This window comes from Phoxinus phoxinus (genome assembly GCF_949152265.1).
Source record: "Phoxinus phoxinus genome assembly, chromosome: 9".
NCBI classification, from domain to species: Eukaryota; Metazoa; Chordata; class Actinopteri; order Cypriniformes; family Leuciscidae; genus Phoxinus; species Phoxinus phoxinus.
This window is the reverse complement of record NC_136884.1, coordinates 31,592,614-31,736,792: the sequence shown is the minus strand read 5'-3', so window position 1 is coordinate 31,736,792 and position 144,179 is coordinate 31,592,614. Positions and strand designations below refer to the sequence as shown.

At 39.7% G+C, this 144,179-nt stretch overlaps 6 protein-coding genes and 3 long non-coding RNA genes across 11 annotated transcripts; 4 read left to right on the top strand and 5 right to left on the bottom strand.

The window, feature by feature from the left end:
- The first annotated feature begins 10,974 nt into the window (after positions 1-10,974).
- Positions 10,975-14,611, top strand: LOC307004688. Its single transcript, XR_013799103.1, has 8 exons — positions 10,975-11,582; positions 12,344-12,417; positions 12,562-12,639; positions 12,716-12,793; positions 12,877-12,960; positions 13,112-13,330; positions 13,497-13,656; positions 13,745-14,611. It is a non-coding gene; the product is annotated as an uncharacterized lncRNA (long non-coding RNA).
- Positions 14,612-21,966: 7,355 nt separating this feature from the next.
- On the top strand, positions 21,967-29,843 carry LOC307004683 (uncharacterized protein). Its single transcript, XM_079624080.1, has 14 exons — positions 21,967-21,978; positions 23,477-23,590; positions 23,901-24,063; positions 24,290-24,482; positions 24,804-24,882; positions 25,117-25,178; positions 25,622-25,730; positions 25,819-25,874; positions 26,092-26,203; positions 26,452-26,513; positions 27,121-27,232; positions 27,480-27,541; positions 29,455-29,531; positions 29,728-29,843. Exons 2-13 carry the CDS (start codon positions 23,488-23,490, stop codon positions 29,527-29,529), a joined length of 1,188 nt encoding a protein of 395 aa, XP_079480206.1. The 5' UTR covers positions 21,967-21,978; positions 23,477-23,487; the 3' UTR covers positions 29,530-29,531; positions 29,728-29,843.
- Positions 29,844-34,793: 4,950 nt separating this feature from the next.
- Positions 34,794-71,363, bottom strand: LOC307004686 (uncharacterized protein). Of its 3 annotated transcripts, XR_013799102.1 has the most exons (6): positions 71,113-71,345; positions 68,445-68,750; positions 67,534-67,658; positions 66,824-66,930; positions 60,386-60,494; positions 35,377-35,424 (listed from the first exon to the last, which is right to left on the bottom strand). XR_013799102.1 is itself a non-coding variant. In XM_079624083.1 (5 exons), exons 1-5 carry the CDS (start codon positions 71,270-71,272, stop codon positions 35,283-35,285), a joined length of 840 nt encoding a protein of 279 aa, XP_079480209.1. In that variant the 5' UTR covers positions 71,273-71,345; the 3' UTR covers positions 34,794-35,282. The 3 variants fall into 3 exon arrangements, 2 of the variants coding, with proteins under 2 accessions (XP_079480209.1, XP_079480210.1); XM_079624083.1 differs by lacking the exon at positions 60,386-60,494 and having other exon boundaries at positions 34,794-35,424; XM_079624084.1 differs by lacking the exons at positions 35,377-35,424; positions 60,386-60,494 and adding an exon at positions 66,564-66,747 and having other exon boundaries at positions 71,113-71,363.
- Positions 38,790-40,993, top strand: LOC307004684 (uncharacterized protein). The gene is made up of 4 exons (XM_079624081.1): positions 38,790-39,856; positions 40,092-40,142; positions 40,236-40,367; positions 40,566-40,993. The coding sequence occupies exons 1-4, from the start codon at positions 39,358-39,360 to the stop codon at positions 40,844-40,846; spliced, it is 963 nt and encodes a 320-aa protein (XP_079480207.1). The 5' UTR covers positions 38,790-39,357; the 3' UTR covers positions 40,847-40,993.
- A 4,856-nt stretch (positions 71,364-76,219) lies between the features above and the next one.
- Positions 76,220-95,862, bottom strand: LOC307004685 (membrane-spanning 4-domains subfamily A member 4A-like). The gene is made up of 8 exons (XM_079624082.1): positions 95,592-95,862; positions 90,557-90,767; positions 87,667-87,777; positions 87,511-87,579; positions 86,818-86,961; positions 84,539-84,652; positions 76,727-76,807; positions 76,220-76,530 (listed from the first exon to the last, which is right to left on the bottom strand). Exons 1-8 carry the CDS (start codon positions 95,684-95,686, stop codon positions 76,450-76,452), a joined length of 906 nt encoding a protein of 301 aa, XP_079480208.1. The 5' UTR covers positions 95,687-95,862; the 3' UTR covers positions 76,220-76,449.
- Positions 95,863-117,761: 21,899 nt separating this feature from the next.
- On the bottom strand, positions 117,762-121,166 carry LOC307004888 (uncharacterized protein). Its single transcript, XM_079624449.1, has 3 exons — positions 120,656-121,166; positions 119,835-120,003; positions 117,762-117,929 (listed from the first exon to the last, which is right to left on the bottom strand). Exons 1-3 carry the CDS (start codon positions 121,104-121,106, stop codon positions 117,803-117,805), a joined length of 747 nt encoding a protein of 248 aa, XP_079480575.1. The 5' UTR covers positions 121,107-121,166; the 3' UTR covers positions 117,762-117,802.
- Positions 121,167-122,696: 1,530 nt separating this feature from the next.
- On the bottom strand, positions 122,697-123,980 carry LOC307004014 (uncharacterized protein; the record flags this gene model as incomplete). The annotated part of the gene is made up of 4 exons (XM_079622955.1): positions 123,813-123,980; positions 123,550-123,636; positions 122,752-123,239; positions 122,697-122,708 (listed from the first exon to the last, which is right to left on the bottom strand). The coding sequence occupies exons 2-4, from the start codon at positions 123,560-123,562 to the stop codon at positions 122,697-122,699; spliced, it is 513 nt and encodes a 170-aa protein (XP_079479081.1). The 5' UTR covers positions 123,563-123,636; positions 123,813-123,980.
- A 1-nt stretch (position 123,981) lies between these two features.
- Positions 123,982-127,219, bottom strand: LOC307004471. The gene is made up of 3 exons (XR_013799036.1): positions 127,123-127,219; positions 126,695-126,724; positions 123,982-124,006 (listed from the first exon to the last, which is right to left on the bottom strand). It is a non-coding gene; the product is annotated as an uncharacterized lncRNA (long non-coding RNA).
- A 2,889-nt stretch (positions 127,220-130,108) lies between these two features.
- LOC307004879 lies at positions 130,109-143,944 on the top strand. Its single transcript, XR_013799165.1, has 3 exons — positions 130,109-130,217; positions 141,236-141,288; positions 143,807-143,944. It is a non-coding gene; the product is annotated as an uncharacterized lncRNA (long non-coding RNA).
- Positions 143,945-144,179: the final 235 nt, after the last annotated feature.

The following is a 144,179-nucleotide window of genomic DNA, read 5'->3' as shown; positions in this document are numbered from 1 at the left end:
TGCAAGTAAATTATGATCCACTCCATGATAGTGTTAGTAGCTCTATAGAAAGATGGATGTCCTTACCCATATCTTTAATTGGCCGAATAAATATCTTGAAAATGAATATTTTGCCAAAATGTATATATCTATTCCAGAACATTCCTCTACCTCCCCCTAAACCTCTTTTTCTGAGACTTAAAACATTATTCTCTAAATTCATCTGGAATAACGGAGGTTCCAGACTTCGTCTGACACTTTTGTACTTGCCTTATGAGAGAGAAGGCCTACAGTGTCCTAACCTTCTTTGGTATTATTGGGCTGTCCAACTTAGAACTATTATGTTTTATTTTTTATCCCAAGACTGCCCACCATGGGTGGATATAGAATCTTCTGCTAGCAAATCGGACCTGCCTTTACATTTATTTTTATATTCATCCGAATTGAAAGATCTAAAAAAAAAAAAAATCCAATCCTATAGTTAGAAATATGATTGCCGTATGGTATGATGTGAAAAAGTTTTTAGGTTTCTCCTACCCTTTATCCTGTTTTAGTCCCATTTGGGGCAATACAAAGTTTAAACCAGGCAGATTAGATACAGGTTTCAAGGTTTGGGCAATGGAGGGCATACGAAAGATAGCAGATTTATATGTTAACAACACACTTATGTCTTTTGAGGAAATAGTCAATACATATAATATTCCTAAAAAACATTTCTTTAAGTATCTACAGATAAGAAATTTCATACTTAAATCACAAAAATAATTCTCTGGATATGCCAGCATTGTCTATCTTAGAAAAAGAGATTACAAGAAATTGTTTAAGTAAAGGCTTCATTACATCATTATACAATATGCTGGTGTCAGGATCAAAGGACTCCTCAAACCACAAATCTGGAAGCCTGGAGATTGGATATTAACGAGGATATTCAGTTGGAGGACTGGATGGAAACATGTAAAAAGGCTCAAGCACAAACAACGAGCACACGTTTGAAACTGCTACAATATAAGTGGTTGATGCGGATTTATATAACTCCAGTTTAATTGCATAAATATAATGAAAATGTCCCTGACACTTGTTTAAAATGCAATGAGTCTAAAGGTACATTATATCATTGCATATGGGAGTGCGAAGATGTCGAACGTTTCTGGAAAGGTGTGAAAGAAATGATAGAGAAGATCCTTCATGTTAATATTCCACTGTCACCTTTACTTTTTCTATTACATTTATTTCCTAAGGAGATTAAGTTAAAAAAGAAAGAGTATGTATTTATAAATATATGCATTCTTCAAGCAAAACGACTTATTTCGTTAAATTGGAAAAGTGTTTGTGCACCAAGTATAGAAAGTTGGCTAAAAGAAATGGTAACAAATATGACAATGGAAAAGATTACTTATATTTTGAGAGACAAATATACAGTTTTTGATGGAGTATGGGGACCTTTCAGATCGTTCTTAAAATGTGACGGTGTTAATAAAAGACTAAGAAAAGAGGAGGTATAGAATATCAATGTAAAATACTGAGAGGCTGTTTTTGTTTTGTTTTTTTGTTTTGGCTCTGTTGGCTTTCTTTCTCTTTTTTTTGTTTTTATGTTTTTGTTTTTGTTGTTTTTTGGTACATGTATATGTACGTGTGTATAGTTAAAAAGCAAAAAAAGAAGAAAGAAGAAGTTATTCAAAGATGTTGTTTGTCCACAGCCAGGAACAGCACATCTGCGTGGCATCGTAATTTCCCTGTACACAGACCCACTCGGCTCGCTGTCCGTCGACTGAACACTAGTGCGGCGCGGCGCGCAGGCGCGACAACGATACGAAATGAGCGTAGTTGTCTTGCGCTTTAAGCGTAAAGTCTTGCGCTGGAGGCGGTCATATGCAAACGCTGGTACGTCACTTCGTACCGTGACGTCACTTCTTACCATGGATCCAGAACGAGCTGTATTTAGAGCTTGATTAAATAAATGATTCGTTTATAATGGGGAGGAAGTCTTAAGCTATGAAACTTGCAGGACGTTTTAATGGTACAAAGACCTCTTATATACCAAAAGATCAAGGCAAATTTGGTTTCTCATGTCATGACCCCTTTAATGGTCAGGAAGTGTATAAAGACAAAAGCTAATGTCAGACACCTGAATTGTTTGACTTAATCTTCATCTATGCCTCAAATGCTAAAATCAGTCTAATAAACTTTCTCAGTTTATATACTATGGTATTGGAACCTAAATTAAACATTTAATACATTTGTAACACTACACAGCCGATAGAACGGCACATATGTTGTTGTTTACTACAGCTCGCGCGTGTCTGTGTTAATGAATATCGCTTTTAGCAAACTATCTATATTGCCTACTGAGATGAGTAAAAATCGACTGAATACGTTGAAATAAAATGTCTTTGTATAAGCAACATATTAAACTGCAAATTAACATTTATGCCCTAATGTATAAAATACGATATGTTACAGACGAAATATGAAAGACAACATTTAGTTTTGGATAGATTATAAAGTTTTTACTGCTACATCAAAACCTAATTTACAAGGTGCAAACAAAATCTTAAAAGGTCAATATAAGCCTTCTCTTTAAATTATTTTAGTGTTTTATTAGTGACAAATTTGGGGAGAGGATAGCCTACATATTGCAAAACTTCCTGAAAATGTTATGATGAGAGAGGACCCAAAAGCGAGATAAGGCAAAAATAGTCTTTAATGGAAATTAGAAGCTGTCCACAAAATGTTAAACAAACAGAAAGCTTGGCGGAGTCCGTAGAAAACAGGAATAGCCGGCTGGCTCGTAAACGTGAACTGAAATCTTCTGGGTGTGTGTGTAAGTGAACGTCTGTGTGTGTGTGACCACAAGAGGGAGACAGAGAAGGAGGAAAGAGCCAGGATCATGACAGAAAATACGAATGAGAATTAACTGCACAATTACTAGAAATGTTTACCTTGGATATTATACAATTTGCAAGCATACACAGTTTGTGGAAAAATACACTTTTTTTCAAGATGTTTACAACTCTGAACCAATTCTGTAGTAATATATATATATATATATATATATATATATATATATATATATATATATATATATATATATATGTGTGTGTGTGTGTGTGTGTGTGTTTGTATATAAGTGTGTGTGTTGTCTTTGCATTCTTTCTTGTGGCTCAGTGACACACTCAGTGAAATGCTCATTAGTATGCAGCATTAGCAGGTCTTTGTCTTCTCTCAGGTGTGAATGAGGACATTATTCATGACCTTGTTGGATCATTCACGCCCACCTGCATATTGCCTTTCCAAACAAAAAGTGTCTTACAAAATTTAAATCAATCTATTGTTTAATGTGAACGATTAGCCCGGATGATTTTCAGATCATTTTGAAGTAAACACTCTAGCCAAAAAGATCCATTAGTCAAAAGTATTGTGGGAATATGTGAAGTTGGTCGTTTGTGGTCTTATATCAGACAATTTAAGTTTGAGTTTTTTGAATAACCACGCATAAATAATATTCTCTCAAAAATGCAAACATGTACATACATGTTGCTCACATATTATGATAGCCATGTTCGTGCTAAATAGAGTGTGATTACACCTTTGCCATTCATATATTTATAAGCAACTGAAAAAAATACAAATATCAGGTCATGTCAAAACATCTTAAGGACCCCAAAAACACCTTGACCCCAGAGGGTTAAAGACAGTGGCGGATTGCGCGTGTTATTCGTATGGTATTTTAGGGGCGCATGCTTGGCCATAATGTAGCGTGTGAACAACGCGCATACACTTTGATTCTCTAATCTAAACAGACGCAGCAGTTTTCATTTTTGCAAATCATACATTATTATGGAAAAATATTAACACACGAAGGTAATCATTGTTGTGTCCATGAAGATGTGAAAAAATAGGCATAAATCTAGCTTACACATTTACCCAAATTATTATACGCTAATTTGGGTGGGTTTCTCCCATCCCCATACAATGTCACTTCTCTGTGTTTTACGGCCCTGACGAGAACGTCGGTCTCCTCGGCTGTGAACCGCTCCTGGTGTTCGCCTGGCAAATCCGCCGTTATAATAGCAATCCGTCATGGAACAAGCACAATTTTTTAAACGAAAGAACAGGTTAACATTTATTTCTGGACTGATTGATATCATGCCACAAATGATGCTGATGGAGTTTAACTTGTGTTGAATCCACACAATTTCCCCCCTTCATGCAACAACATCCTGTAACAGATGTAAAACTGAATAAATGCACAAAACCTGTCAACTTATATACATTTAATGACATGCATAAAAACATTAAATGTAATTATTAAAATGATTTACAACTTTTCATAAGCAAGAATGTCCTAGATTTTGGGAAAGTGATACATTCACTAATGATAACGTTGACATTGATTAGTTTTACAGTATCATAATGTGTTTTTATCTTTGTTCATTATTACTTTGTTACTTATTCATATGTTCTTTTAGAGAGTGTAATCAATTTTACATTTTGCAGATGCTTTAATCCTGGGGTTTTCAAAGTCTAAGACAGTGGGCCTCCCTTTTGACACAACTTACCCAATGGCGCACACATAGCAATGTCAGACTCTTAACTCCTCACTTTTATCATTGTTTGTGTTAACATGAAAAGTGCAGTTAGGCCTCGTTTACACTGTCAGTGAAATGTGATCCAATTCCAATTTATGTGACACAGATCGGATGTGTTCTATGACCGTGTAAACAGGGGAAAAACGCATGCACTCGGATATTTCGAGATCGGGTTCAGGCCTCATTCATACGTGGAAATAAATCAGATATAAATCAGATATGTGCCAATGCGACTGTTGTAACGGTCACCAGCTGGAGTGCCCTTGAGAGCCACCAGAGGGCACTCCACATAAGACTATCACTCACAAACTACATTTCCCATACTCACTCCCCGGACTCATCATCACTTATCATTGATCACATTCACCTGTACCTCATTCACTGATTGCATTCACCTGTCTCATCATCCTGTTAGTCTCAGTCTATTTATAGCATGTTATTTCATTCACTCACCGCGAAGTCTTGTCTAGTGTTTCACTGCAATTCTGAGCGTTTTCCCTGGTTTCTTGTCATTTGTTTTTTGGATATCATCCTCTGGTCCCTGGATTACTCTCTTGCCTCTGGTCCCTGGATTACTCTCTTGCCTCTGGTCCCTGCCTGTTTTGTTTCTTTGTTTGACTGCCTGTCTGTGTATGACCCTTGCCTGTACATTGGATTACGCCTCTGGATTGCCCCATACAATAAAGCTGCGTTTGGATCTAAAACCTTGTCTCGCTACAGTTCATAACAACTGTCCTGTAAACAGGCAGGATTAACTGAGGCATTAGGCAGGGCTACATCTCTGCGGTTTAATGACGAGAGAAACCCCGAAGCGCATCTGCAAAGGGACGGATGGCCCGATGAAACATTGTGTCGTCGTTGGACAGGAATGTGGACAAACGTTGACACATATCAACATATCAAAAGTTGGCTTGCTCATCCTAAAATTTCAGACCCACTGCTCCTCGTTAAAGGACAATTCCGGCGCAAAATTAACCTAGGGGTTAATAACACATGGGTACCGAGTCGACCGTTCTCTGGGATATTTTTATGCTAATCGAATGTACCCAGTTTTAGCTTGAACCACTTGTTAGCTTATAACGCTAGTATATAGGGCATAGAGTAAGTAAAAAGAAATCGCTAGTTTTCTGGCTAACGTTACCTTTAACAGGATCAGCCAGCGAATGTGAGAGGTCCACAAATGCTATATTTTTTTGTTTTCTCACAATGTTATGTCACGGTGTTTCGAACAAGAGAGCGGAACAAAGTTTCGCTGGGATTTGTGTTTCCTCCGGGACCATAACAAGGAGACACCGCCCCCTTGTGCCAATGTGTACCGGTTGCCTTGCCGACCGTGATGAGGAATCGACATCAGGTGTGGAGGATTAATCCAGATCCGTGATGAGGTCACATGGCCTGTCCCTGCAACACCTGTGAGAACAGTTTACTGCTGCTTGAAGTTTGATTCTGTCTGTCCCAGCGGAAGCCCCGCTCAGCTTGTAACTTTGAGTCTGCTGTGGCTCTAAAGCCCACCTGCATAGCGTGAAGTGCCTGTCCCCTGCAACACATGTGAGAACTGTTTACTTCTGCTTGAAGCTTGGATTCTGTCTGTCCCCTGCAACATATGTGAGAATGGTTTACTGCTGCGTAAGCTTTGATTCTGTCTGCCCCAGCGGAAGTCCCGTTCAGCTTGTAACTTTGAGTCCGCTGCGGCTCTGAAGCCCACCTGCATAGCGTGAAGTGTCTGCCCCCTGTAACACATATGAGAACTGTTTACTTCTGCTTGAAGCTTTGATTCTGTCTATCCCAGTGAAAGCCCCGCTCAGCTTGTAACTTGAGTCCGCTGCGGCTCTGAAGCCCACCTGCATAGCGTGGAGTGTCTGTCCCCTGCAACACAGATGAGAATTGTTTACTCCTGCGTGTGGCTTTTGATTCTGTCCGCCCCAGCGAAAGCCCCGTTCAGCTTGTGACCTTGAGTCTGCCGCAACCCCGAGGGCTACCTGTATGGCACGAAGTATCTGTCTCCTGCAATCCATGTGAGAACTGTTCACCTTTTGTGGGAAGCGTTGATTCTGTCTGTTCCAAGGAAAGCTCCGCTCAGCCTGCGACCGGAGCCTGTGAGATCCCCCCCCTGTCCATTACTTACCACCGTGAGCTGGGCACCAGCGCCAGAAAGAGGTGAGCCCCGACCCCCCTACTCGCCTGTGATACCTACCTGTCCACTACTTACCACTGTGAGCTTGTTACCAGCGCCAGGAGGAAGCGAGCCCTGACCATTTACTCGCCTGTGATACCTACCTGTCCACCACTTACCACTGTGAGCTTGTCCTCAGCGCTCGAAGGAAGGGGGCCCCGACCACCTACTCACCTGCGATACTCACCTGTCCGATACTTACCACTGTGGGTCTGGCACCAGCGCCAGAAGGAGGTGAGCCCCGATCCCTCTACTCACCTGTGTGGTACACACCCGTCCATTACTGGTCACGGTGTCGCCTGGACTCCTGGGAAGAAGAAGGGAGAGAAGATTTTAGTTTAGGATTTTCAAATTACTTTTAAATTCAAATAAACTTGTTATTTCTTTTATCTCTGCCTCTGACTCGTCCCTGACACGCTCCTCAAGGTGGTCCTGGTTCAGGGGTGGGTGCAGTCTAGCTTGGCCCATCCCGACCTGTGACAGTTACATCCCCTGTTCGTGTTTGGGGCTAAAAACAAACTGTATATCTGCACAGTTCTGTTTTAATGCAGGAGTGTGTTTTCTTTTCTTTCTTTTTTTCCTTTTCTTTTTGTTTATGTTTCAAGCAGTTATGGTTTACCCTCTTACTCATTTCCTCTTTGCAGTGTAAATGAGTAGTACCTATAATTTAGGCATAAGGATATGTACTTAGAATGTAAAGGGTGTCAATAATGTTGTTAAACGGAAAAAGATCCTAAATATTTTAAATAGGGACAAAATTCATATTGCTCTACTACAAGATACCCATTTGAAATTTGGCAGAGACTGGGTTGGACAACTTTATTACTCGTCTTTCTCCTCCAAAAAGTGTGGCATAATAATTCTGATCCACAAAAATTTACCATTTCAATTACAAACAAGCTATTCTGATAAAGAAGGTAGAATGGTCATAATAAAGGGCCTATTGTATGGAGAAGAGGTTGTGATAGCAAATACATATGATGAAGAATACTTTGCTCAGGTTTATAATAAAATAGCGAATCTAGACTGTAACAATGTAATCCTGGGGGGTGACTCACAGCCCCTAAAATTGATAATATTATTAAAACCTCATGTCAGGAGCTTGGTCTGACTGATATATGGATGTTTTTATACCCTACTGTTAAGGCTTATACATTTTATTCCTATCCACATAAAACTGCTTCACGTATTGATTACATATTCTTCTGAAATCAGATTATAAGACTGGCTGAGAGATCAAACATAGGCCCGATGACTCTATCAGACCATGCACCTGTAACTGTTACTATGTTACCACCTCAACCTAATTATCAATCCTGGATATGGAAACTCAATCCCTTCCATCTCCTTGATGAGAAATTAGTTGATTATTTTAAAGAACAGACAAATGTATATTTTCAATGTAATGATACAAATGGAATGGATCCTAGAACAATATGGGAAGCTTTTTTTAGAGGAATGATAATTGTCTTCACTAGTAAAAAAAAAAAAAGGACGCAATATCTGAAATATATCTGACGCAAATGAAACTGGAAAAGAGAATTATCACAATAGAAAAACAGTTTTACTCCTCAAAAATCAGGCCAACTTCTTGTTGAACTTAAATCTCTGAGAGCTCAATTAAACCAATTGCTCACTAGGAAGGCAGATAGGGATATATTATTTGCAAGACAAAGATTTTTTAAATGGGTAATAAATCTAACTGCCTTCTGGCTAGGATAGTTAAAAAGACGTTCATAAAAGGATATATCCCAGCGATTAAAGATCCCTCGGGATGCAAAATAACAGAAAACAAAAAAATAAATGGGGATTGTCTAGACAATATTATGAAAAACTATATAGCTCATTTATAGATCCACAAAGTACATTGGAAAATACTTTTTCAAAGATCTTTGCATCCCTAAAATAAACAAACAACAAGAACTCTTAGAAGCCCCCATTTCCCTTTTGGAAATTTCATATAATATGCCACCTAAGGCCACATTTACACATAGCCGGGTATTTAGAGAAACGAATATTTCTCCCCCTCCGTTTTCAATAATAACATCGTGCACACAACCCGCATAAATACGCCGTCGAGCGCCTTTATAACTATGCTAAACCTCCCAGTGTAGGGAGAAGGATAAAGCCATGCAAGCCAATCAGAATCCTCAGAATCGACAAGAGAGAACCTAAAACCCCGTTTCTCCCAGTTGACACGACAACATATAACCGGCGTTTTCAGAAATCTCCACTTTGGCCGGAGTTTTTAGAAATAATCGTTTTCTGGGATAAAAACGGCGTTTTCGTGTAAATGACAGGCCAAAACGCAGAGAAATGTCTGCGTTTTCCCATCGTGTAAACGGGGCCTAAGTAAGATGGTCGATAGGAATTACGTTTGTGAAATCTGATTACATGGAAATGCATGAATTATATCTGTTTAATAAAATATATGGGTGACTACTGCAAGGGAAGAAGGGGCCCCATGACATCAACCGTAAATATGAAGACATAAAACACAACACATATCTCAATCTGACTGTAGTAACAGAAACCTGGATCTTCACCCCCACAACCAGAGGCGCGGGAACATATTTTATCTAGGGGGTGCTGGGGGCGGGGCTTAATGGGGCGGGGCTTGATATTGCGGGGTGGTGACGGTAGAGAATTTTTTTAACAAAGTCATAATATTAAAAAGCCCAAACAAAAAGATGACCATACAAAGGAATGAGGACAGAGTTATGTGAGAACGCTCAGAACTCATGATACATTTTAAAAACACAGCACAAAAAGCTGCATCTTACATTATGATACATGCTCAGTTGAGTTACTATGTGCCGGTTCACACAGAATGCATAATCTTTCAAAGCGAAAATGCGAGATGCCAAACGCGGGCAGTGGAAGAGGGAAAAACGCAAGGTCTCGAGGCGCGTTTTAGTTTAACTTATTTTAACTAGAGTCCTGCGTTTTGAGAACGCTGTGTCATGCGCGAGACGCGAGCGCAACCAAAAAAAGAGGTGGGTAAACTATAAATTCTGGTGGTGGTCACCAGGTAAGGATGGCCACTGCCTACCGGTGTGTGTATCCTGATGACATCGCTATAGGCTATCATTTGATACTACCAAGGGTATCATGGTTCTTCCCTCATCATAGGTCACAAAATCACTATTCAATTCATACATTAATCTAAGTTCTTGTTAAAGAGACTCAAGAAGGAATAATATGGTTGAAATCTATAAAGTTTACTAAATGACAAAACAGAGAGAACAAAAATATTTAAGAGAGATAGAGAGGTAGGCTTATATCCAGGGCACTTATCCAAAACGAAAATGGTTGTTGTATTTTTAAAACGCTAAGTTGACCAACACAATTTTAATTTGAACTGTAGGCTAGACCGAATGCTGCGCAAAAAAAAAAAATATAGACGAATTTTTGTTTATGACTTATTGTCCCTTTATTAAACATTTAAAATATTCACAAATTAATATAGATTTTTTTTTTTGATTTTACTATTTTTCTAAGACAAAATTAGAACCTGGAAATTATATTTTTCCCGCAGTGCTGAATGAGAATGGGGGCCTATGTCTCTGTAACCACAGAAAGGCGATTTATAGGCTAATGATAATAAATGTGTCTGAAAAAATAACGAGGCATTTGAATTGTTTATTAATACACTATTGTTTTCTAAATCAGTGTCGGCTAAAAACACATCTCCATCTCAGCTGTTACCCAGATAGCAAAAAATATCCACACAGCTTCTTTTTGCCGCCGGCCCTAAGCTGTCGGCTATAGGTGCGTCCCGCTGGCGGGGATACAACGTTTGCCGCCGAATACGTCACTCTCATTTTATGCGAGATGCCGCCGCCGAATAGCCGGCGGGCCGACTGCTTCATTTTCTCTGGCGGTTGCCTCCGTCTAATGGACCGCGGCCAGCTGGCGGCAAGCCGCTTTGAAATACAGATTTCTACTCTCAAATCGACCAGCCATGTTGCAAACGCATGTTGGGAGTTAGTGGAACTGACAGCATTTTAACTTGTCACATTTGAAGCGATTATAAAATCATAATAGCCTAAATTATAGCTTTTTTTTTTTTTTGCTCCAAAGCCATTAGGGTTTAAATCCTGACTCTTGATTCCATAAGGTAAGGTTTAGGAAATTACATTTAAATGACGTTGAAACTCTGAAGTGATTATATGTAAAATATATCAAAATTATTTTATGCACTTAGGTGAAAATTGTTTACATTTCTTTGATTTATGCACAATTGAGACATGCACCAATAAACCAAAAATAATTCATTTTGTAAAACTTAAGTTACTTACTTACTTGCAATAAATAACTTTCTGATTCTGATTAGGTTTAAAATAGATATTTCATTCATGGTATGAACAATTTAGCAGAATAAATTGATGAAGTTAGACTTTTTACCAATGCCTGACTAATCAGTGAACAGTGAAATACATCTGCAACATGGCCAAAGGTATGGCCTACTTGATATATTTGTATTCATTTGCAAGTGCAACCATGGTAATATCAAAACCCTGTTTTGACCTGAAGGAAGGAAAAACTCTAAATTCTCCTCTGGCTTCAGAGCTGCGCTGATTGTTTTGTGAAATAGCTCCTGGCCCCTCCCCGCCCCTACTGTCGATGACGCACTGGAGCCACTGAGGCTAGCCCCTCCCGAGCACATTCGCAGCAGGTCGCCGCTCGCACCAAAAAGCTGGATGCCAACCGCCGTAAAATTGGAAAGAAGAAGAAGAAGAAGAAGAAGGTCGCCGCTCAATCGCGAGTTACTGTCAGTATTTAATACGTTACAGCCTGCAGTTTGCTAACTAGCGAAGTCATCGACTACCATCGTTTAAGTAAGTACATGTTTCCTTTTTGTGTAACGCAATAGCATGTTTACATTGTTTTTAGTTTATATATTTAAAATCTGTAACGTCATCTTTGTTCAGCCTTGTTTACGCAATGTTGCTAGTAACGTTACATGTAGAAATATAACTAGCTACAGTAACGTTAGGTGGCCAAAGCTTTAAAGTTGCATCTAAGTTTAACTTTTGGTGTTTTCTTATAAAAAATAACGATGTATAGGTAATTTAAATTATTTTGTTTGCCTGAACAATGCTGCTAGTCCAGTAACGTTAGCTAGAGGTGCTAGCAAGTGTTAGCTAGCACATGCTGTTTTTTAACCTTTGTTGAGGTTAAGCAATGTTGCTAGCCTAGTACACGTAGAAATTTTACTATTTTACATATAGAAAGACTAAGTTTAACTTCTGGTGTTTTCTAACAAAACAGAATGATGTATATAGGTGTTTTTAATTTATTTTTTTGTCCGAACAAATATGCGGCTAGTTCAGTTCACCGTGTAGCTACAGTGGCTAGCAAGTGTTGTGCTGTGTGTTACTGTACTGGATTTAAGGCTATTGTGATTTCTAATTCTGTACTTTTTATGTTTGAGGACAATTCTGTTTTCACTTTAATCACTAACGTACACTCAATGAATACATTTTATTTTTTAACAATTTCACTGTTTCACGTTTGGCTGATCAGTTTTGTCTCCCACAGCATAGCTACTGTATATTCCTAACGTTAACAATGCGGCTTTGTTCACATTTTCTTGCAGATACCTTGACCAGAGCATAACTGGTTATCTTCACCCATGAGACCTACTGTTGGACAATCGTTTTGGCTTTAAAGGTAAATGCTTCGTTAGTCACAATGTCTAGTTACTGGGCCAAAAGGAGAAGGATTTTGCGCTAAACTAAGTGTTACATTTAAGTCCAATTCATTAAATGTATGCAATAACTTCGAACATATTTTTACGTCAATGATTATCAATAGGGGAAAGTAATCACTCCGTTATTGGTCCTTGGACTCCCCTGGCATCTTGTGTTCACCATGAAGTTTTCAGCTATGAAGGTATATTCTAGGCCTATGTCTTAATGGCCAGTGTTTTAACAGTATTGAAAATAGTGCCTTTTATTTTTTTATGTAGATTTCCAGAGACTCCGGAATGAAAACCGAGCCCTGAGGGAGGAGAACCAAGCTCTAAGGGAAAGCAATGCACGAGTAGGTGAGAACATCCACTCTTTCTTAAATTTTACTTTTTTGTGTGTGATGTAGGTTCAAAACTATCATATGCCTTTAAATTTGTAGCTTCGGATGACAGTGGCTCACTTCAAGAGCAGGTGAAGCAAGCTGGGACAATGTTGAAGACGTTTGCTCGCACTGGGCAATCAGGTACAACTTGCAAACAACACCTGTAGTTGTTGGTTTAATTCCCACTGGGGCCCACCTGTACATGTAGTAGACCTAGATAGTAATGTCATAGTTTAGTAGTTGAGGGACCAGGACTAACTATTTTATTCTATTATTCCGGGAACCCCTGTAGGTGCAGATCAGACCCTAATGCTGCGACGTCTTGGAGAGTTTGGCGATGTTGTGCCACATGGACCACAAAATGGACACTATGCTGCAACATTTCAGTGCCAATGTGTCTGTTGGAGAGTTATCTCTGCCAGGGGATCTGTTACTCCCCCTAGACACCCAGGAAAATTTGGCGTTGCTTGACGATAGTTTGAGGCAGGATAAAGAGCTCCAGGAACGATTTGTAAGTGTGCTGCTTTCGTTTATAACGCCGTAGGGTAATCTAAAAAGTCAAATTAAGATTGTACACTGCCTATTCTACAGTCTGAATCCACAGCCTGTCACATTTTATATTTAATTATGAGAAGCTTCAGAAAAATGTAATTTGTAACACTTTTTTGGATTTTCAGCTTCGGTTTTTGGCTATCTAATGTGGGAGGGACCTAAAGACAACAGTGTGGCGAATGCTTCAGAGTATATTCTCTAATCCGCTTTCCATTAATACAACCTGGACTGGTGTAGGGGATAAAGCATGTTTTAGAGACCTGTTCCTGAAGACCATTGTTCAAAGTAAGTTGAATATTTTTTTTTTATATTTAAGTAGATGTGTATGGCCTTATTCCATTTGAATGGCATGACACATCTGTATTTTCTACAGGGGCCATCCGGAAGAACCCGGCAACCCAGGATGCCACTGATGAGGCGGTCCAGGTTAATGTTACGCGTTACCTGAAAGGAGCATCTGACCGTGAAGGCGGAAAAAGGCGCCGCACAGCTGAGAGGGACCCACAGCCAACCCCTTAAACCTAGGCTGACTACTGACACCCCAGCATCACTGACAACTGTAACACTTACTTTATCCTGCAGTCAGTAACATCAAGAAGCGCCAGACTACTCACCCAATCCACACTGTTCACTGTGGAACTAACTTTCTTTTTTTATTTTTTTTATTCTCCCCCTGACCCTGCATTACCAAGGATCTCAATTACTTTAAATACTATTTGCTGCTTATTTCATTTGTTACCGTGCTTAACTATTCTATTGTTAAATATAGCTTGCAAATACTTGTGCCTCAGGTCAGCATTGTAGTTATAATGGTCTTTTCTACTACTGTTTTTACCTTAGTATTTTTATATATACATTTTATACATGTATATATACACGTCAAGTTTTGTTTATCACAGATACTAGAGACAGATCTTATTGCAGCACAGTGTAAATCTTGTGCCCCAGGTCAGCAATGCCATTATAATGGTATATTCTAGTCCAGAGCTTTACTCTAAATTATTAGGCTACCACTTATCCTATTGTTAGAAATGGCTTGAAAATGTGATGTTATATCTTGATTTATTTGCTATCCTGCACTTTCTTTGGTACCAAATATCCTCATTACTTGTTATAATGTTTACTGGTAATTCTTTTCATCTTAGAGCTGACCTCTTTATATTATTAACAATTATTGCAAGTGCTATAATTGACTTGCAAGGCTGTTTTTTTTTTACCAACATTTATTTGGAAACCTGCATGTTTTGTATCGTGTCTATATATATATATATATATATATATATATATATATATATATATATATATATATATATATATTTAAGTGATCTTACAAATTTTGTTTTAATGACAGTTACTGTACTTTGAAATGTGGAAATAAAACGTCAAATGTAAATTTGTCTGGTTTGATCAATCATTATCCTTGTTAAAACTGCATGCTATAAATATAAAAAATATATATTCAATAAGCGGCGGCAGATCGCTCAAACAGCGCTTGCCTCCGACGGGCCGCGGAAGGGCCGCCTTCGGTATAACGGTGTCGGAACGGCGGTTGGCCTGCGGGCCGGCCGCGGAACGAAGGCGGTAGGAAGGCGGCTGCCGCTTTTAAAAAGCGGCTGCCGCCAGCGGTGCGCCCGCAAACGTGTTTGCGATTACGCCATTCTGACGCTTCTACTGCCTCCGGAGCACCGCCGGTGGTCCGCCGACTCATTGCTATCTGGGTAAGTGGATGCGCCTTAAGAGAAATGCACCTTTCATACGGATTACATAATCAGAACAAAATGTAGCCTATTAGCTTTCGATTCGAATTTGTTCGTTTTAAAGTGGACATTTCAAGCTTTAGCCTACATAGGCATAGGCTATATTTTATTTCAGTTCTCGCGCTCCAGTTCACGGAGATCATGAAAGCGCGGCATGATTGTTTTATTTTATTTTACAAACGCACAACGTTTTCTTGTTATTGTGAGTTTACACAAATAAAAGTAGTTACGAATAATGTATTATTATTTTCTGTATGACCAGAAATTATAGAGTATTTTCACGGTTAAAAACAACTATAGAAGTTGTTTCACTGTTGATAGGAGTTCGCGCCCGCGCCTCCGTGCCATGCAGTGCGCGCTTCACACTCCCCGCCACAAACCCTTGGATATGCGTCAAAATCTTGTGTTTATTTGTGATAATCTTAGCCCTGTATTACTATTGTCTAATCCGTATTATGAATGACATTTGACGAATTGCTTTGTTCCTTTTTTGGATAAAAGCGTCTTCTAAATATGTAGCGCAACAGTTAAACACGAGTGCGTTCACACTGAAAAACAATGGAAAAGAGTGGGATGGAAAAACACGTTCTCCTAAAGCCAAAGAATGCTTTAATCAAGACATCTATTAAATTTTTTCACCGACGTCTGAGTGAACAAGATCATGCATTAAATGAGTGTCAAATGAGTTCTGAGATGCTGGTCCTCAGCAGTGTTACTCCATGCGGGATCGGCTTTTGCCTTTTGGTAGGCTATATACATTTCTTTTAGTTATAAAACCATATTCGACAACATATCAAAACGAAATAATCTTTAGAGTAATTTTATAAAGGTAGAAGGTGTTTTTAAAAACATGTTGAAAGTTATTTAAAGTAATGTCATCTTAAATGCCAATGTAGTGAAACAGCTGTCGTCAGGGGGTGCTGCAGCACCCTCAGCACCCCTACTTCCCGCGGCCATGCCCACAACATGACATCAACAGTAAACATGAGGACATAAAACACAATTTGTGGTCCAATAAGAGAAACGCCTGTTTTACACTGCAAAGCAGTAAAAGCTGTAAGCATTGTATTGATGATGTGGGAGCATAAAGGGTTTATTCACCTTAAAGGATTAGTTCACTTTTAAAATGAAAATTCTGTCATCATATACTCACCCTTAAGTTGTTTTAAACCTGTATGAATTTCTTTCCTCTGCTGAACACAAAGGAAGATATTTAGAAGAATGCCAGTAACCAGACAGTTTTTGGTTCCCAATGACTGCCATAGTAGGGAAAAAATATACTATGGCAGTCATTGGGAACCAAAAACTGTCTGGTTACTGACATTCTTCTAAATATCTTCCTTTGTGTTCAGCAGAGGAAAGAAATTCATACAGGTTTAAAACAACTTAAGGGTGAGTATATGATGACAGAATTTTCATTTTAAAAGTGAACTAATCCTTTAAGAGAGAGTGATTGACGTGTGATGCAATACTTTTTCCTTTTTTTCATAATTGTGAATGTCGAATGAAATGTATAGCTTGAAGCCCTTCTCCTTTTACTGTTGTTGATGTATGACTTCTGTGTGGATGACTAAACTCACTTTGTTAACTGCAATCCCAAGTGCATCTTGAATCGACTGACTGAAAAGCGCCATTGTTCCTTATTAACGCAACATGCTAATATTACTGGATGGAACAAAGGATGGAACAAAGCTGGCTCAGATTTTGGCGGAAATATGTCATCGCTACTTACGCATATACCCCAATCAGCATGAGCAGCGGAATAAAAATAGACTTGGCTCTGAAATGATGGCTGCACTGCTGCTTACGTATGCTATGTGATTGCTCTTAGGTGCCAACAAAATACATGTTGCTTACGCATTGCTTACACGTGCGGTGTGAAATGGGCACAACTCTCTGAAGGACAGTGGCTCTCTAGGAGCGGAATTAATTTACCCTGATTAAGACCATCATAGGTTACACACACACTTCACAATTACCATCTGTGATGTTTTACTCCCATCTCCACAGACGAGTGAGGCAGGTTCTTCAGTCTGCGAAGTTACCTGCGTAGATTAACAACAAAGTATACTTTAGTTATTAAATAACACAAATTCTCATCATGATTAAAGCTTATGTTTGAATAATTGTTTATAGCAAAATAACATTTAAGAAATAAGTGTTATCTATACCTGGTGTCTCCATGGCCATTCAGAATCCCCATGGTTATAACTGATTTCTTCCCCAGTACTAATGTCCTTTATAGCAAATAAACACAAATGGGGCTTTTTGTCCACTGTGATAATTTTCATTTAGCTGTTGGGGTTCATGTGATCATCATTCACAAGACGCCCTAAAGAGAAATTTTCTTTTGGCAGCATCAACCCTGAAACATTAAAAAACATAATGCTACTATAACTAAAGGTATAATAACAGACTAAATTACACAATACGTAAATGCAAGTCACTAGTTTACTATTACTGTTGCTATTACCTGCGGAAAATGCAGTTTGTATTTCTGGTTGACTTAGAACTCCATATATTTGTAAGACATTGTACATTAAATAAAGCCATATACATACCATAATTGTTTTCCATTAAAACTGAATTCAAATAAAAACACTTCGAGTGAATTGTCATATAATTTGAGTCTTCTTTCATATTCTTCTTTCTTTATGACCTCTCCTCAATATTCAATCAGAAAATCTCCTTTATGAAAGTGAGAAGTGGTGAACACTCCCCGACCTAACAAAGAATTAGTCTGATTAGTCAGAGAAAAGTTTTAACTAAAGATTTAGAGCAGGGTTGGAAATCCCTGACTTAAACATAGGTCTGTGTAATTTACCTTTGAATAAATTGATATATTTTGCTACAAATCCACCCTTGTCTTTACACATTGATGAATAATATACAGCCTACTTTTTCTTATTTTTTTTTACCTCTCCTGGGCCTTATTCCTGACATTTTCCACAAAGGTCCAGAAAAGCAAGTACCGTATTTTCCGGACTATAAGTCACACTTTTTTTCATAGTTTTGCTGGTCCTGCGACTTATAGTCAGGTGTGACTTATATATCAAAATTAATTCATACTGACTGAGATGAACCAAGAGAAAACATTACCGTCTACTAGGGCTGGTATGGGTTTTTTCTTACCGTGGTTGAAAAGCAAGAAATTCCCCCGGTAAATAAATAAACCGCTTTAAATAGCGGTTGAAATAGTACAATTTTCATCAGGCAGTAATTAAATTGTATTCCATATTCATGTTTATGTAGCGGAGCGGTACAAGAGCAAAGGGGCTCGTAAGGGTGTTTTACCACACTCTTAAAGGAGAACTCCGGTGCAAAATGAACCTTTGGTCTAATTACACATTGTTACCTAGTCAACCGTTATCTGAGATTTGTTTTCATGATTATCGAATGTAAATAGTTTTATCTCTAAAAACAGTTTAGCCTATAACGCTAGTATAACGCTAGTATATGGGGCGTAGAGTAATGACAAATAAAAATCGCTTGTTAATACCACTAACAAGGCTCAAAATAGCCCCACACTAACACGGTAGCATAATGAAGGTCCCTACCTTCAAACCGAAGCATTGAGAACTTTGACAGTGTCCAGACAGTTTAATAAGAAGATATTTTATACATACAGTCAACTTCACGTATATAAGCAGAATCCATCTTGGAAAAACAGACTCTATCAATCGATCTACGAACCACCGATCCAAATGCGCTGAACTGTGTAGAATCTCATATGGTCCAGCGCATTTGGATTGGTGGTTCGTAGATCGATTGATAGAGTCTGTTTTTCCAAGATGGATTCTGCTTGTATACGTGAAGTTGACTGTATGTATAAAATATCTTCTTATTAAACTGTCTGGACACTGTCAAAGTTCTCAATGCTTCGGTTTGCATGTAGGGACCCTCATTATGCTACCGTGTTAGTGTGGGGCTATTTTGAGCCTTGTTAGTGGTATTAACAAGCGATTTTTATTTGTCATTACTCCATGCCCCATATACTAGCGTTATACTAGCGTTATAGGCTAAACTGTTTTTAGAGATAAAACTATTTACATTCGATAATCATGAAAACAAATCTCAGATAACGGTTGACTAGGTAACAATGTGTAATTAGACCAAAGGTTCATTTTGCACCGGAGTTCTCCTTTAACACAAAAATAACAATGTATGATCGACTACGCCACCCCAGACCACTGGGGAAATAATAGCCCTAAGGGCACACAGGTTCGTCTTGAATGAGTGGGTGAGGAGACATGAGTCATAAAAATAGAAAAGTTTATTATGTTTGTCAATATTGACCAATAAATAGCTAAAAACTTCAAAGTGAAAAACTCTACATTGGCCATATAATAATATAAAAAAAACACCGTCAATCTGCATCTACTCACACACACACTATAAATCAATTCCAATTAAAGAAAACCAAATGACCAACAGGAGAGGTATCTGGAGGTCCGGGTCAGCTGCCAAATTGTAGAACGAACCCCCCCCCCCCCCCCACCCCACCCCCCACCCCCCACGATAGTCCACTACAAAAACCCAAATGCACACGTGAAAATTAGATGGCAGAAGGCGCACAGCACTAAAATGTGAACACACCACACAAATGGCAGCCTTGCATTCACCCTCCAGAAACCCCCAGCTCCTGTAACAGAAAAAAACACAAACAGGTAACTACAATCCAACAGAAACTCCAAAAAAATTAATAAAACAAAAATAACAAACGTTTAGAAGGTACAATACCCCCAAATAAGTAAAAAAACAATTTCACAAGATAAATCAAATAATTCAAAAAATTAAACCACTTAGCACAAAGTAACAAAAACAGGTTAAGAGTTTGAAATAAACCAAGTTCACTCCGGTTTACAGTGCTCAGTGAGGCACGGAATAAACGTAAACCAAGGAAAAACAAATAATCAAACATACAACCGCACGGTAGACACATGAGATGCTGATTCCAAGTTAGACCAATGGAATTCAATATGCGGCGGCCCGAGGAGACGTTCAGCCTGCCCGCGAAACCATGCACTACGCTCCGATAGCAACGTGCATCAAAACAATAGCTTGAGTTGCTATCGTGATAAAGGTCGAGGCAAAACAGACGACAAGATACATCCGTGCGGGTTCTTTTCTCATCGATTATCCCCTGCCGAACGTAACTATGACATTGGTAACCGTGAGTTGTTGGCAGTCAAGTTAGCGTTGGAGGAATGGCGCCATTGGTTAGAAGGGTCGGGGGTACCTTTTATCATCTGGACCGATCACAAGAACCTAGAATATATCAGAACTGCCAAAAGACTCAATTCCAGGCAGGCTCGGTGAGCTCTTTTTTTCGTCGTTTTGATTTTTCTCTTTCGTACCGCCCGGGTTCTAAAAACATCAGACCCGATTCTTTATCACGCATTTTTGACCGTTCCGAACGCCTGTTTACTCCCGAGTGCATTTACCAGAGAATCTAGTGCAGCCCTAGTTTCTCTTGATATCAGCATGTTCACAGCTTTTTTTTCTTTATTTTTTTTTTAGGTACCAGTCCTGCTAACTTTAACACGACCATGAGTATGGTAAAGTGAAAAATCAAACACCTTTGAAATGACAGGTGTGCACTGTTTCAGGAATGGCACAAAGGTGTGTGACTGGTTAAGTCTCTGTCTTTAGTTCAGTGTGTTAAATAATGTGCTTTATTTGCCATTTGTTGTGTATCTTTGGATTATGTTGTGTTGTAAATAAATCCAAACAATCAAAAAGCCATTATTTTTTTATCTCCTCATTCGTTGTGCAAGGTTCCTCATAATGACAGTGTCTGAGAGCTCCTAATAGGGCCATTATGGGAGGGTCTTTGTCTCTCTCAGGTGTGAAACACTCAATATTCATTAGTGGTTAACGCCTATTCGCATACAGCTTTCTTAAACAAGACATGTCATACAAATTTTAAATCAATATATTGTCTTATCTGAATGAGTATTCATGGTGATTTTCACATAGTTTTGGAGCAAATATTCTAGGCTACGTGATACAAGTCCTGTGAAGAAATAATCAGTTCGGGTTTCATGACCTCATTTCAGTGACTTTTTTGTGTGTCATTTTCACAAACCACGCATAAATGTTATTATCTCAAAACTACAAACTTTTACATACATGCTGCTGACATATTATTGTAGCAGAGTTTTTGCTGAATACAGTGTAATAAGACTTTAGCCATGAAAATGTCACAAGTAACAGACATAAGCACAAATGTTAGAGCATGTCAGAACACCTCCAGGACCCAGAAAACCCCTCAGACCCCAGAGGGTTAACATGACCATACTTATAGGCAAAATATAATTTATATCAAGTTTCTGTGGTTCCCAATCTGAATATCAGAAATAATTAACTATTTATTTGCACAGTCATTGTGTGTGTGTGTGTGTGTGTGTGTGTTTGTTTTGGGGCATAGAAGGACAGATTTCAAGACATTTCAAAGAGCTATAAGGACCCTCCGGTATAGGAGGACAGTTGGCTGTCCTCATAAAAATAAACCTTATAAAACCATTTCTTATCATGTTTTATTACCCAAAAAGTGGTTTTCTCAAAAGTCTTTGTGTACCAAAACCCTGACATATTTTGTATATTTGTGTGTCCGCCACTGCCCCCTATCGGATGTCGTGGTTCCTGCATGTTGCGACACACAGGCGCGGGAAATTATACACAAACGCGGGAGATTATACACAACGCGCGAAATTAGACACGAATTCAACACTGCGCATGCTCAGTTTGCACAACTCATTTTGATTGGCTGGATAGGAGAGAGCTACGTCTGTCATCAGCTGATTCATTTTCCCGGGAGATCTGGATATATGCACGTTGTGGAGAGCAGGTAAGAAATCAATAAAAAAACGTTTTAATAGGTTCCAATGACAAGTATGGTTATAGTTATGGTTATTGTTATGGTATTTAGCAGACGCTTTTGACTAAAGCAACATACAAATAACGACAATAAAAAGTTAAACTTAACAGTTACGGGTAATGACCGTGACCCAATACTACGCTATCACGGCCTTTTCAACTTTGACAAATTAAAAAATAATACAAGTTTAATCGATTTGTTTTAAATATCCATGAAATAAAGACAGCTTAAAAGCACAATTAATTGTATTGTGCCATCGCAGGCTAGCCTATGTATTTATTTTATCTTATGACAATCGACCTTATGTTTTGATATTTTTTACATGCATTTTGTATACAATAGTTTTAATTAGAACTATGTTATAGTTTTCACATATTAGCAGTATTTTAGTCCCTCTTTTCACTGAGATTGTTTCAAATTAGATTTTTTTTTTCAATCTTATATGTTTCATTCAGATGACCAAGAACATACACATTTTGGAGGATGATCACGTCAATGAAGAAAATATATATATTTTTACAAGAGAGATATTAAAAGAAGGGCTTTGTCCAAAATACAATATAGATAGGGTTACAATGGAAAACTTGGAAGGCCATTACAAATATATTTTTTATGAAATGAATGACACTAACAGGATTGACGTCACAGTAATAGGACTGACAGGATGACATGACACATTCTTCATTCTTCATGACAATCACATTCTTTAATTGTACAAACATCAATATAAATTAAAGTTGTTAATAGTATTGTAATAATATTTGAGTTAATAGTGGTGGGCCTGTATGTTGCTATATTCTAAACGTGGCATTGTAGCAATTTATAGGAATAATTCAATTGGATGTGATTATTTGCAGTGCTGAGTTGTATCCAATGTATAGTCTGCTACCCCTGTGTCTCTAATAAGGTTGTGTCTGCAGGTCGTGGTATCTTCACTTTAGCGGTTTTCAACCAAGGAGACTTTGTGGTGGAGTATAGAGGGGAGCTCATTGATGCAGCTGAAGCTGAACATAGACGTACACTGTACCACAATGCATGTTCGATCTTTATGTTTGATTTCATATGGAAGCGGAAGACATGGTGGTAAGTTCAGAATTAGGTTAGGCCTTAGTTCAATTAGGACATTTAAGTAGCTTTTATAAACGTGCCTTAGAAAAATGCATTACTGGTGTGCATCTTGAGACAAAACAATGACACTGACATATTTTAAGATCTGTCAGTGCAAGTTGCTTTCAGTTAAAACAGCTCAGACATGCATTTTAGTCTGGGACTAGGTTAAGCATTGTCTGTGAAACTGGGGGCTAATGTTCTGTTTGTCTGTGTATGTCCCCTCACAGAACTTCAAATAAATTGATATACTGACAGGAAATCTTATTTGAATGTTATGAAAGCATAGAACTCAATGGTATTAGTGAGATGAAAAGTAGTGAATTTGTGTTGTTTACATTTTTGTTTTTAATTTCCTTAGCAAATTCTGTCATGCCCCGTAGAACTACTCCCCTTCAGGATGCCACTGATCACATCCTTGCAGGAAGAGACAAGAGTTCAATGTTAGAGATAAAATACATTAATCCAGTGAAAGGTGAGTGGCTTTGACACACTGTGGGCTCGACTGAGGGGTTACACGGCTATGGTTCTTGAGTTGATATTATGACCAGTGGTTTTCAGTCTATGGCTATTAATTGTACAAACATCAATATAAATTAAAGTTGTTAATAGTATTGTAATAATATTTGAGTTAATAGTGGTGGGCCTGTATGTTGCTATATTTTAAACGTGGCATTGTAGCAATTTATAGGAATAATTCAATTGGATGTGATTATTTGCAGTGCTGAGTTGTATCCAATGTATAGTCTGCTACCCCTGTGTCTCTAATAAGGTTGTGTCTGCAGGTCGTGGTATCTTCACTTTAGCGGTTTTCAACCAAGGAGACTTTGTGGTGGAGTATAGAGGGGAGCTCATTGATGCAGCTGAAGCTGACCATAGACGTACACTGTACCACAATGCATGTTCGATCTTTATGTTTGATTTCATATGGAAGCGGAAGACATGGTGGTAAGTTCAGAATGACTAATATGTTTAGATTTCTAAAGTGAGAAGTGTAGGATTTCTGAAGTAAAGATCTCATGTTGTACTTTAACTTATCAACTGTGCATCGAACAACTAGGCCTATACTTGTATTGGATGTTGGCATTAGTGTAGTTGCTTACAAATTAAAGTACAATTAAAAAGTGTGTTACTATATACGTCTGTTTAGTGCATGATGTCTGTAAATTTGCAGTATTGATGGAGCACTTGAAGATTCGTCATTTGGCCGACTCGTGAACGATGAACACAAGGCACCAAATTGCAAAATGAAGCTGATCGAAGCAGATGGGAAGCCACATCTCTGCCTTTTTGCACTGAAGGAAATTACGGCAGGAACTGAAATCACGTATGACTATGGGGGAAAAGAGTGGCCCTGGCGTAAAGAGGTTGGTCATTTTTATTATTTTTTTTCAATGAATTGGTGTTAAGGTTTAAAGCCTATATTTTGACATCTTGATAACAATGAAATCATCTCTGTCTTAAAAGCTACTGTGTGTTAAGCTGTGTCAGCTTCATGATGGCACAGAGATTACACAATACCTATCGCTTGTTAGTGCCAACAATTATAACCAAAAAAAAGAAGTCACTGCTTGGTGGTATTCAATCCGGTTTTCAGTTAATCTTGTGAGGTTAATCTTGAACTTGCATGACTCTCCCAGGTGATGCCAGCAAGCTTATCTGTATGTTTTGTCCTGAATGTTTTGTAGATTCCCCCTACTGTTACAAGCACTGCTGCCCAAGAGTCTATTAAAGACCAAACCATGTCATCCACAGTCTTTATTAAAGGTCAGTGACTGTTTGACTTGATGTTTTATCTAATTGTCAATGGTGTGCTGTAGATGAGTGAGAAACTTTTATGCCACATGTGGCCATGTTTACTGAGATGGTTTACATTAGTGATGGTGGGCATATAAACGTATTGTGTCTATGAAGGATGTGAACCAATGATAGTGTGGTTGCTTCTAGAGAGATGCACAACCCCACCCTGGCCTTCCTCATATTCTCTCCTGTATTCTACAGAGACCAGTGAGAGACCAGAAGTCCAGTCCTGCAATATGACTTTGGGCAGTTCTGCTTGTGAGGTTAGGTTGAATACGTCTGTCTGTTAAAGCAATAAGTCCCTTTGTTTTAAAATGGCTAAGGAAAGTAGTAGTTCACAACGCAAAGCATCACCACGTACACCTGGCATAGTTTTATTGAATTAGGGCACGGCAAAATTTTGTGAATTATTCGTAAATAACAATTCTTCCGCAAAAGTAATTTCCTGTAGCTGAATTGTTGGCAAGTAATTCACAAATGCAGACAGCGTAACCTTTCTAAGGTGTACTAACGTAGAACAAAATGCAGCCAGAGATGTGACATTACGGGAATTTTACAAAAGGATCAAATGTGATCCAGCCAATCATATTCAAGGGTCAGACCATTTTAAATTGTTACTCTGCCTTAGTCAGTTCAACTGTACAATAACACAATTGTGTAGTGATGTCCAAGTTCACATGTGCATTTTTCTGTTTAACTTGTTTAGACACAGCGCAGTGGTGCAAGCTTCCCTTCTGGCCAACACTCCGTTGCAGAGCTTGGTGACCACGGCCATGACTTGGAACCCAATGTTTTCTCTGCAGACTTATTCAGAGGTGAGTCCCTGCTTGAATGAGCAATGACTGTTAAATACTAGGGTCTTGCAAAGCACTGTGCCTTCATGTCCTGTGTTCTCTTCAACAGACACCGCATTGAGAGCAGAGTGTCAGTCATCCAGTCCCACAACAGCAGAGCATGAGGTTAGTTTGAATTCAGCTGTTTATTTCGGGATGTATGAATTTTTAGAAATGAGGTAGTTACGTAAGCAACATATTTATCAATGAATTACAATTATACTGCAGATACAGTCTGAAAATCTTTGTCGGTACAGATAGTCATCTTTAAACATTTTGTTCCCCTGTCTACATCATTTTGAGTGTCATAAACCTAAAGGTTTGAGTGGGGTTCTTTTTTTAGGTGCACTGTGTCAGAGGTCAATTGGACACTTCTACGAAAGAGGGGATTAGTGAAGTTGGAGTCCAGCACCAGGAGGTGTCACCCCCTATGTTCTCAACAGACCTTGCCAGTGGTCAGTTATAGTTTTGAGTAAATATTGGTAACTTTTGGCAATGCATGTCATGTCTGCTTAAGGGTTTGTAGCATGATAAACATGTGGCAATATCAGGCCATTTTTAGATAATTTATTTTCTTGTCTTGATGTATATTTTGAGTAGAATTTTGTCTGTCAGGCATGTGAGTTGAGTATGTTATGCCTATATGTAGTTTTATGACTTGAGGAAAGCCAAGCACTGAATCTCCCTGTGTTCCCTTGTACAGAGACCGAATCGAGATCAGGCTGTCAGTCATCCAGAGCCACACCAAACGACTCTGCTTGTGAGGTGAGTTTGAATTCATCTGTGTTCTGAAATTGACCAATGGTCAGAAGTACTGTGATGTTCCATGGAACACAATTTTCGGTGTTTTAGTAAACATGTTGCACGGCGGAAACGTCCTCTATTCAGTATGGATGGTCTTTACTAACCTCGGTGTCCCCCCAACACTGTTGTTTTTCTGAGTGTGCCACACACTGGGAGTTCAATAGTGGCAGTCTTAGAGTTTGAGCATGGATGTCATTAAGAGTCCAAAGGACAGTGTCCTTGCATACCTTGAGTTTGTCTGTGTTACAAACTGTCCTCACATAACATGAATATTCCTCTGTGTCACACAGATGTAGAAACTAGCATGTGCTTGTAAAGTGGCTAGTTAAGGAAGAGCGTTTCTCTCCTTAATACACATTCTTAGTTGTGGCATCTATGTGTACCAATATGGTGCTTTGTCAGCTGTTTCCTGCGGCTTGATGCTGAAATTTGTTGTGCAGTGACATGCCTCCCTTATACAAAATGGTTGCTAAATCTTGTTAAATATTCTGTCTTTGCACATATGTAGTATTATCATCTGTACCAGTTGATGCCTATTCATCTTTGCTTATTGCTGTTCTTTTTTTAGGTGCACTGTGTCAGAGGTCAATTGGACACTTCTACGAAAGAGGGGATTAGTGAAGTTGGAGTCCAGCACCAGGAGGTGTCACCCCCTATGTTCTCAACAGACCTTGCCAGTGGTCAGTTATAGTTTTGAGTAAATATTGGTAACTTTTGGCAATGCATGTCATGTCTGCTAAGGGTTTGTGGCATGAAAAACATGTGGCAATATCAGGCCATTTTTAGATGATTTATTTTCTTGTCTTGATGTATATTTTGAGTAGAATTTTGTCTGTCAGGCATGTGAGTTGAGTATGTTATGCCTATATGTAGTTTTATGACTTGAGGAAAGCCAAGCACTGAATCTCCCTGTGTTCCCTTGTACAGAGACCGAATCGAGATCAGGCTGTCAGTCATCCAGAGCCACACCAAACGACTCTGCTTGTGAGGTGAGTTTGAATTCATCTGTGTTCTGAAATTGACCAATGGTCAGAAGTACTGTGATGTTCCATGGAACACAATTTTCAGTGTTTTAGTAAACATGTTGCACGGCGGAAACGTCCTCTATTCAGTATGGATGGTCTTTACTAACCTCGGTGTCCCCCCAACACTGGTGTTTTTCTGAGTGTGCCACACACTGGCAGTTCAATAGTGGAAGTGTTAGAGTTTGAGCATGGATGTCATTAAGAGTCCAAAGGACAGTGTCCTTGCATACCTTGAGTTTGTCTGTGTTACAAACATGTGCACAGATTTTTACCCTTTTTTTCACAAAATTACTTTAGTTTCTTTGAATTGTTTTTACTTGTCTTGCTTTACTTAAATAGATAGTCCTGGGTTAATCAACCTTTTTCTTTTTAGAAATGTCAGGATAAATCTAAATTTGACTTTGGACAAAGGTTCAGAAACTAGATGTGTTGTGTTTTAACCCCCTGGGGTCGGCAATCACGCCGGCGTGATCTGCTCGCTTTTTTTCTTATCAGTGCAAAAGAGATTCAAAATACTTTGTTGGTTTTGATCTTACATTTAAGTGTTTTACATCATTCGATCCAGTTAAGTTTCTATTTTTTTTGTGTATACTCACAATAAAAACAAAGTGTTGTGTCTTTCGCCAAATAAAGAAAAATAAACATGATGCGAGTTCTGCATTCTCTCTGTCAGGGAAGTCCATTCTGAAACGCGTCCGAAAATGAACTGTAACTCAGCGAATACTTGTCACTCAGGAACGAGACATTTGTCTTTATGAAGCTAGAATTCTCTTCTTTTAAATGAAGTAATTTATATTAAAAAACATTATTCTTTATAACATTATTCTATACACATATTCTTAGTTTATGTAATCCGTTTGAAACCAAGGAGAGGCGCAGTTTTTCGTTCCTTCTTCATTATTTTTAATGAGCTGATGCAGCCACGCCCCCCGGCGCTATTCACATGCTAATAGTTGAGGTGATCTATACGCATCGCACACGCCCTCCGATCAATGCCATGATGACAACACGCAGTATCTCGTCAGATTCACGGATAGTTCATCGCGTTTTGAGGATGGCACGGATAGTTCATCGCGTTTTGAGGATGGCACGGATAGTTCATCGCGTTTTGAGGATGGCACGCTTCTCTGGTAAAGTCGTCCTCCAGATGATTATGGACAGCGAGGAAGAATTCACCTTTTCCTCAGAGAAACGGTTGCATCTCAGACGGAGAACGGCTGCATTTTCAAGAGCGAATTGATCCCACAGAGGATACAAGTTCGAGTAAGTTGTTTAGTGTTTATATAATTCTTTTCTGATTAAGTAGAACTCATGTGAATTTTCAGACTGTATTTTGCTTAGTTTTGGTTAGCTTTTGACATCTTACAGGAAAGATTGCCTTACAATATCCCTAATATTCGTATATGGTCGTGTTTCAATGTGATATTACTCTCTAAACATATTTGTATTATATTTCAATCCGTTTTGATTAGCTTATGACACTGATTATCATGCTAAAAATACTGACTTTTGCGAATATCTGCTTAGGTGTAAATATGATTTCGTGCAAATATATTTCAGCCTCCGGTAAAATGTGATACTGTCTAAATACTAGACATTATATTTTTATATATAAATGTTCGGTTTTGGTTAGCCTATGACACACGCTAAAATATTGCCACAGATGATTGTGAATGCAGGTGTAAATGTTTGAAATGCTCTAAATGCGTGCGCAGATAATGGCCATCAACAGCTCGCGATCTATGGCCCATAAATAGATATTTCTCCGTCCTATGGCCCATCAACAGATATATAGACTACATGCATTGTGCGTCCATACCCATTAATCGCCCATCTTTGGATAATGTATCCTAACACAGTTGTTTTTATTTTTTTAGGAATGTGTTTGCATCACGATCTCCTTCTCCAGCAGAGGGACACGCAGGTGTCGTTCAGTTCTCAATCGAGAATGATAGTAAGTGCACAGAAGTAATATTTTACTGATGAAATGTAATTGTGTTTACAATATACATAATATACTCGTCATAATATACAAGTAGGGCCTACCTATTCTTGTGTGAAATTACAAAATCAGTTGTCTTTTTCTTAATCCATGGCCATAGTGATTGATAGCGATAATAATACAGTTTCTTTGATTGTGTTATCAACAGATGTGACAATGAACATGTCCAAGCACCGGTCTTGAAGAGAGCCATGGCAAACAAGCAACAGGTCCAAGTCCACCCTGTCATGGAAAACCGAGACTGATGTGGACATGGTTGCACAGACTGCATGATTCCTGCCCGCACAGGAAACTGGACCGCAAGTGACCTCTGTTTACTCACATTCGCCCATGAGTCTGTTTGTAACAGTATACACTACCTTTCTTTCTTTTTTTTAAAGGATGTGTTAAGTTATATTGTTAGGAAAGATTTCTATTTTGAATAAATGCTTTTCTTTTTAATCAGTGAATCCTGAAAAAAATATCAAAGGTTATAAAAAAATATTAAGCAGCACAACGGTTTCCAACATTGATAATACCTGATTATCAGATCATGATATTATACTGATTTCTGAAGGATCATGTGACACTGAAGACTGGAGTAAGGATGCTGAAAATTCAGCTTTGATCAAAGAAATAAATTATATTTTAAAGTATATTAAAATAGAAAATCATTATTTTAAATTGTAATAATATTTCACAATATTACTGTTGTTTCTGTATTTTTTATCAATTAAATGCAGCCATCTTCCAAAAATATTAAAAATATTAAAAATGGTAATGTGTCCAAACGTTTGACTGGTACTATATGTTTATATATGTACGGTAGCACTGTGGTCTTGTGAGGCACAACATTTAGTTCCTCCACATAGAGGAATTACAATAAAAACAGATTTAAAAAACAAAACCTTTGAATGTCCTCTCATTCTCAGATTCTCCTCTCTGCCTCACAGCACTGTGATGGGGCATTAGCCATGGATGGGGGAGTGTCTATTGTCTCCCCTCATTCATATTCATGGCCATCAACACCCCTACGCATAAAGCAGTACTGGCACAAAAACTGACTTGCAAAGTTTAAATCATTATATTGTTGTTTTGTGAAAGAGTGATCAGAATGATTTTCACATCATTCTGTAGTAAACATTCTAGCCTACAAGAATGGTAACTCAAAAGTCTTGTGCCAAACTATTCAGTATGAGTTATATGAGCTCATTGCAGTGACACATTTTTTCCCAAAACGTACTAACCACGCATAATATTTTTTTTCTATAAAATGCAAACATGTAACTTCCATTTTGCTCACATATTATTGTAGCAGAGTTTGTGCTGCAATACAGCATAATTATGTGTTGGCCAAAGGTATGTTGTAAGTAGATGAAATAAGCACAAATGTCAGGGCATGTCAAAACCTCTCAAGGGCCCCAAAAACCCCTCAGACCCCAGGGGGTTAAGAGGCGTTTTGCATGCCTTAACTACCTGAGAGCGGAACCACAGAAAGCATGCAACATAACCCTTGCCTGTATTGTCCTGCACAATATTGCTACTAAGCGCAATGTCCCTCTCTGTGCTGACAATGATGCACCTGAGCCCCTTGGAGACCCTAACCAACCTCCTGCATTCTGCCAGAACGAGCAAACAGGACGTGCAAGAAGGGACGCAATAGTTAGACACTATTTCTGATTTGGATTTCAAAAATCAGTGATTGGCATTCTTTGCATTTTTTGGGTTATTCTGTAATCATTGCATGCATCACTAATAAATATTATAAAAACAAAAATATTTTCGATTGTGATGAAAATATATATCAATTAGTGACAGAATAAAATGTATTGTTTTTGGTCAATTTTGACAGCTGTTTGGGGGATTTTTTTATGAGGCTAAACTCTTTCTACTTTGCTGTGTAGGCCTATACTGAAAGGCTGAATACGTTAAAGCCTACCTAATCACTGTAGCCTGCTGGATGAATAAATAAAATTAAAACCTTATGAATAAATAGGATATCTTGTAAGATACTGCATGGTCCAAATATAGTATTATTTGATACATTTTTAAAGTTTTCATTACATTTTGGGCATGAAATCCACGCTGAATCCACCCTTGATTAAACCGGATTATCAGTTTAATCCAGATTTTTTGGATCAAAGTTATCCAAATCCTACAAAAAAGTTCTGAAAAACCCAAACTAAAGGTTTGATCCAGATCAAAACCAAGATTGGATTACATGATCTAATCCGATTATGTAATCCGTGTTTTCTTTTGAAAAACCCATTTTCAAGATTTGATCCAATCCGTTATCCAAAATCCTTGAGGATTACTTTTGAAAAACCGGGCCCAGAGGATTCCTTGAATCTACTTCAACAGGACAAGAAAATGTACTTTTCAATAAAATACTTTTTCATTTATCCAAACAATGTAATATAAACAGTTTGAACAGTTTTCCTTTAATAATCAAATTGACCCCTGTACACTGTTGACCCCTTAATCAATCCTTAAAGCTACACTGTGTAGGAATTACTCCCATCTAGCGGCGAAATTGTATATGACTACCAACTGAATATTACTTTCTAGCCCCTCCTATTCTGCGGACGTTTTATTTCAAATCTGCAGAGTCGCGAGTAATCTCCCCCTTACATTCGTCACGGTGCCACTGAGTGTAAAAACGCGAAAAGCTAAGGTTGAATTTCCAGGTATGTCCCTCTTTGGCTAATGTATTTTCAAGATGGAGGCGCAACATGGCTTCCGCCATTCGAGCAGCTCACCCGTATGTATTATAAATGGCAGATTCTACGCTTACGGGAATACTTGATTAGTTATACACTAATGAGTACATATAAATTTGAAAGAACAAAGTGTATTTTGCTAAGAAACAACTTAAATAATTACACAATGTAGCTTAAAACACCACCAGCCCGGTCCCTAACCTTACCTGTATCATACCTCAATAACAGCAAGAGTGTTTTGGAATTGAACATGAAGTACATTGTATTAAACAACTATTTTTATTATTTTGATGCATGTACACAGTTAAAGACACCTAATATAAAGTAAATCATCAAGTAAGTCATTCTTATATTGTTCAATTTTCTGTTGAACATGCAGATCACTCATAGCTAGCAAACTGCATTTGTAAATGCAAAAAAAAAGTGCATTGAATTTAAAGTTTAATAACGTGTAAACATTTGAATTTACATAAAATAACACCCTGTTGATCATTATGTAATGTTTATTAAGTTCAATAGTAAACTTTAACAAGATTATCTCATATTTCTAGCTATGTGATGGGGAGGCAGAGGCTGTCACACAGCTATGACACACAGCAGACAGATATATATATATATATATATATATATATATATATATATATTCAATAAATAGCCTATAAATATTTGTTGTGGATGCAATGCTTTCGAACACTTTTCCTTTGGCATGCTGTGTTTTAATGTTTTAACTACAGAGATGATTGAGTAAGGAATAATTGACGACAGGCCGTTGAATTATTATAAAAATAATGCACACCCGAGGTGGTAATGCGGTCACGACGCGAAGCGGAGTCAATTATTCCGCTTATACTACAGTTACCACACCTCGAAATATTGTTCAGATGATGTATTTCAAGACGTTTGTAAAGTTTTTGTTATTAAAACGCTCTAGTATGTAGGACTAATTCCTTGCGCATCTAAACCCATGCTCCGTTGCTAATTCCAGAATGTCATTTTAGAGTTAGTAACGGAGGTTTGAGCCGCTGATAGCAGAGTAATGCTGGACACACACTTAACGACTAGAAACATTCTCTGACTGTGAATGTAGCAGATTTTAAACACCTGTGAACACAGACTGAACGCGCTGAAAACGCGTGCATGATCAGTCATAACATAAGTATCAAATTACATTCATAACCGGCCTTAGAGAGAAGCATGTGCGTCAATATTATTATTTATTTATTAATTCAATTCGTTTTAATTAATTCGTTCATTCTTTTTTTCTATTAGTGACAGTAGACTAGACTAATAAATGAAACACAAAGCCCTTTTAACAAGTATAGGCCTATCAATTTTATTTATGTGTTATATTATCTTCAATAATTACGAAAACCCGTGCAACAGGACTATCAATTTATTTAAATATTCAGTTTAATTTTCTATTGATTATGAATAGGCATACTTGCCAACCTTGAGACCTCAGAATTAGGGAGATATTCGGAGATATTAACTAAATGAGCCTACAATAGCAGACATAAGCCCTTGAAATAAAAAAATGGCCATGTTTTATAAAAAGGTTGACAAAACTAAATAAAAACATAGAAATTATGTAAGATAACGTTAATTTAGTTGTAGATTACATTCTCATATCCATTTTTTTTTTTTCTAATGTCACAAGCAATAATCTGTTTTACTGCTTTGCACGATTCTTTTGTAGTGTGGTTTTGGTGTAAGCCTACTTAAGTGTACTAAAATAAACATTCACGAGTGTACCTGACTTCTTCTCACCGCTGATTCCTGATGGTTTAGAGGACAATTACACCGAGTCGCACCCTGTCTTTTCAAAGAATAGTACACCGGCGAGCGCGAAGTATAAATGCCTCGTGGGGAGGCGCGCGCACAGCGGAGGCTCGCAAACCCATAGACGGCTCTGACACAGTACGCTCTGACAGCGCATAGACTGCTTCTTTTTCCGTTCTGATTGCCGCGCTTGACTTCTAGGTGTGTAACCTTTATTATTGTTCGGTCTGAAACTGCGCCCAGTGACCAGTGACGGATGGTGTAGCAATATTGTTGTCCAGGTGGATATCGGGAGAAATTCGGGAGAAAGGTCGGTCCGGGAGATTTTCGGGAGGGGCTTTGAAATTCGGGAGTCTCCCGGAAAAATCGGGAGGGTTGGCATGTATGTGAATAGGACTGTTTACTTTATTTATTAAAATTAAACTGCATGTTTTCATTGATTGTGAAGTTAGACATTGAAAATTGCAGATCAAGCGCATGGGGCTGCAGCTTTTTCTTGTTATGAATTGTATCGTATTGTCCGTTATTACAGTTGACTACGCGAAGTGATATGGAACTGTAATGAGGTCAAGACCTGCCGGAACTACTTTAACCGTGCGGTTCCCTGAAAATAATTGCACACCTCAGAACGTTCGTCAACCAATCAGATTCAAGCATTCAACGGCCCTGTAGTATAATAATTGATAATTATCATGATAATAGCAGATTGTGCAAATATAATGCACAACAAGGTCGATCTGTTTCCATTAAAAATTTAAATCAATTAAAAATATTATTTGGCCAGTGGAAAAGATTAAGAAAAACTTTCTTTGAAATATATTTTACCCTATTTTATTTATTTATTTAAAAAACATGGACTTAACGGACCACAGCACACATTTCCAATGTCTTCTAGACCATCTGAGATGAGCTCAGGCCCAGACAACAGTTGTCAGACTCTTTTTGTCTTTAAGTCAACCAAGGCCGGGGGTGTGGCGAACTAGACGTCGCAAGTCACAGGGGTTTTCTGGACGCGTGGCGAACTAGCTGTCAAGGCACAGGGGATTCCTGGAGGCGGCGAACTAGAGTTCGCGAGGCACAGGGGTTTCCTGGAGGCGTGGCCGAGTGCAGCCGTGTCAGGGCGGGGTATCCCGGAAATACGTCTTCACCACCCACAGCGCGACTCCTCCAACCCAAACAAGGAAGAGGTAGCAATTAATACAAGGCAAAAATAGTGATAGCGATTTCAGACTCTCCTTACGGGATCATATACATAAAAATAACTTTCCTGTCCTGGATGGAAAATGGCGCCTCTCTCTCCCACTCTACCGAGTTGTCTGGCAGGCGACCTGGCTTCAACAGAGCTCGGCAGCTTTCCGTCCTCAAACCTGGAAAGGGGATCAGTCACACGTCCTCAACAAAAGCGGCTACAGTGAGCACTAGACCATTCAGCCATGGATTACGAGAGGATAAAAAATAAGAACGTCCCTTTCTATGAATACTTGCATGCGTCGGTAATTCAAGCCTTCAATCGATCGTACCCACCGAGAAACACCCGCGTAGAGAAGAGAGATCAGAGTACGGACAGCGCACCCATGGTAAGCTTCAGTCGCCTTTTATAGAGCTGTGAGTCTAGAGTTATGATGCTTGGGAGGTGTGGCAACTATTCAGTCAATGGGGACCACCTGTAGTAGTCCATTACATACCACACCCATAGTAGGCTTCTAACAAAACAATGTCAATAAACACACGTGCTCATTGTAAACACATCATACGTGCTCAATACTATTACACACAGACACTGCACGCAAAATCTCACTGCAATCAAAATCAACACATAATATTAAAAGAAAGCCATACTATCCCTCAACCCACTTTACAAGACCCCATCTGACATATAGCTCTCTCCTTGTGCAACAGAGATTGAAGTGGCATTTCTTGATCCAGCGTCAGACTGTGTCATTTTTTTTTCCAAAGTACTCCTGAGTACATATGGCTGTATTTAAACTTACACATACAAACAGTAGCTCGCACATTACGTGCAGATTGCATGCACAGTCCCACACAGAGTCATTAAGAACCTATCATTAACACTGTATAACACTGACTACAAAAATCACTTAGAAAATTAAAGTTATAGCATAGATGTATTTTTATTTTTGAAGTAATTTAAACCCACAACTTCACTATTGGTAAAATCTGATTCAGAACGAACAAAATCGGCAAGTATATCGACCACAATAATTGTAAAGCATCCACTGGAGGCAAGTGTAAATGAGAACCCAAGTGCAGTTTTATTTATAAATATAACAAGATCACAACATAAAACAAAAGCATGGCCTCAAAACCGTGAATGTGATGCTTACCAACAGTGGTTTAACAGGAAACAATTCTTGAAAAAGACACATGGCAAACATGAGGGCTTAAACATAGATATCATATATAAAGGCTAGATGTCTCGTCCGCACTGCTGGCCAATGGAGGTCGACGTCCGCACACGGCTGCCATCTTGCCACAGGGGGCTCACTCACTTGTAACATTGTGTTAATGGTGCATGTACTTTTTAATAACCATAACTTGCTCAATTTTCTACCGATTTTCAAACGGGTTGGTTTGTTATAAACGTCAGAGATGTAGTTATGACACTGCATACTTATGAATAATTATAATATTATATATTTCAGCATCCAGAATTATAGCCATGTTAATAACGTTTGTAAGAAACCAAACCGTTTGTAAATCAGTCAAGATTTCAGCAAGATAAGAGTATTTGTGTTCGTGCAGATCACTCAACTTAAATCAGATACCACAGAGCTCGCCAGAAAGCTTCCCTGTGAAAAGATGGCCGCCGGGTGATGCCGTTCGAGACTCCGCCTTAAGACATCTAGCCTTTATATATGATATCTATGGGTTAAAATACATACATGACTAATGACAAGACAAGGGACACCTGTGAACAATGAACCAATGACAACATGACACATCATACAAAAGGAACACATGGCAGGATCACATGACTAACAGGGAATCACATGACAGACATGGAAACATGACATGAACAAACCCAAAACGTGACAACAATTAATAATAATAAATTATATATATATATATATATATATATATATATGTATATAAATATATAATTCATGAAAGCAGTGTTATCACGGCAAAGTTTAGTAATCCTAAGTGATTGTCAAACCCAATTGGATAAATTAAAGGCGCAAAATTCAATGAAAATCTCTTTGTCTTTCACCATAAGTGAGTCTCTTTTAAACTTTACAAAATGAATGCACGCGCATTTATTTTGTAAAGTCAAACCAGCAACATAAAAGAACAAACGATAAAAGAACAAACTTATTCAGATTGCACTTTGCTGTTTGATGATCATTCAACATCAAACAATGACTAAAGTATCAAATCAAAGCGTCAGAGATGAATATACGCAGGTTATAAACCGTTTAGGCTTCTCTGTATTTACTCAAAATAAATACAAATAATTTAGTAATCGATCTCTCAGCCCCACATGGTTTCCGCTGAGCTTTGGGCCACATTTACACATAGCCGGGTATTTAGAGAAACGAATATTTCCCCCCCTCCGTTTTCAATAATAACATCGTGCACACAACCCGCATAAATACGCCGTTGAGTGCCGTCATAGCTATGCCAAACCTATGGGCGGCAGTGTAGGGAGAAGGATAAAGCCATGCAAGCCAATCAGAATCTTCAGAATCGACAAGAGAGAACCTAAAACCCCGTTTCTCCCAGTTGACACGGCAACACATAACCGGCGTTTTCAGAAATCTCCACTTTGGCCGGAGTTTTTAGAAATAATCGTTTCCTGGGATAAAAACGGCGTTTTCGTGTAAATGACAGAAACGTAGGAAAATATATGCGTTTTCCCATCGTGTAAACGGGGCCTTGGATTCCAATTGCCCAGGATAAACCATGGGTCTAGCCAATCAAAGGATATTTTCTGGTCCACCCATCTTCCCAGACATTTTAAACGGTCCTATTTTTGCTATCTTTGCTCGGCCACTTAAATTTCAGATGCGCATAATCCTGCAAGGCAACCCTCTAAACTCTAAACCTACAAGCTTACCATATCCACCTTCCCCACCATTTTAGTAGGTTCCCAGTCGCTCACACACCGCCACAGCAGAGTTATCCCCCCGCTCCTGCAGGTGCTTTGTTCCTCTGGTTAACTTTCTTCACCGTCACAGCAGTCCATTCTGCTCCTACAGGAGTCCAGTTTCTCTGGCTAACCTTGCCTTCAATGCCGCAGCAGTGTTACATCACAGCTCCCACAGAGCTAAGTTTCTTTGGAAAATTCTCACTGCAATGAGCGCATATAACTCATACTGAATAGTTTGGCACAAGACTTTTGAGATTCCATTCTTGTAGGCTAGAATGTTTACTACAAAATTATGTGAAAATCATTCTGATCACTCTTTCACAAAACAACAATATAACGATTTAAACTTTGCAAGTCAGTTTTTGTGCCAGCACTGCTTTATGCGTAGGGGTGTTGATGCCCATGAATATGAATGAGGGGAGACAATAGACACTCCCCCAATGGCTAATGCCCCATCACGGTGCTGTGAGGCAGAGAGGAGAATCTGAGAATGAGAGGACATTCAAAGGTTTTGTTTTTAAATCTGTTTTTATTGTAATTCCTCTATGTGGAGGGACTAAATGTTGTGCCTTACAAGACCACAGTGCTACAGTACATATATAAACATATAGTACCAGTCAAACGTTTGGACACATTACCATTTTTAATATTTTAAAATCTAGGTTAGTGTTAGGGTGCTAGTGTTAGTATCTATATCGTGCTAAATAGAGTGTAATTACACCTTTGCCATTAATATGTTTATAAGCAACTGAAAAAATACAAATATCAGGGCATGTCAAAACATCTCAAGGACCCCAAAAACACCTTAGATCCCAGAGGGTTAAAGTGTGAGATTTTAACCATTCATGACAATTGATTCAAATGACCAGACAGTGCTTCTATGATCATCCCATAAGAATGCTGACCGCTTATCTATAAAAAATATATTCAAAAAAATACTAAAAGAACAACAACAACCACCAAACTTTAGTCACAAAATATGTGCCACTATATTGATCATATTGACTCAGAGATAAACATCTACTGAACCCGGAACATTCCTCTGATTATGATTAATAATTAACTTGAACTAATTTATCTGGAGTAATGTAAATCATGTACAAAAGACAGTAAATCAGGACACTATAAAAGGAACACGAGAGGCTGTGAGGACGACAGAGCAAGAGCTGGAAACAAACATCAGTGAAGAATGAAGGGTTTAGTGTGTTTACTGCTGCTGTTGGAAACCTTTGTGTGTGTCGTACAGCATCAGGTAGATGGAGGACTCGATGAGAATGAGATCAGTCAACGGCTCAGATCTGAGGACGGAGGACAGAATCCCCCTCAAACAGACACTTTGAAAGATGAAGCTTCAACTGACAGCCAACAAAACTACCATCTGTGCTTCACTGACATCCATGCAGCGCTGAGAGAACTGACCGCCACGGTTACAGAGCAGAAAGGAAACATCAGAGAACTGACCGCCACGGTTACAGAGCAGAAAGCAAACATCAGAGAACTGACCGCCACAGTTACAGAGCAGAAAACCATCAACAGAGAACTGACCGCCACGGTTACAGAGCAGAAAACAAACATCAGAGAACTGACCGCCACGGTTACAGAGCAGAAAGCAAACATCCGAGCTTTAGAGACGCGATTGAGAGATGCTGAGACGTTTATCCTGGAAGAGCTGAACAAGAAAAATGATGGTACCTCACCAAAATAGTCACTCTTATCAATGATCCTCAAAGTAAAACACCAATGAAATACATTGTGTAAATGTTAGTGTAAAGTTGAGTGTATACTGTGTAAATGTTGTTATCCAATAATATTATTATTTAAAATAAATTATAATTATTAATTATCCAATAATAAGTATATCTTAATATATCTTAATCTTAATCAGTGTAAATGTCATCTAACAGAATCTTTATTCCTTCACAGAAATAGCAAATCTTACTCTGGGTCAAGTGGAGTTGAGAAAGGAAAATAGAGGTGAAAGTGTGCCTGAATGATAAAACCAGTCTATACATTCTCAGTGTAATAGAGTAATTTATCATAATATTTCTTATGTTTTTTCAATATCAGACAGAGAAATAGCTTTTTCTGCTGCACTGATGCAATCTGGCAGTGGAGATATTGGTCCTTTTACCCCCGAAATCACACTAACCTACAGGAACGTCTTCACAAACATAGGGAACGCCTACAACCCAATCACAGGTAATTATCAATGAAATGAGTCATAAAACTCAGTTTATAGTAATGAAAACCCTTCTGCTCCATTCTCCCTACAGTTGTGTAATGTGTATAAGAGAATTAAATGATCTGCCGTCTCTCAAAACTATTACACAGTGTGTTTGGTAATTAAGTGATCATACAGGAAACAGCTGATTCTTTATATCTTGTTATTTGATTTAGGTGTTTTCACAGCCCCACTGAAAGGAGCGTACATGTTCAGAGTCTCTGTATATGGTGGTGGAGGAACTCCAGCAACTGTAACCATTGATCAGAATGGAAAGCGTACGGTTATGGCACATGATACTCAGGCTAAGGATCGGTTAAACTCCTCGAATGGAGTTGTGTTGATCCTGGAGGTTGGAGATGTCGTCTATGTGAGACTTGGGTCTGGCACGAGGATATATGATGACCAGAGTAACTTCAACACTTTCAGTGGTTTCCTACTGTTTCCCTTAAGATAACAGGAGCTTTGCAGAATGTGATTCCAATAATTCTGAACCTTCAGCGTATGACTTAAGATGAAAATCATGAAGAATCATTAACATATGAATCTGTATTAATGTGGGCTTCTAATGTGTGTTTGACATTCGCAATAGATTACTGAATAAAAGTTTGAGCTGTCCATAAATGTAACTTTGTATAAAGAGTTTCAGCACAGAGACATGATCCATGAATATCACGTGACTCAAAAGTGTTTTGTTAAAAATATATTATTTAACAATATTAGATTTACTACTTTAAGTATAGTTTGTTACTGATCCTTGATCTGTATCTCTTCGCCCTACATAAATAAACAAGAGAATAAAGATACATTGTATTGTAGTGGCGGTTTTATGATATTCACTGATCTTTAGTAAAATATAGATGATTCAAAGAATGTCACATGTGTGACTCTCACTTGTAGTGAGAGAAGATTCTGTTTATGTACCTGGGAAGGCAGAAGGGAGAGACACTCCAGAGAACAGACGAACAAGGACCTCTGACCTAGATGTCAGAAGGCCATTTGGTGAAGGAGGGCTTAGTCTATGGAAAACTACTGGTAGGATGGCTCTGGCAAGAAGACCTTGGAAGAGCCAGGAGATAAAAGCAGGTTCAGTCTGTCTGGGGGGGGGGGTGTCACTCTTCTGCACAGGGTAACAACTGTGTATTAGACTGCTCCTATTCTTGCAAGAATAAATACTTCTATTTTATAATTTGACTCTGAGTGTCCCTTACGCAGTGATGTTTGTTTGATGAATTTTTGCCACAACAATTTGGTGTCAGAAGTGGGATTCCTTGGACGATGCCTCCTGGACTTGAGATCGGACGGTGTTTGGCCACCTGGACTGAGTAAGTTCCAGCTCTACCTCGTAAACTTGAGAGAGATTGCAGGGCTCCAAACTGCGACTAAAATGGTCGCATTTGCGACCAAATATATTTATTTGCGAGTGAAATTTCTGCCAAGGTCGCCATTGGCGACAATACAAATTTACTCCCTTTGATTGTAAAATCTGCATCATACATGCATGTTTTATAGCCAGTAGCCTATCGCTTCATTTGTTTTGTTAACGTCATGAAATGAGACGCTTTGTGTGAACTGAGTGAAAGCGCCAAAATATGAACGGGTAAAGCGAATGTCACCTTTCGCGTCAGAAAAAAAAATGTCAAAGCGAAAAATATTGGACTTCTTCAAGCAATCCTCATCTCTGTCAATCACCAGCACGCATGACACACCTCTGCTAACAAAAAATATGCGATATTTTAAATGCGTCATTCTGTTCATAGAACGCTCCATATGAAAGTTTTTTTTTTTTTGCAATGCCAATCTAGCGCTGACTCCATGACGAGCCAATAATCAGAGTTGTTCCCTGCACCGCACAGCTTAGTTTCTAGATGTAGAAACTAGAATGTTTTGCCGGACTGGACAAAAGCGAAGCGAACTGGGCGAGATGAGACAGCGTGTGTCTGTGCGCGAGCAATAGTGCGCGAGAGAGACCGATGTCTGTGCGCGAGCAATAGTGCGCGAGAGAGACCGATGTCTGTGCGCGAGCAATAGTGCGCGAGAGAGACCGATAAGGGTGTCTGCGCACGAGAGACTTCAAATAACAAGAGACCTTTCAAATAACAACTACAGAATTTTATTAACTGACATCGGGATCCCTCTTACATGGCTACCTTCCAAATAAATCAATAATTTGACAGAAAATATTGATTTAAAAACGATTGTATTGCTTCCGTGTCCATGACAACGCTCTGTTTTTCATGGCAACTGTGTCTTATCAAGAAATAACATACTGCATTCTACATCAGAATTTAACCAAGCCATGTAATAATAGGTAATAATAATAATAACAGAAGATAATATCTCTAGTCTATCCTAATAATTATTATAAATACAATGTATATAAAATATAAATACAATTTAAAATATTAATAAATTATTTATTTTTATTTATTCTGGAGAAGCACTGAATTTTGGTGAATAAGAGGACCCATTTTATTTTGATACACATTAGCAGGAGATGTAGCACAATATGAATGTAAAAAAGCAGTTATAATTAGCCTATGTGACAAATCAACAAATAATTTTGGCCAAAATCGTGCAGCCCTACTGAGGTATGATCACGAGACACAAATTTTTTTTTGTGACTTTTGTTCAAGAGCGGGCAAAGAAATAGCGGGGAAAACGGAGTTAATTACAGGAACTAACCATTTCAAAAAAGAGACTGTGAGAAAACACGGGGACAGTAACTAAGCAAAGTAACATTTTTGGACTATTTTGGATTATTATAGTTCATAAGTCGGAAGTGACATTCAGTTCCCAAATAAGCTTCAGTTCCCAGAACATTCACAAGATGAAAATGCTGAAACTGTAAGAAGAGGAGAGACATGCACACAACAGGGTGACTAAAAGTAAATGCATTGTTATGTGGCTCTTAAAAAAATTATTTGGCGCCTGTTTTTTCCCCCTATAGGAGCCAATGGCTCCTTACTTGATTTTTTTGTTTGGAGCCCTGGATTGGGCCGAACGATTTCAGAGCCAGGAGAATCGACCACTGGGATCTAAAGAACCCGCGTGTGGCATGAAACAGCATCTCTGGGTAAGGTAATTAAATTCAGTTTAATTGGGGGAAGAGTGAAATTGAACCATATTGGCTGAGAACTGTTTTCTGTGGTACGTAATCTGAAATTAATTGAGATCTACGTACAGATCAAGATATTTCAAACAGATACGAGGAAAATAATCTGAAACTAATTGAGGTCTGTGACAGAACAAGATATTTCAAGCAGATAAATAATCTGGAATTAATTGAGAACTGTGACAGACCAAGACATTTCATACAGATAGGTACCTGGAAATGAATTGTTCCACCACGGAGCAAGTTATTTTTGGGTGCTGAGGCTAATTAGGGGGAGCCAAGAAAGTCGTAACAGATTTTTTTTGGTAAACCGTAATTAGGAGGACACTAATAGTGTAACCCGTCCGATTTGGGTTAAAAGAAAAATCGGATTTGTTTCGGAGACGTCTGACAAATCAAGAGAACGCGCGCAAAAGAGAAATCCACAGAAAACAGATAAGCGGCCAATATGGGAAAGTCTCAAAAGCAAGCTTGCGAAATTTTGGTACACCGGTGTTTTGTCAAATGAGATAAAATTAAGGGCAGATATGTATGATATTGAGCGCCACAAGATTAAATATGGTGCGGGAATCAGTTGAACAGGGCAGTGAGAAACAAAGGTTGTTGTGTCTGCGTTCAACGTGTGGAAAAGTGTGAAAAGACAATGAGTTGTTGGCTTGAAGCAGATAAAAGAGTCGATGTAGAATGTATTGCCATATAGTAAGATTGAATATAACTGATAAAAGGGTTTTATTTTATTTTTCATCCATTAGATGGATGCATGACATTAGATATGAGAAGATTTTGTTTGTAACAAAAGTTGAAGTAGCAAGCAGCAATAAGGCTGTCTTTGTGAAGGATTGAGATATGAGTAATATGATATTTTGGTTTCTGTAAAAACAGAGATAAGTGGTACAGAGACAGTAATGATAATAGTTGTTGAATCGGCAGACTAACCATTTTGAGAAGAAAACAACTGTAGAAAATGTATGTTATGAAAATAACATTTCTGATAAAATTTATGGAACTATATATGAACGGCTGTTAAGTCAGATTAAGAAATGGTATGAAAAGTGAGGTTCAGATTAAAAATAATAATGATAAGGTATTGAGTATGATTAACATGATATAAAGATAATGAATGTTTCATTAAGCAAAATGGGGAACAATTATATATTTTAGTGGTAAAATAATGATTGAAATTATGTTTATTTTTGGTTTGACAACCATTGTCTTTTGAACCTAAAGACTCCAGCTATGCTGGGAGTACAGCAACAGCGCGTGCTTATTCAGCCCGGCTTCCGGATGTTAAATGTGTACTTGCTATTGTAATCAGTGTTGTTGATGATAATAACGAATTAGAGAAATGTAAAGACAAATTTTGGAATTCAATAATGTAAAATGTCGGATATTTTGTTGATATTAAGTCATTGAGGGAAAAAAGACATTGTCTGTTTTATAAAGGAAATTATGGGTCGGGGATAATTTTCCCTGGACAAGTGTTAAAGTTAAACAGAAACTTTGTGAAAACAACTTAGAAACAATTTATACATTTGTGCAGTTTATGAAAATTAATGTTCTGCCAATAATGATGAAAATAATGATTTGGCTAGTGTGATAGAATCCGCCACTGGTGGACTGTCAAAGAATAGAGAGAACTGCTTATCAGCTCTGTTTACAAACTGATTGGAACACACTGCTTCAAGTGTGCAGTAAGTTGGAGCTGTTAGAAGGGGACAGAGAGATCGAACTATAGGAGAAGGGGACAGAGAATGTTTTAATTGTGGTCAGCGGGGTCATTTAGCAGTAACTGTAAATGCCCACTCAGAAAGGTGTGAAAAGAAAGTTGATGGAATGTGAAAGTGACGTGTATTAATGTGGGTTTGAAAGTAGAACAGGATTTGAAGACGATATTAAAGTTTTCGTCTGAGAAAGAACTAAGAATGTGAATGCAGGGCTAAGGAAAGTGAAAAGTGCAAGTAAATGAAGAGAAAGGAAAGTTGATAGATGGAAGTCGTAAGTAGATTGAAAGAGAAATGAAAGTTAATAGATGGAAGTCGTAAGTAGATTGAAAGAGAAATGAAAGTTGATAGATGGAAGTCGTAAGTAGATTGAAAGAGAAAAGAAAGTTGAAAGATTTAAGTCGTAAGGAAATCCTTTTAAAAGGAAAATAACTAAAGTACCAGAAAATGTAAAATTACAGATAAATGAAAAATATATCTAAAATACTGGTAACTAAAAAGACGATTGTCTTTTAATGAAACGCTTAAAAAAAATTTGTTGCAGATTGTAATTGAGAATCTGACAACTAAAATTGAGATGTTATAATGAAACGTTATTGAGAACTAGAATATCTATTTGTAGAAGTAGCACTGGGTTGCTAAATGTAAAAAAACAATTTTGTAGAAATGGATCTGATTAAACAAACAGCTTGGAAATTGACCATGAAGGAAAAAGCTGATGTTTTGGTTTCAAAAGATAAGATCTTTTACCAGTCTCAATATGAGTGGAATTTGTAATGTTTAAATTCCCTGTACGAGTAAAAGACAACTATAAAATAATTTTTATATTGAAAACGTATGTAAAATTCTGGCAAAGGCTAGAATTAAAAGATAAAGTAGATAAAGGTGAGAATGTTTAGTATGAGAAACAGTGTACCGGGTCCTGAAGGCCTCAGAGTCTCTCTCTCATTCAATGTCAGAAGGCTGTTATCTTAGCCTGTCATGACGTGTTTCAGCTGAAAATTATAGCATAATGAGATGTTAAAAGAAATCATGTTAAAGGAAATCATTGCCATTCAGAGGGCAATTTGTACTTAAATATTTTAGATTTATAAAACTGGATGACTTTAAAGAAGTCTTTAAAATAATAATGTAGACCTGAATTGAAGTGACATTTTTGTACTTGTTATTTTAGGACCAGTAACATATTTGTCTGATCTTAGCCTTCATCATGAGACAGGACCTATGACCATGGCTATAGATGTACATTGAATAGACGGATGTTCACTGAGATTTTGTTGATTCGGACAGGTGATTAAATACTGTTGTTATTAACCTGTCTCCCTTAACACTAGAGGCAGTCCAGATGGAGGTGACTCTTGAATGTGCCTTTCATAAGCTCCAGAAAACAGCTGAGTTCTGTTGAAGAAACTGATTGTGTGATGCGAGCGGGTCATCAGTGGGTACGTGACTACTCAAAGACGGGATGATTTTCCTGGCCAGGAGACAGCCTAACGCAGGGGGTCCCGGACACTGTGCATCTCCGGATGGAGGTGTTAATATGTGAGAAAGGTATGAGAGTTGAGCGCTGACTACTAGAGGCCAACTGGGGTCAGCAGAGCATTGTGGGGTCAGCAGAGCATTGTGGGGTCAGCAGAGCATTGTGGGGTCAGCAGAGCATTGTTTGACCGAGAAAATGTGAGTTCCTCTATACCACTCACCAGAGAAAAAAAAACCCTCGCAATTCACTGTATGGCTTGTTTTCAATTGTGACAAGTCTGATGGAAATTATAGATAAAGAGCTAATGGGAAATGTGCTTTCAAGAGCCAGCTGAGACCATCGAGCTGATTGTCCTTATTTGTTGGGGAGACAGTAACATAACTTATTAATTTATATCAGGAACATGATGGTTGCCTTATTGGGCAAGGAAAATTAAAGAAGTTGATTTTGAACTAATATGTCTATAAGATGGTTTTAACTCCTGAAGGTCATTAGACATGGTGCTGACTAAAGATTAAGACAGTTTTTTGTAGAGTTTGGATAATAAAGGTGAACTGAGAATTTATACAAGTATTCAAACTAAAGATAACCTTAGAAAATGATAGCATAATGTATATTAACATTTGTGAACTATTAAGGGTTCTAGACTATGATTAATTAAGTTTCAGTCTTAGGAGGCTGTTTGAAAATATTATTTGTGTGAGAGAGACTGCTGAGTGGAGGAAGGGATTTGGTACTCTGTCTATCTTTCTGTTATCAGGCCTGGTAAGGCAAGCTTAAACAAAATAATGATAATGAACCAAAACAAACCCAGCTGACTTTTCTAAAGACAAATGAATAATGAACATTTGAGGACATGTAAAATTATATGAAAGCTACAGGAGAATGTGAAGTTTAAATCTAATTTGAACTTTAAATATTATACTTTTAGAGTTAATATAAAAAAAGCAAACATTGGAAATGAGCAGTTAACATATGTGTGCCTAGCATAAGTGTGTGTGATGGGGACAGCACTTTATGTCTTGTGTTAGTTTAGGGCAGCTATTCCGCCTGAATAGTGAGTATATTGTGTCTTTAACCTCTGGAGAGTGTTTTCTTTCATTACAGATGAGTTAAGGCAAGTGACAAATTAAAGAAGGCAAATGCTGAGTGAATCTGATGAGAAGATGATAGAGAACATGGGACTTTATTTGAGTTGATTGGTCATCACGCTCCGTCTGGTAGTAATTACTTTTGTCATTTATGATGTGGATTTGAATTACTTTTGGATAAGTTTAGGTATTTATATAAATTGGAATTGTGGAGTTGTAGATCGTGGGTTGAAATAAAAGAAGATGTTATAGATTTGACAGCAACAACAAAGATGTGACATTGGCTAAGTCAATATCAAATTATGCAGAGAGCCATTTATGATTATTGTAAACAGGACGAGAATGTTTTTTTTTGACTGACATTGACCAAGTCTGTACAGCACGACCTGACGACTTTTAAAAATGGTTGCGAGACAAAACAACAGGCCTGAAAAGCAGGATACGCAGTGAGACTGAGGGCCGTTGCCCTTCAAATACTTCGATAAGAAAATGAAATTGTGGCTTTAAGTGAAGAATGTAATATTTTTGTTTCAGAGACAGAGAAAGATGTCTGGAGGAAATTTGTCTGAAGACACTATGTTAAATGTTATGTTAAATTGATGATCGAGTTGTGTCGACCATCAAAAGGGGGATGGTATAACAATTGCCAAATATGGGTTATTAAGGGGTAATTGGGTAAAAGCCCTGGAAGAAGCCATTTTTCTGCCTAACAAAATTGCTGTCTGGATTGTTTCAACAGGACGTTTCCAAGGGCATCGAAGGCCGTGGCAGAATAGTAGACAAAAGAAAATACGTACTTTACTATCTGATGATAACCTCGAAATTTGTTTTTCTTTACAGAGAGCAGAATTGGGAGACAGGGCAAAATGTGTTGAATAATGGCTATGGATGAATTTTGCTAACTGTCCTGGCCTGATTGTTATTATTGTGGCAGAAAGGTGCTACACCTTGTACAGAGCATAACCTAAAATTTTCCTTTTGCAGAATGTCAGGATGGATTGCATCGAGCTGAACTGATTCTGTTTTCCAAATGTATGAATATTGACTTGTTAACGTGGATATGTGTTTTTCAGGGGAAAAGGACTCTGACTTTATTAAGCAAGAAATGTCTAATGATAATATGTTTCAGTTTTTAAACAGATGGTGAAAATTCCACAGGTCACACCAAAAGGGATGAGAGGAAAAGACAAGCAGTCACTAACAAAATACTTAAGGTCTCCATTCACAGGTCCATGGGGCGAACGAGATGATCAACACGCCTGGAGGAGGATGTGGACCAACTAATGAATTAAGAATGTGGTTTTGTGATGATTTTGAGGACTTTATTTGAGTAAATTGAAATAGAGCTTAGTATATAGAGAGATCGCTCTAGTCGCGGATCAAAAAACCACTTTTCCGTTCCGATAACAAATCGATTTGCCCCGCTCAGTGAAACACCCACTGAGAATTATTCTGATTGTGCCCTAGTTATTGGCGATTCTATTACACGGAACGTGAAAATAGAGACACCAGCCACCATAGTCACATGTTTGCCGGGAGCCAGAGCGCCTGACATCAAAGCAAATTTGAAAGTGCTGGCTAATGCTAAACGTAAATTCTCTAAGATTATTATTCACGTCGGCACTAATGATGTTCGACTCCGCCAGTCGGAGATCACCAAAATTAATATTAAAGAGGTGTGTGAACTTGCAAGTACGATGTCAAGCACTGTAATTTGCTCTGGCCCCCTTCCTGTTCGCAGGAGTGATGAGATAGTTAGTAGATTGTGTTCACTCAATGGCTGGCTGTCTGGGTGGTGTCCGCAGAATAATATAGAATTCATTGACAATTGGAAAAGTTTTTGGGGCAAACCTGACCTGTTGAAAAGAGATGGTATTCATCCCTCCTGGGATGGTGCTGCTCTTCTCTCTAGTAATTTGGCTCATAGTCTTAGAGCTAAAACATGACAATCTGGGCCTCAGGTCAGGAAGCAGACAGACTGGCTTAACCGACCGTCTGCTAGCGGCCTCACGTCACCAAGGTCAGATAAATCCCATCACATAGAGCCTCTTTCACCTAGATGTCATCATATAGAGACTGTGTCTGTTCCCCGAACTTGGAAATCCAAAATACGTTCAAACCCATCTAAGGTTAAAAATTTAATTGATCTTCAACAAATAAAAAACAGATATAATACAAATGAGCAAATGATAAAGCTTGGGTTGCTGAATATTCGATCTCTTACTTCAAAAGCGCTAATAGTTAATGATATGATTACAGATTATAACCTAGATGTGCTGTGTTTAACAGAAACCTGGCTAAAACCAAACGATTACATTGCTTTAACCCCCTGAGGTCGGCAAACGCGCGGGCGCGTTTTGCTCGTTTTTTTTTACATAGCAGCAAAATAGACCTAAAATACTCTGTCAGTTTTGGTCATACAGCCTTAAGAAATATGAAAAAATAAGCTGTTAAATGTCTACTTTTTTATGTGTCCACTTACAATCGAAATAAAACATTGTGCTTTTGTAAAATAAAGAAAGTAAACAGGGAGTGCTTTCTGCCTCTCCGTCTCCGTGAACTTTTTTTCTGAAGCACTTCTCTAAACTCAAACAAAACTCAGCGAATACTATTCACTCAGACATGAGATATATATCTCTGTAATCATTTAAGTGTGTAGTTTTAAATTATCTAATTCAAAACTAAAAGAAATATTCTCTGTTTATGTAATCTATATATAAAGAGCGAGAAATCAGCTGTGCTCATTATCGTTCTGACACCTCATTACTCCGCTAATGTGACACGCCCATCGAGAGCGCGCGCTATTCAAACGCAGATGATCTGAGGCAACACATGCAAACCAGTCAACGCCCACAACAGCTGGACAACACACTCGCTGTGAGGAATAATAATATCGTGATAATACTGGAAATTTTACCTCAAACGTGCTGGAGTAGCCGAACAACGGATCCAGCTGCAGATCATCAGTAAGTGCTTTGTTCTAATCGCGATATGAAATGGTGTCTGTAAACCGCAAAAGACTGTTTAAATTTGAATCGCGTTTCTGTGTTTGAATGAATGAACGGCACATGCTGTTGTTTACTCCAGCTCGCGCGTGTCTGAATGAATGAACGGCACATGCTGTTGTTTACTCCATTTCGCGCGTTTCTGTGTTTGACGAATGAACGGCACATGCGCGTGTCTGTGTTTGAATGAATGAACGGCACATGCTGTTGTTTACTCCATTTCGCGCGTTTCTGTGTTTGATGAATGAACGGCACATGCGCGTGTCTGTGTTTGAATGAATGAACAGCACAGACGCATGTTGTTGTTTAGCTACAGCTCGCGCGTGTCTGTGTGTGAATGAAACTATCTATATTGCCTTCTGAGATTAGTAAAAATCGACTGAATACGTTGAAATAAAATGTCTTTGGATAAGCAACATATTAAACTGCAAATTAACATTTATGCCCTAATATATATTAGCCTATAAAAGACAATATGTTACAGACTAAATATGAAAGACAACATTTAATTTTGGATAGATTATAATTTTTTTACTGCCACATCAAAACCTAATTTACAAGGTGCAAACAAAATCTTAAAATATCAATATAAGCCTTGTCTTTAAATTATTTTTGTGTTTTATTAGTGACAAATTTGGGGAGAGGATAGCCTATCCAAAACTTTCTGAAAATACGAATGAGAATTAACTGCACAATTACTAGAAATGTTTACCTTGGATATTATACAATTTGCAAGCATACACAGTTTGTGGAAAAATACACTTTTTTCAAGATGTTTCCAACTGGGCATATATATATGTGTGTGTGTATGTATGTATATATATATATATATATATATATATATATATATATATATATGTGTGTGTGTGTTGTCTTTGCATCTTGTGGCTCAGTGACACCTATGAATTGCTCATTAGTATGCAGCATTAGCATGTCTTTGTCTTCTCTCAGGTGGGAATGAGGACATTATTCATGACCTTGTTGGATCATTCACGCCCCCCTGCATATTGCCTTTCCAAACAAAAAGTGTCTTACAAAATTTAAATCAATCTATTGTTTAATGTGAACGATTAGCCCGGATGATTTTCAGATCATTTTAAAGTAAACACTTTAGCCGACAACATCCATTAGTCAAAAGTATTGTGGAAATATGTGAAGTTTGTCGTTTGTGGTCTTATATCAGAACATTTAAGTTTGAGTTTTTTGAATAACCACGCATAAATAATATTCTCTCAAAAATGCAAACATGTACATGCATGTTGCTCACATATTATGATAGACATGTTCGTGCTAAATAGAGTGTAATTACACCTTTGCCATTAATATGTTTATAAGCAACTGAAAAAAATACAAATATCAGGTCATGTCAAAACATCTCAAGGACCCCAAAAACACCTTAGACTCCAGAGGGTTAAATGAGTCAACCCCACAAGATTACGGTTATAAACATGAACCTCGTCTGAAACGCAAAGGAGGAGGTGTTGCTGTAATTTATAGTAATATTTTCAAAACCACTAAGAAATCTAGTTGTAAATATAATTCTTTTGAAGTGTTGGTGCTTAATGTAAAAATATATAGTGTAACCGATAAATCACGTTTGAAAATTCTGCTGGCTACTGTATACAGGCCACCAGGGCACCATACAGACTTTATCAAAGAATTTGCGGACTTTCTATCAGAATTAGTATTGGCTGCAGATAAAGTACTAATTGTTGGTGACTTTAATATACACATAGATAATGAAAAAGATGCATTGGGATTGGCATTTAAAGACATTATAAACTCAATTGGAGTTAGACAACACGTGTCAGGACCGACTCATTGTCGTAATCATACTCTAGATCTAATACTATCACATGGAATAGATGTTGATGCCGTTGAAATACTGCAGCAGAGCGATGACATCTCAGATCACTATCTAGTCTCGTGTAAATTACATTTAGCCAAGGCTGCAAAGCCGACTCCGTGTTATAAATATGTCAGACCGATCACTTCTGCCACTAAAGATTGCTTTATCAATAATCTTCCTAATCAGTTTCATCATCTCAGCATCCCGGATAGCTTAGAAGAACTTGATATTGCAACAGAAACTTTTAACTCTCTCTTTTCCAGCACTTTAGACACAGTTGCTCCGCTGCGCTTAAAGAAGATTAAAGAACATAGTCCAACGCCGTGGCACAACGAGCACACTCAGGCCCTTAAGAGAGCAGCCAGAAAAATGGAGCGCAACTGGAAGAAAACAAAACTAGAGGTGTTTCGGATTTCATGGAAGGAGAGCTCGATTGCTTACAGAGAGGCTTTAAAAGCTGCTAGATTTGCTTATTTTTCAACCCTATTAGAAGAAAATAAACATAATCCTAGGTATTTATTTGAAACAGTGGCTAAACTAACGAAAAAGAAAGCTTCAAGCCCAGAAGTTTCCAAGCAACACAGCAGTAATGACTTTATGAACTTCTTCACTTATAAGATCGATAATATCAGGGACAAAATTATAACTATGCAACCGTCTAATACAGTATCGCATCAGGAAGTGCATTGTAGTCTCCCTGAGGGAAAATTTGATTCATTCATTGCTATAGGAGAGGAAGAATTTTGCAAACTCGTCAAATCATCTAAATCGACAACGTGCATGTTAGACCCTATACCGACTAAGCTGCTGAAAGAGATGCTTCCAGATGTCATAGATCCTCTTCTTAATATCATTAATTCATCTTTGTCTCTAGGCTACGTACCAAAAACCTTTAAGCTAGCTATGATTAAACCGCTTGTTAAAAAACAGCAACTTGATCCTACAAAACTAGTCAATTACAGGCCGATCTCTAATCTGCCATTTCTGTCAAAGATATTAGAAAAAGCAGTATCCTCACAACTGTGTTCCTTTCTAGAAAGAAATAATATCTGCGAGGATTTTCAGTCCGGATTTAGACCGTACCATAGTACCGAGACAGCTCTCGTTAGAGTCACAAATGATTTGCTCTTATCATCCGATCGTGGTTGTATCTCTCTATTAGTATTACTGGATCTTAGTGCTGCATTTGACACCATTGACCACAACATCCTTTTAAATAGACTCGAACATTATGTTGGCATTAGTGGAATTGCACTAGCATGGTTTAAATCATACTTATCTGACCGTTATCAGTTTGTAGCAGTAAATGAAGAGATGTCTTATCGATCACAAGTTCAGTATGGCGTACCACAAGGCTCAGTACTAGGACCGCTGCTGTTCACTCTGTACATGCTACCATTAGGAGATATCATTAGGAAACATGGAATTAGCTTTCACTGTTATGCCGACGATACTCAGCTGTATATTTCTTCAAAACCTAACGAAACCTACCAATTCACAAAATTAACGGAATGCATAGCTGATATAAAAAATTGGATGACTAGTAATTTCCTACTACTAAATTCAGAAAAAACAGAGATTCTAATTATTGGACAAAAAACTTCCACACGTAATAACCTAGAGTACTGTCTAACACTTGATGGCTGCTCTGTTAAGTCTTCGTCGTCGGTTAGGAACCTGGGTGTGCTCTTTGATACCAATCTTTCATTTGAAAGTCATGTGTCTAGTATCTGTAAAACCGCTTTCTTCCATCTTAAAAATATATCTAAATTACGTCATATGCTCTCAATGAATAATGCAGAACAATTAGTTCATGCGTTTATGACCTCAAGGCTAGATTATTGTAATGCTCTACTGGGTGGTTGCCCTGCACGCTTAACAAACAAACTACAGCTAGTTCAAAACGCAGCAGCTCGAGTTCTTACTAGAACCAGGAAGTATGACCATATTAGCCCTGTTCTGTCAACACTGCATTGGCTGCCTATTAAACATCGTATAAATTTTAAAATATTGCTGATCACTTACAAAGCACTAAATGGTTTAGCTCCGCAGTACTTGAGCGAGCTCTTAACGCATTATAGTCCTTCACGTCTACTGCGATCTCAAAATTCCGGCCAGTTAATAATACCTAGAATATCAAAATCGACTGCTGGCGGTAGATCCTTTTCCTACTTAGCACCAAAACTTTGGAACAGTCTTCCTAACATTGTCCGGGAAGCAGACACACTCTGTCAGTTCAAATCTAGACTAAAAACACATCTCTTCGGCCTAGCATACACATAACACATTATAGACTTCTAATTAGGCTGCATAGTTTAGAACAGCCGGGACCGGGAACACTTCCCGTAATCCTGATGTACTTGGTACATCATAAGAAGGATGGCGTCTACGCTAATATTAGTCTCTCTGTCTATCCCGAGGTTTACTGCTGTCCACCGGAACCAGGCCGTATCCAGATCTGATGAAGGACCAGCGCCAGGACACGACGACGACGCCGCTGACCTGAAGTGTCAACCAGTCTCTCCTTGTCACGAGTGGGAGACGAGAGACGTGGATTCAATTGCAGAGATTTTAATAAAAGATAAAACATAAAACAAACAAACCAACAAAGGAAATCAGAACTAACTCCAACACGGGCAGGACAGGCACAGACACACGTAACATGTACAACGAACCAGCACAGGACAGCAAACACAGGAAGACTAAATAGGGAGGCAAACAAGGAGGGTAACGAGCAGGACAGGTGGGACAACTAAACCAATAATCAGATAACAAGGGGGAGGGACCAGACAATGACAAGAGCACATGGCCCCAAAATAACAAACACCCATGTGCATAACAAGACAGGACAGACATGTGACATTACCCCCTCCCTACGGAGCGGCTACCAGACGCTCCATAAGACCAGGGCGGGACGGGAGGGACAGACCAGGGCGGGACGGGAGGGACAGACCAGGGCGGGACGGGAGGGACAGACCAGGGCGGGACGGGAGGGACAGACCAGGGCGGGACGGGAGGGACAGACCAGGGCGGGACGGGAGGGACAGACCAGGGCGGGACGGGAGGGACAGACCAGGGCGGGACGGGAGGGACAGACCAGGGCGGGACGGGAGGGACAGACCAGGGCGGGACGGGAGGGACAGACCAGGGCGGGACGGGAGGGACAGACCAGGGCGGGACGGGAGGGACAGACCAGGGCGGGACGGGAGGGACAGACCAGGGCGGGACGGGAGGGACAGACCAGGGCGGGACGGAAGGGACAGGTGAAGCGGACAGTTCATCGGGCGGCCAGGGCGAAGCGGACAGTTCATCGGGCGGCCAGGGCGGTGAGGATCCCTCGGGCGGCCAGGGCGGTGAAGACCCCTCGGGCGGCCAGGGCGGTGAAGACCCCTCGGGCGGCCAGGGCGGTGAAGACCCCTCGGGCGGCCAGGGCGGTGAAGACCCCTCGGGCGGCCAGGGCGGTGAAGACCCCTCGGGCGGCCAGGGCGAAGACGACAGGCGGGGCCGGCAGGGCGAGCAGCTCGGGCGGGGCCGGCAGGGCGAGCAGCTCGGGCGGGGCCGGCAGGGCGAGCAGCTCGGGCGGGGCCGGCAGGGCGAGCAGCTCGGGCGGGGCCGGCAGGGCGAGCAGCTCGGGCGGGGCCGGCAGGGCGAGCAGCTCGGGCGGGGCCGGCAGGGCGAGCAGCTCGGGCGGGGCCGGCAGGGCGAGCAGCTCGGGCGGGGCCGGCAGGGCGAGCAGCTCGGGCGGGGCCGGCAGGGCGAGCAGCTCGGGCGGGGCCGGCAGGGCGAGCAGCTCGGGCGGGGCCGGCAGGGCGAGCAGCTCGGGCGGCGCGGCAGGGATGGCAGTTGCCTCCGGGCTGGTCTCTGGGTTAGAACCCACCAGACGACCCGATGAAGAGGTTCCTCTCCTTCTCCTCCTCCGTCTCCGGACCACCGAAATCGGAACAGCAGACACTGGCTCCGACTCAGGAACAGCAGACACTGGCTCCGACTCAGGAACAGCAGACACTGGCTCCGACTCAGGAACAGCAGACACTGGCTCCGACTCAGGAACAGCAGACACTGGCTCCGACTCAGGAACAGCAGACACTGGCTCCGACTCAGGAACAGCAGACACTGGCTCCGACTCAGGAACAGCAGACACTGGCATGTCTAGGATCCGAGCCAGACGCTCCAAATGGTCCATCATTGCCTGGGCGGCCCCACAAATGGTCATCTCTAGATCTGTCTCACACTGGGCAGACGGGACGCGAACGGTCTCTGACTGGGCAGACGGAACGTGCACGGTCTCTGACTGGGCAGACGGTACGCGAACGGTCTCTGACTGGGCAGACGGGACGTGAACGGCCTCTGACTGGGCAGACGGGACGTGAACGGTCTCTGACTGGGCAGACGGGACGCACACGATCTCTGACTGGGCAGACGGGACGCGCACGGTCTCTGACTGGGCAGACGGGACGCACACGGTCTCTGACTGGGCCAGCGCAGATCTCCTCCTCCTCCTCCGTCCTCCCCGACGGATGCCTGAAGACTCGAGGCTGGCCGAAACCACCGATGACGTCCCAACGCTGGACGGATCCAGTGACGAGGAATTTTCCTCCAAATTCCTTTGGGCACACATGGAGAAATACTTCGCCAAGGAAATCCCATTCTCCCTCTCAGCAGGAGAAAGTTCACTCCGCTGAATCCACATTTGGCTGGTTCGTTCTGTCACGAGTGGGAGACGAGAGACGTGGATTCAATTGCAGAGATTTTAATAAAAGATAAAACATAAAACAAACAAACCAACAAAGGAAATCAGAACTAACTCCAACACGGGCAGGACAGGCACAGACACACGTAACATGTACAACGAACCAGCACAGGACAGCAAACACAGGAAGACTAAATAGGGAGGCAAACAAGGAGGGTAACGAGCAGGACAGGTGGGACAACTAAACCAATAATCAGATAACAAGGGGGAGGGACCAGACAATGACAAGAGCACATGGCCCCAAAATAACAAACACCCATGTGCATAACAAGACAGGACAGACATGTGACACTCCTCCTCTCCACTCCGACTTCAACCAACCGGAACTGGACAAATACTCTGATTCATTCTGAACTTCATACACTGTTCGCTCATTGGCCAGAGGAGAACTGGCCCCCGACTGAGCCTGGGTTCTCCCAAGGTTTTTTTCTCCCTTCTGTCACCTGTTGGAGTTTTGGTTCCTTGCCGCTGTTGCCTTACCTTCTGGCTTGCTTAGTTGGGGACATTTAATATTCAACAATATTATAGATCTGCCTTAAAGGTGGACGATGATGAAATTATTTTTTTGTATTTTCATGTTATCACTGTGAAGCTGCTTTGATACAATCTGTATTGTAAAAAGCGCTATATAAATAAAGATGACTTGACTTGACTTGACTATTGATATTGGTATATGACAAATGATTTGATTGGTTACTGATTTATTAGAAAATATTTGAGGTAAATGTTTTCAGGAAGAGAAGATCTATTAATTAATGTAAATTATAAGGATTATTATTGAAGCTGATTAAGTAGAACCACTGCCTGATTGAATTAAAAGTAAAATAACAAAATATGGTTAGGGGAATGGATATGGGGAAAATGTTGAATGTGTATGTGTTATTCTGATAATTTTGTTATTCATGGGTGAATATGAGAAAACTGGAATGTCTGTTCAATTGGTGAAAATGACAGTCTATCCGAATGATGATGATGAACAAAATTATGCAGATGATTCAAGTAGAGATTACAGTTAAATGTGTTGATGTTTTCTTTTCTTTCTGAGAACGATGGATATGTTTTGAAACTGAGGGATTTTTTTTATTTTTTTTATTATTACAATTTTATGATTTGAATTTTATATGTTTGTTTTCCTACTGTGCTATAATCTTTTTCCTTACTAGTGTGACTGAGGTTGAGCCTGGCATTAGTAAACATGTTTACTTGCTTGCTAAATAATTAATGGGGCTTTCCCCAACAAAAACAGCCTTATGCTTCTTCATTCTAGACCTTTTCTTCACAGGTTCAAGGAGAGTGATCTTTTATGATGTGTGATGTAATGACTTGAACTTGCATTTATTATTATTGTTATTATTATTATTATGTTTGATTAATAATGATAAAAAGTGAGGAGTTGTAGTGGCGGTTTTATGATATTCACTGATCTTTAGTAAAATATAGATGATTCAAAGAATGTCACATGTGTGACTCTCACTTGTAGTGAGAGAAGATTCTGTTTATGTACCTGGGAAGGCAGAAGGGAGAGACACTCCAGAGAACAGACGAACAAGGACCTCTGACCTAGATGTCAGAAGGCCATTTGGTGAAGGAGGGCTTAGTCTATGGAAAACTACTGGTAGGATGGCTCTGGCAAGAAGACCTTGGAAGAGCCAGGAGATAAAAGCAGGTTCAGTCTGTCTGGGGTGGGTGTCACTCTTCTGCACAGGGTAACAACTGTGTATTAGACTGCTCCTATTCTTGCAAGAATAAATACTTCTATTTTATAATTTGACTCTGAGTCTCCCTTACGCAGTGATGTTTGTTTGATGAATTTTTGCCACAACAGTATCATATTTCCCCAACATTGTTTGCTTTGAAGCACTTATGATATCATGCTTACCAATCAAAATAACTGATTATGTGGTGACAATTTCTAGAATTGTTTTAGAGTTTTATTTTTTAATTATTTTATTTTATTTATTTATAATTAGGACTGCACATTTACCAGATAATGTATTATGTTAGATGCACAATAGTCATACATGACAAAGAACAAACAAAATGCTGTTTATTTTGGTCTCTTACCAAATGGACTGATTAATCCACGGGCCTGTTTCAATAAGGAGGTTCAACCAACTCTGAGTTAAAACTTGAACTCTGAGTTGACTTACCCTGAGATGGGAAACTCTGAGTTTTCGGTTTCAGATCAGCTGAAATTAGTTAGTTCAATCAACTCTAAGTTGACTGACTCTGAGTTGAGCGTGTGCACCACAACTATAAAAAGCCATTATCAATGGAGCGCAGATATTATGAGTCACCATGGCAACAGCGCCAGACACAAAGAGGAATTACTGGTATATAGTGTTGGGTGTAATTATAATTAATTACCAAGTAATCTAAATATTGTAATTTAATTAAAGGGATTACTCTTGATTCTTCTGTAATTTAAAATAAAATATGATGTAATTACATTAAATAGGCTACTGCATAGACTATAGAACAATTCTGTATAAAACATTAGTGGATTTAACATACATTTTTAAAAGGTATATTTTGAATGTAACCTTCTCCCTCTACACACTTTGGTCAATTCAAGAATAATTCATGCAATTGTATATTGTTCATTTTGAAAGCATTAAAAGTGCAGTTTCTTGTCTCTCCTCATTGTATTGTTCAAGTGGTTGAGGTTGATATGGGACTTAGTAATTAATAATAAGTAGACCAATACTTTCTAAAGATAGTAATTATTACATTAATCTAATTACACTGTTGAAGATGTCATTTGTAGTTAGTAATTAATAACTATTTTAGAGTAACTGTTATAATATCAGGTGAAACTGGAAGAACAGTTATTCAACCTAATTTTAATTTTCATGTAGGCTAGGTGCAATCCTGCAGGCATTAAAAGAATGTGGCAGCAGCTGAAAATAAAAAAAATGTAAAACCATAATTCAATCAGGTAAGGCTTGAGCATATCATGGGTGTAGGCTATCTGACTTTACAAACCTTTGACATATTACATAACTAAGTAGCATCCAGTGTCTAGCAGTGCAGCAGCATTTTTGGCTGAGGGACTTCCTTCATCAGAGCCGGTCACTCCCGGAGATCCAAGGGCCTTCAGGAAATGTAAGAGGTCTATGTGTTATTTTTTATATAGGGTATTTTTGATATTTCCATTTATTTTACTTTGGGTTGGGTTTTTCGTTCGACCCAATAGATTCTGATATCTATTGGGACTAATATCTATCTAGAGACTAATATCTGTCTTTTGGAGCCTCCTGTCCCAACAGAACCCCAGACAGTTGTAAGTTGCCTACTCAATACACCAGAAATTATGACAAATAGTGTTATAAAGTGTACACATGCTCATCTTCACAGGATAATGGGTATGAAGAAACAGTTTCTGCGCCACAGAGAGGCCAACAGAGTAGAGATGGGATTTATGGCTCTTTGAGAGGATCCGGATCTTGGCGATCCGTTCCTTTTAAAGAGCCGTTCAAAAGAACGGCTCTTTTGGCTCTTTTTAAATATTTAGTCAGTTTTAAGAAGCCAGCTTGGGGGCATCTCAGTTTATCCTGGAAATAATCACTGGGAGGAATGATGAGGTGAGATTTGTAGTCAAATAATTAAAACACCAATATCTGAGTTTGAATTATTCTGAATATTGATTATTACCTCATTTGTCATGTGTGGACTATATTCCATAGGGTTCCACAACATCCCTCTGCTTAGAAAGTAACATCACTATTTTGGATTTACCTTTAGTACAAAGTGTGTGTATGCAAAGCTATGTTGACTTATGTTATTCATATAATACCTACTCACAAATAAACATAAAAAACAAAGCCGGCTGCAATGAATTTCTGTGCAAAACAGCTTTTACTACAAACACTTCCACACAAGAACATTTTGATAAAAAACAAAAAATATTTAAAGTTTTAAATATATACTGTAGATAAAATTAGAATAAATAAAATGGAAATGTCTACATACAGTCCACTATTACTACTATTACTTATAATATTATTAATAATACTATTAATTATAAACTTTGCAAATAGGACATCACCCGATGATCGATGATGTGACTTATATGGTTATTTTTGTATGATCAACTCCTTAATATTCCAAAATATTCCTTCATTCAAAAAACGTAGCCTAATTTGATTTAAGGATGGAGATTGCACAGGAAAGTAAAGTGAGTGAAAGCAATTGGGACATTGCTTAATTTGTATAATCTTTACTCTTATTGGTGTCGTGCTACAGACCTAATTTAAATATTATGCAGGAAACAGAAATCCGATCGGTTATCCAGATACAGAGCCTACTTAATATGAACAAATGTAAACGCACGGTGTCCTGATTGGCTAATGATCCGATCTGCTTGATCGGATCATGGTGATTGCATGTTAATGCCAAGTGTAAACGCAGCCTTTGTGTGCATCGGTGAAACAAAGAAAAGAACGACAGAAGAACGGCTCCCCTCCCGCCGCAACTCGGCTCCCATCGTTCATGTTTATGAGCCGTTCAAAAGAATCGGTTCGTTCGCAAACGTCACAACTCTACTCAACGAATAGGTTCAACTTCAGAGCATTTGACGGGCCCGTTCGCTCAACACCGAAGTGCAGTGAACACCCCTGAACTTGGACGAACTGAATCGTATAGCCAAGTCTAATGGTACGGAGGAGCCTAGTGGATGGGCTGGAAAGCGCAAGCCAGGCTCCCAGAACCCAAGCCAGGGAAACCAGAGGCACCACAGACGTACCCCGGTGTGGCAGCGAGGTGGAAGACAGGGACCCGACTCGCAAGGCATAGCGGCTTGAAGTATATATGTATGTATATATATATATATATATATATATATATATATATATATATATATATATATATATATATATATATGAGTGTGTATTTTGTACATTTTAAAAAGCAATTTTAACCAGAAAAATCTAAAATGAATTCCCAAAATCGTGCAGCCCTATATTTTCTCTGGAAATCAGCATGTTCTCAGCTGTTTTTTAAATTATTTATTTATTTATTTACAGGGTTCAGATGCCCCACTGATGAGTCCTGCTGACTTCAACATTCACATGAGACTCTGTACATGAACATGGTAAAGTGAAAAATCAAACACCTTGGTGTGTGACAGTTCAAGTCTCTGTCTTTAGACCAGTGTGGTCAATAATGTGTTTTTTTTGGTCATTTGTTGTGTATCTTTGTGTATTAAGTTGTAAATAAATCCAAAACAAAAAGCCTTTCTTTTTTAAGTCTCTCCTCATTCTTTTTGCAAGATTCCTCATAATGATAGCACCTGATAGGGCCATTATTGGAGGGTCTTTGTCTCTCTCAGGTGTGAAACGCTCAATATTCATGATGGTTCATGCCTCCTCGCATAAAGCTTTCTTACACAAATTTCTTACTAATTTAAAATCATTATATATTATAGTAGGGAGGATGATTTTCACATAGTTTTGAAGAAAATATTTTAGGCTACGTGATACAAATTTCAAAAGTCTTGTGAAGAAATAATCAGTATGGGTTTCATGACTAGGGTTGCCAACCGTTCCGTATAAGACGGAATCGTCCCGTATTTGACACATAAAAGTCTTGTTCCGTATTGAACCGATACGGAACGCACTTTGTTCCGTATTTTTGAGAATCAATTCAGTGCAAATCCGTGACAGACACACACATAGCTTCTAATATATGTCAGACTATGAACGAAGACATTTGTAGGCTATGATAAGAAAAAAAACAGACGGTGCGTGCGGTAGATACTAATTTCTCCCCGTTTGTCTATGATCAGCGTCGCGTTTTTAACATCTTGGAACATCATCAGAGAATGCCCTTTTAATTGGTCGTTTCAGTCATTGTGAGTCATGTGAGCAACGATGATGACAAGTGACAACAGCGGGAAATGTAAAAATGACTAACATTACTTCCAAGCAGCCGGCGAAAAAGAGCACAAAAATATAGAATTGAATGGGAAATAGCTGCACAATGTGCTTAGTCTGGAGGTTTATTTGTTTCTGTGAGATTTTCCTTGTGCATATATATAATATTTGGTTCTCTTGAACCCTTCAACCTGCATCATTTCAACTTAATTGTGTTTAACAGCAGAATTTGTGGTGAAAAACTACATTAGCCATTTTCCTTGTGCATATATACAGGTGTTGTATTGCTTGAATGCATTATTTGAGTGCAATATTTCCTTTCCAGTGCAAAACAACAATATATCAAAAAAACAGGTAATATATATAAAATATATATTTTATATTTTCTTTATTAGCTGTTTTTTAATGTACTATTGTTTTGCACTGGAAAGAAAGTTAACTAAAATGGAAGTATAATTATATAATATAAAGATATTTGCACTACACATCCTTAAAATGTTGTCAAATTAAATGTCACATGTCACCACAATTTTTTTTCACAAACCACGCATAAATGTCATTATCTCGAAACTACAAAATTTTACATACATGCTGCTGACATGTATAAGTTAAAGACTGAATAATCATTCCCTGAAGAAAACAAAGACTTAATTTTAAGATATTATTTTGTCACAGTACTAAATCTGTCTTTTAGAGAAATTTTAGAGAAATTCAAAATTAATGCATTACAATTTAACTAAACCCATTCGATTTTAGTCGACTAAATCTACTGTAGATTTAGTCGACTAAAATCGTATTGTATTTCGTCGACTAAAACTAGACTAAAACAATTCAGATGACTAAAATGTGACTAAAACTAAAATGGCATTTTAGTCAAAAGACTATGACTAAAACTAAATCAAAATTTACTGTCAAAATTAACACTGAATGGCATGCCAAACTGTACCTGTCGAGTAGGAACTTTGCGACTGAGGCATCAGTGGGAAGCCCAACCTGTGCTTTTAGCGCACGCTAGCGTGTGAAATATTCTCCCAAAAACACTCTGGTCTTGATTCTTTCTTCAGAGGCCTTTCTCTTCTTGTCATACAATTCGTAGACGCTTTTTCTCTTGCGACCCTCAGACATTTAGAAAAAAACAGGTGAGAACGGCGAGCTTCAATGAATGGCTGAAACCGTAGCTCACCACACATATACACCTGAAAGTGCGCATGCGCAGAAAGCGAAAACTACCTAGAGACGAGCACGTATGACGGCCTTACGTAAACATATCACCAGAATGATTGACAACTAGGAGGATCAATAGTCTTGATGATCCACCCGGAAAAAGAAAATCTTCCACAATACATTTAATTAAATAAATGCTTTATATAATGAGGAAGACATTTAAGATAAGCTATGTTTTAATGGTACAAAGACCTCTTTTATGTCAAAAGATCAGGGCTGATGTGATTTGTCATGACCCCTTTAACTAGTCCATCACTGTTTTGATCTGGTCAATCTTCAGTATATGAGTTGTGTGTCATCTAAAGGTTTAATGTTCAGTCTTCCATCAAAGCTAATAGTTTTGTGGTCTCAATTATTAAATACATTAATAAATAATGTATTTGTGATAATATATCATCATGTTTTGACCCAGAATCCCTCTCCAACTATCGGCCCATCTTCCATTCCTGTCCAAGGTGCTTGAAAAAGCTGTTGCTGCTCAGCTACAGGAGCATCTACAACGTCATTCACTGTTTGAAACATTTCAATCAGGTTTTCGAACTGCTCATAGTTCAGAGACAGCACTGTTGAGGGTAACCAATGACCTTCTCATTTCTGCAGATTCTGGATCCCCCTCTCTGCTCATTCTCCTTGACCTTTCAGCAGCCTTTGACACTGTCGACCACCATATCCTACTAAGCCGTCTTCATACTGACATTGGTCTCCGTCACTCCACACTGGACTGGTTCACCTCATACCTCGCTGACAGGACAGAGCACGTCAGCCTGGGATTAGCCAGGTCCCGAACAGCCCCTGTCACTTGTGGTGTCCCCCAAGGATCTATCCTAGGACCCCTGCTCTTTATTATATACATGTTGCCATTGGGTCGTATCATCAGCCGTCACGGCATCTCCTTTCACTGTTATGCTGATGACACCCAGTTATACCTGCGAACCGACTCAAACCTATGTTCTACCCCGGTCCTTCCATCATTATCTGCTCTCTCATCAGCTTCTTCACCATCATCTCTAGCCCTCTCAGATTGCCTGGAGGAGATTAGGGCATGGATGAGTTATAATTTCCTCCAGTTAAACAGCTCTAAAACTGAAGCCATACAAATCGGCACCCCTCATCAGGTCCAGTCATCACCCATAACCACTATCTCTTTCTCCGGTCAAGACATCCCCCTCTCAACTACTGTTACCAACCTCGGTGTGAAGCTGGACCCTCAACTGACCTTTGCAAATCACATCAAACATCTGTATAAAACCTGCTTTTTTCATATCAAAAACATTTCAAAACTCCGCCCTTTCCTCACTTTCTCTGACGCAGAAAAACTCGTCCACGCCTTAATTTCCTCCAGGCTGGATTACTGTAACAGCCTGCTTATCGGTATACCAAATAAACACCTTCAAAAACAATTCATTCAGAACTGTGCTGCCCGAACTCTGATGAAAACCCGCAAATACGAACACATCACTCCCATTCTCCAAAATCTCCACTGGCTACCCATAACCTCAAGAATTCAGTACAAGATTGCCCTCATCACCCATCTGTGCATCTATAGCAATGCCCCGAAATACCTCAAAGACCTCCTTACCCCTCACTCATCCACCCATAACCTCCGGTCCCAAAGCACACATCTCCTCCATCAGCCACGTTCAAGACTCCGCACCATGGGAGACCGAGCCTTCAGTTGTGCTGCCCCTCGCATCTGGAACTCCCTCCCTGAGCATCTGCGAAAACCCCAGTCTGTGGACACTTTTAAAAAAGAGCTTAAAACTGTTTTGTTCAGGCAGGCGTTCTTAAGTTGTCCTTAGGCTTTGCAAATCTCCCTCTGCACTGAAAGAACTCCTCTTTTAGCTTTCTTTTTTCTTTTAAAAAATGTATCTTATTCACTCGTTTTTTATTATTATCTCTTTTTTAATGTGGTCTCTGTAGCACTTTGAGATTCTTTTATGAAAAGTGCTGTACAAATAAAATGTATTATTATTATTATTATTATGTTTTATATATACTACACACACTGTCACTATAAAGCAGTGACTGTTATTATTTACAACTATGGGGAGAATATTAAGAAACTTGACTTCACATATTGTTGTTAAGCGTGTAATTAAAATATATTTAATTTAATTACTAATTTCTTCAATATTTTTCTCACAGATACATTTAAAAGCAACATTACATGGATAATCATACCACCCTGATGGATATAACACAGCACAGTTCTCTTTTTCATAACCATTTGGTTCTCGAAACTTCCAGGACCTGCATCAACAGATCAGCATTAGATGTTCAGACTGAGATCATTTATTAGAGAATAATCAGTTCAGTGATTTCTCACCCAGAGGTCAGTGTGTTGCCATCAACCCATGTCCATCTGCCCTCCTCATCACTGTCAGTCAGACCCATCCAGACTCCAGTGCTTCCAGACATCTTCTTTACAAGATCCTAGTAGAACCAACAAGGAAACTACATTTAAAGATGAAAATACTATCATCAGTTCCTCACACTCATGTTGATCCAGCTCCATAAAACTTTCATTTATTTTCGGTACACAAATAAATATAATTTTTAATATTTAAATCTGAGAGATTTCTGTCCCTCCATTACCCAATTCAGTCTATTCACCCAAAACTCAAATGCTTTAAAAGATTCACGTAAATATCGTAAAAGTAATCTATGTGAATTGAGCCGTTTAATCCAAGTGTTCTGAAGAGACACGATCACCTTATATGATGAACAGATTCAGTGTTTGATCAGCGAACAAACATTGAGCAACTTTTTTCTCATGCATCGAGCAAGAACGGTTGATCTCTACATGTGTCCGATGAGCTTTCTGAACCGTCAGACTTTTGGGTGAATACACTTTCAATTGATTTCATTAAAAATATATTTCATTTGTTTTCTGAAGAAGAACAAAGTCTTATTGGTTTGAAAAGAGAGGAGGTTGAGGAATTGATGGTAGAGTTATAATTTTTGGGTGAATTAACTCTTTAACGTCTGTGTTTCTGAGTGGTCATACTGTAAAGGTGCAATCTATGTTTCACTCACTTGTTCCTCTCTGTTGTTTATGATGACCAGATCAGCTCCTCTCTCTGTACAGTATCTTCTGCTCTCAGTCCAGTTCTTCTTCTCAGACGACATAGAGTAAAAGCTGGATTGATAAATACATCCATCTGTAAACAGAACCAGATCATCTACTGCCACTTTTTACCACCAGAACTGAATTATGCAATTTGTTTATGATAGCTTGCACTCAAAACCTCTGTGGGGAAGTGTGTTAAAGTTTATGGAATGACCCCATTTAAATCGGTAATTTTTTTTACCGAAAATGTTTACGTTTTGTTTTTTTAATAATTTTTCACTTCATTGGAATGGTACAAAACTTGGTAAAGGTTTTGGCACTTGCTATGTGAGCACACACACAAAAATGGACATGATTCGAAAACGGTCCTGTAAAAAGTAGTCACATTTGAGCTCCTCATGGTCAAAAATGATGCCATTGGAAATGAATGGGAGATTAATTTTATCTATTGAAAACTTTTGGTACTGCAGCCAAACAAAATTGTGATTTTGAAAATATATATTTCATGTAAAATAAATTAAATAGTATTTCTGTGCATTTTTCATAACAATACATGTAAAATTCTCTTTTTTTTTTACTTCGGCAATAATCTGCCAAGTGTCGTCTTTAAAAAGCGATCAAATTTAAGTCTGTGCTTTATAGCATACAAGATTTACCAGTTTATGTTGGAAATTTAATTTTCAGGTCTATGCTCAAAAGGGAATAAATGAATTATAAATACAGCGTTAGTATAAAAAACACTTAAAAATACAAAATATTAAATAAAATAAAAACATTATCAACCTAAAATATAGTACATTGATAAAAATTGTTTTCATTTTTTACCTACGCGTGAAGAGCACCAGAGGGTTAAGTAAACACTATAATTTAACATTACCCATTTCATTGAGCATCTTCCACAGTTCATTTCTCTCCTGATTGAACTGGTCTCTTTCATTAGTCTGGTTATTGTTCTTGGTTACTCCATCCTTTTCATTTGTCAATGTTATGTCCTTGTTTAGTAGCTGGTCTCTCTCTTCTGTGAGGTTGGTAATCATGGTTATTAACTGTTGTCTCTCTTCTGTGTAGTTTGTGCTCTTGGTATGGATGTGGACACACAGCACTATGACTGCAGTCAGCAGAACAACACACAGAAGCACCAAACACACTGGAGCTGCTCTTCTGGTCCTCACACAATCACTTCCTGGAAATAGCAGAAATTTTGATAAAAGTTGTATTAGTTTCCTATTGTGTGTTGTATTTGTACCTGTATGGTTTCTCTGAGTGCCTCTGTCCATCTCTTGTGTTCCATCAGTGTTTATATTGCCATAAACAGGCTGAGACATTTTTGTTTGCTTGGTCATGGTAATGATGGAAGAGCTATGTGTGTTTCTACTCTGTAGTCCTCTGCTATAAAAGTAAATAAGGCCAAAAAGTGGCAAAGTACTTCCTGTCTGATAATACCAATGAATTTGCATAGCAAAAAGCTCTTGCTAAATGGCACAATTGTGGTAGTGTGGTTAGATATAGCAGCCAGGTTCAAGTTAACACATTTTAAGGGTGACTCTTATTCAGAGTGACTCACTGGAGAAGTTGGCATTTAAGCCACACTCACACAACACTCGTGGCTAATGGCTGTTTTACACCGCAAGCGTGAGCGCAACTACATCGTGACTGCAGCTGCAGACACGCGCGAGTATTCACACTGGAAGCGTTGGTACAGTGTCACAACAGTGGCTCCCAGGCTACATATAAACCAAGCATTTCTTTACAAAGACTTTTGTTAAATTTGTTTTTAGAAGATGGTCATAAACTTTATACTTGAAGTTTGTTCAAAGCCCAAACGGAATAATTAAAAACAAGATTTGGGTACATTTTCTATAAATATTTTTGAGTCTTCATTTTCTTTTCTGACATACTGCAGTTCTTGTTAAAACACACTAGACATGCAAATTCTGTGCGTTTTGGGCACTTTTTGTGTGAAATCATTATAACCAACAGTTACTACTAACCTAACCTAACCTAATATGTTTAAACTAAAGAGCAAACATCAACATTACATCAACAACACAGTTATTTTGCCCATATAATCTTTAGGCAAATAAGGGTAAACATATTTGGCTTGCTGTCCGCAGTGGAGGGGCTTAAGGAAGCAGCTTCAACTTGAGCTCAGATTTAACCCCAGTGGGACTACTACCGGTAATGCTTAAATGATGAGTATGGTCGGAAGATGCCTAAATTATGTTGGTGGAATTGGGCAGGTGGAGGGATGCCAAAACAGCTGATGCCGGAGCAAGGTGATCGAGCGGCTGCTTACAGGTTTAAAATTAGAATATCGTCAAAAGTTGATTTATTTCAAGAATTCAACTTAACAGGTGAAACTAATATATTATATAGACTCATTACATGCAAAGTGAGATATTTCAAGCCTTTTTAGTTGTTATAATTTTGAGGATTATGGCTTACAGATTATGAAACCCACAAAATCAAAATCCCAGAAAATTTTAATATTACATGAAATCAAACAGTAATTACACAGTAACTGTTGCTTTAGGGAGCAACATTTGCTCTCATCAGAAAAGAGGACTTTGGTCCACTGCTTTATTAAATCCAGAGTCAACGCAGCCGTCTACCAGGACATTTTCAGAGCACTTCTAGTCCAGGCATTTTAGGAAAAAAGGGTGAACAAATTGCAACAGATCAAACTCAACTGATTTTGTATCCTCCATATGTCCTGAGTAAGGAGAAAAAGCCCAGAAGAATCCCATTAGGGGAAAGTTCAGAAAAAAACCCAAATATATCCTATTCATACGCCTATTCATTATTTGTCTCACATGAATAGGGTAAAAAAATGTAACCTTTAGATATCACCATGAAAATTACTGAGTTGATTACTTATATCAAGACAAACAAAAAATGTATTACACGTTTTTTTTTTTTTTGTTAACATGGACAAACGGTGCATATTCTAATTACAGATGTGCTAATTTGCATAAATACCACAACAGATCATAGTGTATGTTTAAGTGTTGCGTGTATGTTTTAATCATGCACTGTTATTGAATGTGATTTTGTTTATGTACGTCAGGACTGTGAAGCACTTGCTGGCGCCTGTATCTGCACGAGACTCTCCCTTCCTGCCACACTGCTGTTTTGTTTCTACGGATTGTTGTTTGTCTGATTTCTGTTCAACTACAGACTGTTAACGGGGGAAAGCTATATGAGGTTCTGAACGCCTTTATGCACTTTACAGCGTAAATGTCATGAACATGAAATCGTCATGATAAACACCAAACTAATGCACTGGATGTGTCTGCATGATGTATGACCATCCTAACTAAAACACACATTTTGGTCCGTTTTTATTTTCTCTCCAAAAACAAATACAAATGGTTAGTTTTTAAATCCAATAATAGCATCTGAAGAACACAAAACAGAACCAAAAACACTGTATATGCTTCTGATCTATGCTTCACAATCACTTCCTGAATAACCACAGTTATGACATTAGATGACTGAACATGTGCAGACTGTGATGTTTCTATCAAAGTAATGAATGTGATTACCTGAACGCTGAAGTGGTTGGTGTGTGTTTGTCTCTGTCCTGAAGTCATGATCTCTCGCACTTTCTGCACTCTCGTAGATTTCCACTGTCATCTCCAGTCTCTCTGGCTGCATTCCCTCACACTCAGACCCGATCACATAGTTATACATGCTATCAGACATTTCTTCTCTTAAACATTAAATTATTTTGTTCCTTGTTCTTTTTAGATGTAATCAGCACTCGTCTTCTTTTTAAAGCTAGTAGCAAACTTGTGGTCAATGTGTGAAAACAAACAGACCCTTAAAGTAGACATGAACCAAAAGTTGTGATGTCATGTGAGTGGCAGGTTGCGCCAAGAATTGTCCAACAGTGGCTGGGATACCCTTTTTTACTTTTTCAGTGACAATGAGTTCTGTTTGACATACACATGAGATTAAGTTTTTAGCTTGGCTCTGCATTGTTCAATATTCACAAAGCCTGTGTCATCTTTAAATTTAGATCAAAGAACTGGGTTTACTTCCTCAACTGAGGGTCCCTTCTGTGGTAGTGCCTCTGTTTCCTGTTACTGCTACAATTCAAAAGCATCACAGAAATTTGGCAAATATTCAACAAAGAGCTGCAGGCCTGACATAAATGACAGACAGACCGTATTCTCATCAAAAGTAATTTCCATTACCAGTTGGAGCATAATATCTCAACCTATCAAACTCAACGGTGAGCCAGAAATAATCGGTGGGGACATGGGACCTATGGTTTTTCCGACTGATCTCATGAAATGGCATATGTATGACACACCAATTCGTATTCCATTCAGCGTGCTATCAAGACGCATAACCGCTTTTTGGCGTGTTTTTCAATCAAATCTGGGGATATGGTTCGTTTCGACGTACCTGATTCCCTAATCCTAACCGCACTTCTAATCCTAACCCCACACCCACAACTAATCCTAAACCTACCCACACTAGGGTGTAGACATACACGCGGATAGATCAAAATGCGTAAAGATAACACTTGGCAGTGGCGTGTATGTTTACGCAAAGTCATGTTGTTTTTTTTTGCTTTTTCCCTGGTCTAATACTTTCTTCATCTTTTTTTCCACACCTCATAAGATTCAATCATATACTTGTGTCCCAGCTTGGGTCACCCCAACCATCCAGCACCACTGATTTCATTGTGCCCCTGTCAGTTTTTCTAAACGACCCATCTCGTGGGTAATTATCTGTGACATCGATTCAGACCAACCAGCAAGATTGGACACAAAAAGTTCTGTCTAGAAACTTTCTATACATAAAATCCACTGGCCTTTCTCAAGCGAGTGGTCTCAAAATATCTGACCCCGTTGCTTAAAGCGACCAACCAACACGTGCACGGCTGCACGCAAAGTCGGAGCTGAAGCCGAATAAACACGATGGTATTTCCTCGCCCTAATCCTCCTCTTGGGGATTGACTCAAACATGTTAAATTTCTCTTGTTGATAGACGTTGGCTTCTTCTTCAGCTCCGACTTCGCATGCAGCCGTGCAAGAGCGCAAAACCTCACAACACTCAGCCCCTGTCGGTGATTGGTTGAACACTATTTATTTTTGTTTTGAGTGGTTGGTGAAACCAATTGTTTTTGTGTGCAGATCTCAGAGCCTAGGCTGCCTACAGAGACTCGTTTTTTTGACGGCCTGCTTATGGGGTGGGCAGCTAGTGGATCGTTAGGAAAGATTAGATGAATGTGATCATTTATTTTTGGGCCTGAAATCGCTGATACAACCTTTAAACTAAACCGCAATTAATCAAACATTCAGACAAGGGCGTAGGTTTGGTCTCAGCTTTGGTGGGGACATCCCACCCCCACACCACCCCCTTATTTTTTCAGCCAATCAAATGACGGCGTTCCTTGTACTGGCCATGGGAATCGATGCAAATCGCTGCAGCAGGGATTTTTTCCTGGCTCAAAACTAGGCGGAGTTGATAAAATTCTGATGATGTATTTTATTAAAAAGATAATTAACTTGTATTTTTCATATACCAACATATAGCCTACTGTGTTTTCCACAGTACTTTTGTGGATGGACCTAGGTATCTCTGGAGGGGTCCGGGGGCATGCCCACCCGTAAGAAAATTTTGTACATTTTAAAGATAAATTCATTAATCTGGTGCACTTTGAGTCACCAGAATCCACTGTTAAAAATAAATAATCCACCTGCCCAAACCTATGATATTCTCTGATTTAGATATCTGATCATCACATTAATTACAATTCAAATTATCAGTGTTAAGCATGATAATATGGTAAAATGTCACACTGTAGTAGGGTGATTTAAAAATAACATTTATTTAAAATAAAAGTTCTTCTTTTGGCAAAATTACATTTCTTTAATAGCCTAAACTGAGGCTTTACTCCCTTCAAACTTAAATTGTCAATGTTTCATTACGTCACTGTTGGAAAACAATCTTATCAGAATATATATATATATTTTACCTTTATAAAGGGCATTTCCCCCCTAATTTTATTAAATGTATGCTCAGCGCCAACGCTCCCACCACGCGCTATGCATAGGGCACCAAGAGCCGAGAGGGCACCAAAAAAATTACCTAATGAAAATATCAATAATAATGCCGATATTATTTCAGTATAGAAATACAGACATCCCGGGAGTCTCCCGCATATTGATAGCGGCTCACTGATGCCCGTGAATTAGTTAAAATCTCCCGGAATCGCGAGCGCGCCCGCGAGACAGAGACTGTGCTCCAAACCGCGTAGCGCGTGCACGGCAGAGAGGAAGAGAGAGCAAGAGACCGCGCGCGCGTGTGCCTCAATAAGCGCATGTAATATGTTTGATGGACACAGGAACCAAATAGAACCGTCACGGTGGAAAAAGTGTATCTGAGCATGTGACTGTCTATCGAGTTTTGTCGAGAGCAGAAGGCGGCAACTAATTTGACGGAGGCGGCCGCCTCGTAATTCTCTCACAAATATTGGTGGGGACAATTTTGTCATTTTAAAATATTGATTGGGACTAGTACCTAGCGTCCCCCCCTAAACCTACGCCCATGCATTCAGATCAAGAAGTATCATCAGCACAACAGTGAAAACTAATGCCGTGCTTCCTAATGATATCTCCTAAGGGTAGCAGGTACAGAGTGAACAGCAACAATGCTCGTCACGAGTTATTCAATGCTGCAAACTTAATATTCTAGTAACTGATATTGGTTACACTTTATTTCGAGTCCACTTAAGACATTCTACTAACTATAAGTCACTTGTAAACTACATGCCAACTAACTCTCATTAGAGTATTAGTAGAGTGTAGTAGACTGGTAGGTTAGGGTTAGGTGTTCGGGTTTGGGTTAGGAGAATACATTGACTTGTAGTTGCCAAGTTACTTATAATCAGTTGAATATCTGTTGGGGGACCAACAAAATAAAGTTTTAGCAAATATTAAGCAGACAGTCTATTAATATTTTAATGAGAGTTAGTTGACATGTAGTTGCAAAGTTACTTATAGTTAGTAGAATGTCTAAAGTGGACTATGGAAATAAAGTGTTACCCTGATATTACGCTATCATCAATGTTTAGGCTATGGCATTAACGCTAGCTAGAAATATACAGCTTTAAATCCTTTCTCTCGTTTGTTTGATGAGCAGAGGTATTCCAGCTAAGTTCCAAGATGTCCGGTCTCTATATTTCCTTCCCACCAGAGCTCTGGAAAATATATATATTTGTCATTCTTAATTCAAATTAAAATGTTATTATTTAAATGTATTAATAATATCCTTTTCAGAAATCACAGGTTGCTATGGTCATGTGTTTTTGTTTACACATCAAACTCGTGGCCACAAGAAAAGGATGTCACTCGTTGTCATATATATCAACATGCTATGACATTCCCACGACTTACTATGTCATGGCCTCGACAAAACTAAGTGAACTGAACATGTACCTTTTAATCTAAAAAAATGCAGAAATTGCCAAGGTAAAATGATCTAATATTGTTTTACAAAAAAAAACCCAGTTCTTTTTCCCTTTGCTCAGTTGTTTTTAGGTTAGTCTTCTGAGATAAGATAAGGCAAATTCTTGTTGATACTGTTTCCCAGAATGAAGGTAAAGCTGGTCACTGAACCAGGAAATCAAGCCTGACACTTACAACTGATACAACACAATCCCTTTTATAAGATGATACATTTAAAAATATCAAAACAATGTTCCAGCTTACAATACGATCCATCAATACTCTTAACTCAAAATAATGTTACTGTTAAATAATGTTATTAAATAGCCTACAAACATTATTACGGTAACTCATTAAGTCACTTTTAAATAGGTCATACTTTTTCAATAAGTTTCACAAATCCATAGATTTATCCATCCATTCTCCATACTGTCCTCTGTAGGGTCACTTCAGGGCTTAAGTCTATCCCATAATCTCAGGTCAAAGGCAGGGGACGTGAAGTTTACAAAACTCATAATATTTAATATAAATATATATCCTGCTGAAAAATCCAGCATTGCTGGTCACCAGCATAAGACATGTTTTGCACGCTGGGACCAGCATAGGATGTTGGTGTACGTTCCATGGTTGTGTATTATGTTACTGTATATTCTGTTAGATGTCTGCTGGTGTTTTTCTTCTCTCTGCATGTTATCTGCCGCTCTACAGACAGAGAGAGACAGAGAGAGAGAGAGAGAGAGGTGATCGCTCGCACCCGCTGCTCTTTACTGTGGAGAAACCACACGCTCAAAAGAAGCTTGCCTTCCAGAGTGCTGTTGTATTGTGTAGGTGAGACCGTAATCCTCTCACTAAGTTAAGGCTTATTGTAGCCTTCAGAGGTTTACCATTAGTTTGCATTGTTGATGCTACCGTTACATGCTCAAAAGTGCTGGAAGCTGTAGTGAAATACCTTGATCGGCCCTGATATTTCAAGATCGGCGCTTGACATCCCTAATATCTATATTTATATCTGTTTACACAGTTCCATCACCCTTCTTTTAATTAAGTTTTTATTATAAATATGACCGTGTTTCCTCCAGGATATTGATATTCTCCTGCCAGGTTGTTGTTGTAAATACAAATTCGTTCTTAAGTGAATTGCCTGGTTTTAAAAAAGTTGAAAGGAAACAAGAGACATTAATAAGCCATTTTTTATTCTGTATACTTTATTCTTATAGATTATACTGTATTAAGCAATTAGTTGTTCAAAACAATCTATCCAGTTTCACTGATGATTTGGAAAATTTCCTGACTTAACCAAAGAAAGAAAATCGTAAAATAGTGTCTATTCTTGAATAGTTAATGTTCACACATTTGTGAGTTAAAAATGATCTGGGAAAACCCTTGCGTCCCACCTCAACTCTGTTTTAATATTCATATTTATTGAAATTCACTGTATTGTGGAGGAATTTCTGCAGGAAGGTGTTGTTGATGCATGGCAGGGTTGCTGACCACAGATATCTAAAAGAAATATAATATATGATCAGCTTTCTTGCTTACAGATTATTTATTGATAATGTTAAACAATTAGTGCACCCATTACTCAGTTCATACATAGAAAAATAATTCCACAAAACAATGTAATATTTGAATTTAGCGTCACTGAGTACCATTTTAGTCAAAGTCTAATTAAACTGGGGTTAGAAGCTTCTCTTACCTCTGAGTTGTTAAGTTCATGGAAGTGATTGTGTCCAAAACAACAGGGATGTTGAGTTAAAACTTGAGGAACAAACGGCACCTTTGGGAAAATACACATGTAGAGTTTAATGACTTCTTACTGTGAAATGCCACAGATGCAATGACACTGGCAGACAGTTTCAGTATTACAGCTTTATAGACATCAATGTACTTCAAATGGAGTTAAAAAAAGAAAGAAGCTGACGCTGCAATATGCGTGTTATCAGTCTTCTGGAGGGTAGTAACCCAACCGCCTTTTTAAAATTTTGGCTGCTCAATCAATGGTAAATCGCTGTCACCGCTCCCTCACTCACCGTCCTCCACTGGGCCAGTGCCGTTATCGTAAAGTTCCACTATTTCCAGGACAAAGTTCGGATCATACAAGTTGCACGGAAAGCGTGCGCGCCCTGACATACAACGAAGCCCCTATCATGCTGTTTTAGGATTTTTCTGCGTCAATGATGTGGAAAAGGCAAGATTTTATCAAGTCAAACAGCAGTTCAAGTAAAAGGGAATTTCCTTCGCCTACATATTGTATCCGGCCATTCTCAGGATTTAGGTGGACGGGCAGGAGAGGTCCTTCAAAGATCCCAAGGAAGTGGCAATTTTTCTGGAAGTTAGAGCTTGACCTTCATGATCTCCAGGCCAGATACAATTCATCTCCTTCGGACGAACTTAGAATTGACCTACAAATTACTAAAACTGAACTAGAAGCGATTTTAATGAAAAAGGCGGGAAACAATATGTGTTTTGTGAAACCAATCGTTACCTAGCCAATCTCTTCCATAACAGGACTTCGGCTCAGAACATACCCTGAATTAAGGATTTAGGCGGTTCTCTCTATTATAATAATAATAAGGAAATTAATAATAGGTTTAAATAATTTTATAATCAATTGTTCACCTCATAATTCAAATCATGCTCTATCGTGATATGAATACTTTTTTGCAAGGTAATCATTGCCAAATGTCAGAGCTACAGAGAGATGTCTTAGACTTAGATAATCCAATAACCCTTAGTGAAATCAAGAATTGTATTCAATCTCTTCCTAATAATAAGAATTTCATTGATCAGGGCTAAAAAAAAGACCTAGACTAAATTATAGTTGTTTGTCCCTCCCTGTTAAATCTTGGGGGTTAGTTGCATCATTTGTTTTCTTGTTGGGTGCTCAGTCTAGATTTCTTTTAGAATGGTTCGTAAATTACCCGAAATCCACTTGGATTGGATGTGAAACCGCTTCCCTAAATTTCTCCTGCGTAATTTTTTGTATACCTCCCCTGCTAAAGTTTATGCTTTGACCAAAGTTAATATAATTTAAAAGAATATGTTGAATAATTGGCAGCAAGTAAGGAAACTGGAAGGTTGTTGGAAGGTTGGATGTTAAGCATCTTTCTTTGTTAACTTCTTTTCATGATAACCCTGATTTCCCACCTGGCCTTCAGGCTGATCTTGATGACTCGAATTGTTATGATGTTGGAAAGGTGAAGAAGGGAATGAACCCAATCGCAGACAGTAGTCACAGCACACGGTTTATTATGAACAAAACAGGAAAACGAAACTCAGACGGGACAAGGAATCGTAGGCTGACAAGACTTCACAATAAACAAACACTACTTCTAATAAACACTCACAATAACAAGACTTTCCGCAAGATACTCACAGGTATAATTAACAATGAACCGACACAGGACAGCAAACACAAGGGGATTAAGTAGGGAGACAAATGATAACATAACAGGTGACACAGGTAAAGCAATAATGACTAAACGAGGATAACAAGGAGGGCGGGGCTAGAAGACGAGACAACACAAGCACATGGCCCAAGCAATTGGCCATGAGCTTGAACACAAAACATGATTCTGCCATGATCCTGCCTTACGACCAGGGAAAATCAAGGACACTAAGGCCACATTTACACATAGCCGGGTATTTAGAGAAACGAATATTTCTCCCCCTCCGTTTTCAATAATAACATCGTGCACACAACCCGCATAAATACGCCGTCGAGCGCCTTTATAACTATGTCAAACCTATGGGCGGCAGTGTAGGGAGAAGGATAAAGCCATGCAAGCCAATCAGAATCCTCAGAATCGACAAGAGAGAACCTAAAACCCCGTTTCTCCCAGTTGACACGACAACATATAACCGGCGTTTTCAGAAATCTCCACTTTGGCCGGAGTTTTTAGAAATGATCGTTTTCTGGGATAAAAACGGCGTTTTCGTGTAAATGACAGGCCAAAACGCAGAGAAATATCTGCGTTTTCCCATCGTGTAAACAGGGCCTAAGGCAGAATCATGACAGAACCCCCACCTTAAGGAGCGGCTTCCAGACGCTCCTCAATGGTCTGTCATGATTCTGTCTTAGTGTCCTTGATTTTCTCTGGTCGTAAGGCAGTTCAGAGGCGACAGGGGAAACCGGCCCGGGGACTAGTGGCGACAGGGACGAACGGGGAAACAGTCCGGGGACTTGTGGCGACAGGGGAAACAGGCCGGGGACTAGTGGAGACAGGGGCGACCGGGAAGACAGACTGGGATACTCCATTGGTGGAAGCAGCAACAGACTCAGACATAGAGGACACAGAGGATGAGGAAACAGGACTCCTGGGGGACATGACAGGCGAAGGGGCAGGACTGGGTGCAGCGCTCTCAGTGGCAGATACGGGTGCTGCGCTCTCTGTGGCAGGCTTGGGTGCACCGCTCACAGGGACAGGATCGGGTGCAGTACTCACAGTTGCCACCTCAGGAACAGCGGTCGCGGCTGCAGTCTGGGGTACGGCGCTCACTGCAGCTGACTGGGGTACGGCGCTCACAGCAGCTGTGGACTTGGGACAGAGCAAAATGACAGGACTGACAGGGACTTCTAGGATCTTGACAAAGGTCTTTAGGTATTCGGACAAGGTTTCAGCGGCGACAAGGACAGGCATGCGTTGACGGGCAGAAACAGGCCGCAAAACCTTTTCGGCAGCTGAATCGGCCTTGGCCCTCTCTGCAGCGCTCACAACTGTAGGTTCAGGAATAACACTCACTGCTGCAGCGGGCTCTGGGACAGCGTTCACTGCTGCAGCGGGCTCTGGGACAGCGTTCACTGCTGCAGCGGGCTCTGGGACAGCGTTCACTGCTGCAGCGGGCTCTGGGACAGCGTTCACTGCTGCAGCGGGCTCTGGGACAGCGTTCACTGCTGCAGCGGGCTCTGGGACAGCGTTCACTGCTGCAGCGGGTTCTGGGACAGCGTTCACTGCTGCAGCGGGCTCTACACCAGGCAGAGACGAAGGACGGGGGGCTCCCTTCCTCCTCTTTCTCCTAGGTCGCGGTGCCGAAACCGTTGTTGAACTAGGGACCGGTTGAAGGATCTCTGCGGGGACCGTAGCAGGCTCTGGGAAGACAGTCCCAGAAGGGGTAGACTCCGTCAAAGAGGACTCCGATGCTGACTCCCATGACAGCCGTCTTCCTCGCTTTCCGCGAAGAGTTGTAACTGCGGAAGACGCCTCGGGAGTCGAGGTGGAAAGAGTCCGGTCCCCCAACGTAGCCACGGCGAGAACGCGACCCTCCGGGATTACGGGGAGCAAGCCAGGTGATGGCGACATGGTGGCACTCGGCGGGTCTTTCCGCGACAAACAGACCACCATATCCCGGAACGGACCAGCCTCTCCCGTTCAGCCAGAGGGGGAGGATCATTGAGGCCTGCAATAAGGTAGCTATTTAAGAGGCTTTCAGGTAAGAGAAACCTCCCCTCATCCACGATCCGGGCATACTCGTTCAATGACAGCTTTCCCTGGGGGGGAATCGGAAGCTTGCATCTCCTTGAATCGGAAATAGCCTTGAGCCACCAATCTTCCAGAGGGTCCGACTGACACTTGATGGGCGAGGACAATAGTGACTGCTGGGTTCGGTTTTGGTCAGTTCATTCTGTTATGATGTTGGAAAGGTGAAGAAGGGAATGAACCGAATCGCAGACAGTAGTCACAGCACACGGTTTATTATGAACAAAACAGGAAAACAAAACCCACGAGGGGGTGAAACTCAGACGGGACAAGGAGTCGTAGGCTGACAAGACTAAACTAAGACTTCACAATAAACAAACATTACTTCTAATAAACACTCACAATAACAAGACTTTCCGCAAGGTACTCACAGGTATGATTAACAATGAACCGACACAGGACAGCAAACACAAGGGGATTAAGTAGGGAGACAAATGATAACATAACAGGTGACACAGGTAAAGCAATAATGACTAAACGAGGATACCAAGGAGGGCGGGGCTAGAAGACGAGACAACACCAGCACATGGCCCAAGCAATTGGCCATGAGCTTGAACACAAAACATGATTCTGTCATGATCCTGCCTTACGACCAGGGAAAATCACGGACACTAAGGCAGAATCATGACACGAATGGTCGGGAATATTATTCAGGATGACCTGATTGGCCTACAGTTAGACTCATTTTTTAAATGCCATCTTCGGCTTGGAGCAAGGACCTGCCTAAATTATGAGATACCCTTGGACCTTCAGAACAGAGACCTTCTTCATATTTTGGTTTACTCTGCTTGGAAATGTATCTTTAGCAGGAGGATCCCCCCACCTTAAATCAATGGCTGCATACAGTCTCAAGTATTATTCCACTTGAGGCTTTTTCCACAGCCATGAAGAACAGACCCTTTCTTATCTACAGGATCTGGAATCCTTTTTTCAATTATCTGGGAACCTCTAAGTCAAACGCGCGGGCGCGTTTTTTACATAGCAGAAAAATAGACCTAAAATACTCCGTCAGTTTTGGTCATACAGACTTAAGAAATATGAAAAAATAAGCTGTTAAATGTCTACTTTTTTTATGTGTCCACTTACAATCGAAATAAAACATTGTGCTTTTGTAAAATAAAGAAAATATACAGGGTGTGCTTTCTGCCTCTCCGTCTCGTGAACTTTTTTTCTGGTGCACGTCACTAAACTTAAAACTATTCACTCAGACATGAGATATATATCTCTATAATCATTTAAGTGTGTAGTTTTAAATTATCAAATTCAAAAGTAAAACAAATATTCTAAATAAAACTGTTTATGTAATCTATATAAAAAGAGCGAGAGATCAGCCGTTCTCATTATCGTTCTGCCAGCTCATTACTCTGCTAATGTGACGCCCATGGAGAGCGCGCGCTATTCAAACGCAGATGATCAGAAGCAACACATGCAAACCAGTCAACGCCCACAACAGCTGGACAACACACTCGCTGTGAGGAATAATAATATCGTGATAATCCTGGAAATTTTACCTCAAACGTGCTGGAGTAGCCTAACACGGATCCAGCTGCAGATCAGTAAGTGCTTTGTTCTAATCGCGATATGAAATGGTGTCTGTAAATCGCAAAAGACTGTTTAAATTTGAATCGCGTTTCTGTGTTTGAATGAATGCACGGCACATATGCATGCTGTTGTTTACTACAGCTCGCGCGTGTCTGTGTGAATGAATTTAGCTTTTAGCAAACTATCTATATTGCCTACTGAGATGAGTAAAAATCGACTGAATACGTTGAAATAAAATGTCTTTGTATAAGCAACATATTAAACTGCAAATTAACATTTATGCCCTAATATATATTATAAAAGACAATATGTTACAGACGAAATATGAAAGACAACATTTCGTTTTGGATAGATTATAAAGTTTTTACTGCCACATCAAAACCTAATTTACAAGGTGCAAACAAAATCTTAAAAGGTCAATATAAGCATTCTCTTTAAATTATTTTTGTGTTTTATTAGTGACAAATTTGGGGAGAGGATAGCCTACATCCAAAACTTTCTGAAAATACGAATGAGAATTAACTGCACAATTACTAGAAATGTTTACCTTGGATATTATACAATTTGCAAGCATACACAGTTTGTGGAAAAATACACTTTTTTCAAGATGTTTCCAACTCTGAACCAATTCACCTTTGGCTAAGCCCCGCCCCCCTTAGTTACTATTGCTACCTCCGACAACTTCATCTGGGCTCTGGTTTTGTATCAACATGGCTTATGCTGTGACGGCTCTTCCTGCTGAAATTTTATCAAACTTTTATAAAGCAGCAAATAAAGTGTCCGATAGAAGTAGGCAGAAGGGGCTGCAGTGTGCGTTCGAAGGCTATATTCAAGACATACCGGTGAAACGCAAGCAACAACAAGGCATCCAAATAGAGGCAAAAGCATAACGGTCACAGTCAAAAAATTAACCACCGCATATCCTAATCGAGACGGAGGCTGGGACAAACAATATCAACACTGTTCATGCAAAGGAGGGTAGGTCTCTTCACTTCTATAATCGTTATTACAAAGCAAATGGACTACGCGAGTATAAAGTTGTATTTATTAGCAGCGTGTGCTAGCGTATCAACAATTAGGGTAGAGAACCGAAATCATAACCTAAACCAGCTTAAAACGGTCAAACTAGTATAACTTCACAGTGAGGTTAAAAGCAAAAATAGAGCACACAAAAGTGTGTTGTTGATCTTGAGGGGTTTCGCTGACTGAGGACGTCCACACAGTTTAATCCAAAGACGACACTTGTCAGTATTTTACTTCGGTTTTGGGAAGGGAAAAAAACGGACACCCCCCTACAACCTCTCTGGGAAACGCGTATCTGTGTTACAAATGCCCCAGGCACAACGTTTAACCATATTTCTGATAAAACTACTACGGTAATAGCCTGCCGAGACCAAAAATATGAGACGCCGGTGTTAAAGTCAATGGAACGCTGTGAAAAAGTGTCGGACCTCTGTGGGAGCTCGTTCTTGGCTGCGCTGTGATTGGTCAATCTACATTCTAGGGCGTGGCTTAGCCAAAGGCGAATTCTGTAGTAATATATATGTGTGTGTATGTATATATATATATGTGTGTGTGTGTGTGTGTTTGTCTTTGCATTCTTTCTTGTGGCTCAGTGACACCTCAATGAAAGGCTCATTAGTATGCAGCATTAGCAGGTCTTTGTCTTCTCTCAGGTGTGAATTAGGACATTATTCATGACCTTGTTGGATCATTCACGCCCACCTGCATATTGCCTTTCCAAACAAAAAGTGTCTTACAAAATTTAAATCAATCTATTGTTTAATGATTAGCCCGGATGATTTTCAGATCATTTTGAAGTAAACACTCTAGCCGACAACATCCATTAGTCAAAAGTATTGTGGGAATATGTGAAGTTGGCCGTTTGTGGTCTTATATCAGAAAATTTAAGTTTGAGTTTAATAACCACGCATAAATAATATTCTCTCAAAAATGCAAACATGTACATACATGTTGCTCACATATTATGATAGCCATGTTCGTGCTAAATAGAGTGTAATTACACCTTTGCCATTAATATGTTTATAAGCAACTGAAAAAAATACAAATATCAGGTCATGTCAAAACATCTCAAGGACCCCAAAAACACCTTAGACCCCAGAGGGTTAAACACTGAAATGTCCCCAGGGTCCCGAAAAGAAAGAAAGTGGGCTTGATAGACTTAGCTAGGAGAAAAGAAGTGTACAAGTATAACACTCTGCAGTTGTAGTTGTTTTGGTAAGTCTTTTAATGGTACGTTACATTGTGCTTTTCATTGCCTCTGTATTTCATTTATTTTTTTAATTTGATATAATATTTTTTTTAGAGGGAGGGGAGGGGAGATTGGTTGGATATTTAATTGGTACTTCTTGTGAATATGTTTTACCATGCTTTGCACTGAAAATTTTCAATAAATATATTATTTAAAAAAAAAAAAAAAAATTCCATTGCTGACAAAAAAAAGTTTGGGAACTTTACACATTACTCACCTGTTGATAACAGCAGGAGGTGGCTTTACAGGCAAATCCTGACAGATAGATGGAGATGATAAACTGAAGGAAGGCGAATATCAATGATACACCACTGATTCCCCAGAAGAGAGTCTGAGTGAGAATTCAACATTAGCACAAATAATAATGACAAAATAATAGCACTCACATCAGTACACAGGCTGCTCAGCAGTTCAAAATCTACCATCCTTGAGGTTTATATACCGTATTTTCCGGACTATAAGGCGCACTTTTTTCATAGTTTTGCTGGTTCTGCGACTTATAGTCAGATGTGACTTATATATCAAAATTAATTCATACTGACTAAGATGAACCAAGAGAAAACATTACCGTCTACAGCCGCGAGAGGGCGCTCTAGTTAGCGGAGTTGTTCAGAAGCGACACCGAGGAAGAACTCAATGGATTCAGTGTGGAATGAGATCGGGAGCTTGGTGAACTTGCTTACTGGTAACTCTTTGGACTCGCTGGCTAATGTTAATTTAGCCTATTCAGCCTCCCAGTTATATGTTATTTATGCTATTGTGTAGGGTTTCCCGCAGAAAATGTGTTAGTTAAGGTGTAACTTAACTTTGTGTAACTTAACTTAACTTAGTGTTAGCCTACGTGTCGCCACCATAAACATCAGCATAAATGCTCCTGATAAATGATTTGTTATTAAAGCATTAACATTCACAATCCACTGTTAATTTAACATAAAAGCAAGCAAGCTGTGTGCATGGTTTGCCATGACTTAATGCGCGCTCCCTTAAAGGAGAACTCCGGTCAATTTTAACATTGAGCTCAATTTTTAGTAAATTTGGAGTGCTGTCAATACAGAGAACAACGACAAAAATCGGTGTTGCCTACATCGTGTTATCCTATTTTTAAAATTTGCACCCTATTGACTTCAATGGGGCAAGTTTTAAACCTGCTTTTATCCTCTTAACATCCTTGATGTGTCATTACAAGTGCCCAGCCATGTTGAGTGATTCCTTAAGAGTGAACACGAGTGAATCTGACTGCATTAGATGTGAAAGATATTCATAAAAATGATGTTAATTCAACAAGCGCAAATACCTGTATTTAGTTCCTGTTTTCGGTCGAAGTCCAAAGTAGTCGATTGTCGTTGTTCTCTGTATTGACAGCACTCCAAATTTACTAAAAATTGAGCTCAATGTTAAAATTGACCGGAGTTCTCCTTTAATAATTCCTAAAAAGCTGACATCAGTTCATCGCGATCTCATACATCTCTGTTATTATCAATGAAGCTGACTGCATAATGAATCTTTCATAATATATTTTATAATCAGAGGATTTGCCAGCATGCAGAATTCAGCACTGAACAAAAAGTCAGTTTTGAGCGGTGAGGGGATTCTGTCTTAAATGCTTCTGATTGGCCATTGCGTTCAAGAAATCAACACATATGTCTGTGATTGGCTACATCGCTCAATGCTGCAAACATGTTACAAATAGAAACTCTGGCCTGTAAATCGTTTCTATTTTGTTTTAGTTGTTCTTGTTGCTTTTCTGCAACAGATGAATAACAATTTATTAGTTTTTATGTTTTATTCATAGATATTTTTTATTTAATCGTTTTATTCTCCCGCAGCCCGCACACACAGCGTGAGTGCATTACCGCCCGCGCTCGGCCATCAAATCTAGTCCCGCGCCGCACGTCTCTAGATCACGGGTCCGGCCCGAGTATAGCGGCGGGAAACATCGGGCTCGGGCAGAGAATCTAAGCTCTAAACAGGACAGAGTAACGCAGCGGATATCGCTCATATACATTTTGTTTACAACGTAGTTAAGGTGGCAGGCGTGTGTTGCTTAGAGTGTTTGCAGGGAAACCCTGTGTAACGTTAACAAGCCGGACACCTATTCAGCCTGTTGTTCTGTGTGATATTGCGTCTGCCTTTCCAGATTAAATGTCTGTTCTTGGTCTTGGATTTTGTTAAATTTCTAAATAAATGCGACTTATAGTCCAGTGTGACTTATATATGTTTTTTTCCTCTTCATGACGCATTTTTTGACTGGTGCGACTTATACTCCGGAGCGACTTATAGTCCGTAAAATGCGGTAGTAATACACCATAAGTATAGGTCAAACTGGACTGAGTTTACAATTAATGTATAATGTTAATGTTTTCTTTAATTGTAAATTATCAGTAATAGTAAGAGATCTATAAACTTCTGAAATGTTGAAAAATACAACTATACTGACCACACAGTGATCTCATTGTAATTATTGAATAAATGTGAATAGAAAAGTTGGTGACATACTGTATACTTTCCCTCATAATCATAACAACCATAACCGTCGCAGTAACCGTAAAATGGCCTTAGAGTCATATCAAATGAAAGTATGATAATGGAAGTGCCTGCAAATATAGCACTGAAAATGTTCATTCCAAAGGAACCTTTCACCTAAAGGTAGAAAAAAAGCAAAATGGATTAATAAATTAGCAAGGACTTTTGCTTGTTAACATGGAAAAGTATATGGAATGTGATAAATAAAAAAAATACACTACTTGACATCAGGGTCCAAGCACCAATGGCTCATGTGGATGATTAAGGGATACTATATTTGAATAAAATAATGTATTTTAGAGCAAACAATACACAATTTGGTGTGAATTCTCAAAATGGCTCATGTGGATGATTAAGGGATACTATATTTGAATAAAATAATGTATTTTAGAGCAAACAATACACAATTTGGTGTGAATTCTCAAAATGTGCTGTAGTCTATGTCTATTAAGTTTCATTTTTTTGGGTGTTGCGTTTAGGAGGAAAAAGTTCAATTTGTGAAAAATTAGCATTACCATTCCTTATTTTGGTTCACTGTGAATTACAGTCACTGATGCCATACACTTATGGCATAAAAAGAAGAAAGAAGAAATCAGTACAAACACAATAGCGTTCCTGTACCTCTGGTGCTTAACCCCTGAGAAACAAGAAGTGTTGTGTACATACCAAACACAAACTGGAGGGTGAATTCAGTTTATTTTCTGCAGCAATGCAGAGTGAGCCTGCGGTGATGTGCTGAGAGCAGAGAGAAAGACATAAGTCAAGGCTTCTGTTGGAAAATGTAACTTGTGTTATGAAAGACACAACTGAATTGTTTCTTACGATGAGAGATCCCCAGTAAGGAATACCACTATAGACAAAGATGGATTCTGCATGAATTGAAGACACGATTCCCAACAGGAAAGTCCACAGACCGATCATTATCTGGACAGTCTGTGAAGGACAAGAGTCTTTTATAAAGCAAGTAAAAAAGTATAACATTTTGGGTAACAATATAACATGAAGAGTATAAATTTATAACAGCTGTAGTTCAGGATTTATGATTGTACTAGAAAAATATCTGGGTACTCTCATTGCATAAATTCACATACTGATTTGCAGATAAAGCAAAAAAAAAAAAAAAAAAAATTTGATTGCAACTCCGTAAACATTCTTCTTCTCTGTTATGAACTGCTCCAAGACACGGAGGTTGAGGATCCAAAAGCAATATTTATAGTGATGGCAATTTCAAAACAACTGCTTCATGAAACTTCGAAACCTTTACGAATCTTTTGTTCCGAATCAATGGTTCGGAGCGTGTATCAAACTGCCAGAGTCACGTGATTTCAGTAAACAAGGTTTCATTACGTCATAATTGTTTCGAAGCAATTCGAAATCAAAACACCACTGGGGGCGATGATCTCTGTCAACCCATGAATCATGAGGAGTCACTGGTTTTACCTGCTATCTGATCAGTTTTAGACATTTGTAGATGTTTTCATTAGACATTAGTATAATGAAAATGAATAATGGTAGTTAAGTCTCTTATTGTCCTGTTTAGCTGAGCCATTCATAGAACAAACAAAACAAACCCAAACAATTGATAAAAGAACATAAGACACTTGATAATCTTAATAGATGATTAGATAATTGTATATTTATAAAATAGATTTATAAAAAGTGTTTTTATGCATGTTTGGCCTGGGTTTTTGTTGCATTTACACTGTTCTGACCACTAGGGGTCACCGTGGAGACTGTCGGATTGTTTTGAACTTTGTTCAAGGCTTCGAAGCTTTTATAAAAAAAACGAAACCTCACATTGAAGCAGTGTATCGGAGCTTGATTCGTTTTGCCATAACCACATGATCTGTTCTTATTTTGATTATATAAAATTTACATTTTACATAGCCTTGCCTATGAACTCGTAGGATTAGGATCTGGATCTGGATCTCAAAATGTATCTGGCCGCGCCGCTCTCACTATGGAGCTGGCAGGAAACAAGCGTGTCGCCGCGTCTCCCCTGGAGTTATTAGTTGAGCCTGCCACTTAACAGCCAATTAACAAAAAGAAAGGGGCTACACAATAGCCAATCAGAAAATAGCATGAGTTACTGTAATTAGCCAACAGTTTTACAGCCTGTTCACTGACAACACCTGCTCAGAACAAGTGGTCTAGGCCTAGTCATATTTTCATTATCACACGATGACTGACATATTGTTACATTATAAACATCTCTCTCTCCAAATAGGCTTAATAATTGTATTAGCACTAAATCAATTAAAGTGTATTGCATAGTCGATGTTATAAGTCACTTTTAAAATCATGTCATATTTTATAATTATATCCTGGCCATGGATGCATTAATCATTGCATCTGTCTTTAAAATATGTCAGGTAAAAAGCATACTTTTATTAGTGTTTTTGTTGTTATTATTAATAATTGCTCAGACTTGCAGAAGAAAATATTTGACACATGGCACTGACAATTCAACCAAATAAAAAGTAATGAAAGTATGCTTCTTTTTTCCCCCCAAAGTATGGGGGGTGTCACTCTTGCTTGTCTTCAAAACTTGAGAGCCCTGGCTTCATTTCACCATCACTACAATACGGCACATTTGCTTCAACTGTTTCAGTGTTCCACGAAGCCTCGATTTGCCCACCCTAAAGTATTTATTAAAAGGGTAATCCACAATCGTAATCCACATCCATGCAAAGGTCATTTACAAATAAACAATGACTGAGATAAAGTAAACTAAGAAATCCAAAAGGCCAGGCAGAGAATCAAAGAATGATACATGGGAAAACCAGGATACAAGACTCAGAGATGCAGTACCAACAGACATGCGAGATCTAGCAAGGAGTGACTGATGAACCAGGCTTTATATAGGCAGGAATAACAAAGATGTGACACAGCTGAATATAATCATGGATGATTAGACTGGGCAGTGAGTTATGGGCAATGAAGTCCTTGAGGGAGTATCAATAGTCTGAGGTAGAGTACCCTCTGGTTAGCCTGGGAAAACCCAGACCACTCTCAGTTGTAACTGAGTAAGGGTCTGGCAAAGCTCCATAGACAATTCATTTCCACAGGGGCGTCTCCAACGGACGTCGGATAGATCTAAAACCAATCAGAGCGATGAATGACATGACGTATGCAGAGCGACGGAGATACATCTCGAGACTCTCAGCAATTCTCTGTGTTAACGAAAATGACCATTTTAAATCGCTTGAAACAGACGCGATAGCTGATTCGAACGAGTGATGTTGTGATGTTCCACGGCGGCATCCATCTTTGTAATGTACAAAATCTGCGTCAGTCACCGTCTCTGCTCTGTCGTCATCGTGTAAAGCCCGCCCCAACGTTTCTGATTGGTGCCGCGATTTCGACGGATTGGAAATGAGTTTCAATGGGCTCTTTGCCAGACCCACTTGCAGAGCAAATCTAAATTTGCCGGAAGTGGTCTGGGTTTTCCCAGGCTACCCTCTGGTGGCATTCACGGGCACTCTAACTGGTGACGGTGACTGATACACTATACATTTCTACTACTTTACTCTGTAAATGATAAACCTAATCTTATATTGCTGGCTTTCCTGCATTGTCACAAAGGCATTGAGTCACATTAATCAATAAAAAAAGAGTATGCTTTGTTCATGCGTGTACCACTTTCCTTACCTCACAATGACAAACACAATAAAAATGATACAATTATTTGGGTTTATGAACAATTTCTCACCCCAAGGGCTTTTGGTTGGCCTTTCAGAAATGTCTGAAGTCCATGAAGAGGTGAAACTCCTGCTAGCTGTTGTCCATAAACAGTCACAGGAACATTTGTCCCAGTTCCAGCTGCTGGTGTTTGTGTCGGTGGTTGAAACTGGATGACCAGCGTTGAGGAGGTCACGGGTATGACAGTGTGAGACATTCTTCTTTCTGAATCTGAAATTGACCTGTACACAATGATAGTAAATCAAGAGTAAGCATGATTTTAAAATTGATTTTCTATGTCAAGTCAAGTTACATTTATTTATATAGCGATTTTTACAATACAGATTGTTTCAAATCAGCTTTACAGAGATAACAGGGAAAGTAATGCAACAGTTTGTTTCCAGAAACAAGGCAGTATTACAGGTCAGAAGTCAGATTGGGATGGAACTATGACGTCAAAGGGTATCAAACACCGCCTCCGCAGAAGAAGATCAACACCTACTTCAACACTGCCTGTTTAGCCCCGCCCACTGATTCACACATTACATGCAATATCTAAATAACATAGGCCTACGAGCTGATAATTGCTAAACCGGATCGAGCTAACAAGCAATAAACATGCGGTTTATGAAAAATTGTGCAGTGCCTGGTTGTGGAAGAAGACAGTTTCTGCATAAGCTTCCTTCGGATTCCAATATTAGCAATGCATGGTTTAACTTTATTTTTAATGAAATTCCAGCTGACGTGGGTAAAACATGCGCGTTTGTTTGCTTCATTTCACCGCGGTTTGTTTTGTAAACAAGACACAGGTCGAGACTGGATTTGCAGTCCGATTAATATTAAAAATTGATGCTGTGCCTTCTATATTGGATCTGACAGGAATGGCGATAAATAAATAAATCATTTAAATAAATAAAAAAATCTGATAGTATTGCATGGCTACAGATTGTTTGATATCTAATGATTATGTGTACGTGTCTAACCAGTCACAGAAGTGTCCAACTATGAAGGATGTAGCTTGTCAAAAAAACACACTGAATTTAACATCACAGGGCACACAGCTAGGCTCAAAACCAGGGTAGAAAATAGCCTATTGCTTATTAATTTTGATGTTTTTGAATGTAAAAACCAAGCGAACGTCATAAGTTCACCTCAGACAACAATATAAAAAATATAAAAAGCCAGTTCATGACCACTTTAAAATAAATATATAAATATAAAATATACAGCTCATGTTTAAATTATTCTATATCATTTACATTTAAGGCAGATTTAGCAGATGCTCTTTTCTAAAGACACTTACAATCATGTACCCGGCAATCAAAGTGCCCTAGAGTTCGTACAAGGTGCTTAAAGTGCTTGAATTTGACTTTTTGAAATTTAAGTTCTGGAAAACAGCCATATTTTTGAAAAAGTACTTGGAAAGTGCTTGAATTATAAAAAATAGGGATGCATCAATATCGTGCTCATGTACTTGCACTCGTAAAAATGCTCCGATACCAATAACCGATAGGGCTACCAGGCAGCGTGTGTATAGTAACACATAGCTGTGGTGCGCAAGCTGAAATGAGAAAAACGCGCAGGGGATGGAACGCGCGAGCTGGACAGACATCAGTGGAAAGTTTGTAGTTCAGTCGGATGGTAAAGAAAATAAAACGAGGCATGTAGCTAATTATTAACGTTAACTGATGAGAGAGAACGAGAGCGATAGCGCGCACTTCTGTTGAATGCTCTTGATTGCTGATCGTTCACTCAGCACGTGTTATTTTGATGAAAACTAAATCGTATACTGTATGTAACAAAGTCCCTGTAAAGGCAATTCTAAAAAAAAAATCTAAACATTATAAATGTTATAAATGTATTGCTAACACATATTACAAAGACTGAACTGTGAAGTACTGAATTGTGAAGTTAGACCGTTAAACAGTTTTTCACCATTGCTGTGTTCAGTATTTTTTGGGCCGGGGCTAAAAACGGGGGCTCGATGACGCACTGGAGCCCCTGAGCTCCTGGACACGCCCCTACTTGATGGCGCACTGGAGCCCCTGAGCTCCTGGACACGCCCCTACTTGATGACGCACTGGAGCCCCTGAGCTCCTGGACACGCCCCTACTTGATGACGCACTGGAGCCCCTGAGCTCCTGGACACGCCCCTACTTGATGACGCACTGGAGCCCCTGAGCTCATGGACACGCCCCTACTTGATGACGCACTGGAGCCCCTGAGCTCATGGACACGCCCCTACTTGATGACGCACTGGAGCCCCTGAGCTCATGGACACGCCCCTACTTGATGACGCACTGGAGCCCCTGAGCTCATGGACACGCCCCTACTTGATGACGCACTGGAGCCCCTGAGCTCATGGACACGCCCCTACTTGATGACGCACTGGAGCCCCTGAGCTCCGGGACACGCCCCTACTTGATGACGCACTGGAGCCCCTGAGCTCCTGGACACGCCCCTACTTGATGACGCACTGGAGCCCCTGAGCTCATGGACACGCCCCTACTTGATGACGCACTGGAGCCCCTGAGCTCCTGGACACGCCCCTACTTGATGACGCACTGGAGCCCCTGAGCTCATGGACACGCCCCTACTTGATGACGCACTGGAGCCCCTGAGCTCATGGACACGCCCCTACTTGATGACGCACTGGAGCCCCTGAGCTCATGGACACGCCCCTACTTGATGACGCACTGGAGCCCCTGAGCTCCTGGACACGCCCCTACTTGATGACGCACTGGAGCCCCTGAGCTTATGGACACGCCCCTACTTGATGACGCACTGGAGCCCCTGAGCTCCTGGACATGCCCCTACTTGATGACGCACTGGAGCCCCTGAGCTCATGGACACGCCCCTACTTGATGACGCACTGGAGCCCCTGAGCTCCTGGACACGCCCCTACTTGATGACGCACTGGAGCCCCTGAGCTCATGGACACGCCCCTACTTGATGACGCACTGGAGCCCCTGAGCTCCTGGACACGCCCCTACTTGATGACGCACTGGAGCCCCTGAGCTCATGGACACGCCCCTACTTGATGACGCACTGGAGCCCCTGAGCTCCTGGACACGCCCCTACTTGATGACGCACTGGAGCCCCTGAGCTTATGGACACGCCCCTACTTGATGACGCACTGGAGCCCCTGAGCTCATGGACACGCCCCTACTTGATGACGCACTGGAGCCCCTGAGCTCCTGGACACGCCCCTACTTGATGACGCACTGGAGCCCCTGAGCTCCTGGACACGCCCCTACTTGATGACGCACTGGAGCCCCTGAGCTCCTGGACACGCCCCTACTTGATGACGCACTGGAGCCCCTGAGCTCCTGGACACGCCCCTACTTGATGACGCACTGGAGCCCCTAAGCTCATGGACACGCCCCTACTTGATGACGCACTGGAGCCCCTGACGCTGGCCCCTCCTCTAACAATAGAGCACATTCACATCAGTTTCCCGCTCAATCACAGTTTGCTAGCTATCTATGCCTTCGTCACGCAAATACGTACTACCTGGATGCGATCACGTACAAAACAGATCGATGTCCTTATTTAAATTTCCGAAAAACGATCACATCAAGAAGAGGTGGATTAATTTTGTGAAGAGCCACCTTGATGGAGAGCTGAGGATCACCACCAAAACCCGCCTCTGTAGTGATCATTTTACACGGTATAGATTTATAAACTTTAGTTGGAGACAACTGGGATTCACTGATAATCCGCTGTCACTGGTGAATGGGGCCGAACCGGCTATCTCCCGCCTCGGCCTTCATCCTCCCGTCGCGCCGACAACTGGTGCCATCATCGGCAGTGCGTGCCCACCAATGAGTGTAAGTTGCCTTGTGTGCTTATGTTATAAGTAGGTAGTCCACAGTAACTCCACAGTTGAGTGTGGCGACTGCAGCTTACCCGCGAGTGGGCGTGGTTTCAGCGCAGCCAGCGGACACGACCCCAGCGTTTGAGAGCAGGGACCACTGCAAATTTTTCAAGATTTTGATAGCTTACCTTATGTACTTGCCGGCTTTTTTATCATTCAAATTTGGCTGGGTGGCTAATAACAAACTTTTCTGTGGTGTGACAAACTCAGAACATATACTTAATTTTGACTTTACAGGGACTTTAAGTAAAACATAAACTGTTACCTGATTTATGTATAGCGAGTGGTTCCCTACATTATTACTGGACGTTTGGTTCTATGAACGCAAACATCCAAAGCGCGCGCCGCGCAAACCAGTGTCTCAGCGCGCGAATACTGAATTAAATAGTATTTCACGTCATGCGCTTGTACGGACGAATTCACCCAAAAAAAAAAATCACTCGTCTTGGTGATTATCCTAGTAAACAAATGTATTATACAGTAATGAATATGGAATTTTTTTCACATTTGATTACTTTATTCAAATTTCTGTAGAGGTTAGATCTACCCGAAAAACACTGTTTATTTTATTTGTAGCCTTTCATTGTTCTATTGTATTTATTTTTCCTATTTGCAATTTGATTATTTGTTCTTATTTTGTTACTGACTGCTTACTTGTCTTTAACCAAGTTTTAAATTCACATTAATTAGGCTTTCAATATCAAAATCTTTTCACACAAAATTAACGGTGCAGCCCGTCTGAGATATGCTATTTCGCATGGCTATGAGCATGATATTAAGTATATGATAAGTATATAATACAACTTACATTCTTCAGATCAATCATATATTGGGGGGGGGGATCTGTTTCAATATCCTTTCAATGGTTAAGGGGTCAATGGATTGATCTCTATGAAGTGAAACATCATATACCACCATATACCGGTATATGTCATTTGAGTAATAAAAAAAAAAAATAATAATAAAGATATCGTTTGATGAGTGCTGATTGAAGTCCTTGAAATCCAAAAAAAGTAGTTCTTGAAAAGTCCTGGAATTTCATTTTACAAAATCTGTACAAACCCCAACCATTACAGATTATTACCAAATAAAGGAAATCCATTCATTAATAAAAAAATAAAATAAAATAAATGCAGACAATGCAAAAGTAGTCAGATAGTCAGTGTAAGTATATAATTTGTTGTATTACCGGAAAGAAATCTTCTCTTCAGTTGGTTTGCCGCACTTTGCTCTGTAGTTCAATTCACTCTTCTGAGATGTAAGCCTATGCAAGTAAGATGTCATAAGAGTAACTCCTGATACTGTTTCCCAGAATGAAAGAAGAAACAGGTGGAGATCAGGTGGTTATGAGGGGTGGTAACGCTGGTCCTTTAATAAGATAATAACGATGATCAGCATGATTTAAATACCATAGTGAATGCAGGTATCACTCTTTAGTTGATAACAGAGGTAAACCTTTTGCACTTTGTCATGGTTGTTAGTATAAGCAGACAGACTGTCTAGTGGGCTTCAAGGTTTCAATGATCTCATTATCATCTGTTGGTTTTTCTGTTACTGTTTACAGTACGATAACTACTGACATGTTGACTCGAGGGCTACATTACAGTCATGGCACATCACCTCTGAGTGTTGTGCTTCAGACTCGCCCACTTTTTGATGATTCACACACTTGAACAAACATAGCCATAGTTTTAAAATCGCTATACTAGAGTGGCAGCTTGAAAGGGTTCGTCACAGCATTGCTGTCGTTACTGACATTCAATTGTAAAGTAAATTTTATTTATAGAGAACATTTAAATCCAGCTTACCTGACCAAAGTGCTGTACAAAACAATCATAAAATACAATAGAGTAAAAATCAAAGATAACAGTTGCTAATCCATAATTTAATAATCAGGAAAGGCTAAAGAGTAAAGGTGTGTCTTAAGTCTAGATTTTAAAACAGAAATAGGAGTAGCACTCTTAATGTCAGGTAGTAGGGCTGCACGATTAACCTTTATCGCATCGATATTGAGGTTTTAACTCCCGCAATAACCTAACCTCAGGAGTCTGAGGTTTTTTCCCCCGCCTCTGACATTTGAGTGACAAACGCCAATCAAAATGGTCGAATCTCGCGTTCCTGGCTTGCTGGCCAATTAGAAATGGCAACGGAAACAAGGTTGTATGCAGTGCTCCGGCTTTCTGTCACCAGCAAAGCAGCTAACACTAGTGTTGTCAAAAATACTGAAATATCTGAACGGTACCAATACTAATTTCCCGAAGTATCGATACTAGCCGAGCGGTCACTTTCACTTCTCTCCAAAGGCGCGTTGACAAACACCACACGTGACGCACTCGTCTCATTCGCTCTGGTTAAATAGCAACAGTGAAGTGAATGGAAAGATGGCGAGGGCGGCGCCCCCGCGACCGGCTTTGGTTGATTGATAAAGAACACCGCGAGCGGGCATGTCGGAGAATAGCGCGGGCAAGCGTAAAAACACACCGCGTGTCGGAGAATAGCGCGGACACGCGCTTCACACTGCGAGCGGGTATAAATATCGCAGACACCCGCTTTACACTGCGAGCGGGCTGCGGGCACCCAAAAGATTGTTTGACAACCAATAATCCCTCACATCACTCATTTTTTAAAATTATTTTATAGGTGTAAACAGACTTAAGGAACAGGCTCAAGGGGTACCATTTAGCAAGCATAGGCTAAGCTCAGCATCAGGGGTGTTTGTTGTTTGGACAGACCTTTCCCCACTGCTAAAAAAATCCTAAAGGAAAAACTGTAACTCTTCTCATTTTAACTTTTCTGAAACATTAACCAAGATGGCCTAGTATTTTTGTTGATATGAGTCTGTGTTGTCTCGTTTTTTCACCGTAATTCTATTATTTTATTACATTATATTATTACTCTTATTTTAAAATGTGTGCAATATAACAGTTTCATGTTCAGTAAATGGCAGTGGACTACATAATTATTTTGTTTTTCTAATTGTAAATCTAAATCTAATAAGAATTCATTTTCTATTTTTCAGTGTTAAAGAATTTAAAAACAAATGACCAAGTGTTTAAGTTAATTTCCATTATGTCTTCTTATTCTTTGGTATTTAGGTTCAGGTATTTAATAATCACGAAGCATCAAACAATCTCATTACCTCAATCACTATGTACAGATGGTACTCAACCAGAATGAGACTTTTACCGCCGCCGTTCCCGCGGCGGTAAAATTGCGGGGGTGTATTTGCTGCCTTTGACCGCTAAGTGGCGCTACAATCGCAGACTTTGAAAAGTGTCAGTTTATTCTCTCTATTGCCTAATGTGCCGCCGCGCCGCGGCTCATTGAGAGTGTTTGAAATGTGGTAAAACAGATCAATTCAAGTTAAACATGTAGTTAAATGAATTCATAATCACAAGACTGAAATTAAATGTAGGCCTAATACATTTAATAAATAATGAAAACATTTCAACAAAACATTGCAATAGAAAAATATTAGGCTACATCAATCAGGCTTTGCAAGAGCAAGGACTTCAGCGGACCGATGATAGCGCAGTGGATAACGCAACAGCACGAGCATCACGGAGTTTCAAGCAATGCGAGATCGAATCTCACTAGCTTTTGCTGACAGCGTTAAATGTTTTACCATTCTTGATGCTTAGGTAGGCCTAACTGTTTATTGAAGTCAAGCGTTTTGTTTAATTATCAATGGCACATTACAACATACATTTGCTAGATTCCAGTAGAGCCGCTGCACTGACGACAAACCTGATGAAGGAAGATTATCAGCCGATCGCGTCAGAAAATGAAAATGATGAAGCTATCTTTAATCTGCTAAATTATTGTTTTGTGAATCATCCACGAAATTGAGATGACTGACAATTGATTCCCGCCATAGCAAAGGAAGAAATTTTTAAAAACAGATCCTGGACATTTCAAGGTTTAAATAAAGTGTCGGGGGCAGTTTATTTATTTAAAACAGGGTTGCATCGAGTTAGAGTTTATTAAGTAAGAAACAGAATCTTATTCTTGCGACATTTTAAATCTGTATTGCCAAAGAAATTGCAGCTAAATAAACAATTAAAACAGTAGGCTAGTCTACAAAACGAAAATAGTTCAAAGCTACATAAATTAAGATTTCCTTTGCTTCTCTCGCGCTGGATCTCTTTTATTTTAGTTTATTTAGTCTCCCTGCACTGCGCGCGCCGGGTCTCTCTCGACATTAAACAAGATTTCAGGGTAAAACCCCATTATACAGCTGATAATAGGCTACTGATGTCGCTGTGTGTCATCCATACAAATCACGAAAAAAAATGTTTTAACAAATGATTGAGTCTTGCTTCAAACAGAATGCCTGGTTGAATTCACCGTACAATAAAACGAGGTGGATCGCGAATAAAAGCGCTCTGTATCTGCTGCTCACTTGCATTCGTTTAGTTGGCAAGAACGCGTTTCGTCGATAGTTCATGTTTAGATAATGCCAGATTGTTGACACACACACTACTCAAACGTGTTAAAATTCTACAAAACCAGTTGAAACAAATGGATTGAACACTTCAACTGAAAGTGTGTGTGAAACCTCTTTAAATACAATATATAAAACTACAATATTTATAATTTAAGGGCCTACATTTGGACACATCGAGAGATTTATCTTTAAAAGTAGCCTATTTTGCCTGGTCATCAGGCTCACTCTCCATATGAAAGACGGAACATTTAACACCTCCTGAACCCCCAACCCCCCACAGGCTATCTGAGTTTGAAACCGACTTAAAACAAAGAGAAGTCGGAATTCACACTAGACATTAGCATTAGGCTAGTAAAGTGTTGATAATGAAATAATTAAATTATTTAGGCTATGTAGGCTAATATTTCTGTCATAAAAGTTTATTAATAAACATTTAATTATTTCAATAATTGAAGAAATAAAACACTACCTCGGTTTGGGCCAGCTTTTTCCAAGCAAACCTAAATACAAACGCATGATATACAAAATACAAATTCATGACAACGCATTTGTTGTCATGAATACAATGTTCAACTCAATGTTAAATTCCACGGGGATCTTTGGATCCTTACAACCAGGGTGCGCGATTTGTGAATTAGCTATTATTATTTTTTTATATATAAATCTCGAACCACAGTGCTTGCTGCTGCTAAACTAAATAACATTTATATAATAATTATGAACTTAAATGAAACAATATCGCAACACTTCGACAAATAAATTATCTGATCTATTTTTACAATTTAATTCAGGGTGATTTAGCCTAGACTAGGCCTACATTTAATTATAGCGAGATTTTCACCCTTGTCCGTTCATCATTGAAGCGCTCACATAATAGTTTGAGTAGATCCTCTGCACCTCTCGGTTTCATGGATTACCTAATCAGATAACATTTATTAAATATTTAAACATTTAAAGGCTTTAGACATAGCCGATTTCTTATCGTGACTGAGCGGAGGAAAGTGGCTTTCGGTTCATTTTTGTGACGCGCAGTTCCCGGAGACAGGGACGACAGAGACACTTTTGAATAAAAGTTTGAATATGAATAAAAGTTTACAGTTTTGAACGATGTAGGCTACTCTACTCTGATCTGTATGACTAAAAAACTACGGAGTAGCCTAAAGGGCCTAAGTTATTTTAGCTGTCTGTTATGAGAAAAATAAATCCAAATGAACGCGCAGCCGCATCTGCCGAACACTAATTCAACATGCCAGAATAAAACCCGACTTTAGAACAATGGATAGCGCCACTCGGTGTGGTGTGCCAAAATACTTAATTAAAAACTTCAATATTTCATTCAAAATAATCTCAAAATGCTTTGTGACATTTTGAAATCCGTGCATGCATTAAGGCACTGGAACCATGAACTGAAACTGGTTCTGATTTTATTGTTTGTCGTTTAAACGTGCCTGTTGCATATCTTTACATATTTTAAATGGTCTATTGGTGAAGTAATTTATAGCATTGATTACTGTGGAGGGAGGGGGGATTAAAATAATTCAGCAGAAGCAGGGATGTTTAGACCAGAAGGAAATCCCCGTCCCCCTGGCAAATCGCACCTTGCTTAAAAAAACATGTTTTACAAACTCTTTATAGGAACCCAAAAAAAAGGCAATGTATAAAAAAATGTTTTGTTTGTTTGATTGTCTGCATTAATAACAGGCTATGACATGCACTAATAGTCTAAAATAAAATGTCCAATAGTCTATGTTTGTTCGGGATTCGAACCTGTGTCATCCAAATGATCGATACGCAAGTTCTACCATTCGGCCATGAATTTACTTATTTAGAAATGCCCGGTTTATCCAATCTGTTCCAGAGAAGCGCTCATCATTCGTCTTATTCCTCAATAGAGTAGTAAACAAATAATCAGCTTCTTTGCACCTAATTTATTTTTGTTCGTTATTTTTGTTATTATTATTATTTTATCACGCTGCTCCCAACGGGCAATAAGCTTATGTCGCCCACCGACGTCTAGGCTTCAATATGAAATAAAGGCTATAGCCTATTGTTCTCGTCTCTATTTTTAAATTATGATTCTATTTTTCTGTCCTAAACTATGTTCTACAGTAGCCTATTTCATCTGTCAATTGACATTAACCCCGCTTACATTTCAAAATACGGCAATAGCTGCTGTTTTGCACAATGTCCCTCTGCGCCATCTGGCGGTCATTTCGCGAATGACTTTGAAATGCGACTGGATTATTTTTACCGCGGTAGTTTTGCCGCGGTGCCTGTCGCGGCGGTAATAGGCATTCTGGTTGAGTACCATCTGTATGTAGTTCATTTAACCCTCTGTGTCGAAGTAACAACACATTTTATTCAAAATTGTAGGTTTTATGCACTTAAAAGTATCGAACGCAAAAATCTAAAATCGCACCGCAATCGCAATATTTGTCAGAAAAACCGCAATTAGGTTTTTTCTCAAAATCGTGCAGCCCTATCAGGTAGCAACTGATTCTATAAACGTGGAGCAGCAACTGCAAAGCAAAGGCTCTGACACCTTTCGATTTAAGACCTGACCGTGGGACATGTAGGAGAGCTTTATTGGCAGACCTGAGGGAGTAAGGAGCTGAATTCAAATAAATAAGATGAGAAATGTAAGATAGGGCTTGTCCGTTAAAAGATTTTAAAAACAATCAGCAAAATTTTCAATTGAATTGTAAAAAAGACAGGAAGCCAAAATGAAGAGAAGCTAAAATTGGAGTGACATGATCAGCAGTCTATCTGCTGCGTTCTGAACCATCTATAAACGTGCCAATGAAGATTGAGGAAGACCATGATACAAAGAATTACAATAGTCCAGCCTTGATGTAATACATTGAAAGGAAAGTGTCGATTTAAGTCTAGAAATTATTCTCAATTGATAGTAGCTGTTTTTAACAACTGAGCAAATTTGTTTTTCAAGATAACACTGACATATTCTGACATATTATGGATTTTTGAAAATGACTGTGACTGTGACTTTGAAAACTTTGTTTTGAGTTTTATATTGTGTAGGTCTCTTGCTAACTGGGTAACTCACGTTATCACTGTCTTAATGAAATACTTCTGCTAATCAGCTGTGGGCAGAGGTGGGTAGTAACGAAGTACATTTACTCCGTTACATTTACTTGAGTATTTTTTTGGAAAATGTTTACTTTTAGGAGTAGATTTAAATGTGGGTACTTTTACTTTAACTACTTTTACTTCGTTGCGTTAGGCAACGTTCCTCTCGTTAGCTTCTACAAAAGTCTTTAAGATTAACGTGTAGTCAGTGTGTAGGATAGTTTCCGCTTGATTGCCACGAATTCCCAAGACCTCTCGAAGTACAATGAATGCTTCAATACAACATCATTGTGCACTCGTTCAGAAAGACAAATGTTCCAGTTTGTAAAGTTTCATTTTAAGTGTGTGTGAGCAGCATCAAATAGCAGTGGTGTATCATGTCAATATATGCTCTCGGGAAAGATACGTTGGATGGATTTATTATAAGCGAAATGGTCGCATTCACTCAGTAGGGATGGGGATTGATAAGATTTTATCAACATCAATGCCACTGACGATTCTGCTTATCGATCCGATTCTTTATCGATTCACTTATCGATTCCTGATAGCACTGTGTGGAAAAAAGTAGTCATGCTTTTTCTGAAAAAAAAGTGCTTTTATTTGTTTTAAAGCTTACACTTGAGTAAGCAAACTGTACTTTTTATGTAATTAATGGAACCTTATTGTAAAGTGTTACCGATTAGTTATACACTGATTCAGACGTCTCGTGAGTTCAGTGTTGGAAAGATCAGTTGTTTTAACCATTCATTAAAATTAATCGGTTCAAAGGAGTCATTAGTTTGCGAATTGGACGTGTCATTATTGGATGTGTATGCGTTATGTGATTGTCCCGGCAGTTAGGACATCCCACAAGATTTGTGTCAACACAGAAAACAACTCATCACTGGATAGTTTTTTTTCGCTTATTTAAAGTGTGGTTTGTGTCTGTTAGCTGAATGTGCGGAACGCTTTTCAGAGAAGATATGGCAATGAATTTTAGCACAATTCACACCCAGGAAAAAATTCAGGAAAAAAAAAAATCTCAGAATGCTCCACATGAAACTTTGGTCTTCCGACCTTTTACCATCGTGTCGATTTATTTTGATTAATATGTGCGGGAGGGAGAGCAAAACAGCGCTTAGTTTGGAGACTGAGAAGTCTTGCTTATACTTTCACCTGGCTGTTGAGGGTAGACGTGACTGAGTCGTCATGAGCACTCAGGAGAAGTTGGATGAGTTTGAAAAGATTGAATCTTTTTATTTACTCCAATTAACCCTTGTGTTATGTTGCGGGTCAATTTGACCCGTTTCAATTTTCTAGTTGTTGGAAATACTGGTTAACCTATGTTTTTTTTCTTGATATTTTGTGACTTTTTCTAATTTATCATCATGAACATGCATGCAAAGTTTCAACATGCTGATGTGTTTTGACATATACAAACAAAATTACTATACGTTCATATTATTACTAATAGTGTCAATTTGACCCTCATAGACAGTGTTGTGGCAAAAATTCATCAAACAAACATCACTGCGTAAGGGAGACACTCAGAGTCAAATTATAAAATTAAAGTATTTATTCTTGCAAGAATAGGAGCAGTCTAGTACACAGTTGTTACCCTGTGCAGAAGAGTGACACACCCCCAAACAGACTGAACCAGCTTTTATCTATAAGTTTCAAGGCCTTCTCCGCAGAGCCTTCCTCCCACAGTAGTTTTCCATCCAGTAGGTTTCCATAGACAAAGAAGCCATAACACTAGTTTCGATTCGTCACCAGGGCCAACTCCTAAGCCCTCCTTCACCAAATGGCCTTCTGACATCTAGGTCAGAGGTCCTTGTTCGTCTGTTCTCTGGAGTGTCTCTCCCTTCTGCCTTCCCAGGTACATAAACAGAATCTTCTCTCACTACAAGTGAGAGACACACATGTGACATTCTTTGAATCATCTATATTTTACTAAAGATCAATGAATATCACAAAACCGCCACCACAACTCCTCACTTTTTATCATTATTAATCAAACATAATAATAATAACAATAATAATTGTAATAATAAATGCAAGTTCAAGTCATTACATCACACATCATAAAAATCAGTCTCCTTGAACCTGTGAAGAAAAAGAGTTTAGGATGAAGAAAGCATAAGGCTGTTTTTGTTGGGGTAAGACCCATACTTATTTAGCAAGCAAGTAAACATGTTTACTAATGCCGGGCTCGACCGCAGTCACACTAGTAAGGAAAAAAATAGTTATAAACAGTAGGAAAACAAACAATGTAGTGTTAATTTTGTCACCCATTTTTAATTTAGTCTTAGTCTTAGTCTTGTGCCAAATGTCCTTGTTAGTTTTAGTCATATTTAGTCATTCACATTTCTTTTTTTGTTAGTCTAGTTTTAGTCGACTAAAAGTCTCATCATTTTAGTCTAGTTTTAGTCAAAAGAGAACTTAAGGTATCTTAGTCAAGTTTTAGTCGACTAAAAGTCTTTTCATTTTAGTCAAGTTTTAGTAAAAAAAAAAAGTCTTCTTTTTTTAATAACACATTATTACTGAGATTATTTCTGATTAACATTTCAGTAAAAAAGTGTTTCACATATCTCAAATATGGGTAAAATGTCATAATTACCTGACAAAATACACTTGTTGAATGATTTTTGTTGAATGCAACTGTTAAACATGTCTGGTTTTCAATTTCTGATTTAGGAGACACATTTACAAATGAAACTGTTCTGTATTTTATTTTAACCATCACAATTCAAAAGCTGGGGCCCATACTCCGACTGAAGTTACAAAGGCACGGGAAGAGGTTTCATAGTTTTTCAGTCACCAATTTTAAATAAGAAACAATATCAAGACTATAAAACTTGTCAAAACTCCGCGAATCACAATATGTGTATCGTGAGAACACTCGTTTGAACAGCGCATACACTCGAACTTGACTGCATGCACCTCACATTTTTTACTTTATTGATACTGCTTTTAATCGTAATGCAACAGTCCGGTTAACGGGACATAACCTAAGCCTTTAAAGAAAAGGTTTATTAGTGTGTCATGTACAATGAAAAAGCCTGCGCAGCGACAGGAAATATAATTTAACACAAAAAGCCTGCCTAGTGCTAACGTTAGACGGTGGACTTGCGTTCAGGATTGTTTTTTTTGTTTTTTTTGAGCGGCGTGTGGGCGAATTCTTTCTACGCACACACAGCATTTTATGCAACAATCTGTGCGTATGTTTAAACATTTTTTTTAAATGGCTTGGTCGAATTCTAATGTAGAATGCGCTTCTAAGTATACACACCGTTGCCATGAAAAACAGAGCGTTGCCATGGATCGTTGCCACACACAGGATTCTAAGAGAGACGGAGCGCATTATTTTCTTTAGTGGAAGCAATACAATCGTAACCTGCATAATATGTGCTAAAACAAACACCATAGCTTCGTAATGTTACTTGAGCAACAGCGCAAACTCATTCGGAATATTTTAAAGGCGTACAGCTGATGAAAAAGCAGAGACGATTGTAGACGAAAATGAAGAGAGATTTTATCTTAGTTTTTATTTTATGCAAAACATTTTCGTCTCGTCTTTTTTCGTCAACAATAATGCATGTTAATTTAGTCTTAGTCAGCGTTTTTGAACAGTAGTGCAGTCTCGTCATCGTCTCGTCTTACGCCCGTTTCACACATACTCCGTTTGCAGTGCGTTTGCGGTGCGTATTTTTTTCCGTACCCATGTTAACAGGTTAGAGCTTTCACACTGCACACGGATGCGGTCCGGCAATCCGTTCCAGTTGCGGTGCGTATACAGCAGTGCAGCGATCGTTTACGCACAGAGTCTATTTTCTGCTGTGCTGCACCGCACCGGAGCGTATTGTTCACATTGAAATAAATATAGATTGAAAAGAAACTGTAATAATTTGATCATAGCTACTCATAATTACAGTTAAGTGTTCTACATTTACTAAATTACAGGATCAAGAAATTAAAAACGTTTTAAACGAGAATATAAATATATATTAATGCTGCATGTTGTTCTATTTAAACATGAATATGTAGGCCTACTGTGTTGCCCTTTTTATTTATTTTGTTTATCGTCACATTCAACCTTCATGTCATGCGAATTTATTAAATGTAAATGAACATCTGAATATGTAGTTGTAGCCTATATGAATTCATAAGTAAATCATATTATATAGTTTTATTTTTGAATATAAAGAAGTTAAACAGGGTGTAATTATAAGTTTGTTATAGTTATGTAGGCTAGTTATAATTAATTTTGACTATGTAATTGTAAATCAAAATGTTTAACTTTTTGGTGCTACAGCCAGCCTTATTTATAGCAGAGGATACTCGTTTTAATGTAGTGGCATGTGCTAACAATAATTATTATATCAAATGTTAATTTCCAAAAAGGTCCTTTGTCTTCTGGGGGCTAGCCCTCTCCCGGTTCTTTTTTTTTTCAGTCTTAAAATATGCATTTATAATCATTATTTATACATTTGTATTCTAATTTAAAATATTTGTGTATTATACAGTGCTATGCATAAGTTTAGACACCCACGCTAAAGTTGACTAAAAAGAGGAATAAAAAATCATCTTTTGGAAATTGAACTTAATGCCTTGATTTAAAAAAATAGGAAAAATCCAACCTTTAAGGACACCAATTTTCTTTGTGAATAAATAATGTATCGTAAATAAATAAATGTTCTTCCTTAAAATACAGGGTGCATAAGTTTGGACACCCCTATGTTAAATTCCCATAGAGGCAGGCAGATTTTTATTTTTAAAGGCCAGTTACTATATGGATCCAGGAAACTCTGCATCCTGATAAAGTTCCCTTGGCCTTTGGAATTAAAATATCCCCACATCATCACATAGCCTTCACCATACCTGGAGATTGGCATGGAGTACTTTCCATAAGATCATCTCTCAATGCAAATCAAACCAGCTATTAGGCTAACTGAAATAAAACCATGCCAATCTCCAGGTATGGTGAAGGGTGTGTGATGATGTGGGGATATTTTAATTCCAAAGGCCAAGGGAACTTTATCAGGATGCAGAGTATCCTGGATCCATATAGTAACTGGCCTTTAAAAATAAAAATCTGCCTGTCTCTATGGGAATTTAACATAGGGGTGTCCAAACTTATGCACCCTGTATTTTAAGGAAGAACATTTATTTATTTACGATACATTATTCATTCACAAAGAAAATTGGTGTCCTTAAAGGTTGGATTTTTCCTATTTTTTTAAATCAAGGCATTAAGTTCAATTTCCAAAAGATGATTTTTTATTCCTCTTTTTAGTCAACTTTAGCGTGGGTGTCTAAACTTATGCATAGCACTGTATCTTAGCAACAGATATAGCGCGATAGCTTTTCTTCTGTCAACAACTCGAACTAAAACAAAGAATCACAATGATTAAAATTAATTTCATACTGTTGTAATGTCTGTAACAATGTCAAAGTTAAAGTTTGGTTTTAAAATCAAAATTACTTAGCCTACCCATTTTTTATTTTGTGACACAGAAACTACGTATCAGTAGCGCTCTGCAAACGCAGCATATGTGAAAGCACTATAGCGCGTGCTGCTCCAGTACCGCACACGCACTGCAACACGCACCGCAAACGCACTGCATACGGAGTATGTGTGAAACGGGCGTTAGTCATGGAAAAAAAGGTCGTTGACGAACATATTTCGTCTCGTCTCGTCTGACGAAATTAACACTAAAACAATGCAATAAAATGCAAATGGTAAAATCATTAAAAATTTAAAACAAATTAAAAACCTCCTTTACATATCAATCGTTCTCAGAAAGAAAAAGAAAACATCAACACATTTAACTGTAATCTCTACTTGAATCATCTGCATAATTTTGTTCATCATCATCATCATCATTCAGATAGACTGTCATTTTCGATTGAACAGACATTCCAGTTTTCTCATATTCACCCCTGAATAACAAAATTATCAGAATAACACATACAATCATAACTCCTACACATTCAACATTTTCCCCATATCCATTTCCCTAACCATATTTTGTTCTTTTACTTTTAAATCAATCAGGCAGTGGTTCTACTTGATAAGCTTCAACAATAATCCCTATAATTTACATTAATTAATAGATCTTCTCTTCCTGAAAACCTTTGCCTTAAATATTTTCTAATGAATCAGTAACCAATCAAATCATTTGTCATATACCAATATCAATACTAAGCCCTATTTCGATATAATCAAATAAAATCCTCAAAATCATCACAAAACCACATTCTTAATTCATTAGTTGGTCCACATCCTCCAGGCATGTTGATCATCTCGTTCGCCCCATGGACTCCTGAGATCACTGGAATGAACCACTTCCTGCTTGCTGTCACCTGTGAATGGAGACTTTAAGTATTTTGTTAGTGACTGCTTGTCTTTCCCTCGTCCCTTTTGGTGTGACCTGTGGAATTTTCACCATCTGTTTACAAACTGAAACATATTATCATTAGACATTTCTTGCTTATTAGAGTCAGAGTCCTTTTCCCCTGAAAAACACATACATTTGGAAACAGAATCAGTTCAGCTTGATGCACTCCATCCTGACATTCTGCAAAAGGAAAATTTTTAAGTTATGCAATAATAACCCAGGCCAGGACAGTTAGCAAAATTCATCCGTAGCCATTATTTCATTGGGCACATTTTGCCCTGTCTCCCAATCCTGCATGCTCTCTGTAAAGCAAAACTAATTTCGAGGTTATTGTCAGATAGTAAAGTACGTAGTTTCCACAGCCTTCGATGTCCTGGCGTTTCCTGTTAAAACAATCCAGACAGCAATTTTGTTAGGCAGAAGAATGGCTTCTTTCAGGGCTTTACCCAATTACCCCTAGTGTTCTCCCAACATTTATTCAGCAAATGTGAACCCCTTAATAAACCATATTTGGCAATTGTTATACCATCCCCCTTTTGATGGTCGACACAACTCGATCATCAATTTAACATAACATTTAACAAAGTGTCTTCGATAAAGTCTGCCATCAACACCAACCCAAACGTTGTCCCTCAGACAAACTTCCTCCAGACATCTTTCTCTGCCTCTGAAACAAAATATTACATTCTTCACTTAAAGCCACAATTTCATTTTCTTATCAAAGTATTTGAAGGGCAACGGCCCTCATTCTCACTGCGTATCCTGCTTTTCAGGCCTGTTGTTTTGTCTCGCAACTCAGTCCTCTACAACCATTTTTAAAGTCATCAATCGTTTCGTTAAGAGGTCAGGTCGTGCTGTACAGACTTGGTCAATGTCAGTCAAACAACAAAAACATTCTCCTCCTGTTTACAATAATCATAAATTGCTCTTTGGATAATTTCATATTGACTTAGCCAATGTGTCCCTTTGTTGTTGCCGTCAAATCTATAACATCTTCTTTTATTTCAACAAATCCAATTTATATAAATACCTAAACTTATCCAAAAGTAATTCAAATCCACATCATAAATGACAAAAGTAATTACTACCAGACAGAGCGTGATGACCAATCAACTTAAAGCTCGTCCCATGTTCTCTATCATCTTCTCATCAGATTCACTCAGCATTTTCCTTTTTTACAATTTGTCACTTGCCTTAACTCATCTGTAATGATAAAACAATCTCCAGAGGTTAAAGACACAATATACTCACTATTCAGGCGGAATAGCTGCCCTAATAACCTACAAGACATAAAGTGCTGTCACCATCTCACACACTCATGCTAGACACACATATGTTTAGTGATCGACCGATATTGATTTTTTTAAACCGATACCGATAACGATTATTTGCATGTTGACATGCCCGATAACCGATATGCAGTTCCGATATTTATTTACTGTTATACTTCTGTTTTTGACACAATTATTACAACACAACTGAACAAACCATTTTATTTATAACAATCACTCCCTCCTGTTTCCAAAAAAAAAAAAAAAAACTTATTTATACACCAATAAATAGAGAAGTCTGAGGGCAAAAAATGAAGTGCACTGTTACTAAAGTGTCTTTGTTTAAAAATAAAAGCTTTGATGAGGTAAAAAAAAGTCATGCGCTTCATGAGGCACACGCTTCTCTTCTCTTCCTCTCTGCCGTGCACGCGCTACGCGGTTTGAAGCACAGTCTCTGTCTCGCGGGCGCGCTCGCTCGCTCACTCACTCGCTCTTGATTCCTGGATATTTGAACTAATTTGAGATTTTAAAAGGCTATTTTGTTGGTGTCCCCTCAGCACTCGGTGGTGCCCTACGCACAGCGCGTGATGCGCCTGGTGGGAGCGGCGGCGCTGATTCGTGGAAATAATAAATAATGAATTTCCACAGAGCTGTGTTTATTTAGATGTGTATTAGAGAAATAATGGTTATGTAATAAGTGCTAATATCAATTAGGGTGTTTTAAACAAGTGAATCTTGTTAAAAGTTCCATGCAGTGGCCGTGCATGAGCATTCCTGATCATCAACCCAGTGAGTGCTCAGCAATATGAACAAACTTTTTTTACGCAACTAATGGTGAGCGAATACAACAGAGAGAGAATTAAATTCAGCGCTTTTATTTACAACATGCACTCATTCACGTCGGTTTTATTTAATTAATGTAAAGTTACGTCTTTATTGAGACTGGACATCCTGACTCCGTGATTTTTTTTTTAGAGCCGCCAAGCTGCATAAATAAACTACATATCAGGCATTTCTGTCTCAAATCTCATTCGTGCATTATGTCTGTTATGTAAAATAAGGTTGAATAATTGAAGCAAAGCAAGTAGTAGGCCTACATATAACCTACTTTACCTGTGCTGTGCACGCAGTTGCTGTTGTCTCGTCTCTCCTCAGACGCGGTGCTGCAATGGCGAAATTCTCAAAACGGCCACAAGATGGCACCGTCTATCGGTGAATCCGATATTACAAAACCGATACCCGATTATGGGAAAATGCTTAAATATCGGTAAAAATATCGGTAAACCGATAAATCGGTCGATCACTACATATGTTAACTGCTCATTTCCAATGTTCGCTTTTTTTATATTAACTCTAAAAGTATAATATTTAAGGTTTAAATAAGATTTAAACTTCACATTTTTCTGTAGCTTTTATATAATTTTACATCTTTGAAATTTGGCCTCTAAAACCGCTTCAAATGTTCTATGTTCATTATTCATTTTCCTTTAGAAAAGTCAGCTGGGTTTGTTTTGGTTCATTATCATTATTTTGTTTAAGCTTGCCTTACCAGGCCTGATAACAGAAAAACAGACAGAGTACCAAATCCCTTCCTCCACTCAGCCGTCTCTCATACTATACACAAATCATATTTTCAACAGCCTCCTAAGACTGAAACTTAATTAATCATAGTCTAGAACCCTTAATAGTTCACAAATGTTAATATACAAATGTTTAACTCAAATTAGAACCATAACAATAATCTAAAATACATTATGCTATGAGCATTCCTAAGGTTATCTTTAGTTTGAATACTTGTATAAATTCTCAATTCACCTAACCTTTGTTATCCAAACTCTACAAAAACTGTCTTAATCTATAGCCACCACCATGTCTAACCTTCAGGAGTTAAAACCATCTTATAGACATATTAGTTCAAAATCAACTATAATTTTCCTTGCCCCCAACATGTTCCTGATATAAATTAATAAGTTATGTTACTGTCTCCCCAACCAATAATGACAATCAGCTCGATGGTCTCAGCTGGCTCTTGAAAGCACATTTTCCATTAGCTTTTTATCTATAATTTTCCATCAGACTTGTCACAATTGAAAACAAGCCATACAGTGAATTGCGAGGGGGGGTTTTCTCTGGTGAGTGGTATAGAGGAACTCACATTTTCTCGGTCAAACAATGCTCTGCTGACCCCACAATGCTCTGCTGACCCCAGTTGGCCTCTAGTAGTCAGCGCTCAACTCTCATACCTTTCTCACATATAACACCTCCATCCGGAGATGCAGTGTCCGGGACCCCCTGCGTTAGGCTGTGTCCTGGTTAGGAAAATCATCCCGTCTTTGAGTAGTCACGTACCCACTGGTGACCCGCTCGCATCACACAATCAGTTTCTTCAACAGAACTCAGCTGTTTTCTGGAGCTTAGGAAAGGCACATTCAAGAGTCACCTCATCTGGACTGCCTAATATTGTCAAGGGAAACAGGTTAATAACAACAGTATTTAATCACAAATCTGTTAGACCTGTCCGAATCAACAAAATCTCAGTGAACTTTATTCACATCCGTCTATTCAATGTACATCTATAGTCATGGTCATAGGTCCTGTGTCATGGTGAAGGCCAAGATCAGACAAATACGTTACTGGTCCTAAAATAACAAGTAAAACTGTCACTTCTCAATTCTACATTATTATCTTAAAGTCTTCTTTAAAGTCATTCAGTTTTACAATCTAAAATATTTAACTACTAATTGCCCTCTGAATGGCAATGATTTCCTTTAACATGATTTCTTTTAACATCTCATTATGCTATAATTTTCAACTGAAACTATAAATAGCTTATTGTCAGACAGGCTAAAATAACAGCCTTCTTACATTGAATGAGACACAGACTCTGAGGCCTTCAGGACTTGGTACACTGTTTGTCATACTAAACATTCTCAACTTTATCTACTTTATCTTTTAATAGTCTTTGCCAGAAATTATATACGTTTTCAATATAAAATAATTTTATAGTTGTCTTTTGCCCATACATCAGGGAATTTAGACATAAAAAAATTTCCACTCATATGAGTCTGCCACACTGGCAGTTTCAGTCAAGTCCCAAAGCTTATCTTTTGAAACCAAAACATCAGCTCCTAGCTACTTCATGGTCAACCAAGCTGTTTGTTTAATCAGATCCCTTTCTACACATTTTTACATTTAGTAACTCTAAAACCCAGTGCTACTGCTTCTGCTTATTTGATCTTAAATACAAATAGTTATTCTATTTCTCAATAACGTTTCATTAAAAGACAATCATCTTTTTAGTTACCTTTACTTTTACAAATATTTTTCTTATCTGTAATTTTACATTTTACTGGTACTTTAGTTATTTTCCTTTTAAAAGGATTTCCTTCCGACTTAAATCTTTCAACTTTCTTTTCTCTTTCATTTACTTAGCACTGCATTCACATTCTTAGTTCTTTCTCAGACGAAAACTTTAATATCGTCTTCAATCCTGTTCTACTTTCAAACCCACATTAATACACGTCACTTTCACATTCCATCAACTTTCTTTTCCACCTTTCTGAGTGGGCATTTACAGTTACTGCTAAATGCAGCTGACCACAATTAAAACATTCTCTGTCCCCTTGCCTACTGCACACTTGATCTCTCTGTGAGCTTTCCGACAGCTCCAACTTACTGCACACCCTTGAAGTGTCCCATTCAGTTTGTAAACAGAGCTGATAAGCAGTTCTCTCTATTCTTTGACAGTCCACCAGTGGCGGATTCTATCACACTAGCCAAATCATTATTTTATCATTATTTTTGGCAGAACATTAATTTTCTGCACTGAAATGCATAAATTGTTTTCTAAGCAGGCTTCAAAAAGTTTCTGTTTAACTTTAACACTTGTCCAGGGAAAATTATCCCCGACCCATAATTTCCTTTATAAAACAGACAATGTCTTTTCTTCAATTACTTAATATCAACAAAATATCCGACATTTTACATTATTGAATTCCAAAATATGTCTTTACATTTCTCTAATTCGTTATTATCATCAACAACAGTGATTACAATAGCAAGTACACATTTAACATCCGGAAGCCGGGCTGAATAAGCACGCGCTGTTGCTGTACTCCCAGCTGGAGTCTTTAGGTTCAAAAGATAATGGTTGTCAAACCAAAAATAAACATAATTTCACTCTTTATTTTACCACTAAAATATAGAATTGTTCCCCATTTTGCTTAATGAAACATTCATTATCTTTAAATCATGTTAATCCCTGTTAATCATACTCAATACCTTATTATTATTATTTTTAATCTGAACCTCACTTTTTATACCATTTCTTAATCTGACTTAACAGTCGTTCATATATAGTTCCATAAATTTTATCAGAAATGTTATTTTCATAACATACATTTTCTACAGTTGTTTTCTTCTCAAAATGGTTAGTCTCCAGATTCAACAAGTATTATCATTACTGTCTCTGTCCCACTTATCCTACTTACTGTTTTTACAGAAACCAAAAATATCATATTACTCAAATCTCAATCCTTCACAAAGACAGCCTTATTGCTGCTTGCTACTTCAACTCTTGTTACAAACAAAATCTTCTGACATCTAATGTCATGCATCCATCTAATGGATGAAAAATAAAAACCCTTTTATCAGTTATATTCAATCTTACTATATGGCAATACATTCTACATCAACTCTGTTCTCTTTTATCTGCTTCAAGCCAACAACTCAGTCTTTTCACACTTTTACACACGTTGAACGCAGACACAACAACCTTTCTGTTTCTAACTGCCCTGTTCAACTGATTCCCGCACCATCTTTAATCTTGTGGCGCTCAATATCATACATTTCTGCCCTTAATTTTATCTCATTTGACAAAACACCGGTGTACCAAATTTCGCAAGCTTGCTTTTGAGACCTCCCCATATTGGCTGCTTCTCTGTTCTCTGTGGATTTCTCTTTTACGCGCGTTCTCCTGATTTGTCAGGCGTCCCCAGCAAATCCGATTTTTTCTTTTAACCCAAATCGGTCGGGTTGCACTATTAATGCACTCTTAATTATGGTTCACCAAAAAATCTGTTACAATTGTCTTGGTTCCCCCTAATTAGCTTCAGCACCCGAAAATAATTCGCTCCGTGGTGGAACAATTAATTTTCAGGTACCTATCTGTATGAAATGTCTTGGTCTGTCACAGTTCTCAATTAATTCCAGATTATTTATCTGCTTGAAATATCTTGTTCTGTCACAGACCTGAATTAATTTCAGATTATTTCCCTCGTATCTGTTTGAAATATCTTGATCTGTCCGTAGATCTCAATTAATTTCAGATTACGTACCACAGAAAAACAGTTCTCAGCCAATATGGTTCAATTTCACTCTTCCGCCAATTAAACTTAATTGAATTATACCTTACCCAGAGATATGTTGTTCGGAGCCACCTGAGTTCTTTGATTCCAGTGGTCGACTCTCCCGGGCTCTGACATCGGCCGGCCTCTCTCTCTCAAGTTTACGAGGTAGAGCTGGAACTTACTCAGTCCAGGTGGCCAAACACCGTCCGATCTCAGGTCCAGGAGGCATCGTCCAAGGAATCCCACTTCTGACACCAAATTGTTGTGGCAAAAATTCATCAAACAAACATCACTGCGTAAGGGAGACACTCAGAGTCAAATTATAAAATTAAAGTATTTATTCTTGCAAGAATAGGAGCAGTCTAGTACACAGTTGTTACCCTGTGCAGAAGAGTGACACACCCCCAAACAGACTGAACCAGCTTTTATCTATAAGTTTCAAGGCCTTCTCCGCAGAGCCTTCCTCCCACAGTAGTTTTCCATCCAGTAGGTTTCCATAGACAAAGAAGCCATAACACTAGTTTCGATTCGTCACCAGGGCCAACTCCTAAGCCCTCCTTCACCAAATGGCCTTCTGACATCTAGGTCAGAGGTCCTTGTTCGTCTGTTCTCTGGAGTGTCTCTCCCTTCTGCCTTCCCAGGTACATAAACAGAATCTTCTCACACTAACAAGTGAGAGTCACACATGTGACATTCTTTGAATCATCTATATTTTACTAAAGATCAATGAATATCATAAAACCGCCACCACAACAGCTATTCAAAAGAAACTGTACAGACACAAAATAAAAATATTTATGTTATGTATGGCAGGGCACTTGTGATGTGAGGTGTGCCCATCCAAGTGTGAGACCAAAACCAGCACCGTGTGTGAAGTGCAAGAAATTCATATGCAGAAAACACACACTTGCTGTGTGCTCATCATGTCAGAAGTAACTTCTTGACTTTATGAAATGAGTCTACAAAACAAAAGTTGAGCCAACTTAGGAAAAGTAAACATTATTTTCATTATACAGCTAAATTTAATTTATCAGTTATGATGTTCTAAGCATAAAATGTAAAAAAAAAAAAAATATGAAAACGTAAAAAAAAAAAACAGTTTACCGTTAATCAATAATAATAATACAATTTTGAAACCGTTTTAAAAAATGGTTAAAAAACATTTTCATAAATCATATGTTCATATATTTTTTGTTGGTGTAATGTTTGACAATTGTTTATAATAAAAGTGTACAATTTGTACCTGAATCTTTGTTGTTTTTCATAGTGTCATTTTTGAGGAATTGTATTGAATCCAATTAGGGTCAATTTGACCAGAACCATAAGGGGTGTACACAGAAATCCAACATAACACAAGGGTTAAGGCAATAAAAATTAACAAAACAACAACAACATATGATTGAGTAAATAGAGTAAATTGACATGAGAGTCAAAAAATACAAAACAAAAAAAAAATACAAATTTTGCAGTTTCTTAGAAATTGACCTTTGCACAAGCCACTATACAGAGAGCATTGACAGATATGTCCTCTCACCACCTGCCCCCCTGAGAGATTGAAGCTACTAGGGTGCTTCTAAATTCTTATTTGTGCATCCTCGCTTCCTTTCCTCGCGTCTCAGCTCCACCCCCTGGAGGACGCGGGGGAAGGCTGCAAGGAAAGAAAATGAGGACGGAGGAATCGAGTGAAAGCTTTTTTATACATTGGAATACTTGATCACTCGAGCGTCACTTTACAGCGTCATCAGCAGCGCTCAAAAGATCTGCAACTTATGTTGTTGAAGTTTGGTTATTTAAGAAATTCATAATAAATAATAATAAAGCAAGATACCCTGTTGAAATATGTGACGTGTGGTTTATATAAACTGCAATAAAATGATATAGCTATAAAATTATTGTGACCGATGTGAAGGGGGAGGAGAATTTACACGTGCGTCACGTTAAAGGGGTCATGACATGGGTTTATTTTATTTTATTGTGTTCACTTAGGTGCAATTATAGTACTACTATAGTTTTTTTTACAAAAACTTTTAAAATTTAGTGATTTATGACCTTTTGCCACCCTGTTTCTCATCCTCTGATTCAAACGGTCTGTTTTGGGGGTGTTTCCCCTTTAAGAGTTCAGTGTTAACGCCCACTGTTATGATTGGCTAACGTCAGTGCCTATGCATCAATTATTAACGCTGGTGCTGGTGAAGTGATGATGATGGACAGCTGGAGCGGATCAGGTAATGTCAACATACACGCCCACAAAACCACGCGCTCACACACCACAACATAAACACGAGACTAGAAGGAACAGAGAAAACGTCTACCGTGACAATAACATAATATCATAACACTATGCTATAATAATGATAACTAAACATTCAACCTGCAAATGTAATGGACAATTTCAAAATATCAAGCTATAACAGTACTTACATGACAAATAATTTAGCTTAACAATAAGAACCAGAACACACTAACTACTGTTCAACATTTATTTATTTTATTCTGTTGACAAACAGATCAGAATATGAAAACAGTTGCTGCTCTAGCGTAGGACATAGCTACTGCTAGCAGTTCAACAATTGGCTGCTTGTAGGCGAAAGTTCAAGAAGTTTACAATACAGGTTCAGCCAATATTCACAGAAATAAAAACACTTGAAAAAAAAAAAAAACAAGCAATACAATTTAAAAGTCTGTCTGGTACTTAACTGAAGGTACTGAAGCCTATCATTTTACTGATAGACTATCATTATCATGAACACTCAAGAATACAACAGTGAGAACACCATAAACTGCATGAGAAAGAACTAGGGACATTTGCGATATATTTACTAATGATTGTAACAGTCTCCCTTCTGAAAAGTGTTTTTTTTTTTTAACTACCTCCATTCATGGTCTGATATTCTTGTAATCAGGGAAAGAACCTTCGGACTGACCGCCAGCTGCCTTTTGGTAGAAGTCTTCTCCACTTTCGATCCCTTGTCTGGGTTAATCTTAAAAAGGCATCTGTCAAGTGAAACACATCAAACAAGTTTAGTAATAAAATGTGGACTCCTGCAAAATATACCTTATATCTTGACATGAGGACGAATCAGGAATAAATTGGAAAACATACTGTACGTACGCAGTGTTTCCCACAGAATTAGATTCTATTTGCGGTGGTGTGGTGTTTGGGGACCGGGGAAGAGGGGGGTGGTGGGATTAAGTTAAATATATCATATATATATATATATATATATATATATATATATATCATAAATATATCATATATTTTTAGTGACAAGTACACATTTCCATTGCCAACACTTAGTGTCAGATACCTTAAAGGGATAGTTCACCCAAAAATGAAAATTCTATCATCGTTTACTCACCCTCAAGTTGTTCCAAACCTGTATGAGTTTCTTTGTTCTGCTGAACACAAAGGAAGACATTTGGAAGAATGACAGAATCAAACAGATCTCGGTCCCCATTGACTTCCATAGTAGGAAAAAATATATACTATGGTAGTCAATGGGGACCGAGATCTGTTTGGTTACAAACATTCTTCCAAATATCTTCCTTTGTGTTCAGCAGAACAAAGAAACTCATACAGGTTTGGAACAACTTGAGGGTGAGTAAACGATGATAGAATTTTCATTTTTGGGTGAACTATCCCTTTAAAGACATTGCTATTGCTACATTTTCTATGCTATGACTGCTCCACAGACTTCTTGTTGCAAATTTTGCTCACACACACACACACAAACCTGGAGATGGACACACACACACACACTCAAACTTACTGACACACACACTCAAACTTACTGACACACACACCAAACTGGACCTGGAGGTGGACACACACACACACACACACACACACTGAGGTGGACAAAAACCAACACACACCAACCTGAACCTGGAGATAATAATAATATAATGTCTAGTCTGGTGGCTGTGATAAATATAAACCTACCAACGTCCGTTGCCATGATTTTTGGAATGACTTCTCGCGAGAGGAAAAAAAATACGCTTAAGCGCATAACATCGGTTAATGGAAACGCCGTCATTTCGCAATAGTTGTTTACCGATATTTAGAAAAAAACCACAAAAGTTTTGCGCGAATCTGTAATGGAAACGCGACAGCGCTTAACATAGACTAACTTCTCAGAGTTATGTTGAGCAACAGTGTTCATTACTAACCATTCAACTCCGGATTGATTCTGGAATCTTCGCTGGGGGAATACGGTAAGCATTAAGCACCGGCACCAATCCGTCCTCTAACTAACGCATACTCATGTATTTAATTATGACATGATGGGCTCAGATGGCGTCACCAAACTGTTGGCTTGTGCCTACCATTCAGAAACTGAATGCCAGATCGAGCAAAAATAAAATAAAAAAATAAAAATCAAGCCCAACCCGTGCACGTTGTGTCTGAGTCCGGCCGACGGCATTAACTGTTATTATGAGCCCGAGCCCACCATTATTCAACATAATATCTGTGTGCGTGCAACAAGCAAGAAGTGCCTTTGTAATCCGGTGACGCGTGTCCGTTGATTTTTATTAATAAAACTTTTCTGCAAAGATGGAAGTTGACGATCGCCATCTCTGTGTTGAACGCGCCTATAGAGAGAAATGCACATCATTACACAATCGGAGAGTGGCCTTTTATTAAATTGCATTCGATTTTAAAGGGGTAACTATTTTTTCTGGTCATTCGATATCTGTTTGGATATTTAAAATGGACGTCTGAAGAAATGCGAAAAATGGACAGAATACCAATCAAAATGCAGAGTCACCACCGAAAACTTTGATGTCAGAGACATTTGAGTATTATTACTAAGAACATGTACTCCACTGACGCTGTGCTGTGATCTTTATACCAAAAATCAATAAAACCTTTTTAAAAAAATGTGACTTTTTTCTCACCTCTGCAAGAACTCCAATGTTGCTCCTTGGGCTTCTGGGTAAGATATGTTCAGGCAGTAGTAAGTGGCAAACATCAATACAAGAGCATCAGTGAAGGCATTGATGTGACCATTCACAATGGTCTGGTCCACAGAAAGCATGAAGTACTCTGCTGCCAATGGAGAATTTCCTGTTGTAAACACACAAAAGACAGGCAGGGGATCAGTATTTTTGTGACAAACTGTGCTCAAAGACCATAAAGTCCAGTAATTATTCAATAAGTTTGTAAAGTTAAATTATATTTAACTAAAACACACGAAACATGAAAAAAAACATCCATCACACAATTGGTAGGGGTGGAAATCACCAGACAAACAATACGATATTATCATTACAGATAAATCTGGGGTAGGTAATGTTGCAGAAACCATGCCTGCAAACAGACAATTAAGCATGCATCCGTCCCAACTTTTGTTTTGTGTGCTGCAGGCATGGAATTCCAACTTTGTTTATATATTAAAAAAATACAATTATGCTGGTCAGTAAAACTATTGTAAATCATTTGTCTGTACTTTTTTTGGGGAAATAGGGTTTGTTGTAGTTTTTAAAAGTATCCAACTGAAACAATCCCCCCCCCCTCTTCAGTCCCAATCCCCCAAAACACATGACTGTAGCTTGAGCAAATGCCCATAAATTAATTTTGCTACCAGTGTATAATCCATGCCATCATATGTAAAGGAAGAAGGCAAAAAAGAATAACTACACCTTTAATAACCAATAGTAAATTATAATAATAATATAATAACATAACTATGTCAGAAAAATTAAATATTCAAACTTACCACACACAACAATGCATGGCGTACTTGGAAGTTCCGCACAGTTCACTTCAGAGGGCAGGATTGTTTGATCCAGTTTATGGAACATCTGGTCTTCTTCCTCATTGAAATATCTAACAAGTAGTTGAAGAAACCCAGCAGCACTGACATCTGCAACATTCTTGCTTGATGATTCCATTTCTCTGAAGATGGTCTCCATCTTCCCTGTCTTGTCACTGGCCTTGAGGTATGAAATAACCCTGGCATATTTGTTTTCCATGGCTTTGTTATCAATGTCCATGCCTGTAAGCTCTTTAAAATGAGTCTTCATGCCAGTTATTTCAAATAAATATGGCCAATCGTTTATCAAATCAGAGGTCTCAATTCCATTGATGATGTCTTTTCTCTGAGTGAAGAAGGTGGTCCTCATCATTTTCTCAATACCTTTCATGTCACGGCATCTTTCTTTGTACATTTTCTTTAACTGTTCTTGTGCTTGCTTCTGGGATTCCAGTGTTTCATCAGTTGGTGGACGCATTGGTTGCCAATTAAAGGGTTCATGACATGAGAAACCAAATTTGCCTTGATCTTTTGGTATATAAGAGGTCTTTGTACCATTAAAACGTCCTGCAAGTTTCATAGCTTAAGACGTCCTCCCCATTATAAACAAATCATTTATTTAATCAAGCTCTAAATACAGCTCGTTCTGGATCCATGGTAAGAAGTGACGTCACGGTACGAAGTGACATACCAGCGTTTGCATATGACCGCCTCCCGCACAAGACAACTACGCTTTCAGCGCAAGGCAGCTACGCTCATTTCGTATCATCGTCGTGCCCGCGCGCCGCTCGCCTCACAAGTGTTCAGTCGACGGACAGCGAGTGGGTCTGTGTACAGGGAAGTTACGATGCCGCAGATGTGCTGTTCCTGGCTGTGGACAAACAACATCTTTGAATACGCTGCGAAAGATCCAGACGTCAGGGAAAAATGGATGCACTTTATTTTTTGCGGACGTCTCAGTCACGGCAGTGTTAGTTTAAGCGTTTGTTCTACACATGAGAACAAATCCCAAAATGATCCTGGCTTTGCCAGAAAACTGTTGCTCAAAGATAAGTCCGTGCCGACTATTCTTGGCTCAACATCGACGACGCAAACTGTAAGTAATGTATTTAAAACTTTAAACTACTTTTTAAATACGCTGAAGGATCCAGTCGTCAGGGAAAAATGGATGCACTTTATTTTTTGCGGACGTCCCAGTCACGGCAGTGTTAGTTTAAGCGTTTGTTCTATACATTTGAAGGATGACTGTTTTGAGGAAAAAATCCCAATATGATGCTTGGCTTTGCCAGAAAACTGTTGCTCAAAGATAAGTCCGTGCCGAATATTCTGGGCTCAACAACGACGACGCAAACTTACTTTTTACCATGGCTAATATAAACACATTTGTATAAGAGAATCTTGAAAATATGTCGCCTTTCTAGTATGCCTACATGTGATAGAAAATTAAAAATGTTGCCTTTATCAATGCTGCATCTTCTAAGATGGCCTGTCTGTGCATGCATTTTTGTCCGTGGTACACCCTATCATTTCATTGGAATTAGTTAAATAATGTTAAACTGTTAGCAAATTAAGCTATAGGAAAATTATGTAACAATAATCCGTTTTCAAGTGTCTCGGGTTAATTTTTTTTTATTAATTCAAAATAGTTTCACTTTCCATGTGGACACGGGCGGATCCAGTCTTCGTTGTTGTGGTGATCGTTAATTTTCCTCTGATTCCGGCTCAAACATAATAAGGTTTTATCATTGCAAGAGCCATCGCTTCGCATGCATCACCCGCTATTAAACAGTTGCGCCGAATCCGCACAGGTTCTGGCAGGGGGCGTTAATAATTGATGCATTGGCACTGACGTTAGCCAATCATAACAGTGGGCGTTAACACTGAACTCTTAAAGGGGAAACACCCCCAAAACAGACTGTTTGAATCAGAGGATGAGAAACAGGGTGGGAAAGGGTCATAAATCACTACATTTTAAAAGTTTTTTGTAAAAAAAACTATAGTAATACTATATTTGCACCTAAGGGAACATAATAATAAAATAAAATAAACCATGTCATGACCCCTTTAATGCATCCATAGGTGTCTAGTCTTCTCTTCCTGGGTGGGGTATCCTCTCCTTCACTGGTGCTAATAAGTTGTCTTTTTAAGGAAAGTGGAGTGCTTCCTCTCCTCAAGTTATCCACCCTGCTGATCATCTGTTTTGTGAGTGAGTCATATCCACTGCCCACAATTTCACCTTCAATGACATCAGTGAATGCCACAGGATACACCTTTGCCATCTTTCTTGCGATCTCACTGAGGTGTTTCTTCGCGGGTGTTGGGCATATTGTTAAGATTTCACTGACAATCAGCCGTATCATTTCAAGTCTGTCACTCTTTGTTGGTCGCTTCCCTTCTTCTAATTTTCTGATGAGCTCAGATGGCAACTTCTTCCATGGAATTTCAAAATTGAAATGCCAGCTGTTGTCAGACGGTCGACGAGGTGTGCAACCCATACTTGAACTAGATGTTGACCTTGGTGAATTTGAAGTTGCTGAGCTGTAGCCACCTGAAAGGTTACAGATGAAAATATAATACAACATGCACTGCAAAGCCAAACAATTTCATACCAATTTTTGGGGGCTTAGTTTGTTTTTTAACCAATCACAGTAAATTACACAAAATGATGTTCTGTTTAGTTATGTAGTGGAGCAACACGGACATGGTGCCCTTTTATTTTTAGAATAGTTAATGGCCATATGTAGAGAAGATGCATACTTGCCAAATAGTGAAACTTCAGACAATCAGACTTCAGACAAGACTAATGATAAGTGCAAAGACCAAAAAAGTCACATTCTGTGCAATAGGCATGGACTCACCCGAAGGGAACATCTCATCAGGCTGTGTATGAGGACTGTCACAGGACTGTTGGTTGCTGGGAAGACTGTCCAACGCATCTCTTTGGCCTTAAAGGACACACAATAGTGGAGTTATGTCTTGTTTAATTTTTTTGCCAGAGTAACAACATAAACCTTTATTTGGAGATAATAAGAACACCAGAAAAAGCATATATCATATATATTAGCATATATCTAATGTTCTTAATATTAAAAGTTGCATTAAGTAATGTACAAACACATACTTGTGGTTTTAAAATGGGAAATAAGTTTCCTTGCTTCCACTGGCTTCAGGACATGAAGAAGGTCACTCTCTTGAATGTAGTTCAAGTCTTCAAGGTTGTCAACTCCTAATTCTTGAAGAGCCTCGAGCAAAGGGTCAAGTTCCCTTAGATTTGGGAGTGTTGAGGTAAGGAAAGAGCACTCTGTCTATCCATAACTATACAGGAGAGAAGAGACACATTGATAGTTTTCTTTACTCTGTATCAACAACGCTGTGTTTCAGTGAAATGACTCTTGTCCCAAAAAGCTTGTACTCAGGCAATGGATAATAATCCAGTTGGAGCTCTCCTTTCATACACTTCATGGTCTGCCTTGCCTCTTTCACTTCATAAAGTCCAAACTCCGCTAAATATGACACATTATGAGGTGTAACAATAAAGTACACATGCTTCTCCTCCTTCACCAGTATAAGCTGAATTTGTCCGAATTCGGTTGACTCGCCATTGCTCAGACAAAGAAAGAGTGCCTTTCCACTGTACCTCTGTACTTGCCACAACATTGGTTTCATTGACCAAAGTTTCTCCTACAGCAGTGCGCACTGCATTGCTGTACAGTTCAGCATGGAAAGGAGTGGAGTTCTTCACCACCAATGAAGGTGCAAAAAAAGAGCCTGAATGCAAGTAGGCTTGTAGTAGCTGGTGGTTTCTGGCAAGTGTTTGACATACGTTTTTGAAATGTTGTGTTCTTCGCACACATCTTTTGAAGTATGAATGCTTGCTTTCGAACCTCATTGTCCACAACCGCATGAGAGGGCCAAATTTCAGTATCAGTGCAGGGTAGTGAGTGAGGTAATGGTGCTTAGGTTTCAATTTGTGCGCAGGAAACATTTCTTTCCTTGCCTCTAGATAGTCACGTATCTGAACATTGAGCAGAGCAATCTGTGGTGCTGATATTTTAGGGGCAGAAATGAATTCCACTACCTCTTTCAGTTGGACAGTCAGCTGCCATACTGGATTCTCTGTATCTGTGATCTTATCCCCGATTATAAGAGGGAGAAGTCTCAGCAAAGACCAGTTTTCTGCCGCCTGGCCACCTAGTTTTACACCCTTTTCAGAAACTTCTGAGGGTGTAGAATTACTATCAGATCCCTGATAGCCAAACTGCCTAATCCTACGATCAAGTTGGGAATATGTGAAGAATTTCTTCACCTTGACAATATAGTTGATGTAAATGGCAAGGTCGTATGCCACAACACCCTCAAACAAATCATGGCCAATACAGGGTGGGAGGCCTGGCTGGCAGACATGGAAAAATGCCAGAGAGTTAAAGATAGAGTCAAATTTCAAACCTCTGACTTCCCTTACATCATCATTGTGCAGCTCTTGTATAGTGTCATTGTAGTCTTGTACTGTGCGGATGGATGCATTGTGTTCAAAGTCGTCTAGCTTATCTCTGGTAATGTGACAATACCGGCAGAAATAGCGCGATGTACTGAAGTTTTCTGTGAAGCCACCGATATTATGTGAACCCAAGTTATCCCCAGCAATGCAATAGAGTGTTGCTTTCACAGTGTTTCCATGTATATTCAGACAATTTGTCTCCAGTTCTCTGAGATCTGATAAAAATGGAGAGAACACTTTCTCATGGCCAAAATGCTTGAAATCAGCCTCTCGACACAAGAGCAAAAGCTGCATGTTATCAACGGTGGATCGATGAAAATGATCAAAGTTTGCAAGAGTGAAGTAGACCCCAAGCATCTTGTGTTTTTTCTTTGCAGAGCCAATGGGATTAACCACCTCGAAAGCATCTTGATACAGTATCACCTTTAAAGTGAGACCTGACTCTGAAAACAGAGGATTGGACTTGAATACAGATCCATCACACACATCGTTAAAAATATGAGGTGCACTCTCATTACCAGTTGTAGAACATTCTTCCCACACAGCAGGATCTTTTAACATAGCTGTTAATGTATCTTTTATGGGAATGTACTGAGCATTTCGCTCTTTTCTGTTTTCATCAAACCCCAAAAAAACTGTCTGTGGATGCACATAGGCAAAATTCTCCTCAAAATACTGTTTTCTCTTGTACTCTGTAGAAAGTGCAGAGCTACATGATGAATGCATATCTATGTCATCTAGGGTCGTCAAAACATCTTCAATTTCTGTCTCAGTTAGTTTAGTTTTTGCATGAAGAGATACTTTAAGTTGATTCTTTGTGTGCTGCTGGCAAACACCACTGAGACTATTAATTTCTTCTACAATCAACTGTATTGTAGAGGAGGGGATGAGGTGCTTTGCCTGCAACTTCATGTAAAACATGCATAGATTTATCATGTATAAGCTCTTCATTTGTGCAGGATCCAGTGTAACCTCACCAGGCCCATCATCAACTGCCCCTTCATCTGACTGGCTTTCAACAACAGAAAACTGAGGCTCACTAGGAGCTGAAGGAAGACAGTATGCACCAGAGACATGAAGAGCTGTGGAATGTTTGTGCTTTCTAGATAGGTGGGACGTTAAAGACGATTTCACTGAAAAAGTCTTATCACAGTTTTTGAATGGGCATTGCACCTCCTCTCTTTTTGAAGCATGAGATTTCAGGTGACACAAAAGATCTTTCAGATCAATCAACTCTTTCTTACAGTGAGTAAGTTCACATTTAAATGGTCCCTGCAAAGTCTCACACTGTGACACAGAAGATGCCTGCTTATGACAACGGTAAACATGGCATTTAAATGCATTATAATTTCTAAAGTGAGACTTGCAACCTGCTATGCAACATGCATACTGGTAATGAGCCTCATTTCTGTGTAGCTCTTGATGTTGAACATAACCTTTTAAGGTTTTCACAGAAACACCACACCTGTGACAAGTGTAATCGTTGGTCATGGCAAAACACTCACCTCTTCAGATTACTTTGAGGTCAGCAAAATCTGTTGAGAGACAGATAAAACAGTATTTGAGTGCATAGGCAATCTTAATTGAGAAATCTGCCAACATAAAAATTAAAAATATATTGGAAACTATTGTGTGTAAGTAACGTTAGTTAAATAGGTAAAACAGTTAACATTATCTCAACCTAACGTTACATTATACAACGTTAGTGAGCCAACACTTCACTCATAACGTTGGCACTGTTTAACGTCAACGTCGAGGTTCAGGTCACAACACAAGTTATAGAATTAGCACGTTTGCAAAGCTGGAGTAAAGTCAAAGATGGTAAATGATTAACAAGCTAACATTTATGCTAACTAAAGTTACCATGCTTGAGTTGGTAAGTTAATGTTAACGTTAGTTACCGTTATACAGTTTATATTTCGGGCTTACGTACCTTGTAGTTCTTGTTTACGTGTAGACTGTCAATGGTATCTTTTGCATCCTGAATATGGCACAACGCGTTGCACATAAAAATCGCTCTCTTCCAAACTGTCTCTCTGGCTCACAAATGTGTCAGTAACGATCTCTCTGCGCTGTTTCGCGCTTTCTAACGTAACCCCTCCCACTCAAACGTTGCCGTTGTTCTTTAAAATTATTGGAAGTTTCACACGTTTAGAGTCACGTGTCCCAACATCTCCTGCTCCTGACTTTGCAGTTTGCCAGTTTACACGTGATAAATAAACAAAGCCTGCAAGTGTGAATGTAGTTTAACAGTTTTCTTTTCTTTTTTTTATATATATTTTTTATATTTATTTTTATTATATTTTTTAACACCACAACAGTGCTTGACTGATGCATCCATGCCCACATAATGCCCAAACAACAAACCAGCAGGGCTTGCCATCATATCAAGTCATATTGTCCCATCACAACTACCTTTCAAGAGTTGATGTTTTAATGAAAGTAATCATGCTATGTATGTAGGAAAACAGGAAATACATATGTATGGAAATAATCTAGAAAGTCAAGACCTGTATATTTGTTTCTGTCAGGTAAAAGTATCTCCATTTAATCAGAGCTACCAGAGCTTTGCGATAATAAGCATTAGTCAAGTCAGAGTTCAGAGGAAATACCAGATGCAAAACACACTTCAAAAGTGCACCGAAATTGTACATAAATATATTTTACATTTTACTTATTTCGCTTACGCTTTTATCCAAAGTGACTTACAATTGTTATATATCAGAGGTCACATCTCTGGAGAAACTAGGTAACCCATTTTGTTCAGGGCATAATGGTGGATGTATCACAGTGAGATTTGAACCCAGGTCTCTCAGGGGACGTTCCTACGGCCCTATGTTCCCACATTTCTAAGAATCTTTTTTTTTCTTCAGAAATTGTAGAAAATTAGGCCCTGGGTATATGTTTCCACAGCCCTATGTTCACCAAAAGGTCGGGAGAAATCTGTCAGAAACTCTATGATCCCACATTTCTAGGACATTTTCAAAATTGAGTATTGTGTTCATACATTTCCCTATAATTTCAGCAGCTAGTCTACACTACTACAGCTAGTCTATACTACTGCAGATAGTCTACACTACAGCAGCTAGTCTACACTACTACAGCTAGTTAGGGTTAGGGTTAGGGTAACCTTAACCCTCTCTGGGAAAAAAGAGCTGTGGGAACATAGGGCTGTGGGAAAAAAGAGCTGTGGGAACATAGGGCTGTGGGAAAAAAGAGCTATGGGAACATAGGGCTGTGGGAACATAGGCACGCTGTTTCTCAGACCAAAGGCATGTGCCTTTATTGATTTTGTGCACAGTTAGTTGGAGTATACTAAAATACAGTAGCCAGAAATATTTTATGATAACCTGGTGAAATACTGGTAATAAATATTCAATATTTACTGCAGTGCTTTTATGCTTTTGTCAGTTTATACACACAATATATCTAAAAGTTTATTTTGATTTGCTTGAAAAGAGAAAAGCAACATAATGTGTGAAGTGCTTTATTGGATAACATCAAACGTCAATCAATCAATCTTTATTTGTTTATCACTTTACATACAAAATAATGACAATAATGCTTGAATATATATACAATTAAATGAGCAACTTCAAGTTCAAATCACCCCGGTCTGCTGGGTAACTGTGGCCACGTTTCTGCAATTTTCGCAATTCTGTAAGCTGAAATGTTTGACTAAAAGGGGCTGTATGATGCTGCATTTCAAGCCCTATATTGTAGTTCTGTGATCCCTGTATTGTAGCTTCTGCTAGCTAGTTAGCTAGTAAGCTTAATGCTCCGGGGGTATGGGGTGTTAAAGATGTAAACATTAACATTAGTACAGATGCTTTGGACTGCTGTTTCAGAGCCAGATTATAACAGCAGCTGCTGCAAGCTATCTTTAGCAACAGCTAGCATTCACAATAAGTAAAGCTATCTGTCCATCAGGAAACTTCATAAAGAGTTGAGGCAGAGCTGCCAGAGGACTTTATTATACACTTTGGCCATGTTTAGCATGAACATCTTACATTGTAACATCTTATGGCGCTTTTCCACTGCACAGTACCAGCTCGCCTCGCCTCGACTCGACTCGCCTTTGTATGGTTTTCCACTGTGTAAAAGTTGTACCGGCACCTGCTTCCAGGTACTTTTTTTCGTATCACCTCCGGCGAGGTTCTAAGCGAGCAGAGGCGATACTAAAACGTGACGTGACACACGGGAGAGGGGAGACTGCTGATTGGTCAGCGAGAATCGTCACTATTCACTGCGCCATCATTGCACGCGCCAGACGGAGTATCCTGAATAACCCCGGCATTTTTAAATAGTTTTGCCAGAGATTGCGTGATATACCCATTACTAATATTATGTAAAACAGCATACACTCGATTTCCTCCATTGTCCTGTGTGTGTGGGTAGCGGGTGTGTGTCGCGTCGCTATGACGAGCACCAGGTACTATTGTGGAAGTACTATATGCAATGGAAAACGGAGCGAAACGCGAGCCGAGCCGAGACGAGCTGAGTCGAGTCGAGCTGGTACTGTGCAGTGGAAAAGCGCCAATAGATATGACAGAATTCACAGAAAAGCCTAATAGGTATCCTTTAATAAATAGTATAAAGCAAAAGGGGTTTCTGGTACACTGAAAAAAGTCTTACTGCTGTTGTTAGTTTAATGTGTATTTTGACATTGAAATAGTTTAAAATTATTAGTTTTTTCATTTAAAGTAAACGTTTTAGTTTATATTTATGGTTGAATCCATTTTTTTTTTTCATTGATACAATATAATTTGGCAGCGGGATATTAAACTGAATTTATTCATTTGATCAGAATATTTTTATTAGATTAAGCATGATTTGCACATGCGCATTGTTGAGTTGGAGATCCCGCTCTCTGACCACCTGACCTGTAAAAAAAAAAAAACTTGTCCGTTGAACTGTCTGTGAAGAACACAGACATTGAATCTGCGACTGCGAGCGGCCGTGATACACTTCAACAGATCCCTCCAGCCAGTCTGCAACACAGAAGAACTCAGAGCAACATTGATACTGGTAAGGTAAAAACACCTCCCCAGCACTAGTAACGTTAACGTTCTTCATATATGTAATGTTGAGACCCGTAATGAAAAGAAATAAATCAGACGAGAGGAATAGTTGGTTTCAACTTCTTTCTCTTTACTTCACTCTTCTTCTCCTTCTTTTTCTCCCACACATACAATTCTGTCTATCAGCCCCTAGCGGACTGGTTCAGTATTGCAGTCCATGAACATAAATCACAGAACACAACATTCCCCTCTTTCTTTTAGGAAAGACACTTAACAAGTGGAATTATTCAACCCAGTTTCCATCCACTTATGAACTGATAACTATAAATTTACTTCTGTATCTTAAACTATCAGTTAACAAACATATGAATAAACACATGAACACATTCACCATATATTTCTTGTTACTTCCCTACTACAACTCTAGTGTTCTTTCATTTACTTTTACTTTCTGTTTCCCTTTACTCTGTAGCATAGTCCTTTAACCATATTGGAGGCTGTCTAGCCCGTGTGCTCTTAACTGGCTCGTACACCACATTCTCTGTTCCGGGATTAACCTGAGTATTCTCTAATGTCATTTGAGTGGTTTCTGGAACCAGAGACAAGTGAACCGCATTCCATTTCTTCCCATCACTCAAAACATAAGTGCTCGGTCCCAATTTCTTATTCACTAACATTGGAACAGTGAATTTCCTTCCAGCCTTCGGTACATGCATAGGTTTTCTTACACGTACCCGATCTCCACATTTGAAGGGGGGTGGTTTTGCCCCACGTTTCTTATCGGTGTACAGTTTCATCTTTTGCTGAACCCGCTGTACACGGTCACGTATGCCCATTGTTCCTTTCTCACCCTGAGCTGCTGTGGTTGGTAGTGTGTTTAGCTTTGTACGCATCTTCCGCCCTCTTAACAGTTCAAAAGGTGATACTCCTGTGGTTGCGTGCAGTGTAGCTCTGTAGTTCAGGAGGAAATCTGTGACTGCTTGCTTCCATGGAAGTTGTTGCATTTCAGCTACTTGGATGCAGTTCTTTAAATCACGATTCCATCTCTCCACAGCACCATTCGCTTGGGGCCAGTAAACACTGCAACGAATGTGTTTTATTCCTCTTTCAGTCAAGAAATCAGCGAATGCCGAAGAAATAAATTGAGGGCCATTATCACTGACTAAGGTCAGTGGGTTACCTTCTCTCGCAAACACCGATGCTAGAAACTTTGTAACAGTGTTGGTTGTAACATTTGAGGTAAATGCAACCTCCGGCCACTTACTATAATAATCCACCATCGTAATAGCAAAACGACAGTCCTGTGTGGCTCTCTCAAAAGGTCCTACAATATCTATTGCGACTTTCTGAAATGGACCATCTGGCAGGTCCACTGGCTGCAATGGAGCTGGACACGTCCGGGCGGTTTTGTCACAGGACTGACAGGCGGAACATGAAGCAATGGACGAATGCACTTCATAGTCCATACGAGGCCACCAGTACAAATCTCTTAGCCGTTGCTTAGTTCGTACCACTCCCTGGTGCCCCTCGTGTGCTAAGTGAATTAATTTAGAACTAGTCTCTGCCCTCTCAAGATATACTCATCATCCACAGCTAACTCATGCCTGATCTGAAAGTACGCCATGATCGTTGGATCCATTTGTTTCTGTGATTTAGGCCAGCCTTGTGTGATCTGGGCATGCAGCTTGGACAACTCTGGACAAGATTTACATGCTTCCAGGAGATCCTTCATAGGAATGGCTTTTGAAAGGTCCTTTGAAATCTCTGCTACAAGGCCTAATTCCTCTTCCTGGCCAGCATCTGAATCAGGTAACGGTAAACGTGACAAACAATCAGCAACACAATTTGTTTTACCTGGTCTGTATTCCAGATTGTAGTTGAAACACAGAAGTCTGGCTGACCAGCGCGCTATCCTCATTCCAGCTCTGTTCATTCCTCTGGTGGCCAGCAATGTGGTCAGTGCTTGGTGGTCCGTCTTCAGTGTAAACTTCCTACCCCAAAGGTAAGTCCTCCAACGTTCTACTGCCCAGACAAACGCTAATGCTTCCTTTTCAACTGTACTGTATTTTCTTTCGGTTGGAGTCAATGTACGAGAAGCGAATACTATTGGACGCTCCGTCTGATCTGGGTGCCGTTGAGAGATAACACCTCCAATGCCGTAATCGGAAGCATCAGTGGACACAAATGTTGGCAAGAAAGGGTCGAATAAAGCTAAGGCTGGGCTGTGGACTAACAGCTGCTTTAGCCCTCGAAAACTCGCCTCAGCTGCTTCCGTCCATGTAAATCCATTCTGAGATGATCGGAGTATCTCACGCAGAGGGTCTACTACCATTGCATAGTTCGGGATGAACTTGCTAAACCAAGATGTAAGACCTAAGAAGGACCGTAATGAAGGTAGGTCGGTTGGTGCAGGTGCATTTGCAATGGCTTCAACTGAGTCAGGGTTAGGATGTAGCCCCTCTTTTGAGATGTCATGGCCTAGATACCGAATTCTGCTCTGGCCGAATTTGCTTTTCTTCACATTAAGTTTTAGACCAATGTCTGTGAGTCGAGTCATCACTGCCTGTAGATTGGCGTCGTGGGTGGCTTTGTTTTGACCATATACAATGAGATCATCTAAGTAGTTCTGTACTCCTGGTAAACCCTCAAGTACAGTTTTCATCATTTTCTGAAAGGCGGAGGGCGCCGAAGCCAACCTGAAAGGAACCTTTGTGAATTTGAATAACCCATCATGTGTGATGAATGCAGTCAAGTTTTGATTCTCCTCATGAAGAGGAAGTTGATGGTATGCGCTTTGCAAATCAATTTGGGAGAACACCGTAGCGCCTCTGAGCTCTGTGAAAAGATCCTCCATATGAGGCAGTGGGTAGCAGTCAGTAATTACCGCTCGATTAGGCTCTCTCAAATCCACACACACCCGAATTTCTCCCGACTTTTTTCTGGTTACGACAATCGGTGACACCCATGGCGAAGCATCAATCTTTTCAATTACTCCATCACCCAGTAACCAATTAATTTCCTTGGAAACCTCCTCCCGTACACTCAGTGGTAATCTGCATAGTTTGTGCTGCACTGGTTTTACAGACTCATCAATCTGTACTTTGTGCACAAATCCTTTGACACATCCTGGTGAGCTGGCTGCTGTATTACCTATTTCTAGCACTGGTGAAGCAGCGGGGCTCGATAATGTAACCGTCCTATCCCCCACAATGTGACATTTTAAGGCTTTAATTAAATCCATGCCCAAAAGTGGTGAACCCGTTTTGACCACATAGAAATTTGCTGTGGTTGCAACACCGTCATGTGACACAGAAACAGTAAAACAGCCTAAGGTTGGTAAGTGTTCACGTGAGAATGTTGTGACACCTCTATATCAAGGCTAAGAGAAGTACACATACTTTAGTTCACAAATGTGAAGGAGGCTAAAATACGGTAAAATAAGTATGGGTATGATTTAATTGGGGTCAGGCCTCTAGTTCTCTATCTTTTGTATGTAAGACTTTTATGTTTGGTGCAGAAACATCCTGTGGTTGGCAAATCCTTGCAGGAAGGAAGGCCTTGTTTAGAGAAAAAGCCAAGCCAGAGGGGGAGGAGAGACATGTGAGGTGAACCTGTTTGAATCAGGCAGATTAGTATGGATAGTTTTCTCCATTGAAATCGTTCATGGATTTATAACCCATTGAGGTTCAAAGGAAGACTTGGGTTTTTTGCTGTTTTCATCACTTTTGGAGGATTATTACAATTTTTTTCTGGACATTTTTGATTCACTTTTTGGGGCTCAAGGATTAAGGATTCACGCACAAGGACAATACATGGACTATTTGATCAAGGACTATTGGATAAGTGTTAATTTCTCTGATTTGACTATTGAGTTATCAATATACTTTGTTGGTCAACCTGTTTAGGCCTATCTTTGTCTGATTTCAAGTAATGACACAGTTTTTTCATTATTCATTCATGCTCTGTGAGTGTCCTGAACTTTAAGTAACTGCTGGTTTATTTGAGTTGCAAGCCAAGTTTGTTACAATGTGACTAACCTCACTTGAGGTTCCTTCAGTTCACAATTTGCAAAGTATTTCATGAACAGGGTCTCTGGTAGGATGGACACACTTGATCCTGTATCAACAATCAATTCAAGTGGTATTTTATTTCCTTGCGGTGCTTCCAACTGTACTTGGCAACGAATTTTGTCATGAGACTGATTTACACACAGTACAGTCAGTTCAGGCACCCCCACTTCTCTGACAGCAGCAGATTTACATACCTTTGCAAAATGTCCTTTCTTTCCACACTGATGACATGTGGCAGATGCAGCTGGACAAGTGTGTGCGTTGGCCAAGTGAGTATTTGATCCACAGCGAAAACAGCGTCTTTTATTTGAAGTCTGTGGCTTCCCAGTTTGTTCTAGCCTTTTTTCATACTTTTGTTTACCTCTTTTGAAACTGCCCTTTGTCTTCGAGATGGCTTGCACCTGGGCAGGAGATGAACCAGTAGTTGAAAGAAGTGTAGCATTTTGTACTGCCGATTCGACTTGCAACGCTAACGCGGAAGCGCGTTCCAATGTAAGTTCGGGCTCAAGTAACAATCTGTCTCTCACCGCGGCCGGAAAAACCCGTTCGATCAGTTGGTCCCTTAACATTTCGTCCTCCATTCCTCCGAACTGACAATCCACCGCCAGATGACGTAACTCCGCTATAAACTGACTTACTGTTTCATCAATGCGCTGCGCGCGTTGTCTGAATTTATGCCGTGCAGCGACAACATTCACTCTTGGCGTGAAATGAGCATCAAGTGCAGCCATGGCCTCATCATAAGTTGTACCACCGTTTGGCAGCGTGTAGAAAAGTCTCTGGCCTTCCGTACCGAGACAATGTAAAACATACACATACAATTCTGTCTATCAGCCCCTAGCGGACTGGTTCAGTATTGCAGTCCATGAACATAAATCACAGAACACAACAATATAATTTCTAAATTCATTTTGTGGGGGGCATGACGTTAGCTAAAGTTACCACGTGTAAGTTAGTGCATTACAGCTAATTTTATATTCATGCATTCAAATGCATTTGTTTTGCTGAGTGTTTTTAATATTTAACAGTGGCGTGAAGAGTCTAGAAAATGTTTATTTGCAGAGATTACTGTCTTTTAAGAGCTATGCGTGCTGTTTTAAAGCTAGCTAGTGAAGATATCAGTATGAAACTAAACGGCATTAATAGACATCAAGCAGTAACTGTCACGGTTGATAATTCATTGTTTCCTCTGTGTCGCGTGTCACCGTTTGTTTACATGTCTGTGAGTTTGCGTGAGTGGGCGTTGTCCCGCTCACGTGTTTGTTCAGTGCTCCAGCTGTTTGTGATCATCTCATTCCCCTCCTCGGCTGTTTCTCATTACCTCTCCCTAGTTATACTCACTCATCTCTCCGTTCCAGTGTCCATTCGTTGCTTGCTGTCCCTCGTGTTGTTCGTGCTGTCTTCCGGGTTTTCGTCGCCGTCTTTGTGGATGTTCCTGCTGTTTCACCGCACACGAGCACTGATCACCGAGCACCGAGCACCAGACCATCAAAGTCCCTGTGTGACTGAGCCTGCGCGTCACCCCCTGAGAGTTCCGTGAGTCCTGTGGCCAGAGAAAGCGTCCTCGCAAGTGCACCCTGAGAAGGATCTCTTCACTGACTCTGAGTTAACCTTGATATTGCGTGTTGTATCCTAATAAACACTTGTTCACCTGCTATTGCTTCCAGTGATTTGTCATGACAGAACGAATGGACCAAGAAGCGGGAGCAGCGGGTGATTCATCGGCCTCATTGGAGGAATTTATTCGCGTGTGCATCGGTCGGATGGATGCACAGGATCGCAATCAGGGGGAGACGGGATGTGCTATTCAGGCTCTTGTCACACAGGTGTCCGAGCTCACCCAGCGATTCTATCAGCTGCAACCTCCCACTGCGCCAGCACCCCCGGAAGCACCTGCGGTTCCTCCCACACCAGCGATGCCTCTCTCCCAGTCTGAGCCCCGATTGCCCACTCCTGAGCTGTACTCCGGTGAGCCTAACCTTTGTCGTTCGTTTCTAACACGTTGCAGTATGCATTTTTCGTTACAGCCCAGAACCTTTGAGAGAGAGGAGGCTAAGGTGGCATTTGTGCTCACGCTGCTGACTGGGAGAGCGGCGCTTTGGGGAACCGCAGTGTGGGAGAACCACGACCAGTGCTGCTCCTCGTTCCAGGCACTCGCGACGGAGATGAGACGAGTCTTTGATCGAGCCGTCGCGGGAAGGGAAGCCGCCAGGGTCTTGACGGATCTACGTCAGGGGGATCGGTCCGTGTCGGATTTTTCCATCGAGTTTAAGACCCTGGCGGCCGAGTGTCGCTGGAACGAGGAGGCGCAGTGGGACCATTTCCTGCATGGGCTGGCCGAACGTGTCCAGAGAGAGATCTATGCCCTGGACCTCCCATCCTCTCTCAACGAACTTATGGATCTGGCTTTGAGGGTGGACGCCCGACTGTCCCGGATTGGTCAGAGGACGTCATCCAACCCGGTTCGCGGCGGGATGGAGAACCAGCGGTCCAGTGGTCTGGACGCGTTCGGTCCCCACGATCCCGAGCCCATGCAGGTGGGGCGAGCTCGGCTTTCCCGGGAGGAGAGAGAAAGGCGGAGGTCCCAGGGCCTTTGTCTGTACTGTGGTGGCGCCGGACATTTTGCTCATAGTTGTCCGGTAAAAGGCCCAGCCCGATAGTAAGTATGAGGCTACTATCGGGTGGGATCTCCGCAGGAAAGACCTCATCCACTTCCACCATCCTCCCGGTAAGACTGAGATGGTCAACCCAGGATCACCACTGCAGTGCACTCATAGACTCTGGAGCCGAAGGTAACTTCATGGATCACCGGTTTGCACTACAGTTACAGATTCCCCTCCGAACACTTCCCCAGAGAATCACTGTCAATGCGCTCAACGGACAAGTACTACCCACTATCTCTCAAGCTACCGAAGGACTTACCCTCATCACATCAGGAAATCATGCCGAAACCATTTCTTTTTACATTACGGACTCACAACTCACACCCATAGTTTTAGGACACCCCTGGCTTAGCTTGCACAACCCACGTATCGACTGGAAGAGCAGAACCATCTCAGCTTGGAGCACTGAGTGTCATAAGTCGTGTCTAGTGTCTGCTTGTTCTGTTGTTTCTGTCCCTGTGTTGCAGGAGGAGGCCGTGGACTTATCAAACGTGCCCGAGGAGTACCGGGACCTGAGTGAAGTGTTCAGTAAGTCAAGGGCTGCTTCTTTCCCTCCGCATCGTCCCTATGACTGTGCAATAGATATTCTGCCAGGTAAGTCTCCGCCTAAGGGCAAGATCTATTCGCTCTCAGTTCCGGAGAGGGAGGCTATGGAGAAATATATTTCTGATTCTCTGGCAACCGGGTTTATCCGCCCTTCCTCTTCTCCAGCGGGGGCGGGGTTTTTTTTTGTGGGGAAGAAAGACGGATCTCTGCGACCTTGCATTGATTACCGAGGGTTGAATAACATCACGGTAAAGTAATACTTATCCTTTGCCGTTGATGTCTTCAGCCTTCGAGAGGTTGCAGGGAGCCTCACTCTTCACAAAACTGGACTTGCGTAATGCTTATCATTTGGTCCGCATCAGGAAGGGGGATGAATGGAAGACTGCTTTTAACACCCCTTGGGGGCACTTTGAATATTTGGTTATGCCTTTTGGGCTTTCCAATAGTCCCGCAGTCTTCCAGGCACTAGTCAATGATGTGTTGCGAGACATGATCGATCAGTTCATATATGTTTACCTGGATGACATATTGATTTTTTCTTCGTCTCTCCAGGAACACGTGCAACATGTACGACTAGTGCTTCAAAGGTTGTTAGAGAATGGGCTTTTTGTCAAGGCGGAGAAATGCGTTTTTCATGCACAGTCGGTTCCTTTTCTGGGACACATTGTGTCGGCTGAAGGTATGCTGATGGATCCTGACAAGGTTAAGGCTGTGGTAGAGTGGCCAATCCCAGATTCCCGCAAGGCCCTGCAGCGGTTTTTGGGATTCGCCAACTTCTATCGGCGGTTTATCCGCAATTTCAGCCAACTAGCCGCACCTCTGACCGCCTTGACCTCTCCCAGAACTGCGTTCAGGTGGTCAGACGCAGCTGAGGCTGCGTTTGCCAAACTCAAGAGCCGCTTTGTTTCTGCTCCCATCTTAATTGCCCCTGATGCTTCACGTCAGTTCGTGGTAGAGGTCGATGCGTCAGAGGTGGGGGTAGGTGCAGTGCTTTCACAACGCTCTCCTTCAGACGACAGAATGCATCCCTGCGCGTTTTTGTCACATCGATTATCTCCTGCTGAACGAAATTATGACATTGGTAACCGTGAGTTGTTGGCAGTCAAACTAGCACTGGAGGAATGGCGTCACTGGTTGGAGGGTTCAGGGTACCCTTTATAGTCTGGACTGACCACAAGAATTTGGAGTACATTAGAACCGCCAAAAGATTGAACTCCAGGCAGGCTCGGTGGGCACTTTTTTTCGGCCGTTTCGATTTTACTCTTTCCTATCGTCCGGGTTCCAAGAACATCAAACCCGATTCTTTGTCGCGTATTTTTGATCGTCCCGAACACGAACCTACTCCCGAGCGCATTTTTCCAGAGACCCTAATTATCTCTGCGCTCACTTGGGAGGTCGAAACGAAGGTCAAGAAGGCCTTAGAAGGGGTAACGCCTCCGATCCGGTGTCCACCTAACCACTTATTTGTGCCGGAGGGATTACGATCAGACGTTATCCGGTGGGGTCATTGTTCCAGTCTAGCTTGCCATCCAGGGGTGAGTCGTACCATATTTCTTGTTAAGCAGCGATTCTGGTGGCCTCTTATGGCTCGTGATGTTCACAATTTTGTTTTGGCTTGCTCTAGTTGTGCCATTGGCAAGTCGTCCAATCGACCTCCAGATGGGTTACTTCAACCGCTGTCGGTGCCTTCGAGACCCTGGTCCCACATCGCTCTAGATTTTATCACCGCCCTCCCACCCTCCCAGGGTAACACGGTAGTTTTGACCGTGGTGGACCGATTCTCGAAGGCAGCCCACTTTATTCCCTTGCCCAAATTGCCTTCAGCCAAGGAGACAGCGGTGGCAGTCGTTAACCACGTCTTTCGGTTACATGGCCTCCCGACAGACGTGGTTTCGGACAGGGGACCCTAGTTTGTGTCCAGATTTTGGCGAGAGTTTTGTAGTTTGCTGGGGGCGACAGTCAGTCTGTCCTCTGGGTTCCATCCCCAGAGCAATGGTCAAACTGAGAGAGCCAACCAAGATTTGGAGAGAACGTTACGATGTTTGGTTTCCAGTAATCCCTCCTCCTGGAGTCGACAACTTGCTACGGTGGAGTACGCCCACAATACGTTGCCAGTGTCATCCACGGGCCTATCTCCATTTGAGTGTAGTGTAGGGTACCAACCACCTGTTTTTCCCAGTGCTGAATCCGAGGTCGCGGTCTCCTCCGCCCACGCCTTCATCCAGAGGTGTCACCGTACTTGGACGAGGGCCCGAGAGACACTCCTCCAAGTGCGGGAGCGCACCAAGGCCAAGGCTGATCGCCACCGGTCAAGGCCTCCCGTATACGTCGTCGGTTCCAAAGTGTGGCTTTCTACCAAGAACATTCCTCTCCGTTCCGTGTCGAATAAGCTAGCTCCTAAATTCATTGGCCCGTTTTCTGTCACCAAGATTGTTAGTCCGGTGGCAGTCCGCCTCAATCTTCCTCCAGCGTACAGGAGAATTCACCCCGTCTTCCACGTTTCCAAAGTTAAGCCTGTGTTTTTTTCACGTATTAATCCGCCTGTTCCGGTTCCCCCACCGCCGCGACTCGTAGACGGGGAACCATCCTATTCGGTCCATCGCATCCTGGATTCTAGGCGGAGGGGACGCGGATTTCAGTACTTGGTGGATTGGGAAGGTTACGGTCCGGAGGAGAGGAGTTGGGTTCCTGCCCGTGACATCCTGGATCACTCCCTTATCGATGATTACAATCGACAGGTAAGGAGTTCTGGGAATGCCGTGAGGCATTCCTAGGAGAGGGGGTACTGTCACGGTTGATAATTCATTGTTTCCTCTGTGTCGCGTGTCACCGTTTGTTTACATGTCTGTGAGTTTGCGTGAGTGGGCGTTGTCCCGCTCACGTGTTTGTTCAGTGCTCCAGCTGTTTGTGATCATCTCATTCCCCTCCTCAGCTGTTTCTCATTACCTCTCCCTACTTATACTCACTCATCTCTCCGTTCCAGTGTCCATTCGTTGCTTGCTGTCCCTCGTGTTGTTCGTGCTGTCTTCCGGGTTTTCGTCGCCGTCTTTGTGGATGTTCCTGCTGTTTCACCGCACACGAGCACTGATCACCGAGCACCAGACCATCAAAGTCCCTGTGTGACTGAGCCTGCGCGTCACCCCCTGAGAGTTCCGTGAGTCCTGTGGCCAGAGAAAGCGTCCTCGCAAGTGCACCCTGAGAAGGATCTCTTCACTGACTCTGAGTTAACCTTGGTATTGCGTGTTGTATCCTAATAAACACTTGTTCACCTGCTATTGCTTCCAGTGATTTGTCATGACAGTAACGTTACCAACCTTGTCATGAAAGTGGGTAAATAATGCTCTCTTTTTTTTACACTTGAAATGTGGTAACGTTAGTTAATCACCAGGTTCAAGCTGCAAACTTGACTGATGGTTACTTCTGCTGTCAATAAGGTCATATGTAATCTTTTATTTACACTCCTAATTATCTTGTGTTAAGTATTTATCAGCCATAATATTACAAGGCCCAGCTATTTCTAGCTGGTAAAGTTAGTTTGCTACACTGTTAACAGCATTTAAGGTTGCATGTGGTAGAAATGTACCTAAATGTTAGCCAGCTTTCCTAAAATCATTAAATTAAATTAAAGTAAATATATCTATTTATGTTAAATGTTGGGTATTCTTAATTTGTGCTTGATGTTAGTTGTTAACAAACTCTGATGGCTAACAGCTAAAACTTAATCATGTTTTCACTTTCAACTTCAGGGAAGAAGCCACCAATCAGTCTGCTGGGCTCCTGCCAGTGATCATTGCTTGTGGTAAGGTCTATATATAGGGATGCACGATAATGGATTTTGGCCGATATTCGATATGCCGATATTTTCAAACAAATTTTGTCCGATATCGATGTATACCATAAAACTTCAAATAATAACCGAGTCCCAAAGACGCCTGTCTCTTTCACATGCCTGGTGTGGCTACAGGTTTGGATAAAAGAAGGCCGGTTTCAAATAGAGGCCTGGTCTGTTTTTTAGTTTCGGGTTGAATTTAATCTTCTAAAACCCATCAGATCGTCTGTTTAAGCCAGTTCTATGGTGCAGATTGCGCACGCAAGAGAGCCCTGCACAGCTGTTAGCACAAGCAAGGCAGGCAGAGAGAGTTACGTGGTGTCGCGTCTGACAACTCGAGGTATCGCTCACCGAGAAGCGCCGCGTCGCGTCTATGACAACTCGAGGTATCGCACACCGAGAAGCACCGCAACGCGTCTATGACAACTCGAGGTATCGCACACCGAGAAGCACCGCAACGCGTCTATGACAACTCGAGGTATAGCACACCGAGAAGCACCGCAACGCGTCTATGACAACTCGAGGTATCGCACACCGAGAAGCACCGCAACGCGTCTATGACAACTCGAGGTATCGCACACCGAGAAGCGCAGCGTTGCGTCTATGACAACTCGAGGTATCGCACACCGAGAAGCACCGCAACGCATCTATGACAACTCGAGGTATCGCACACCAGGAAGCGAAGCGTTTTTTAAAGTAGCTAGTAAATGCTCATCGTAGCGTCATGGGCCATAGACGGAGGAACTAGGGGTGCGCATTTTTCTGAATGCTGTATGATATCGCCTAGTGTTTTGTAATAAAGGCTTGATTTATTTATTTAGTATAGTGGTTAGGCTGGTACGTAGGTGTAGTGTTGCTGGTTGCAACAGCACTGCTGGACTGCATAACTTTCCACCAGACTTGGAAATTAGGCGCCAGTGTTTACATGCACTTGTGTGCCAAACGCTGCTCTTCCTGCATGGACTCCACAACCGCCGGCACGTTTTGCTGGATATTTTTTTTCACATAGCGGCAAAATATGTGTAACGTAGGTTAATAGTAATAATAATCCACTCAGATACTGGACCCATTCTCTCTTTGCGCGGCTGCTTTGCTAGCATCGTCGGATGCCGATCGCGATGCGGGAGTTAATGCGATGCGACACCTCAGTTTGAGCTAGCGGCTGGAATTGATATGGCTCTGGCTCTGTGTCCACAGACAATTCCTCCACTTCAGGGGAAGGTGGGGGAGAAAAGTCCTCGACTTCAAATGACTGCTCTGTTGCAAAGCTACTTGCGTCACTCCAGTCACTCTCCATCTTAGCGAGTCTGACAGCAGCTGTCAATCACTGCGTCACTGCGGGTCTCAGGTGCACGTTAGCCTACGTGTCGCCATACACATCAGCATAAATGCTCCTGATAAATTATGTTATTAAAGCATTAACATTCACAATCCACTATTAATTTAACATAAAAGCAAGCAGGCTGCGTGCATGGTTTGCCATGAATGGGCGCAAATGCGCGCTCTCTTAATAATTCGTAAAAAGCTGACATGAGTTCACCGCGATCTCATGCATCTCTGTTATTATCAATGAAGCTGACTGCATAATGAATCTTTCATAATCTATTTTAGAATCAGAGGATTTGCCAGCATGCAGAATTCAGCACTGAATAAAAAGTCCGTTAGGGTTAGGCTCAGAGAGGGATTCTAACTTAAATGCTTCCGATTGGCCATTGCATTCCAGAAATCAACACGTATGTCTGTGATTGGCTACATCGCGCAACGCTGCAAACATGTTACAGATAGAAACTCTGGCTTGTAAATCGTTTCTATTTTGTTTTAGTTTTTCTTGTTGCGTTTCTGCAACAGATGAACAACAATTTATTAGTTTTTATATGTTTTATTCATATATATTTATATTTAATCGTTTTATTCTCCCGCAGCCCGCACACACATAGTGAGTGCATTATCGCCCGCGCTCGCACTCGGCCATCAAATCCAGTCCCGCGCCGCACGTCTCTAGATCACGAATAGCGGCGGGAAATATCGGGTTTGGGCAGAGAATCTGAGCTCTAAACAGGACAGAGTAACACGGCGGATATCGCTCATACATTTTGTTGACGACGTAGTTAAGGCGGCAGGCGTGTGTTGCTTAGGCGGCCGCCTTAGTTCCAAAGTGCTGCGGGAAACCCTGTGTTACGCGGACACCTATTCAGCCTGTTGTTCTGTGTGCTATTGTGGAGCTGAATAACTTGCCTTTCCAGATTAAATGTTTTTTTCCTCTTCATGACGCATTTTTTGACTGATGCGACTTATACTCCGGAGCGACTTATAGTCCGGAAAATACGGTAGTCACACCACTTGCAATAAACATTTGATTCGTTTGATTTGCGCCTATTCAAGTTTTGAAATTTTAGTGTATAGGAGCTTGGCAAATTATGACCTAACATGAAATCGGGAGATTTCTGAAACTATAACATGGTTATTTTCTCTTTCTTTTTTTTTGCAGGAAAATGAGGTTGAAGAACTGGAGCACACAATCATGGTGATCTTTATAACTGGGAAAGAGGATCCTCTCTATCCACCCCAAAGACATTAAAATTGTCATCGAAGGAACAGAGGTCCTGAAAGAGTTGCCCTCGGTTGCAACCGCTTTTGCCATGGCCTTTGGACTCATATACACACTTAACCTTAAATATGCGATAAGGCTTCAGTTCACCTTTGAATTTGTGCAAAAGGTCCAGATGGAGCTTGATGGACAAAAGATGACCCCAAAAGTCACTAGACTGACCACGCAGCTGTACAGCACAGAGTAGGCAAAGCTGAATTGCACAGACTTGCTTGATTTTATTTTCCATTTGTGGTTAAATTTGATGGTGTTT

What these genes read in the sequence shown, in the direction of transcription:
- LOC307004683 (XM_079624080.1), top strand. Translation starts at nt 23,488, where the DNA reads ATGCCCCGTAGAACTACTCCCCTTCAGGATGCCACTGATCACATCCTT. An exon ending in CTCTGCAGACTTATTCAGAG is followed by an intron (nt 25,731 to 25,818) that starts GTGAGTCCCTGC and finishes TCTCTTCAACAG; the next exon opens with ACACCGCATTGAGAGCAGAG. An exon ending in CTCAACAGACCTTGCCAGTG is followed by an intron (nt 26,204 to 26,451) that starts GTCAGTTATAGT and finishes TCCCTTGTACAG; the next exon opens with AGACCGAATCGAGATCAGGC.
- LOC307004684 (XM_079624081.1), top strand. Translation starts at nt 39,358, where the DNA reads ATGAAGGGTTTAGTGTGTTTACTGCTGCTGTTGGAAACCTTTGTGTGT. An exon ending in GCTGAACAAGAAAAATGATG is followed by an intron (nt 39,857 to 40,091) that starts GTACCTCACCAA and finishes ATTCCTTCACAG; the next exon opens with AAATAGCAAATCTTACTCTG. An exon ending in CGCCTACAACCCAATCACAG is followed by an intron (nt 40,368 to 40,565) that starts GTAATTATCAAT and finishes TATTTGATTTAG; the next exon opens with GTGTTTTCACAGCCCCACTG.
- LOC307004686 (XM_079624083.1), bottom strand. Translation starts at nt 71,272, where the DNA reads ATGTCTGATAGCATGTATAACTATGTGATCGGGTCTGAGTGTGAGGGA. An exon ending in CCAACCACTTCAGCGTTCAG is followed by an intron (nt 68,751 to 71,112) that starts GTAATCACATTC and finishes TGCTATTTCCAG; the next exon opens with GAAGTGATTGTGTGAGGACC. An exon ending in GAAGATGCTCAATGAAATGG is followed by an intron (nt 67,659 to 68,444) that starts GTAATGTTAAAT and finishes TTCTGTTTACAG; the next exon opens with ATGGATGTATTTATCAATCC.
- LOC307004685 (XM_079624082.1), bottom strand. Translation starts at nt 95,686, where the DNA reads ATGACATCTTACTTGCATAGGCTTACATCTCAGAAGAGTGAATTGAAC. An exon ending in GAAGAGAAGATTTCTTTCCG is followed by an intron (nt 90,768 to 95,591) that starts GTAATACAACAA and finishes CATTGTGTACAG; the next exon opens with GTCAATTTCAGATTCAGAAA. An exon ending in CACCCTCCAGTTTGTGTTTG is followed by an intron (nt 86,962 to 87,510) that starts GTATGTACACAA and finishes TTCTACCTTTAG; the next exon opens with GTGAAAGGTTCCTTTGGAAT.
- LOC307004888 (XM_079624449.1), bottom strand. Translation starts at nt 121,106, where the DNA reads ATGTACAAAGAAAGATGCCGTGACATGAAAGGTATTGAGAAAATGATG. An exon ending in GCCATGCATTGTTGTGTGTG is followed by an intron (nt 120,004 to 120,655) that starts GTAAGTTTGAAT and finishes TGTTTACAACAG; the next exon opens with GAAATTCTCCATTGGCAGCA. An exon ending in ACATTGGAGTTCTTGCAGAG is followed by an intron (nt 117,930 to 119,834) that starts GTGAGAAAAAAG and finishes TTCACTTGACAG; the next exon opens with ATGCCTTTTTAAGATTAACC.